The sequence below is a fragment of the Oncorhynchus kisutch genome, linkage group LG13, assembly GCF_002021735.2.
Source record: "Oncorhynchus kisutch isolate 150728-3 linkage group LG13, Okis_V2, whole genome shotgun sequence".
NCBI lineage: Eukaryota > Metazoa > Chordata > Actinopteri > Salmoniformes > Salmonidae > Oncorhynchus > Oncorhynchus kisutch.
In genome coordinates this window covers 10429233-10573411 of record NC_034186.2, presented here as the reverse complement: position 1 = coordinate 10573411, position 144179 = coordinate 10429233, and the positions used below count along the sequence as shown (strand labels likewise).

The following is a 144179-nucleotide window of genomic DNA, read 5'->3' as shown; positions in this document are numbered from 1 at the left end:
ACTCCTCTATTGTGGTGTTATGTATTGGTATAACTAACTCCTCTATTGTGGTGTTATGTATTGGAGTAACTAACTCCTGTATTGTGGTGTTATGTATTGGTATAACTAACTCCTGTATTGTGGTGTTATGTATTGGAGTAACTAAATCCTGTATTGTGGTGTTATGTATTGGAGTAACTAACTCCTGTATTGTGGTGTTATGTATTGGAGTAACTAACTCCTGTATTGTGGTGTTATGTATTGGTATAACTAACTCCTCTATTGTGGTGTTATGTATTGGAGTAATTAACTCCTGTATTGTGGTGTTATGTATTGGAGTAACTAACTCCTGTATTGTGGTGTTATGTATTGGTATAACTAACTCCTGTATTGTGGTGTTATGTATTGGTATAACTAACTCCTGTATTGTTTGAGTTTGAGTTTATTTTAATTTTTACAGGGACAGTGCACATTAATCAACATTTCAGTAAAAGTGCCGGTTTTAGCCAACCGGCTAATTTTCAACCGCAGTCCCTGGGCAGGTTATTAAAAACAATTACAATATAGACAATAGCAACATAGAACAAGCAAGACATAGCATACAGACAGAGCAACATAGGACAAGCAAGACGTAGTATACAGACAGAGCAGCATAAAACAAAAAGCAGCAAGACAAAATTCATAAAAGCAACAAAGTGTTTCCACACCTCACAAGCTACAGACAACAGACAACATGGAGTGGCAACACACAGCTAGGGACCATGTTCACAAATCTGATTGACCTTTAGCCATGTCTTCAAGCATTTTGTGAAAGTGTGATATGTGGTGCAGTTATGTGTGTCTGATGGCAGTGTATTCCAGACATGGGAAGCTCTCACAGAGAATGCAGATTTACTAAAGGTGCTTTTCCTTAGGGGAACTATACAGTCACCTCTCATGGCAGACCTTGTGGATCTGCTGCCATATGTCTGGGTTTTCTGTTTAACAAAAATATTGAGTGGAGGGGGAGCCAGGCCATTGAGGATCTTGAATACAAGACATGCGTCGGTGTATTGCACAAGATTTTCCCAACACAAGAGCTCATGCTTTCTAAGGATGTGACAATGATGATGGCTATTGGGCTTCCTATCAAGCACTTTGAGAGCCTGTTTGTAGACAGACTGAATAGGTTTTAATGTTGTACAGCAAGCTTGGGCCCAACTAGTCAAGCAGTATGTTAAGTGGGGGAGTATCATAGATTTGAAGTACAGTTTTGCTACCTCTGTAGTCAAACAATTTCGTATAAATCGGAAATTAGCTAGGTTGAATTTGGTTATTTGAATTACCTTTTTCACATGCTTTTTAAAAGAGAGGTTGGAATCAAGTATGATGCCAAGGTACTTAAAATCGGATACCACCTGGAGCTTCTCCCCTGACACATAGACATCTGGCTCAATAGCATCTGTTGCCCTCTTTGTGAAGAACATGCAAACAGTTTTTTTCACATTGAGATGCAAACACGAGTCACTGAGCCACTTTGTAACCTGGACCATTACAGTAGTGAGTTCTTGTGCAGCTTGTTGTTTGCTCTTTGCATGCACATATATCACTGTATCATCTGCATACATTTGAACTTCAGACCCAGTACAGACAGAAGGCATGGTGTGGTGTGGTGTTATGTATTGGTATAACTAAATCCTGTATTGTGGTGTTATGTATTGGTATAACTAAATCCTGTATTGTGGTGTTATGTATTGGTATAACTAACTCCTGTATTGTGGTGTTATGTATTGGTATAACTAACTCCTGTATTGTGGTGTTATGTATTGGTATAACTAACTCCTGTATTGTGGTGTTATGTATTGGTATAACTAACTCCTCTATTGTGGTGTTATGTATTGGTATAACTAACTCCTGTATTGTGGTGTTATGTATTGGTATAACTAACTCCTCTATTGTGGTGTTATGTATTGGTACACATTGTATAACTAACTCCTGTATTGTGAGCGCAGATATAGATGAGTGTCTGGAGCAGAATGTCCAGTGTGGGACCAACAGGATGTGCTTTAACATGAGAGGAAGTTACCAGTGTATCGATACACCCTGCCCACCTAACTACCAGAGAGACCCAGCAACAGGGTAAACAGCAAACACACATTGACTCACACTCTTATGTGTATTCGGATTATTCAGACCCCTTGACTTTTTCCACATTTTATTACGTTACAGCCTTCTTTTAAAATTGATTACATTGTTTTTTTCCCCCCTCATCAATCTACACAGAAATGTTGGCACATTTATAAAAAAAAAAAACTGAAATAATACATTTACATAAGTATTCAGACCGTTTACTCAGTACTTTGTTGAAGCATCTTTGGCAGCGATTACAGCCTCAAGTCTTCTTGGGTATGATGCTACAAGCTTGGCACACCTGTATTTGGGGAGTTTCTCCCATTCTTCTCTGGAGATCCCATCAAGCTCTGTCAGGTTGGATGGGGAGCGTCGCTGCACAACTATTTTCCGGTCTCTCTAGAGATGTTTGATCGGGTTCAAGTCCAGATTCTGGCTGGGCCACTCAAGGACATTCAGAGACTTGTCCTGAAGCCACTCCTGCGTTGTCTTGGCTGTGTGCTTAGGGTTGTTGTCCTGTTGGAAGGTGAACCTTCACCCCAGTCCTGAGTACTCTGGTGCAGGTTTTCATCAAGGATCTCTCTGTACTTTGCTCTGTTCATATTTCCCTTGATCCTGACTAGTCTCCTAGTCTCTGCCGCTGAAAAACATCCCCACAGCATGATGCTTCCACCACCATGCTTCACCGTAAGGATGGTGCCAGGTTTCCTCCAGACATGACGCTTGGCATTCTGGCCAAAGAGTTCAATATTGGTTTCATCAGACCAGAGAATCTTGTTTATCATGGTCTGAGAGTCTTTAGGTGCCTTTTGGCAAACTCCAAGCGGGCTGTCATGTACCTTTTACTGAGGACTGGCTTCCATCTGGCCACACTACCATAAAGACCTGATTGGTGGAGTGCTGCAGAGATGGTTGTCCTTCTGGAAAGTCCTACCATCGCCACAGAGGAACTCTGGAGCTCTGTCAGAGTGACCATCGGGTTCTTGGTCACCTCCCTGACCAAGGCCTTTCTCTCGATTGCTCAGTTTGGCTGGGCGGCCAGCTCAATGGAAGGTCTTGGTGGTTCCAAACTTATTCCATTTAAGAATGATGGAGGCCAGTGTGTTCTTGGGGACCTTCAATGCAGCAGAAATGTTTGAGTACCCTTCACCAGATCTGTGCATCGACACAATCCTGTTTCGGAGCTCTACTGACAATTCCTTCGACCTCATGGCTTGCTTTTTGCTCTGACATGCACTGTTAACTGTTGGAACTTATATCGACAGGGATAAGCCTTTCCAAATCATGTTTAATCAATTGAATTCACCACAGGTTCTAATCAAGTTTTAGAAACATCTCAGGATGATCAATGGAAACAGGATGCACCAGAGCTCAATTTCAAGTCCCATAACAAAGGGTCTGAATACTTATGTAAATAAGGTATTTCAGTTTCTTTGTCTTTATGAATTTGCAAAAAAAATCTAAAAACCTGTTTTCATTTTGTCATTATAGGGTATTGTCTGTTGAGTGATGAGGATTTTTGTATTTATTAAATCCATTTTAGAATAAGGCTGAATCATAACAAATTGTGGAAAAAATTTGAGGGGTCTGAATACTTTCCGAATGCTGTCATACACACAACTACTAACACACACCTGCATACCGGTACTTTCTCCAGCACTTTTTTTACTGTACATTTGTTGCATTTTGTCTGAAGAATCATGCAGTATATACACTGAAGAACTAGGCTCAATCAGATCAAGCGTTAACCGGGGATAGCCGACACCCGCATAGCTGATGTTTTGGCCGTGTCGGAGGTGGAGCTGTGTTGGAGCTGTAAAATTGGCAAGCAGTTGCTCTTGTGATCATTGTCACAAAGCCACACCCGTCCCACTGGTGTTAGAAGTTCAGAATGAGAAGGTGTAGCCTATATAGAAATAATGTTGCGCAAATTGAAAATCACTAAGCAAAATGGAGGATTTCTATCAGCCTTATCAAGGTGTAGATTACATCTCACATTCCTGTGATTTCTGTTAATGTGACTCCGTGCAGCCAATGGCAATGTCCCCTTTAGGTATAATTCCAGGAGCCAATTGTGCATTTGACGGCTCCAACGCTATGCAGATGTTGGCTAAAGCGGATCTGATTGAATAGAGCCCTAAGTACAGAATACCCTGGCGAAATGTCCATGTTGTGTGTTCTGTGTTGTAGGTTCTGTCTGAAGAAATGCCCTCCCAACGACCTGGAGTGTGCACTAAGCCCTTACGCACTGGAGTACAAGCTGCTGTCCCTCCCCTTTGGCATTGCGGCCAATCAGGACCTGATCCGGCTGGTGGCGTACACGCAGGACGGCGTGGTGCACCCCCGTACCTCCTTCCTGGTGGTGGACGAGGACGTGACGTTACCCTTCGCCCTGCGAGACGAGAACCTGAAAGGGGTGCTGTTCACAACCAGGGCCCTCCGAGAGCCCCACACCTTCAGGATGAAGGTTCGCTCCCTGTCCTACAGCGCTGACGGAGGCATCGAGTACCAGACCACCTTCATCGTCTACATCGCCGTCTCCGCCTATCCCTACTGAGAGCACTTTAAAGGGAGGGGGGGGGGCACTGAAAAGGTTGCGACCTCTGTATGCAGCACCACTGCGAACGAGCATGTGCGTGGATGTATGTATGTATGTGTGTGTGTGTGTGTGTGTGGTTGGTTGGTTGGTAAAGCTGCCACATAAGTAAATGGGAACTAGTAGAAAAAGACTGTTCGTATATGAGAACTACTAAGGTGGGACAGGAGAACAGCACTGCAATCCCAGGAGGCAGATTAGGAGATGACTCAACACTCGTCCCTGGTGCACACCAAAGAGTTTACAGAATAGCGAGTTCCCCTCGGATGGAAGCAAACATCTATTTATTGGCCAGATATCCTAAGTAGAATCCTGTTCTCTCCAATGTTAAGGGGCTTTGTGGAACTATAATGAATTGTTTGACCCTCTTGTACTTTACACTGCCCTCTCCCATCCACAAGGTGTTGTGATCTTTACAGATGACCCAGACTGCTTCTCCAGGTCCCATGATGAGTCCACCGTTGGTCCAGAATGTAGTCTTCCTCCCCTCCTCCTCTCCTCAGGCTTAAAGTGGTAGAGACAAGAAACATTAGCTAGCCTTTATTTACATCTGCCTACTAACTTATTGGGAAGTGCTTGAATACCAAAAAAAAAGGGTCAGTTCCCTCCTTTGCGTAACTCTTTGGCTGGTTGGTCGCAAAATGTTGTGACATCAGACCGGAGAACAGAGCAAGTCATTTGATTGGTCTGAAATGGTGCCTGTAGAGACTTGTTGGCGAGAGGAGTTTGGCTGTGTATCAGTCAGACTTAGATCGACATTGCACCATTGTATCACATCTCTATGGTAAAACTCTTGCCCACCTCAGGTATTCACCCCTCTTCCTCATCCCCAGAGTACACAACACACTCCATTACCTGTGTGTCCGATAGGAACAGTCGTGGTCATTACTTCATTACAGTCAATACAATCACAACATTAAAGGTTCATAGGATTCTTTTAACCACTTCCTCCTTAGTCAGTTACCAAGATGTATTCTATTTTTATGATTTGTATAGAAGTGTTGGATTTTTCTTGTGATGTATTTCTATACTGTATTTTACTGTATTACATTTTTATAAAAAATAAAAGATATACAATCATGATAAGAGGCGTTTCTGTGACTAGTTATCTGCTGTACCACAAGAGTACTTTTCACCAGTAAATAACTCAGAACTTCAAAATCTGTTTTCATATGATTTAATCACAAACATGGAGTAAGGCAGTTTGTATACCAGTTGGATATGTTCCTTTCATTTTTGCAATTGAGCATTTTAACATTTCAACTGCATAATTATAAAAACAGCTACTAATGTATCACCACTGATGAGATTATTAAAACAAGAAAAAAATACACACATTATATTAAAAAACATTGTCATCATTAATCAAAATGAGGTTTCCCCATAAATGATTTATTATGGGGACCTTGAATGCAGAATAGCGAGTTCCCCTCAGATGGAAGCAAACATTATTTATTGGCCAGATATCTTAAATAGAATCCTGTTCTCTCCAATGTTAAGGGGCTTTGTGGCTCAATAATGAATTGTTTGACCCTCTCGTACTTTACAGAGACAGGTTGCATCAAATGGCACCCTATTCCCTATATAGTGCACTACTTTGACCTGGGCCCATAGGTCTATGATTAAAAGCAGTGCAGGGTTACAAGGACTGGCTGCCATTTGTGACTCACATATAGAGATAAACCAGATAGTGATCCTCAAACAATAAGGGCTTGGGAGGAATGAACAGAAGACACGGATTTCAACGTAAATAATAGACAAATAATTAGAACATACATTTTTTTTTTTAAACGTACGGACAATTTTAACTTCTCATCAATTACACTGTTTTAGTCCATTAAACTTGAAAGTCTTTTAGAGCGAGAATGAGCAAAAGCCATAATTTCATCTCAATATATTAAAAACAGGGTTAATTTTTGTCATCCATCATGAAAAACATATAGTACATATTCCACCATTACCATTATCTGCAAATCCTGATAACCCATATCAACTGAACAATCTAAACACCTGCCAAGGGCTGCTCAGAACATGGATGTCAGTAGCTGTTTCAGTTCAAAACAGACCACTTTCAGGAAAGCAATCAGCTACTTTGGCAACAGATGTGATCTACCAGTAAAGGCAGATAAAGCAGACAGCAGTAAAGCAGACAGTTGTAAAGCAGACAGCAGTAAAGCAGACAGCAGTAAAGGCAGATAAAGCAGACAGCAGTAAAGCAGACAGCAGTAAAGCAGACAGCAGTAAAGGCAGATAAAGCAGACAGCAGTAAAGCAGACAGCAGTAAAGGCAGATAAAGCAGACAGCAGTAAAGCAGACAGCAGTAAAGGCAGATAAAGCAGACAGCAGTAAAGCAGACAGCAGTAAAGGCAGATAAAGCAGACAGCAGTAAAGCAGACAGCAGTAAAGGCAGATAAAGCAGACAGCAGTAAAGCAGACAGCAGTAAAGGCAGATAAAGCAGACAGCAGTAAAGCAGACAGCAGTAAAGCAGACAGCAGTAAAGGCAGATAAAGCAGACAGCAGTAAAGCAGACAGCAGTAAAGGCAGATAAAGCAGACAGCAGTAAAGCAGACAGCAGTAAAGCAGACAGCAGTAAAGGCAGATAAAGCAGACAGCAGTAAAGCAGACAGCAGTAAAGCAGACAGCAGTAAAGGCAGATAAAGCAGACAGCAGTAAAGCAGACAGCAGTAAAGGCAGATAAAGCAGACAGCAGTAAAGGCAGATAAAGCAGACAGCAGTAAAGGCAGATAAAGCAGACAGCAGTAAAGGCAGATAAAGCAGACAGCAGTAAAGGCAGATAAAGCAGACAGCAGTAAAGGCAGATAAAGCAGACAGCAGTAAAGGCAGATAAAGCAGACAGCAGTAAAGGCAGATAAAGCAGACAGCAGTAAAGGCAGATAAAGCAGACAGCAGTAAAGCAGACAGCAGTAAAGGCAGATAAAGCAGACAGCAGTAAAGCAGACAGCAGTAAAGGCAGATAAAGCAGACAGCAGTAAAGCAGACAGCAGTAAAGGCAGATAAAGCAGACAGCAGTAAAGCAGACAGCAGTAAAGCAGACAGCAGTAAAGGCAGATAAAGCAGACAGCAGTAAAGCAGACAGCAGTAAAGCAGACAGCAGTAAAGGCAGATAAAGCAGACAGCAGTAAAGCAGACAGCAGTAAAGCAGACAGCAGTAAAGGCAGATAAAGCAGACAGCAGTAAAGCAGACAGCAGTAAAGCAGACAGCAGTAAAGGCAGATAAAGCAGACAGCAGTAAAGCAGACAGCAGTAAAGGCAGATAAAGCAGACAGCAGTAAAGCAGACAGCAGTAAAGGCAGATAAAGCAGACAGCAGTAAAGCAGACAGCAGTAAAGGCAGATAAAGCAGACAGTAGCAAAGCAGACAGCAGTAAAGCAGACAGCAGTAAAGGCAGATAAAGCAGACAGCAGTAAAGGCAGATAAAGCAGACAGCAGTAAAGGCAGATAAAGCAGACAGTAGCAAAGCAGACAGCAGTAAAGCAGACAGCAGTAAAGGCAGATAAAGCAGACAGCAGTAAAGGCAGATAAAGCAGACAGCAGTAAAGGCAGACAGACAGAGATCAGGGGCTGCTCACAATGCATGACACAAAAGCCAGGGGAAGTGTTTGGTTGTGCACCACAAAATACTGTCCTACCTAATGCATGGTTGTGCACCACAAAATACTGTCCTACCTAATGCATGGTTGTGCACCACAAAATACTGTCCTACCTAATGCATGGTTGTGCACCACAAAATACTGTCCTACCTAATGCATGGTTGTGCACCACAAAATACTGTCCTACCTAATGCATGGTTGTGCACCACAAAATACTGTCCTACCTAATGCATGGTTGTGCACCACAAAATACTGTCCTACCTAATGCATGGTTGTGCACCACAAAATACTGTCCTACCTAATGCATGGTTGTGCACCACAAAATACTGTCCTACCTAATGCATGGTTGTGCACCACAAAATACTGTCCTACCTAATGCATGGTTGTGCACCACAAAATACTGTCCTACCTAATGCATGGTTGTGCACCACAAAATACTGTCCTACCTAATGCATGGTTGTGCACCACAAAATACTGTCCTACCTAATGCATGGTTGTGCACCACAAAATACTGTCCTACCTAATGCATGGTTGTGCACCACAAAATACTGTCCTACCTAATGCATGGTTGTGCACCACAAAATACTGTCCTACCTAATGCATGGTTGTGCACCACAAAATACTGTCCTACCTAATGCATGGTTGTGCACCACAAAATACTGTCCTACCTAATGCATGGTTGTGCACCACAAAATACTGTCCTACCTAATGCATGGTTGTATTTCAACCAAACACATTTCCTGGGTTCATATTCCAAATACTTGGGTCTTATACAAAATAAATGTAAGCGCACTGAGGGTACAAAACATTATGAACACCTGCTCTTTCCATGACAGACTGACCAGGTGAAAGCTATGATCCTTTAAAGTAGTCACATGTTAAATCAACTTCACTCATCAGTGAAGGGGAGGAGCCAGGTTAAAATGATTTTTAAGCCTTGAGACAAGAGACACGGACTGTGTATGTGTGCCATTCAGAGGGTGAATGAGCAAAACAAAATATGAAATGCATTTGAACGGGGTATGGTAGTAGGTGCCAAGCGTACAGGTTTGTATCAGGAACTGCAACGCTGCTGCGTTTTTCATGCGCAACAGTTTCCCGTGTTCATTAAGAATGGTCCACCACCCAAAGGACATCCAGCCAACTTAACAGTGGGAAGCATTGAAGACAACATGGGCCAGCATCCCTGTGGAATGCTTTCAACACCTTGTAGAGTCCATGACCTGACGAATTGAGGCTGTTCTGCAGGTTCAACTCAATATTAGGAAGGTGTTCTTACTGTTTTGTAAACTGATGGCTTTTTAAAATACTGATCAATTATCAGGAAGAGACCCAAAGTTCCATTTACAAATCACAATAGAAAAACCATGACACTTTAACAAACACAGGTTAAATGTGGGGGTGGCAGGTGGCCTAGTGGTTAGAGCGTTGGGCTGGTAAAAATCTGTCGTTCTGCCCCTGAACAAGGCAGTTAACCCACTGTTCCTAGGCTGTCATTGTAAATAAGAATTTGTTTAACTGACTCGCCTAGTTGAATAAAAAAATATGTCAAGAAAGATACACCATGATTGACTAGCAGTGATGGCATACAAAATATACTGGTGAGGGAATGTGGCCCGACAGAACAAAGAATACATCCAAGGCAAATTCTGCTTGTCAAAATACTAATAATCATAGGTGTAGGGTTGGAAAATTCCGGAACCTTTAAATAAATTCCCTAGTTTTACCGGTTGGAGGATTCCTGGAATCAAGATGGAATAAATCTGGAATCCTACAAACACGATTTCTGGAAAACCAGGGAATTTATTGAAAGTTTGCAACTTAGTGAAACTATTCTTATGTCCTGGAAGCACTACAAATGCATCCCTTACTAAACAATATTACAACAAAGTCTGACATGATAATGCCCTGTACATGATTCAGTGAGTAAGAGAAACTGTGGAAAAGGCATAGAGCTCACTAAACCCATACTAGGACACCACTTAGACTGCATGCCCTTTACATTAGCTAAGTGGTAAGGTAGTGTTTTTACAGGAACACAGTCTAGGATTAATAACAGTGGTGCTAGTAGTAAAAGGGGGCCGTAATGCATTGTGGGTATTAATCCCTAACTAGGGCAGGCAGGATAGGATGATGGCTGGACCACCCCTGCTGGCAAAAACTTCCCCCACCCGCAAATCCACCCCGCTCCATCTGTGGCTGTGCTTTTCAGGAGCCTCCCTCCCTCTGCGCCCACGGGTCACAGAAGGGCAAATTAGGGATTTTCTGTAGAATTATAAGCTTTTGTTCCATCAGGAATTTTCTGATCAGCTTTTTAACAAAGACACCAGCCTATCAGAGCTTTAATAAAAAAAGAGTAGCAGGGTAGACAAATAACTGTTATAAAATAGATTTTTCCTGAGAAAAACAAAGCCATACCTAAGAAGAGTTCTGTAGCATTGTGCTGGTGTGTGTTTGAGGGTCTAGGGAAGGAAAGGAATGGAATAAAAATACTAAAAACGATGCCAATTTGGCATGTGTTATGTGTTTGGGTGAATGTGTGAAACAGCTGTATCAGTGTGTGTGTGTGTGTCTGTGTAGGGAGACATAGGGAAGTGAGATCTGAAAACAAGCAGAGACAGATAGGAGGGATCTTTCTCTGTGACACGCTGTGATCTACTGGATATCATCCTTGTGTTGTAAAGTGCACCAGACGGTCGCTGTGAAGAACATGGCTCCTCTCCTCCTCTGTTAGTTAGACAGTCTTCCTGGCTGTTAGTACTCTAACGATGCATCCCAGGCCACCTGCAGATAGAGCCTGGGACAGAGGGGAAGGAAATAAAGGGACATCATGTAACTTACATACGTTATCATACGCAACTGTGTTTATCAAGTCTAATTAGTGTGTGTGTGTGTATGTATGGCAGTACTTTTATCAAGTCTAATTAGTGTGTGTGTGTGTGTATGTATGGCAGTACTTTTATCAAGTCTAATTTATGTGTGTGCTTTTTGTTATCCTTACAAGGATAGTAAAGCAAGGAACATTCAGACAAGTGGGGATACTTCACTGGTATCCACAAGGAAAAAGGCTATTTTAGGCTTAGGGTTTAGGTTTACAATTAAGGTTAGGATTAGTGGTTGGGTTTATGGTTAGAAGTTAGGGTTAGAGGTTAAGCAAAATAGGACTTTCAATGGAAATCAATTGTTTGGTCCCCACAAGGACAGTAAAACCTGTGTGTGTTGATGGCAGTACCTTTTCATGCCACTGCAGCAGGACGGCACTGCTGTTATCCGATGGCGTCTCAAAGCCTTTGTAGATGTACTTCATGAGCAGGTCCACTCCGTTCTTATCCAGAGACTGGACTCCCTTGTCTACGTCACTGCTCTTAAAGGCACTCAGCACCTTCAACACAAGGCCCTCGGCACAGTCCTGACAAAACACAATAAAGTTCCCATTATGTACGGATAGAAATCTCCAGGGAACCCAACTTAGCAACAGGTTAAAAGAAGCTACGATACAGCCTACATTCATAGTTCCTATGACTAAGTCTCTACCACATACATTAGGTGGGCCTAACGTTTATGTGGGCCTAAATGGAAGTCGGACACATATCAGCTCATTGTAAGTCTTTTTCCATTGAGTTGTCTAGACTCACCTTGACGTTCTGGTTCTTGGTGTTGATTGGTGGGTTCTTCAGGACTGCCTGCAAGGCCTCCATCAGGTTCCCTGTGCAGAGAGGGGTTAAGGAGGCAATGTGGACAATATCTGGTAGTCTGGATTATAACACCGTCCTAGAACAACAGTCTGTCCAATTAAACCTAACCTTGTCTTTGAAAATAGAATCATTACATCATATCAATACATGGCCAGTCAAATCACATCAATACATTGAATGTCACAGTTTACTACCAATCAGACACTTAACAACTCAGTGTATGTAGCTACTGAACAGACAAGCAATCTGGGGTGTATTTAACTAGAAACCAAAAAGAGTCAAACAGAAGCCAACAGAATGAATTTATCCAATAGAAACTCTAGTTTTCGTAGCAAAACTTTTTCAGTTTGTAGTAAACGGAGTGTGCACTTTCCGCTGCAAAGCGTTTTAAAACTGTTTGCTGAGGTCTTGGTCTGAATGAAGACAACCCTGGCTACACCAGAGAGGAAGAGGCGAAGCGAGAGAGTTTACTCCGCTCAAAATCTGTCCACGTTAAGCAGATCATTAATTATTAGGAAAGTGAGGATTTTTGAATGGGGGCAATGAGAGTGGCGAATTTGGTCAAGACAAAAAAAAAAAAGGCTATTTTTAATCGTGTGGGTTATTTGATCTAACAGAAGTCTCACAATGCTTAGGAAGCCTAGCGTTTAACCGCATTGGACCAGTAACCGAAAGGTTGCTAGTTTGAATCCCGAGCCGACATGTGAAAGATCTGTCGATGTGCCCTTGAGCAAGGCACTTAACCCTAATTGCTCCTGTAAGACTCGCTGGATAACAGCGTCTGCTAAATTATGTAATTGTAGAAATATAAGGGTTAGGGATGCACCGATATGACATTTTTGGCCGATACCGATATCCGATATTTTCCTTGACAAAAACAAAAAAAAGCAATACCGATATTTAAAATTTTTGCGGCCTTTTAAGCATTCTAGTAGTTAAATAGTTAACACACACGGATGCAGGGGTCTAAGGCACGAGGCGCTACTACGGTCCCTGGTTCGAATCCAGGCTGTATCACATCCGGCCGTGATTGGGAGTCCCATAGGGCGGAGCACAATTGGCCCAGCGTCGTCCGGGTTTGGCAGGGTAGGCCGTCATTGTAAATAAGAATTTGTTCTTACTTTTGGTCATGTAGTGTATATAAAATGTTTGGACTTGTCAGCATTCAAAATACCAATTTGGCCACACCTATTCTTGGCGTGCAGGCCAGGTATATCTATGCACGCTGCAGTGTGCGCATTCACACAACATTAAACATGACAGGGAAACCGGACACATGCTCTTCAAACAAAGAAATTGACAGTAAACTGGTAAATGCAATTAAATAAACCTAAAGTGTTGCGCAGTTTGTGAGCTCTCCAAAAAAACTTGTCCACCTGGAGAATAAGAATGGTATGAATGTATATTATATTTAATGAATGATGTCTATAACCAAACATTGTAAATGAACGGGGGAATATGTTGAGATTAACAGTGACTTGACTGATGTATATACATTTGACGGGGAATTGATAAAACCTGACGAACAATTGACACAATGAAACAAATATTGCGCAAGAATTTGCGGCAGACAGTCGTTGCAGAGAGAGATGCGCCCACAGGGGGGAGAGACGCGCCCACAGGGGGAGAGACGCGCCCACAGGGGGGAGAGACGCGCCCACAGGGGGGAGAGACGCGCCCACAGGGGGGAGAGACGCGCCCACAGGGGGGAGAGACGCGCCCACAGGGGGGAGAGACGTGCCTATAGTGCGCCTTCGCCACTCAATCCTCCCCTTATTCTGTTCGACATTTTAAATTATGCTTGAGAGACGTTCCTCACACATAAGCAGTAGCCTTATAAAAATTGTCAGGGTGCAGCAGTGGTCATTTTCCCTTCAACTAAAATCATTACAGTTCAGTATTTCTAGCCAGGCCGTTAAGATGCACACACCACTCAAACTAATGGAAATGTGACAGGCAGAATAGCACTTTCCAAACGAGCACATGTACAATTTCATGAACGTAGATTGGCGGAGCAAATAAAAGGAACATCATTAATAGTTGCTCAGAGGCAGATGAACACTGCTGTTCATACCGTTTCTGTACCATACCGGGGTATACAGTATTACCGGAAGTGCACACAAGGGCCGCTATTTGAAAATAATGCAATTTAGGCAGCAACGATCTCGATCCAGGAGAGGATTCAAATGTCTCTAGTCTGGGTTACCAGTCTTTAACCAACATTTCACTCCTTGCCATCCATGTCATTGCCAAATAGACTGGCCTTTCGGCAATCTCAACATTCAATATGCAGCTGGATTTATGGCGGAGTTGCTCATTGGTTGTTGGAAATAACATTAATATATTCTATATATTCCATGTGGAGCCTCGAAAATAGAATTACAATTATAACAGTCAAAAGCAAGCATTTAGATGTTGGCAAAGCAAGTTGTTATGTAAAATCAAATCAAAGAGGTTTTGTGGTTGGAATTGCAGTATATATTCAGTTTGAGGATTTAGAAATGAGCTAGCAACTTTTGACAGACTGGTTTAATCAGGAGGAAAAAAGTAACGGTTGCTTAGAAACTGGATACCAAGGTGTTCTGTGGAGAGAGAAAGGATAGCAGTGAGGGCTATCAAATCAGGATCAATTCCGCTGTTCTCCTCAAGCCCATTAATGATAGAATGTTTATATTTGAAAAAGGCAATGGCAAGGAGTGGAATGTTAGCTAGAGAGACTGGCACTCAGGCTAGAATGTCTCCGCTGTAACCAAGAAGCTTGATCTTGAAATCTAGCCACTTAGGTAGCAATTTAGCAAACCAAATACAAAGCTGGACCCCTGAACTGGACATAATTTATTTTACACATCTTAAATGTCTTATAGTTATACTTAACGTATAGTTATAAGCAGTGGCATAGTATTGAAAATCATACAGTTGATATTTTGAAATGCCCCGGTATATCGTCCCAGACTAGAGCATTCTCTCCCGAACTTGAACCAGCACTTATAAATCAAAAGCGAATATTACAGGTGGAGGTGTATGACGTTATTAACTTAGCCTACCACAGACATGAGAATATTACAGGTGGAGGTGTATGGCGTTATTAACTTAGCCTACCACAGACATGAGAATATTACAGGTGGAGGTGTATGGCGTTATTAACTTAGCCTACCACAGACATGAGAATATTACAGGCGGAGGTGTATGGCGTTATTAACTTAGCCTACCACAGACATGAGAAGCATTTTCCCCACTTTTTATGGAAACCCAAAGGAATCACACCTATTCGCTCAGTGGCTTTCCATAACCCCCGACACACACCATGGCTTGCTCTGCCCATTGTGCTGACAAGATCAATATGAGAAGATCCTAGTTACACAGAATTCATCTGATGGCATTGAAGAGTATACCACATCAGTCACCGGTTTCATTAATAGAAACCATAGATTACAGGCAACATCCGCACTGAGCTAAAGGGTAGAGCTGCAGCTTTCAAGGAGGATACTAATCCGCTACGCCATCTGACAAACAGGCAAGGCATCAATACAAGCGGACTGGGCTAGAGTGACCTAGAGGTAGTTGTGGGCCTATGTTTTGCAAAATTATTTCCCAAAATTCACCTGATTTCCAGAAATTCCAGGTTGGAAGATTCTCAGATTTCCTTCCGATTCCCTTCTTGATTGATGAAAGTTACCCGAGTTGTAGTTCAACCCTAGTAGTAGAGCCCCCATGTGAAAGTTACCCGAGTTGTAGTTCAACCCTAGTAGTGGAGCCCCCACGTGAAAGTTACCCGAGTTGTAGTTCAACCCTAGTAGTGGAGCCCCCACGTGTTATGATACCTGAATTAATTATATGTACACAATTATGACAATATGTGAATATTGTTGTTAGTTGAGCTGGACCGGGTAGAGATGCATCAGAGGGTGTTGGATTGAAAGGTTCTATGCATTGCACTGTGAAGATTCATCCATCTGTTCCTTTTTTGGCTTCAATTTTTTTGCAATAACCTCTGTTTAATTTAAACTACCAGCTGAATGAATACCGGATAGATATTTTTTTCCCCCCTCTTGTTTTGACCGGCTCAGACGATCGTCGGATGTGGCAGGGTTTGCAAACTATCACGGATTACAAAGGGAATCCCAGCTGAGAGCTGCCCAGTGACGCAAGCCTACCAGACGAGCTAAACGCCTTCTATGCTCGCTTTGAGGCAAGCAACACTGAACCGTGGCATGAGAGCACCAGCTGTTCCGGATGAATGTTTGATAACGCCCTCCACAGCAGATGTAAGTAAGACCTTTAAACAGGTTAACATTCACAAAGTCGCAGGGCCAGACTGACTACCAGGACGGGTACTCAGAGCATGCGCTGACCAGCTGGCAAGTGTCTTCACTGACATTTTCAAACTTTCTAAGGACCCAGTCTGTAATACCTACATGTTTCAAGCAAACCACCATAGTCCCTGTGCCTAAGAACACCAAGGTAACCAGTCTAAATGACTATAGCCCTATAGCACTCACATCTGTTGCCATAAAAGGCTTTGAAAGTCTGGTCATGGCTCACATCAACATCCCAGAAACACTGGACCTACTCCAATGCGCATACCACTACAAAAGATCCACAACAACCTCTCCCTCGGTCCTCCCGAGTGGCGCAGCGGACTAAGGCAATGCATTGCAGTGCTTGAGGTGTCACTACAGACCCGGGCAGTGACACAGCCGTCCGTGTCTGGGAGACACATGAGGCGGCGCACAATTGGCCCAGTGTCGTCTGGGTTAGGGGAGGGTTTGGCCGGCCAGGATTTCCTTGTCCCATCTCGCTCCAGCGACTCCTTAGTCGGGCCGGGTGCCTGCACGCTGACTTTAGTCGCCAGTAGTACGGTGTTTCCTCCAACACATTGGTGCGGATGGCTTCCGGGTTAAGCATGAAGTGTGTCAAGAAGCAGTGCGGCTTGGCAGGGTCGTGTTTCGGAGGACTCATGGCTCTCGACCTTAACCTCTCCCGAGTCCGTACGGAAGTTGCAGCGATGGGACAAGACTGTAACTACCAATTGGATATCACGAAAATGAGAAAAAAAAGGGCAAAAAATATATATAAAAAAAAAAACTCTTCCTCAACATCAGCAGACAAAGGAGCTGATTGTGAACTACAGGAAACAGAGATCCAAACACACCCCATTCACATCAACGGGGCTGTAATAGCGCGGATCGAGAGTTTCAAGTTCCTTGGTGTCCACATCACTAAGGACCTATCGTGGTTCAAACACACCAACACAGTCGAGAGGAGTTCACAACAATGCTTATTCCCCCTCAGGAGGCTGAAAAGACTTAGCATGGGCACTCAGATCCTCAAAAAGTTCTACAACTGCACCATTGAGAGCATTATTGTTACTATTTTCTATTTATTTAGCAAATATGTGTCTTACTTTTTAACTCTGCACTGTTGAGAATGGGCTCGTAAGTAAAGCATTTTATTATAAAGTCTACTCCTGTTGTATTCTGCATGATTTGACAGCACAGAGGCATTTGTTTTGCCACAACCTATCACTCAATCATTTTAACTTATTTATTTTTTATGTAACGTTAGGGACGTTTGAACTGAGGGACCTTTTGCCCCATTGTGGAGCCTCAACACTCACACAGGAAGTTCTGCAGAGAGATTGTCCGGGTGCTACTGACTTATAAGGCATTGAACTCCACTTCCCCATTCAATGTTTATCACAAGCCTCAGATGACGTAAAACATACTCTGAAGGGTATATGAGGGAATCTAAAGGAACCAACGGCTAGTTATATCCCTTTTCTGAGGAGTTGTAAAACAATCCCTGGAATGTGACTACCAGACAGGGTTGGGGTTCTTCATTGGGGTACTTAGGTTATCTTGAGCTGAAATTGAATTGATATTGACCACAGTAATCCTTCTTATCAATGCTTGTAGATAAGTAGCCTCAATCATACGAAACAGCGAGTTTACTTACTTGTGCACATTCACACTTCCCGGTAAATTGAATCTAGGCGAGTATTTAACGTTTGACATCAATTGGTGCATTTGAAATAGCATGCACACTTGTCATTCGTATCGTTTCCAAAACAGGCAGAACCATTCTCAACAATGTCATCCCAGTTTTCAGCATCTACCAATCAAGCAGTCCTAATATATTCAGACCGTTCTTATTATATCTCAGTGAGTCCGACAGCTAACACGCTAGCCAGCTGCCAACCCTATTTACCACACCTCGCCAGTTGAGACATGATGGCACTTGGCTTGGCCCCATAATTACAGCAGCACCAACACTAATGCATGCAAACGAACCGGCAGATACACTGGCCGAATGAGCAAAAAAAAGCATTGCTTTGCTAGCTAGATAAAAGGATATTGTCTGATTAGCGAGTCCACTTCTGCCTCGTCAGGACCCAGCTGATTTTCACCTCCATCCTCCTCGTCAACAAATTTGTTCTCGTCGTATTCGTCAACGTCTACTGTCCTGAATCGATTAGACACTGTATTCTTCGACATTGTGCTAAGTTTAGTGATAAAAGCTGCCGTTTACAGCTCTAGTTTGAGAGGCTTCTTTCCTTCTCCCTGCCTCTCACCAGCGTCTCGTCAGCAACAAAACGACAATATTCTAAAAATAATCAATATCCTGTATTTATTGATATATGAAAAATAATTGTCCAAACATTAACAATGATTCATATGTTCATATTTAAGTGACATTTGAATTTTAAAACATGTTCTAACGTCAAATAAATATACACATATTCACGTTACCGTGGACTTTTATTTTAAAGGCAACATCAGAAAACCGGAAGTCTTAGTGTGGATGGGATCGGAGAGAAAAAGGAGGAAGAGAGAGGACCAACTCGGCAGAAAATCTGTCTCCCTCCAGCAGGTGGCGTTTTTGTGTTGTTTCGCCCACCAAGCAAGCAGTTTTTGTATGTAGGTCAATGAGAGGGTGGAATTTGGTCAACAACAAAAATTATGTCTTATTTGCTACGTTAAGTTTATTTGATCGGCCTTGCTCACAATTCATTCTGTGGAAGCACAATGACCAAACGATATACTGTATGTGAGGCTCTTGATCATATCTTCGATCATTACACTGGTGAGGAGGAGACAGTCCTTGTTTAACTTTGACACAAAGTAGTCTGTGATAAATAGCACAATATGTTTAATCTGAGTATTTGTTATAGTCAAAATAATCCATACATTATGGGTTTTTTTTAACTCAAAAACGAGTTGTATGAGCACAGGTCAATGAGGCCTACAGGCCATAAATAGCAAATAGAAGTTCAAAACTTGTCATGTTCAAAATAACTTAAATTGATAAAAAGAGCTAACACAACATTAGGTGATAATATATGTATTATTATGGATTTATAATCAGCAATAATGGGGCGGTCAGTTTGGACCGGGAACACAGAATCTATTAATATGAAACGAACACAACAGGAGGGTTAAATTGTTATGAGTATACTGATATAAGTAGGGCAGGTGACATCCCGGCAACTTTGAGAAAAATACTTTATATCGGAGTTGTCTCGAGATGGCTATGCATACACAGGATGGCGCCGACAGACATGGCAGCTCTCTACCACCTGCAGAGAAGAGGTATTCGGAGTGGACTTCTAGTCCGACTCAGGAGGCGTGCGCTCCATCCACCGCTTCTGAGTATATCTCAGGACAATAAAGTAGACGAACTCAGGGAGAGGATCTCCTTCCAGAGAGATATCAGGGACTGTAGCATACTCTGCTTCACAGAATCATGGCTCTCTCCGGATATACTGTCCCCGGAGATAGGAATAAAGAACTCTCTGGGAAGAAGAAAGGCATGGTGTATGTTTTATGATGAACTACTCATGATTAACTACTCATGGTGTGATTGTGATAACGTACAGGAAGTCATTTTGTTCACCCGACCTAGAATACCTCACAATCAAATACCGACCATATTACCTCCAAAGAGAATTCTCTTTGGTTATAGTCTGTGAGAGAAAAATAACGTATTTACCTGATTTATTTGATATTAATGGTTAACAATTCATATTTAACTAATAGTAAGACATTTTGTCCTACTAGTGTCTGTGTTTTTATGGTCTCCATTTTAGTTCCCTGCAGCTAATCTGGGCGTATGGTCATCAGAGATGGCTTGAGCTGATTGCTTGAGCTGACCAACAATGACGACACAGCCTACAGGGAGGAGGTAAGGGCCCTGGAAGAGTGGCACCAGGAAAATATCCTCTCCCTAAACATCAACAAAATGAAGGAGCTGATCGTGGACTTCAGGAAACATCTCCTGAGGGAGCACGCCTCTATCCACATCGATGGGACCGCAGTGGAGAAGGTGGAAAACTCCAAGTTCCTTGACATCGCTGACAATCTGAAATGGTCCACCCACACAGACAGTGTGGTGAAGACGGCACAACAGCGACTCTTCAACCTCAAGAGGCTACCCCCTTTTTTCTCCCCAATTTTCATGGTATCCAATTGGTAGTAGTTACAGTCTTGTCTCATCGCTGCAACTCCCGTACGGACTCGGGAGAGGCGAAGGTTGAGAGCCATGCGTCCTCCGATACACAACCCAACCTAGCCACACTGCTTCTTGACACAACGCACATCCAACCTGGAAGCCAGCCGCACCAATGTGTCGGAGGAAACACCATACACCTGGCAACCTGGTCAGCGTGCACTGCGCCCGGCCCGCCACAGGAGTCGCTAGTGCGCGATGAGACAAGGATATCCCTGCCGGCCAAACCCTCCCTTACCCGGACGACTCTGGGCCAGTTGTGCGTCGCCCCATGGACCTCCCAGGCGCGGCCGGCTGTGACAGAGCCTGGGCTCGAACCCAGAATCTCTGGTGGCACAACCACCCAAGCTAACTGCCTATTCACCCCACTACCATCCAGAAGGCAAGGTCAGTACAGGTGCATCAAAGCTGGGACCGAGAGACTGAAAAGCAGCTTTTATTTCAAGGCCATCAGAGTGTTAAACAGCCATCAGAGTGTTAAACAGCCATCAGAGTGTTAAACAGCCATCAGGGTGTTAAACAGCCATCAGAGTGTTAAATAGCCATCACTAACCGGCTACCAGCCGGTTACGCCACGCTGCACCTTCAAGGCTGCTGCCCTATATACATAGACATGGAATCACTGGCCACTTTGATAATGGAACACTAGTCACTTTAATAATGTTTACATACTGCTTTACTCATTTCATATGTATATACTGTATTCTATTCTACTGGATTTTAGTCTATGCCACTCTGACATTGCTCATCCTAATATTTATATATTTCTCAATTCCATTATTTTACTTTTAGATTTGTGTGTATTGTTGTGAATTGTTAGATACTACTGCACTGTTGGAGCTGGGAAAACAAGCATTTCGCTACACCTGCAATAACATCTTCTAAATATGTGTGTGTCAAATAAAATTAGATTTGATTCACGACATGAGGCTAGCAGCATAGCATCTCTCTCCATTGGATACAGGCGGTTAACGTCAACAACCGTCATCGAATATTATATATCCACCAAACCAAAGAAAGGATAGGCAGGAGCTAGACAGCCCGCCATGCCGCTTTATGGACAGTGATTCACGGAGAGACATGTATCTTGTCAGCTTATTCATAATCTTTGATAGGATCCAGCTAGTGTTGCTGCCATGGTATGGAGCCAGATACCTGCCAAAAGGTTGAACGTATGTATCGTTAGAAAATCCATAGGTGAATTGTTAGAATCATAAGAAAAGCCCAAAGTGAAGCATGAATGTAATGTGAAATTACATCTGTGAACATACAAAAACCAAGTTAGGATTACGGAATAACATTTTCGGCTTGAACAAAGCTTGTGTCGCAATTCTGACATACAATAATACCTTTCAGAGTTTTGACAGTATCATCTCACCAAAATAAATATGTACACCAAACGGCCTGTGAGGAGCGCTACCCGAATAAGCATAACACAGTATTAAAGAAAACTGAAGTCAGGGATACCGTGAAGAGATATCCTGCAGGTTTTCAAAAAGTCTCTATTAAATCTAGATAGCACTAGCTGTATTAAGTCTACAGCAGTGAAGTTTCAGTCCGCTAGGTGTATCTCCACAGCATGGACATATCTCTGGGTGACGTGGACATCCCCATGCATGCACCTTATCAAAATATGACTCAATATTGCACCATCCCATTCTCTATGTATGACCACTGGAGTCTTTGCCACTCAAAATATTTTTATATAGAATATATGTATATTTATTTCATCACTCAAAATCTTGCCAATGGATATTCTGTAGGGGCCTCTCATTCCTCCTTCTATTCTGGTTAGAGCCAGTTTGCGCTGTTCTGTGAAGGGAGTAGTACAGAGATCTTCAGTTTCTTGGCAATTTCTTGCATGGAATAGCCTTCATTTCTCAGAACAAGAATAGACTGACAAGTTTCAGAAGAATGGTCTTTGTTTCTGGATATTTTGAGACGGAAAATGAACCCACAAATGCTGATACACCAGATATTCAACTAGTCTAAAGAAGGCCAGTTTTATTGCTTCTTTAATCAGGACAACAGCTTTCAGCTGTGCTAACATAATTGCAAAAGGGTTTTCTAATGATCAATTAGCCTTTTAAAATGATCAACTTGGATTAGCTAACACAACGTGCCATTGGAACACAGGAGTGATGGTTGCGGATAATGGGCCTCTGTATGCCAATGTAGATATTCCATAAAAAAATGTCCAGCTACAATAGTTATTTACAACATTAACAATGTCTACACTGTATTTCTGATCAATTTGATGTTATTTTAATGGACAAAAAATTTGCTTTTCTTTCAAAAACAAGGACCTTTCTAAGTGACCCCAAACTTTTGAAAGGTAGTGTAAATAAATATTTTTTATACATTTGGAAAAGGGGGGTGTTAAGGGAAATTGTTGAGGGAAAAAAACTATTTCATCAATTTGAGAATAAGGCTATAACGTAACAAAATGTTTAAAAACTCAAGGGGTCTGAATACCTTCCGAATGCACTGTGAACTCGTTACACTCCGAGCTCCAACAATGCAAATTAAACAGTAATAAGTCAATAAAAATACAGTACTAGTCATAAGTTTGGACTCACAAATCAAATCAAATTGTATGGGTCTTATGTTATGTGGCTCGGGTGGTTGATGTCCTTTATTATCTTTTTGGCCTTTCTGTATCATTGGGTGCTGACCATAGAGAGCCCTCGGGGTTCTCTATGGTGTTTTAGGTCAGGGCGTGACTAGGGGGTTTCTAGGTAGTATATATCTAGGTTGGTGTGTGTATGGTTCCCAGTTGGAGGCAGCTGATGATCGTTACCTCTAATTGGGGATCATACTTAGTGTCCTTTTTCCCACCTGCGATGGGGGATATTGTTTTGTATGAGTGCCTATGTGCGCTACGTGTTTCACGGTCGTTATATCTTTGTTGTTTTGGAAATTTCACTATCATTAAAATGTGGAACTCTACTCACGCCTTGGTCTAATTTTTCATACAACGGTCGTGACAAAGTAGAAGAAGATTTTTCAATAAAGAGCTTCTCCTGCAGAGCTAATTCTTTGATTAGGTGAAAGTCCAGCTGAAACTCTTTGGGTTGCCCTGTACCAATACTGTTCCAGACTTATATAGTTTTATATTAGCTGACTCAGATTCCTCGTTGTCTAGTATCCTGAGTTTTCACCCCTCGGTAACACCCCCCCCCCTTCCCTCTTAACAGAGGGGTCTGTGCTAATATAGCGCTGTGCCATGCCAGGGGATGGTCTGTGTGGAAGATGAGGTTGCTGATGTCCCCATTTTTATAATAGTCAGCAAAAAGTGTCTCTTGGTTTTTCATAAGGAGCTTAATTTTGTGATCTTTTTGTGTCTTATCATTCTTTACATACACAGGGTACTGCATTTTAATTACCTCTGAACAGCGGGAGGCAGCTTTTAAGGCCTCTCCTTCTGGTTGGAGTACACTGTGCGACTCTCCTGCCATTGTTGGGCAAAAGGGCTTTGACACCACTCACTTGACACGTCAGTGCTAATTGAAGTTGTATCAAGCTTGGCAGCCTTAACTTAGTTAGCATTCAGGCCTTAAAAGTAACGTAATATATTTTTCTTCTTGGCTTTTGGAAATAAAATATAGCTTCAGACTAAACATGACTCACTCAGTTGTTTTCAGGTTCGTGTTTTTCAGAGAATTTGCTGTATAGTTTTGGAATAATAATCTTTGGTAGTTGCAAGCCTGCCAGGTGATTCTGTAATTCTATCCAAAATCAGGTTGTAGGTTTTGAATTTTGATTTGGAGTGAAGGTTATGTTGTAGAGGGTAGCATCCTGTATATGTCCCTGAACAAAAAAATCCATGTTTATCTAACTCTAAATCTATATTTTTTTAAGAACATGCTTAAAAATGCAGGAGCTCATTTGCTCATGATCTCTCTCTCTCTCTCTCTCTCTCTCTCTCTCTCTCTCTCTCTCTCTCTCTCTCTCTCTCTCTCTCTCTACCTGTCTCTACCCCTCTCTCTCTAACTCTATGTTTATCTACCTGCCTATTTAGCTCAGCAGGTGGCACCAAAACATAGGAATAGATTAGTTAGGTAGTATCGAAAGCAGTATAGCAAAGGTTTATAAGAGTTAAACAGACCCAGTGTGTAAAGTACTTAAGTAAAAATACTTTAAAGTACTAATGAAGTTGTTTTTTTGGGTATCTGTACTTTAATTTATTTTTTACATTTTTGACAACTTTTACTTCACTACATTCCTAAAGAAAATGATGTACTTTTTACTCCATACATTTTCCATGATACTGTTTGTAAATTAATGTCAGAGTGTTATGGTGTACCGCTGGCTATCCGTAAAATAGAAACATGAAAATTGTGCTGTCTGGTTTGCATAATATAAGGAATTTGAAGTTATTAATACTTTTACTTTTGATACTTAAGTACATTTTAGCAATTACATTTACCTGTGATACTTAAGTATATTTAAAACCGAATAATTTTACACTTTTGCTCAAATTATATTTTACTGGTCAACTTTTACAAGTCATTTTCTATTAAGGTATATTTACTCTTACTACAGTATGACTTTTGCGTTATTCCCCCCCCCCCCCACTGAATAGGCCTTCATTGTAAATAATAATTGATTGACCTGCCTGATAAAATAAAAGAATGAATGTATGTGCAGTGCATCTACTGAAACATATGTCTGGTAATGAGACCATGTATTTCTAAACCACTGTAGTGTTTTCTTTTAGATCAAATGAACTGCTATCATATGTTCACTTTAATGGATTAGAGTTGAATACAAGATACATGTACTTCCTCCATTGATAGAGAGCATGGTTTACTTCAGGAAGCTGAGGATCTAAACAGATTACATAGTACAGCTGTTTGCTGTGTGACTCACCACACTCACTACTCGTAAAAGGCTATGGCGGAAGTATTTACTTTACCAAACATGCTTTGCTGGTCACGGGGTGGTAACTGCCTGCAAGTCGACTATGGTGGTCCCCCATATAGGATAACAGAGCAACTCTGTGCAGCATACACTCCATGATGTCAGGACAGCGTCAGATGATGAAAGTGCTATTTTTTGTTTTGCAGGAAATAGAGACAAAGTTTCCCATTTCTAGCTGATTTTTTCAATCTTTGTCATCATGAACCCCACATATGGTCTTTGTTAAAAGAACAAAGGGCACATATTCCCAAAAATTGCACATGAAAAAGATTCCTGACTCATAATAAACTTCACTTACTAGTAGAGCCTGGATATCAAAATACTACACCCTTGGTGTGGCACTCATCTAGAATGGACACACCCTAATATTAGTGGGAATTAAGAGTAACATTTCTAATGGGCCGTGTCTAGACTGTTGGCCCTTTATCTCTTGTTGAAGCGAAAAGATAACACAAACATTATTTCCCACTGGGTCAGACATGATGGACCTCACCACTGGGTCAGACATGATGGACCTCACCACTGGGTCAGACATGATGGACCTCACCACTGGGTCAGACATGATGGACCTCACCACTGGGTCAGACATGATGGACCTCACCACTGGGTCAGACATGATGGACCTCACCACTGGGTCAGATATGATGGACCTCACCACTGGGTCAGACATGATGGACCTCACCACTGGGTCAGACATGATGGACCTCACCACTGGGTCAGACATGATGGACCTCACCACTGGGTCAGACATGATGGACCTCACCACTGTATCTGATGGGCCGCCAAGTCCTGGTCTGTGTCAGCTGTGTGAGAAAGGATTACTCACTGTGTTGGGTGTATGTGACTGTGTTGGGTGTGTGTGTGTGACTGTGTTGGGTGTATGTGACTGTGTTGTGGGTGTGTGTGTGTGTGTGTGTGTGACTGTGTTGGGTGTGTGACTCTGTTGGGTGTGTGTGTGACTGTGTTGTGTGTGTATGACTGTGTTGGGTGTGTGACTGTGTTGTGTGTGTGTGTGTGTGTGTGTGTGTGTGTGTGTGTGTGTGTGTGTGTGTGTGTGTGTGTGTGTGTGTGTGTGTGTGTGACTGTGTTGGGTGTGTGACTCTGTTGGGTGTGTGTGTGTGACTGTGTTGTGTGTGTGTGACTGTGTTGGGAGTGTGTGGTAGAAGAAAATGGAATCTGACAAACTGGACTAGAATAGTACTGTGTGGTGTAGGAGAAAGTGTGAGTATAATAAAGAGACAGGACTGACCTGACTGACCTGTTATGTACCACACAGTCTCACTGGCCTGTTATGTACCACACAATCAGACTGACCTGTTATGTACCACGCAGTCGGACCGACCTGTTATGTACCACACAGTCCGACTGACCTGTTATGTACCCCACAGTCCGACTGACCTGTTATGTACCACACAGTCTGACTGACCTGTTATGTACCACACAGTCTGACTGACCTGTTATGTACCACACAAGCTGACTGGCATGTTATGTACCACACAATCTGACTGGTCTGACATGTACAACACATTCAGACTGGCATGTTATGTACCACACACACTCTGACTGACCAGTTATGTAACACACATTCTGAATGATCTGCCATGTACCACACACAGTCTGAATTATCTGACATGTACCACACACAGTCTGGCTGGCCCATTATGTACCACACCATCTGATTTACCGGACATGTACCACACTTTGTCTGGCTGACCTGGTATGTACCACACATATTCTGATTGACCTGATATGTACCACACCTTGTCTGGTTGACCTGGTATGTACCATATCCGGTCTGATTGACCTGATATGTACCACCCATTCTGATTGACCTGATATGTACCACACATAGTCTGCTTTACCTGATATGTATCCACACACGGTCTGATTTACCTGATATGTACCACACACAGTCTGCTTGGCCTGATATGTACCACACCTTGTCTGATTGACCTGATGTGTACCATACCGTCTGACTGACCTGATATGTACCACATACCGTCAGATTTACCTGATATGTACCACATACAGCCTGATTGACCTGATATGTAACACACAGTCTGATTGATCTGATATGTACCCCACACAGTCTGCTTGACCTGATATGTACCACACCTAGTCTGATTGACCTGATGTGTACCATACCGTCTGACTGACATGATATGTATCCACACACAGTCTGGTTTACCTGATATGTACCACACAAGTCTGATTGGCCTGATATGTACCACACACCGTCTGCTTGACCTGATATGTACCACACCTTGTCTGATTGACCTGATATGTACCTCACACAGTCTGATTGACTTGATGTGTACCATACCGTCTGCTTGACCTGATATGTACCACACCTAGTCTGATTGACCTGATATGTACCACACACAGTCTGATTGACCAGATATCCACACAGCTTGATTCACCTCATATGTACCACACACAGTCTGATTGACCTGATATGTACCACACCTTATGATTGACCTGATATGTACCACATATTCTGATTTACCTGATATGTACCACACAGTTTGATGCCAGCAAGTGTGCATAGGTTATAATGTATATTTATTTCATAGTAAATCTAACATAGGTTATAGTGTATATTTATTTCATAGTAAATCTAACATAGGTTATAGTGTATGTTTATTTCATAGTAAATCTAACATAGGTTATAGTGTATATTTATTTCATAGTAAATCTAACATAGGTTATAGTGTATATTTATTTCATAGTAAATCTAACATAGGTTATAGTGTATATTTATTTCATAGTAAATCTAACATAGGCTATAGTGTATGTTTATTTCACAGTAAATCTAACATAGGTTATAGTGTATATTTATTTCATAGTAAATCTAACATAGGTTATAGTGTATGTTTATTTCATAGTAAATCTAACATAGGTTATAGTAAATTGTTCTCCATAATGATATTTGTTCTATAGTTGATACACAGCACACTGTATGATGGTAGAGGCCCGTGTGTGTCTGGTTGCGTGCGTTCCTCCAGAGCAGCCCCGTCTTGGTTACTGTGGTGCACCACAGCCTGTCTGTCTGTGTGCGGTGAGAGTGACTCAGCACATCAAGAAGAAAACATGCAGGCACATACATGACCCTTACGTGTGGTGTGTGAGAATAACATAATAACACGCCAACATGGAAATCATTCTCACCTCACATACATTAAGAAAGACAGGCAGACAGCACTCTAGGGCGACAAGGCTTTTGAGTGTAGCCTTCAAAGGCCTTGAAGGTTTCTGAATGTCTGTCTGTGTGTCTGCCAGGCATGGCTGTGCTGAGCAGCTAGACTACAGTAAACGGAGCACGTTAAAGTCGATCCAGAGGGCGTTAGGCGAGTGGTTTTCATGCCAGAGAGGAGGCACCCTCAGACGTGCACCGCAGCAAACTATCCTAAGCACATAATTAGTACTCTCACATGATGGGAATATTACTTTTGCATGATGATTTAATTGGAAAATGTAATGATTTACTGTGCGATGTGCTTCAACAGGTCTCTAACCAGCCTGTGGGTGGCTACGGTTATGTTCTGTAGCTGGAGGAAGATTCTGCTAAGAAACTGCCTGGGCTTCATGTTATGAAGGTTTCAGGTGGATTATTTTACTGTGGCCACATTGTCCTTGTTGTGATGGGGTTTCTCATAGTAGCAGACCTATGAAAAAGATCACAGCCAGATCTAGGTCATCTAGGCCTGGCCAAGGCATTTCCTTTCATAAGGCTAAAATATGTTTTCCAGTCCAGTGAAAGTTACAGTGTGTGTGTGTGTGTGTGTTAAACCTCCGATTTCCAGGGTCTACATGGTCGTGAATTCAAGCATCAAATTGACATTTCTATAGTGGAAACGTTGCATGAGATGAATTAGTGTTGGCAAGTACTTCTACAACCTGAAGTTGTTCCCCTTTCCAAGCCACAATAACATGTATAGTCGGTGTTGGATTACTGAGAAAGAAGACAACTTGGACTTTTATTCAATTACATGTATGTTGTACATAAACATGGTGTATGTTATTGGTTCAAATAATAAAAAGGACAAGGTAAGAAAAGCAGAAGTGTATGACTACACTACTTGGGTCCTCTCAGTTTGAAATCCGTGAAACACTTTATTTCCCATAATTGTAAAAATTAACCTTAAAAAAAACTAAAAACTAAAAAAGAAGACTATTTACTGTAGTCCAAGACAGCTTTACATGAAAAAGAGACATATGTCCTACTCTCCATGTACTCATTCTACCTAAGAGAATAAAATCCATTGAATAAAAAGGTGCCACACAGGTGTCCTGAAAAGATCAAGCGGTATGACTGTCATTGCTTGTGCGACGTTGCACAAAGTTCAGTATGAAATGCAATTCAGTCTGAAAATAGCCAACAACAATATGACAATCTCTGGGAGACCTAAAGCAGTGGTGGCTGCTGAGGGGAGGACGGCTCTAAATAATGGATAGAACAGAGCAAATTGAATGGCATCAAACACATGGAAACCATGGAAACCATGTGTTTGATGTATTTGATACCGTTCCACTCCAGCCATTATCACGAGCCCGTCCTCCCCAATTAAGGTGCCACCAACCTCCTGTGACCTAAAAGTAATAAACAATAAGGTTAAAGCGTCAAAGAATGCAGAAATATTAATTTGCACAAAAGAAAATACACAGTAAAAACACACAAAGCAACAAGCTAGAAATAATTGAAGAAAATCAGCTGTTTTACATAACATTGTTTTAAAAAGTAGGCTGAAATGTGAGCTCAGGCAGACCATGGTCAGCAGACAGGGTTTTCTGTTCTGTGTAAAATTCCACAGCACACTGGATACCCTTTGACCCCTGCAAGTGTAGGTGTAGTATGTCAGATACTTCTCTTCAGACTCTGCTGCAGGTGTAGGTGTAGTGTTTGAAATTCCATTGTGTGCCGACAAGAGCCGTGAAGCCATCACACCACACCCTCTCCAGGGTTACACCCCACCCCTCTCACCCCACCTCAGCACAGACACACCAGACCATATCTGCGGGGTAGAGTATGGGAAGATGGTGGGGGTGAGGAGGGGTCACAGTGGGAGGAAACTACTCTGCCCCAAACAAAAAACTTGGTCCGAGTATGTAAGGGGAAGCCTGAAATAACACAGTCAGGAAAATAAACACACTAACGTGAGAGAGGACTATAAAGGAGGCAGACAGAAAGGCCGTTTCTATGGTGTTGAGTGTTGTTTGTTGTTGGAGCCACTCCCTGCGTTGAATAAACATAATTGAGATGTTTGAGGAATCCAGACGGTTGCACTTGGCGGTGTTTTAGTAGTTGGCATCGAACACAACCTGATGGTTTAAGGACGCCTCTTCTTCTATGGTTTCCATGGTTTCCTGTGAGATCACTTGTTTAGATCAGTAACAACTGTTTACAACTATACTGTAGGAAAACCCTGCTACATTAAAAACACATAATACATACATGAGTAGCACTTATAAAAATGGAAAGTCAATTAAGGAGCCTTGAGTTTAGTTTACTGCTATTTTAACATCTCTTCAGACTTTATATCACTCAACTTTAGGGTCCATAACAAGTCTTTGTCATGTTGTTCAGTGATATCCACCACAGGTTTCCATGGTTTACACCAAACCCTCTTCATTCACATTAGATGGACAAAACAAAGCAACAAAGTTTCCTGAATGAAAAATGTAAAAATATAGGAAAATCTCCACTCTCCAATGCCAGTTTCGTCTGATAGCTTGACCTTGCTCTTCGCAGCATTCCGGCTCTCACTTCCGGGGTTTCTCCCGCTTCAGGAACATTTTGTTCTGGATCTCGTTGAGTGAGAGGGACACGGAGCAGCGGGATGGATTCTCCTTCCTGTACACGATGCTCTCCTTAATGGCCTCTTTTATCACCTGGTCAAGAGAGAGGTGGATGGAGGAGGTGAAATGGATAAAACACTGTATTAACCAACACAAGTGGTTAGTCAATTGACCATTAACAAGAAATCATAATTCATTGAAATGTGATTAGAGGTTAGATACGTATCAATCAGCATAGGCCTACACAGATGTTGGCAGTTCCATGCCCGGGGGACCCCTAGTTACTGACGGATAATTGAGCAAACATTGATGTTGCTGGAATGTTTTACATACATTACATCTGCCTGGCTGAACTGACATTTACGTTGTTGGAATGTTGTTTTACATACATTAGTTCTGGCTAACCGAACTGACCTCTTTGTTGAGGGTGGTTTGAGCAGGAATCAGGAGCAGGAATCAGTATCTACCTACATACAGTACTTCTGTCATATCGAGAAACCCCTTTAGTCATTGGCATATTAGTTCTGACCGACTGAACTGACCTTTTGATTCGTGGGATCTTTTTTTAGACAGTGCATAAGAGCCAGAACAACTGAATGTCAAATTGACCTTGATGTTGTAAAACACACCAACCCCAGAGAAAACTAGTATGGCTCCAGCATTCAAATTGACCTTGATGTTTGAGCATTGCGTATCGACATACCCCTTTTTAGAGCTCCTAATCGATCTAACTCTTCCAAAGACTGTCCGACTTTCTAACACATTTAGAAATGGATGTACAGTAGCCAGTGGTGATGCAGTTGAAGGTTGAACGTACCTCGATGTTGTTGAGCGTGTTGAACTCCATGAGGTCGTGGAGCTGTGTGAAGGCCTGGTTGGAGTACTGGAAGTTAAACGTGGAGTACGGACTCTCAGGGTCGTCGAAGATGTCAAAGTCAGCCATCTCCTTCTCCTTTTCCGTCTCCCGAGGAACTCCTTCAAACACACAGCAACAGGATGATATGTACTTCAGAAAGTATCAACACCCCTTGACCTTTTCCACATTTTATTGTGTTATAGCCTGAATTTAAAATTGATTAAATTGAGATGTTGTGTCACTGTCCTCCACATAACACCCAATAATGTCAAAGTGGAATTAGGCATTTTTACAAATTAATAAAAAATGTAAAGCTGAAATGTCTTTAGTCAATAAGTATTCAACCCCTTTGTTATGGCAAACCTAAATAAGTTAAGGAGTAAAAATGTGCTTAAAAAGTCATGGACTCACAGATAAGTGTTTTTAACATTATTTTTTTAGGACTACCTCATCTTTGTACTCCACACATCAAATGATCTGTAAGGTCCCTCAGTCGAGCAGTGAATTTCAAACACATGTTCAACCACAAAGACCAGGATGGTTTTTCCAAGGCCTCACAAAGAAGGGCACGTATTGGTAGATGGGTAAACAAAAGGAGACTTTCAAAATCCCCTTGAGCCTAGTGAAGTTATTCATTACACTTTGGATGGTGTATCAATACAGCCAGTCACTACAAAGATACAGGAGTCCTTCCTAACTCAGTTGGCAGAGAGGAAGGAAACCACTCAGGATTTCACCATGAGGCCAATGGTGACTTTAAAACAGTTATAGAGTTTAATGGCTGTGATAAGAGAGAACTGAGGATGGATCAACAACATTGTAGTTACTCTCCAATAATAACTTAAATGACAGAGTGAAATGAAGAAAGCATGTACAGAATAAAAATATTCCAAAACATGCATCCCGATTGCAATAAGGCACTAAAGTAAAACAAAACAAAAAATTGAAAAGAAAATTAGCTTCATGTCCTGAATACAAATCGTTAAGTTTGGGGCAAATCTAACACAACACATCACTGAGTACTACTCTTCATATTTTCAAGCATGGTGGTGGCTGCATAATGTTATGGGTCATCGGCAAAGACTTAAGTTTTTTAGGATAAAAAGAGAGAGCTAAGAACTAATAGAGCTAAGCACTGGCAAAATAATTGAGGAAAACCTGGTTCTGTGTACTTTCCAACAGACACTGGGGGACGAATTCACCTTTCAGCACGACAATAACCTAAAACACTGGAGTTGCTTACCAAGACGACATTGAATGTTCCTGAGTGGCTTAGTTCCAGTTTTGACTTAAATCGTCTCGAAAATCTATGGCAAGACTTGCTGTCTAGCACAATCAACAACCAACTTGACAGAGCTTGGAGAATTTAAATTTAAATATTGTATAATCGAGGTGTACAAAGCTTTTAGAGACTTCCCCAGAAAGACTCTGTAATCACTGTCAAAGGTGACACTGTCATGTATTGACTCAAGAGGTTAAATACTTATGTAATCAAGATATAGTAGTGTTTTATTTTTTATATATTATTTTACAAATGTTAGAATTTTTCTTCCATTTTGATATTACAGAGTATTTTGTGTAGATCGTTGACAAAAAAACAACACCCTATTAAATACATTTTAATCCCACCTTGTAACACTTTTTCTTTTGTTGAAAAAGTCAAGAGGTGTGAATACTTTCTGAAGGCACTATATGTCCTTCAGGATGATAGTGACTATGACTAACTAATAATTGGTCATATACCATTCTTTCCTTGTGTGACAGTGATAGCTAATACTAGCCTATATCATATGACTCATTCAGAACTATGGATGTTTCAGCCCATGCTCCAGGGTGATGGTGAGCTGTCAACTCGTTTTAACAAACGATGGCTAGTCATTTTATTTACATGGCAATATCTCCTCCACTCGGGGCAATACGAGTGCCTGTTAACATCTTATAACTAGAACAGTATCTCTTAAACCGTGAGTTATGGCTCTGAATGTCGTGGGTTCAATCCCAGTGCCCAGCACTTGTTAGTTAAAAAAAAAAATAATAATTTGTATTTTTTTAACCCTAATCCAAACCTTAAAGGAATCATTCACTTAGTTTTAATGTTATATCGTTTTTGAGACATGTTCTATCAATTCAAGCAGGCAGAAATACAGCTAGTATGGAGAGGTTTGCATCATGTATCTATTTCTGCCTGCTTGAACGGCAATAGCTCAGATACACATGAAAATATGACTCCGGGAATCAATAGAACATTCCTAAGAGATGCACAAAAAACAATATAAGATACAAAATGGATGACTCTTTCCTTCTAACAACTTGGAATGAATGCCTTAACTTAACCCTTGAGGTTAGCTTCAGTTTCACTGTTGACTTAGAGCTGGAACGATAAACTGCAAATGATCGACACTGACCATACCAATCACTTATCGCAGGCATTTTGCTGATATTGTTCATTGTGATAAGTAGCCTGTACATGAGATATGTGAAGTTTGAAATGAAATAAGGTTGCTAATACGGGTGATTGTTAATTAGACAATTGATGGCTATAACCATAGCACTTTACAACCATAGTACATAGTACTTTAGTACTTTAAAGGTTATAAAAATAAACAAAACTGTGGTGCACATTAATGTTATAAATGTATCGTTCTACTTATCGTTATAACATAAATTCAGGCAATTTATAAAGATATGGGTTTTTGTCGCCCAGCTCTATGTTGAGCACTGAGCAGTTTGACTGACGGTAGAGCTTTGATACCCGACCCGAGTCCGACGGGCCCCGACATTATACATCAGGGCCGGGTATGGCCTGTTTTTCCATCAATAACTCGGGTACGGGCAAGGCCTGAGTATCCCTAAATCGATCACTAACATTTTTAAGCTGAGCCATTTGCTTGTGCTCTGCTGCGCAATACAGCTATATCTGACTTAGATCAAAGATCATAACATGGTGGCAGAAGTGCTTCAATCTCAGATATATTTCACAGAAAATAATAATGTTCCTCGAGTTCTGTCAGAGTTTAGTGGTAAAAAGTAGCTAACCACTAACTGCTTTCTCATGTCTCATCATTGAGCAGAGCAGCCCAAGTGGAGCCGTTGCTTTGGATACTCACAGACCCAGAGCCACCATGAGCAGCGTGCAGGGAGCGAGTGACAGAGCCGTTGCTTTGGATACTCACAGACCCAGAGCCACCATGAGCAGCGTGCAGGGAGCGAGTGACAGAGCCGTTGCTTTGGATACTCACAGACCCAGAGCCACCATGAGCAGCGTGCAGGGAGCGAGTGACAGAGCCGTTGCTTTGGATACTCACAGACCCAGAGCCACCATGAGCAGCGTGCAGGGAGCGAGTGACAGAGCCGTTGCTTTGGATACTCACAGACCCAGAGCCACCATGAACAGCGTGCAGGGAGCAAGTGGCAGAGCCGTTGCTTTGGATACTCACAGACCCAGAGCCACCATGAGCAGCGTGCAGGGAGTGAGTGACAGAGCCGTTGCTTTGGATACTCACAGACCCAGAGCCACCATGAGCAGCGTGCAGGGAGCGAGTGACAGAGCCGTTGCTTTGGATACTCACCGACCCAGAGCCACCATGAGCAGCGTGCAGGGAGCGAGTGACAGAGCCGTTGCTTTGGATACTCACAGACCCAGAGCCACCATGAGCAGCGTGCAGGGAGCGAGTGACAGAGCCGTTGCTTTGGATACTCACAGACCCAGAGCCACCATGAGCAGCGTGCAGGGAGCGAGTGACAGAGCCGTTGCTTTGGATACTCACAGACCCAGAGCCACCATGAGCAGCGTGCAGGGAGCGAGTGACAGAGCCGTTGCTTTGGATACTCACAGACCCAGAGCCACCATGAGCAGCGTGCAGGGAGCGAGTGACAGAGCCGTTGCTTTGGATACTCACAGACCCAGAGCCACCATGAGCAGCGTGCAGGGAGCGAGTGACAGAGCCGTTGCTTTGGATACTCACAGACCCAGAGCCACCATGAGCAGCGTGCAGGGAGCGAGTGACAGAGCCGTTGCTTTGGATACTCACAGACCCAGAGCCACCATGAGCAGCGTGCAGGGAGCGAGTGACAGAGCCGTTGCTTTGGATACTCACAGACCCAGAGCCACCATGAGCAGCGTGCAGGGAGCGAGTGACAGAGCCGTTGCTTTGGATACTCACAGACCCAGAGCCACCATGAGCAGCGTGCAGGGAGCGAGTGACAGAGCCGTTGCTTTGGATACTCACAGACCCAGAGCCACCATGAGCAGCGTGCAGGGAGCGAGTGACAGAGCCGTTGCTTTGGATACTCACAGACCCAGAGCCACCATGAGCAGCGTGCAGGGAGGGAGTGACAGAGCCGTTGCTTTGGATACTCACAGACCCAGAGCCACCATGAGCAGCGTGCAGGGAGCGAGTGGCAGAGCCGTTGCTTTGGATACTCACAGACCCAGAGCCACCATGAGCAGCGTGCAGGGAGTGAGTGACAGAGCCGTTGCTTTGGATACTCACAGACCCAGAGCCACCATGAGCAGCGTGCAGGGAGCGAGTGACAGAGCCGTTGCTTTGGATACTCACAGACCCAGAGCCACCATGAGCAGCGTGCAGGGAGCGAGTGACAGAGCCGTTGCTTTGGATACTCACAGACCCAGAGCCACCATGAGCAGCGTGCAGGGAGCGAGTGACAGAGCCGTTGCTTTGGATACTCACAGACCCAGAGCCACCATGAGCAGCGTGCAGGGAGCGAGTGACAGAGCCGTTGCTTTGGATACTCACAGACCCAGAGCCACCATGAGCAGCGTGCAGGGAGCGAGTGACAGAGCCGTTGCTTTGGATACTCACAGACCCAGAGCCACCATGAGCAGCGTGCAGGGAGCGAGTGACAGAGCCGTTGCTTTGGATACTCACAGACCCAGAGCCACCATGAGCAGCGTGCAGGGAGCGAGTGACAGAGCCGTTGCTTTGGATACTCACAGACCCAGAGCCACCATGAGCAGCGTGCAGGGAGCGAGTGACAGAGCCGTTGCTTTGGATACTCACAGACCCAGAGCCACCATGAGCAGCGTGCAGGGAGCGAGTGACAGAGCCGTTGCTTTGGATACTCACAGACCCAGAGCCACCATGAGCAGCGTGCAGGGAGCGAGTGACAGAGCCGTTGCTTTGGATACTCACAGACCCAGAGCCACCATGAGCAGCGTGCAGGGAGCGAGTGACAGAGCCGTTGCTTTGGATACTCACAGACCCAGAGCCACCATGAGCAGCGTGCAGGGAGCGAGTGACAGAGCCGTTGCTTTGGATACTCACAGACCCAGAGCCACCATGAGCAGCGTGCAGGGAGCGAGTGACAGAGCCGTTGCTTTGGATACTCACAGACCCAGAGCCACCATGAGCAGCGTGCAGGGAGCGAGTGACAGAGCCGTTGCTTTGGATACTCACAGACCCAGAGCCACCATGAGCAGCGTGCAGGGAGCGAGTGACAGAGCCGTTGCTTTGGATACTCACAGACCCAGAGCCACCATGAGCAGCGTGCAGGGAGCGAGTGACAGAGCCGTTGCTTTGGATACTCACAGACCCAGAGCCACCATGAGCAGCGTGCAGGGAGGGAGTGACAGAGCCGTTGCTTTGGATACTCACAGACCCAGAGCCACCATGAGCAGCGTGCAGGGAGCGAGTGGCAGAGCCGTTGCTTTGGATACTCACAGACCCAGAGCCACCATGAGCAGTGTGCAGGGAGTGAGTGACAGAGCCGTTGCTTTGGATACTCACAGACCCAGAGCCACCATGAGCAGCGTGCAGGGAGCGAGTGACAGAGCCGTTGCTTTGGATACTCACAGACCCAGAGCCACCATGAGCAGCGTGCAGGGAGCGAGTGACAGAGCCGTTGCTTTGGATACTCACAGACCCAGAGCCACCATGAGCAGCGTGCAGGGAGCGAGTGACAGAGCCGTTGCTTTGGATACTCACAGACCCAGAGCCACCATGAGCAGCGTGCAGGGAGCGAGTGACAGACACAGAGAGGAGCAGCTGATGGATTTATTAACAGAGGAAGTTATTTCTGATTTTGGGTTTCGGGCAGGGTCGGGCCTTTAAATTTGCCAGAAGCAATCGGGCATGGGTAGGGCTTAAAATTCATGCCCATGCAAGGCTCTAACTGAGGACGTGGACTAGACAAAACGGCCACACACTACGTAATCTGTTGCCTGCAGGTACGGCAAGTATTTCCGTCTGCCTTACAAGGTTGGGTTGGGTTGTTAAAACATGTCTTCTCATGTATTTCCTAATTCCATGAATGAATGATCACTAAATGATGGCACACTTGTCACCGACTCTACAGGGGAATACCAGACCAGTGATGTGACCTACTCTCTCTCCTACACAACACAAATACAGCAGAGGATGTGTACATGTGTGTGTTCCTCATTCGTGAGGCCCTAAAACACTATAATTCAGTGTGTGAGCAGAGGAGAGAGGCCTGGCCAGTGTCTATGTGTCCCTGTCTTCCTATGGCCAATGATGTATACCCTGTTTACACACACTTCGCTCCCAGCATAGCAAGAGATTCCCAACATAGCACCTGGTCATAGATCTTCTCCTTATGACTCACCCCCCCAGGCATCTTGTAAGATACCAGTCCCACACACAACCATCTTTTCTAGCATAAACCTTCAACTTCCTTAGGAGCATATTCCCTATGAGCGTACTCTTATGTATGGAATACACTACCGATCAAAAGTTTGAAATGTCCTTGTTTTTGAAAGAAAAGCAGATTTTTTTGTCCATTAAAATAACATCAAATTGATCAGAAATACAGTGTAGACATTGTTAATGTTGTAAATAACTATTGTCGCTGGAAATGATTTTGAATGGAATATCTACATAGGCGTACAGAGGCCCATTATCAGCAACTATCACTCCTGTGTTAGCTAATCCAAGTTTATCATTTTAAAAGGCTAATTGATCATTAGAAAACCCTTTTGCAATTATGCTTGCACTGCTGAAAACTGTTGTGCTCATTAAAGAAGCAATAAAACGGGCCTTCTTTAGACTAGTTGAGTATCTGGAGCATCAGCATTTGTGGGTTCGATTACAAGGCTATTCCATGTGAGAAATTGCCAAGAAACTGAAGATCTTGTATAACGCTGTGTACTACTCCCATCACAGAACAGAGGAAACTGGCTTTAACCAGAATAGAAAGAGGAGTGGGAGGCCCCGGTGCACAACTGAGCAAGAGGACAAGTTCATTATAGTGTCTAGTTTGAGAAACAGGCGCCTCACAAGTCACAACTGGCAGCTTCATTAAATAGTACCCGCAAAACACCAGTCTCAACGTCAACAGTGAAGCGGCGACTCCAGGATGCTGGCCTTCTAGACAGACTTCCTCTGTCCAGTGTCTGAGTTCTTTTGCCCATCTTAATCTTTTCTTTTTAATGGCCAGTCTGAGATATGGCTTTTTCTTTGCAACTGTCACGAATCCCGTTTCCTGAGTCTGATATTTGCCAGTGTTCTGTCCTGGAGTGTTTTTTCCGGCGTCCTGGAACGCACCCTGTCTGGTTGCCGGGCAATGTAGCCAGTTGGGAGTTCTGATTACCCGCACCTGTATCCCATCAGCTATCTGCACACCTGGTCCTGATCATCATCTCTCCTCTTCATAAGCCCGGACCTGACAACCATTCCCTGCCGGATCGTTAGCCATGAACAGTATGTTGTGCCATAGTATCAGCCTCAAGTTGGATAGAATTTGTTTTGTACGTCTTGCTTGCCTTAAACTTACCTCCGTTTGTTCTGTCTTCAGTTACTCACCCGGATCATTTACCCCATTCCCGTCCTGGTCGTCGGAGGATTCCGCTTCCCCATTGGATCCACCTATTTACTCCCATCAACTCACCACCGCTGCCCGCTACGCCACCTGGATATATCTACCCATTCACATTCACTTGTAAATAAATACTCACCTTCTTCCTACTCTCCTTGTCCTGGTCTGCTTCTGGGTTCAATTTTGAAGAAACGTGACAGAACGATCCGGCCAAGGATGAACCCAGCGGACCTGGACTCCGTTTGCCATGCCATTACCCAGCAGGAGAAGATGTTGGGACAACACAACACGGCGCTACACGAGATAGCAGGTTCAATCCGGAACTTATCGGATCGATTAACGAGTATCCAGGGTCAGCTCAGGTTGCCGGCGGATCATCCACCACCTGTTTCACCCATATCACCTGCCGATTCGGGAGCAGTTTCCTTCCGTGAGCCCAAGGTTCCGACACCGGAGAAGTACGAGGGAGATCTGGGAGGATGCCGTTCATTTCTTTTACAGTGTGGGTTAGTTTTTGATCTGCAGCCCTACTCTTACGCCACAGATAAGGCTAGGATAGATTTTGTTATTGAGCTGCTGCGTGGTAGAGCTCTGGAATGGGCTTCAGCTGTTTGGGAACGACGAGACACATGCATGACGTCATACCAGGGTTTCACGGCAGAGATGAGAAAGCTTTTTGACCATCCAGTCCGAGGTAAGGACGCAGCTAAACGTTTGTTCTCTCTTTGCCAAGGAGCTCGCAGTGTGGCAGACTTTGTGATAGAATTCAGGACATTGGCTGTGGAGAGTGGTTGGAATGAGGAATCACTACAAGCGGTTTTTTACCAGGGGTTGTCGGAGCAACTCAAGGACGAGCTGATCTCTTATCCAGAGCCTAGTGACCTAGACAGCTTGGTCACTTTATCTATTTGGGTAGATAATAGAGTCCCAGAGAGAAGGAGGCAGAAGCAGTGGGGCCCATCCAATCAATCAGCAACTCGGTTACCATTCGGTTCAGGAAGTGAACCAGAACGTATTGATCGTTATTCCCCACACGGGATTAGTGGAGGGGTCTTGCCACCAGATCCTGAACCAATGCAAGTGGGGAGACACGGGCTAACTAAGGAGGAGCGCCAACGTAGACGTGAGACCAACAGCTGTCTCTACTGTGGTATCTCAGGACATTACATCTCCGCTTGTCCACAGCGCTCGTTAAACTGCCCGGCTCGCTAGTTTTGGGAGGAATTTTAGCGAGCCAGTTTCAACCTCTCAAGAATCCTGTCAGACCCCGTTTTCCTGCGACCCTTATGAATAAGGATCAGAGCTTAGAGATGAACGCTTTTATCGATTCAGGTGCCGATGGCAGCTTTATTGATGCCGACTTGGTGGAACAGCTGGGGCTTTCCAAGGAGCAATTGCCGGAAGCCATTGTAGCAACCACTCTGAACGGCAGTAGTCTGGCACGGATCACTATGAGGACTGAACCGGTTAAGATGTTGTTGTCGGGGAATCATTCAGAATTTATCTCCTTCTTCATTCTGTCCTCGCCCCATGTTCCTCTGGTTCTTGGTTACCCCTGGCTGAAGGAACACAATCCCTCGTTTGATTGGGTGACGGGGAAGATAACTAGTTGGAGCATTGATTGTCATGCTAACTGTCTTAGGACTGCCTGTTCTCCTGCCGTTTCCAGTCAGGTCAGTGCCTCTGCTCCTCCTGATTTGTCCCTGGTTCCAGAAACATATCACGAGTTGGGTGAAGTATTCAGTAAACAGAAGGCTCAGTCCCTTCCTCCCCACCGACTTTATGACTGTGCGATTAATCTGTTTCCTGGAGCCGCCTTTCCCAAGGGACGGTTATACAGTATCTCTCGACCTGAACGTGAGGCCTTGGAGACCTACATCAAGGAGTCTCTAGCTGCAAGTCTCATTCGGCCTTCGTCATCACCTCTGGGAGCAGGATTTTTTTTTGTGAGCAAGAAGGACGGCTCTCTTCGACCGTGTATTGATTATCGGGGTTTGAATGATATTACGGTCAAGAACAAGTATCCCCTGCCCTTGATGACCTCGGCTTTCGATTCTTTACAGGGTGCTACGGTTTTTACGAAGCTTGATTTACGTAATGCTTATCATTTGGTTCGGATCAAGGAGGGGGACGAGTGGTTGACTGGGTTCAATACTCCGATGGGACATTTCGAGTACCAGGTGATGCCGTTTGGACTGACCAACGCTCCTGCTGTGTTCCAAAGTATGGTGAATGACGTTCTGAGAGATATGATTGGTATTTTTGTGTTCGTTTACCTGGATGATATCCTCATCTTCTCGAAGGAGCTTTCTAGCCACGTTCAGCATGTCAAGCAGGTCCTGCAGCGGTTATTGGAGAACCGTCTGTTCGTGAAGGCTGAGAAGTGCGATTTTCACACCCACACGATGTCCTTCCTCGGGTACATCATCTCCAGGGGAGAGATCAAGATGGACCAAGAGAAGGTTCGGGCGGTTCGGGATTGGGTCCAGCCCGGTACGAGATTGCAGCTCCAGAGATTCCTGGGGTTTGCGAATTTTTATCGGAGGTTTATCTGTGATTACAGCCGGGTGGCCGCCCCTTTAACTGTACTGACGTCTTGCACCAGAAAGTTCTGTTGGTCTCCTGAGGCAGACCGAGCATTCCGAGATTTGAAGAGCCGATTCACCAACGCCCCGATTCTCTCTCAACCTGACACTTCCCGTCAGTTCGTTGTGGAGGTGGATGCGTCTGATGTGGGGGTGGGCGCCATCCTGTCCCAGCGTAGCTCCACTGACGGTAAACTCCATCCCTGCGCCTTCTACTCTTGTCGTCTTTCTCCAGCTGAAAGAAACTACGATGTGGGTAACCGGGAGCTTCTCGCTGTGAAGCTCGCCTTGGAGGAGTGGCGTCACTGGTTGGAGGGTACGGAGCAACCGTTTGTGGTCTGGACTGACCACAAGAATCTGGCTTACGGGCAATCGGCTAAACGTCTCAACTCCCGTCAGGCCCGGTGGGCTTTGTTTTTTGGACGCTTCAATTTTTCCCTGACGTTCCGACCTGGGTCGAAGAACGGGAAGGCGGACGCCCTGTCCCGGATGTTCTCCAAGACGGAGGAGAGTGGGGCCAAGACTGAGATGATTCTTCCCCAGAACGTTGTCGTGGGAGCCGTTACATGGAGGATTGAGGAGGAGGTGATGGCGGCTCTTCGGACACAGCCGGGCCCGATAACGGTCCACCCGGCCGGTTGTTCGTGCCTGAGTCGGTTCGTTCTGCTGTCCTTCAGTGGTCCCACGCCAGCAAGATAGCTTGTCACCCTGGTGTTGCTCGGACTATGGCGTTACTGCGCAGACGATTTTGGTGGCCTGCCATGGGAGAAGATACCCGGAGGTTTGTTGCCGCTTGTCCTGTTTGTGCGCAGAATAAGAGTACCAATCGGGCCAGCTCTGGGCTTCTTCACCCCTTACCTATTCCCCGGCGACCTTGGTCGCATCTGGCCCTGGATTTTGTCACGGGGTTGCCCTCTTCTGTTGGTAACACGGTTATTCTGACCATTGTGGATAGATTCAGCAAGTTTGCCCACTTTGTTCCCCTCTCCAAGCTGCCTTCTGCCACTGAGACGTCCGAGATCCTGGTTAGGGAGGTGTTCAGGGTCCACGGGTTGCCCTGTGACATTGTTTCTGACCGTGGTCCTCAGTTTACCTCTGCTGTCTGGAAGTCCTTCTGTTTGGCCATTGGAGCTACAGTCAGTCTCACATCTGGATTTCACCCCCAATCTAATGGTCAGGCGGAGAGAGCCAACCAGAAGATGGAGTCCACGCTGCGCTGTCTTGTTTCCTCTGATCCCACCTCTTGGTCCTCTCAATTACCCTGGGTTGAGTATGCTCATAATACTCTCCCTTCATCTGCCACTGGGATGTCTCCCTTCCAGTGCCTGTACGGTTACCAACCTCCCTTGTTTCCTTCTCAGGAGCGGGATCTCTCGGTTCCTTCTGTCCAGACCCACATTCGTCGTTGCCACCGCACCTGGCATCGGGCCAGGAAGGCCCTCCTTAAGGTTTCTGACCGGTATCAGATCCAGGCGAATCGTCGCCGTATTCCTGCCCCCGCTTATACCATTGGAGATAAGGTTTGGTTGGCTACACGGGATCTTCCTCTACGGACTGAGTCGAGGAAACTGTTTGTAGTGGAGAAGATCATTAATCCTGTTGTGGTCCGACTCAAGTTGCCTGCTACACTAAGAGTACATCCCACCTTTCATGTCTCCTGCCTCAAGCCGGTTCTCCTCAGTCCTCTGTTGCCCCCTCCTCCTCATCCTCCTCCTCCTCGGATGATCGGAGGTGGTCCTGTCTACACGGTGCGCCGCATCATGGACTCCAGACGGCGGGGTCGAGGGTTCCAGTATTTAGTGGATTGGGAAGGATATGGTCCTGAGGAGAGGAGTTGGATTCCTCGGCATCAGATCCTTGACGATGACCTGCTTCGTGACTTTTACCGCCTCCACCCTGGCGCTCCGGGTAGTCCGCCCGGTGGCGTTCGTCGGAGGGGGGGTACTGTCACGAATCCCGTTTCCTGAGTCTGATATTTGCCAGTGTTCTGTCCTGGAGTGTGTTTTCCGGCGTCCTGGAACGCACCCTGTCTGGTTGCCGGGCAATGTAGCCAGTTGGGAGTTCTGATTACCCGCACCTGTATCCCATCAGCTATCTGCACACCTGGTCCTGATCATCATCTCTCCTCTTCATAAGCCCGGACCTGACAACCATTCCCTGCCGGATCGTTAGCCATGAACAGTATGTTGTGCCATAGTATCAGCCTCAAGTTGGATAGAATTTGTTTTGTTGTTTTGTACGTCTTGCTTGCCTTAAACTTACCTCCGTTTGTTCTGTCTTCAGTTACTCACCCGGATCATTTACCCCATTCCCGCCTGGTCGTCGGAGGATTCCGCTTCCCCATTGGATCCACCTATTTACTCCCATCAACTCACCACCGCTGCCCGCTACGCCACCTGGATATATCTACCCATTCACATTCACTTGTAAATAAATACTCACCTTCTTCCTACTCTCCTTGTCCTGGTCTGCTTCTGGGTTCAATTTTGAAGAAACGTGACAGCAACTCTGCCTAGAAGGGCAGCATCCCGGAGTCGCCTCTTCACTTTGCACACATTTCTAAAAATCAGTTTTTGCTTTGTCATTATGGGGTATTGTGTGTAGATTGATGAGTAAAAAAACTATTTAATCCATTTCAGAATAAGGCTGTAATGTAATTTGTTTTTGAAAAGGTCAAGGGGTCTGAATACTTTCCGAATGCACTGTATTATATTATGTTATGTCTTGTTAGGACACCTACAAGAATGTCAAAACCCACATTTATTCCAATGTGTTTTTTCCCTGCCAAGAAGTTTATTTTTGTTTGATAATTTGTTTCTTAAGTCCTTTGTTGTTGTTGTTATGAATGATGTATATTGTCATTTTTTTCCTTCATATTGTATTTAACATATTATGTTAAATATCTAGCAGAAAATAGACTTCATGACACTGTCACCATCCTGTCCTAATGGACTAAGTAAATATTCTTTATGACATTGTCAAGAAGCATTATGACATCATAATAATATAAGTCAGATAGGCCTAGTCATAAAGAGGGTGTCTTGTCCTGAAATCTTTTTCTGCATTCATCCCAGTCATCAGCAACAGAACATTAAATAAAGGTAAAAAAAAAAATACAGTATGCTAGGGCTGTCTCCGACTACATTTTTCCATATATAGACACATCCTATGTGTTTTTATCAAATCAACTATATGCACTGAGCTTGTCTGATGCTTTAAGCAAATTGTTTGATTAAATAATTAAGACACACAAATGACTAGAGGACCACAATTGACTTGATTGTGCTGGGCCTGGCTCAGACTTGCTGCACTGTGTTAAAAAAAAGACTCTCCTCCCTGCTGCAGCGACCACCACAGAACATCAACATGTTTATCACGCTGTACGTGTTGCTGAAGCTGCAACATATTCACAGCCATTTCTGACTGAAAAGTTTTGTTACCGAAATCCATCATTTGTTAAGAAAAACATTCTCTATTCCCTCAACCCTTGCTCTCTTCATGTGACACATATATGCTTTACATGCACGTGACCAATAGGGCCTGACATATAGCATATCATTATCACATCAATAAACTGGTTATAAACTTGATAGACTGGTTACAAACTCGGGGGCTCCCGAGTGGCGCAGTGGTCTAAGACACTATGTCACTACAGACACCCTGGTTTGAATGCAGGCTGTATCACAACCGGCTGCGATTGGGAGTCCCATAGGGCGACACACAATTGGCCCAGCATCGTCCGGGTTTGGCCGGGGTAGGCCGTCATTGTAAATAAGATTTTGTTCTTAACTGACTTGCCTAGTTAAATAAAGGTTCAATAAAAAAATCAACTCACAATGTAACACATGACATAAAAATGGATGCACACGACGTGACAAATAAACTTGAAACAGGGGGAACGTTTACTGGTTGCACAGGAGGTAAAGGGGAAGTCAGATGTGTGGAATTAATTTGACAAGATGTGGAAAATACTGGAGATCAAGAAAAATAAGCTAAGGAGCCAGCACTGCGTTGTCACGTTCTGACCTTTATTTCCTTTGTTTTGTATTTATTTAGTATGGTCAGGGCGTGAGTTGGGTGGGCAGTCTATGTTTGATTTTCTATGATTTGGGGTTTTCTATGTTTCAGCCTAGTATGGTTCTCAATCAGAGGCAGGTGTCATTAGTTGTCTCTGATTGAGAATCATACTTAGGTAGCCTGGGTGTCACTGTGTGTTTGTGGGTGATTGTTCCTGTCTTTGTGTTTGCACCAGATGGGACTGTTTTAGGTTTTCTCACATTTGTTGTTTTGTTAGTTATCTCATGTGTAGTTTCTTTATAAATTAAAGAATATGAATAACCACCACGCTGCGCTTTGGTCCGCCTCTCCTTCAGATGAAGAAAACCATTACAGAATCACCCACCAACCATGGACCAAGCGGCGTGGTAACGGGCAACGGCAAAAGCAGCAGCAGGAGCAGCAGCAGTGGGAAAGGCTGCACTATTTGGAGAGATGGACTTGGGAGGAGATTCTAGACGGTAAAGGAGCCTGGGCAGAGCCAGGAGAATATTGCCGCCCCAAGGCCGAGCTGGAGGCAGCAAAAGCAGAGAGGCGGCATTATGAGGAACTAGCACGGCAGAGCGGATGGAAGCCCGAGAGTCAGCCCCAAAAATTTCTTGGGGGGGGGCTCACAGGGAGTATGGCTATGCCAGGTAGGAGACCTGTGCAAACTCCCTGTGGTTACCGGGGGGCAAGAGAGACCGGGCAGGCACCGTGTTATGCGGTGGAGCGCACGGTGTCCCCAGTGCAGGTGCACAGCCCGGTGCGGTACATTCCAGCTCCGCGTATCGGCCGGGCTAGAGTGGGCATCGAGCCAAGTGCCATGAAGCCGGCTCTACGCATCTGGTCTCCAGTGCGTCTCCTTGGGCCGGCTTACATGGCACCAACCTTGCGCACGGTGTCCCCGGTTCGCCTGCATAGCCCAGTGCGGGCTATTCCACCTCGCCGCACTGGCAGGGCGACCGGGACCATTCAACCGGGTAAGGTTGGGCAGGCTCGGTGCTCAAGAGCTCCAGTGCGCCTGCACGGCCCGGTCTATCCGTCACCACCTCCACGCACCAGCCCTCCGGTGGCAGCCCCCCGCACCAGGCTGTCTCTCCGGCCCATCCTTACAGGGGCTCCCGCCTGTCCGGCGCCGATGCCGGAGTCTCCCGCCTGTCCGGCGCCGCTGCCGGAGTCTCCCGCCTGTCCGGCGCCGCTGCCGGTGACTCCCGCCTGTCCGGCGCCGCTGCCGGAGTCTCCCGCCTGTCCGGCGCCGCTGCCGGAGTCTCCCGCCTGTCCGGCGCCGCTGCCGGAGCCTCCCGCCTGTCCGGCGCCGCTGCCGGAGTCTCAGGCGCCAGAGCCCCTCAGCCCAGAGGCGCCAGAGCTTCTGCCCCTCTGTCCAGAGCTTCTGCCCCTCTGTCCAGAGCTTCTGCCCCTCTGTCCAGAGCTTCTGCCCCTCTGTCCCGAGCTGCCCCTCTGTCCAGTGGGGTCATTGAGAGGGGTGGCCATGGTGAGAAAGCCATGGAGGCGGACAATAAGGCGGACTAAGACAATGGTGAGGTGGGGTCCGCGTCCCGCGCCAGAGCCGCCACCGCGGACAGACGCCCACCCAGACCCTCCCCTATAGGTCAAGGTTTTGCGGCCGGAGTCCGCACCTTTGGGGGGGGGGGTACTGTCACGTTCTGACCTTTATTTCCTTTGTTTTGTATTTATTTAGTATGGTCAGGGCGTGAGTTGGGTGGGCAGTCTATGTTTGATTTTCTATGATTTGGGGTTTTCTATGTTTCAGCCTAGTATGGTTCTCAATCAGAGGCAGGTGTCATTAGTTGTCTCTGATTGAGAATCATACTTAGGTAGCCTGGGTGTCACTGTGTGTTTGTGGGTGATTGTTCCTGTCTTTGTGTTTGCACCAGATGGGACTGTTTTAGGTTTTCTCACATTTGTTGTTTTGTTAGTTATCTCATGTGTAGTTTCTTTATAAATTAAAGAATATGAATAACCACCACGCTGCGCTTTGGTCCGCCTCTCCTTCAGATGAAGAAAACCATTACATGCGTACATATTATGTGCCAAACAGCTGTTGTTAGATTACAACAATTTTTCTGACCATTTGGAACAATGTAAACAACACCAAATAAATTGTAAGCGTACTAGAGAGTATGCTGTAACGATTATTTTTATTTTTTGTAAAGCCTCTATTACGGTACATCAAAGTCTAAAAACAGTCGCATTAATTGGTTAATGAAATTTCCCGAAATGGAACAGTTTAGGCCTATTTATTGTTTATGCTAATTATTAAATGGTTGCATTTTTTATTTTATTTTAAAACTAAAATGCTTGATTGCATTTCACGTCATGAATAACTCGTATGCTGTGTGATGACATGAACAAATAAATGATTGATTGATACAGTAGCCTATATAAGTATTGAAATATAGGCCTAACTAAGTTACGGTTTTAAGACTAAACCGGATGCTCTCTTTGGCCTACAGCTCAATGGTGGTTATACAAGGCTGCTACACTAACCCTACTAATGATAATGACATTACTTATTATTATAAGGATGATCATAATAATAGTAATAATAACAATAAGAAGGAGATCAAGGAAAAAGGAGGGTTATTATTGTTATAAATTATTATTTGGACGAGCATTAAATACATTATAAATAATACCAGAGAGGCTGGTCTAACAAAATAAGTGTAAAGCCTTTATTACAGCATAGCAAAGATTAAAAACAGCAAGAGGCTTGGTGCTCACGGAATCATTAGACTACCAACCAAACAGTAAAACAGGCAACAGAAGCAGGATCTGTCTTATTTCTGTAGATATGGATGATTAATAAAGCCAGGCACATTTAACAGTTAGGCTGTTGATTATAGACCTATTTAAGTTGGGATTTCCTCTCTCCTCACTTTTCTTAGACGATTAAGGCAAGGGCTGTTTTCTCATCTCCTAACTCAACTGCTGCCTCCACCACATTGTTCTCAACACCATGCTGATTAACTTTACTATTATGCACATAGCTACAAGCGCCAAATCAACAGAGCACTGATGTGTTTCAGAACCGCGGACAGCGACCATTTGTTATGAAAAACTGTATTTGTATTGCATCATTGTACATAATATAAGTCTTAGACTGATGGACTGTACCATCCCCACAGCCTCCACAATGGATCAGTCCACTCAACCAGGCACCAATCAGACAGGTGTCTTATACACCATGATTTTCTTTCTTTTTTTTTCTCTTGTAAACCAGACTACTGTTCGACTAAAGAAATCTAATATATTTCACATACACAACCTATACAGACATGCATATGGTATACACAAGAGTTGTGGAGTCGAATAATAGTGACTTGGTCCTACCTCAGGTATACAGTACACATACAGTACTTACCAGGGGCTTTGAATGTCCTGAAGTTGATGTTGACCAGGACAAAATGGATGACAGTGGGGCAGTTCCGTTCCCCCTTTTTTGGCTTGAAGACGTAGCACTCTTTCAGGCCCTCGCGGTCAAACACTTTAGGGTCGATCTTAGGGAATGGCAGTTTGTTCATCCGGGCCCACTTCTCAGCCAGCAGAAGCTCCTACATACCAAACACAAGTCAAAAAGCTAGCCTCTTGATTACTATTGCATAGTTTAATTATTAAAACTTTTATCCGAACACCTTAATAATGACAATGATAAAATGAAATAAACACATAAACATTTTAAAACTAGGAAGTACTGGCAGGTGGCGCTTGTCATCACAATGACCTTGAAGGGCGGGCTGGAGTCGCTGGGGCGAGCTGAGAAGTCGAAGGAGATGATGAGGTCGACGCCACGCTGCGGCCGCAGGATGAGGGGGTACGGGAGGTTATAGGTCAAACCACTGTCTACTATATGGATCTTCTTACTCTTCACGTCCAGGGGCTCGTAGATATCAGCAAACTCATCGGGGTCTGAGAACGTTATGGAATACGATGCAGAATAAATTGCAGAACGTGTTAAGGTAGAAATGCGTAAGGGAATTTGTGTGGTTGGGTATGTGTGTGTGTGTGTGTGTGTGTGTGTGTGTGTGTGTGTGTGTGTGTATGGTCATACTATAGCGGTTTCCATTTGTACACAGCCTGGCATTTAGTAACGCTATTATACTGTAACTGTACTGTAATTGAGGCAGTTTTATTATGCACTCAGACTTAAATAAAATCACCAGCATAACCTTTCAATAACTCCACTGTAAGTCTATTGAATAGTACACAGCTCCAACAAGAGCTCTATTGCCAAGTTCTACTGGATCTAGAATCTGCTTTATTTAGACTCTAACAACAGTCAAACAGGTTCAGTGGGGCAAAAAATATTTAGTCAGCCCCCAATTGTGCAAGTTTTCCCACTTAAAAAGATGAGAGAGGCCTGACATTTTCATCATAGGTACACTTCAACTATGACAGACAAAATGAGAAAAAAATATCCAGAAAATCACATTGTATGATTTTTAATGAATGAATTAGCTAATTATGGTGGAAAATTAGTATTTGGTCACCTACAAACAAGCAAGATTTCTGGCTCTCACAGACCTGTAACTTCTTCTTTAAGAGGCTCCTCTGTCCTCCACTCGTTACCTGTATTAATGGCACCTGTTTGAACTTGTTATCAGTATAAAAGACACCTGTCCACAACCTCAAACAGTCACACTCCAAACTCAACTATGGCCAAGACCAAAGAGCTGTCAAAGGACACCAGAAACAGAATTGTAGACCTGCACAAGGCTGGGAAGACTGAATCTGCAACAGGTAAGCAGCTTGGTTTGAAGAAATCAACTGTGGGAGCAATTATTAGGAAATGGAAGACATACAAGACGACTGATAATCTCCCTCGATCTGGGGCTCCACGCAAGATCTCACCCCGTGGGGTCAAAATGATCACAAGAACGGTGAGCAAAAATCCCAGAACCACACGGGGGTACCTAGTGAATGACCTGCAGAGAGCTGGGACCAAAGTAACAAAGCCTACACACTACGCCGCCAGGGACTCAAATCCTGCAGTGCCAGACGTGTCCCCCTGCTTAAGCCAGTGCATGTCCAGGCCCGTCTGAAGTTTGCTAGAGAGCATTTGGATGATCCAGAAGAAGATTGGGAGAATGTCATATGGTCAGATGAAACCAAAATATAACTTTTTAACTCAACTCGTCGTGTTTGGAGGACAAAGAATGCTGAGTTGCATCCAAATAACACCATACCTACTGTGGGGGGTGGAAACATCATGGGGGTGGAAACATCATGCTTTGGGGCTGTTTTTCTGCAAAGGGACCAGGACGACTGATCTGTGTAAAGGAAAGAATGAATGGGGCCATGTATCGTGAGATTTTGAGTGAAAACCTCCTTCCATCAGCAAGGGCATTGAAGATGAAACGTGGCTGGGTCTTTAAGCATGACAATGATCCTAAACACACCACCCGGGCAACGAAGGAGTGGCTTCGTAAGAAGCATTTCAAGGTCCTGGAGTGGCCTAGCCAGTCTCCAGATCTCAACCCCATAGAAAATCTTTGGAGGGAGTTGAAAGTCTGTGTTGCCCAGCAACAGCCCCAAAACATCACTGCTCTAGAGGAGATCTGTATGGAGGAATGGGCCAAAATACCAGCAACAGTGTGTGAAAACATTGTGAAGACTTACAGAAAACATTTGACCTCTGTCATTGCAAACAAAGGGTATATCACAAAGTATTGAGATAAACTTTTGTTATTGACCAATTCATTAAAAAGCCTACAATGTGATTTTCTGGATTTTTTTCTCTCATTTTGTCTGTCATAGTTGAAGTGTACCTGTGATGAAAATTACAGGCCTCTCTCATCTTTTTAAGTGGGAGAACTTGCACAATTGGTGGCTGACTAAATACTTTTTTGCCCCACTGTATATCTGGAATCTAGAATCTAGAATGTGTTACATCCAGAACTCCTGGATCGCCAGATTTGACATCTGACCTGTGACAGCGTCCACCTCATCCTCGACGGAGGCGCAGGAGTTCTGGTACATGAAGTCTCCGAAGGTGGAGAAGGGCATGTTGGTGTTGAGGTTGAGGCCCAGCATGAAGTTATGGACCTTCCCCGCCCGCCCCTCCCGTGTGTTGAACAGGGATGAGTCGCTGAAGAGGGAGGTGATCATTCGCTGGACCCAGCTGTTCTGGGCGGTGCGGTGGTACTCATCATCCGGGTTCTCACTGCCTCCTGGAAAGGAGAGAGATATTGAAATCAGAAAACATGCAAGGGAGAGAGAAGGGGACAATGTTGATAAAGAGAGGCACATGGGATGTACTTGTAGGCTTACAGGATATTTGGTAGCTAGAGGTGCTTGATAGTCCTTGATCTGAAGTGCACACCTGTAGATCTGGACTTTTCTCCCTGGCACTTACAGTTGAAGTCGCAGGTTTACATACACTTAGGTTGGAGTCATTAAAACTAGTTTTTCAATCACTCCACAAACTCTAGTTTTGGCAAGTCGGTTAGGACATCTACTTTGTGCATGACACAAGTCATTTTTCAAAAATTGTTTACAGACAGATTATTTCACTTATAATTCACTGTATCGCAATTCCAGTGGGTCAGAAGTTTACGTACACTAAGTTGACTGTGCCTTTAAACAGCTTGGAAAATTCCCCAAAATTATGTCATGGCTTTAGAAGCTTCTCATAGACTAATTGACATCATTTGAGTTAATTGGAGGTGTACCTGTGGATGTATTTCAAGGCCTACCTAAAAACTCAGTGCCTCTTTTCTTGACATCATGGGAAAATCAAAATAAATCAGCCAAGACCTCAGAAAAAAAATTGGAGGCCTCCACAAGTCTGGTTCATCCGTGTGATTTCCAAAGGCCTGAAGGTACCACGTTCATCTGTACAAACAATAGTACGCAAGTATAAAAACCATGGGACCACGCAGCCGTCATACCGCTCAGGAAGGAGACGCGTTCCGTCTCCTAGAGATTAATGTACTTTTGTGCGAAAAGTGCAAATCAATCCCAGAACAACAGCAAAGGACCTTGTGAAGATACTGGAGGAAACTGGTACAAAAGTACCTATATCCACATAAAACTATTTCGAAAATCAACATAACCTGAAAGGCCGCTCAGCAAGGAAGAAGCCACTGCAAAGCCAGTCTATGGTTTGCAACTGCACATGGGGACATAGATCGTACTTTTTGGAGAAATGTCCTCTGGTCTGATGAAACAAAAATAGAACTGTTTGGCCATAATGCCCATCGTTATGTTTGGAGGAAAAAGGGGGAGGCTTGCAAGCCAAAGAACACCACCCCAACCGTGAAGCACAGGGTGGCAGCATCATGTTGTGGGGGTGGCAGCATCATGTTGTGGGGGTGCTTTGCTGCAGGAGGGACTGGTGCACATCACAAAATAAATGGCTTCATCAGGAAGGAAAATTATGTGGATATATTGAAGCATCAACTCAAGACATCAGTCTGGAAGTTAAAGCTTGGTCGCAAATGGGTCTTCCAAATGGACAATGACCCTAAGCATACTTCCAAAGTTGTGGCAAAATGGCTTAAGGACAACAAAGTCAAGGTATTGGAGTGGTCATCACAAAGCCCTGACCTCAATCCCATAGAAAATTTGTGGGCAGAACTGAAAAAGCTTGTGCGAGCAAGGAGGCCTACCAACCTGACTCAGTTACACCAGCTCTCGTCAGGAGGAATGGGACAAAATTCACCCAACTTATTGTGGGAAGCTTGTGGAAGGCTATGCGAAACGTTTGACCCAAATTAAACAATTTAAAGGCAATGCTACCAAATACTAATTGAGTGTATGTAAACTTCTGACCCACTGGGAATGTGATGAAATAAATAAAAGCTGAAAAAAATAATTCTCTCTGCTATTATTCTGACATTTCACATTCTTAAAATAAAGTGGTGATCCTAACTGACTTAAGACAGGTAATTTTTTAAAACTGAGTTTAAATGTACTTGGCTAAGGTGTATGTAAACCTCCGACTTCAACTCTAACTGATCAATCAATCAGTCCACACACCTGAATACCCAGGTATAATACTATCACATACAGTATATACTGTAAAGTAGGTATATTCAGTCTGATAGTACAAGGACTGGAGTTGTGACTGGAGATGTGTACCTGTGCCCTTTTTACTTACACATGACCAAGCACCTTCCCTCTCTATCATCGCTCTCTCTCTCCCTATAATCGTTCTCTATCATCTCTCTCTCTATATATAATCTCTCTCTATCATCTCTCTCTCTCTCCCTATAATCTTTCTCTATCATCTCTCTCTATATATATAATCTCTCTCTATCATCTCTCTGTAACATCTCTCTATCTCTCTCTCTCTCTCCACAACACTAACACCTACCACATATAAACAGAGATTGATCACTTCAGAGGCTAGCCACCCACACATTCTTGACCCACAACAGGTTTAACAGAGACAAAAAAATCATCAGAGCCATTATCTACCAACCACACCCACATTAAAAAAATACTACAGTTAACTATAGAATACTACAGTACTTACTATAGAATTCTTTAGTAAACTGTAGTATAATGTAGAATACTATACTACACTGTAGTATCCCTCAAACATGTAGTACTTAAAATGTTGTATAAAATATGTAGTATACTGTAGAATACTATAGTACATTTTATAGTATTATCCACAAAAAAAGCACTCCGGTAAATACCACAGTAATGTCCGCAAAAACACTAGACTTTTTGAACAATATTAAATACTACAGTATTTAATTTGAATATACCAGCCCATTCCCCTCCCCCTATCTCAATTTGTGCCAGACCATATATTGTGTTCCCTACAGGTTGTAGAAGAGAGCAGAATCTCTGAATTATCTGTTCAGAACCCAGTCCTAACTCCCTACAGGTTGTAGAAAAGAGCAGAATCTCTGAACTATCTGTTCAGAACCCAGTCCTAACTCCCTACAGGTTGTAGAAAAGAGCAGAATCTCTGAATTATCTGTTCAGAACCCAGTCCTAACTCCCTACAGGTTGTAGAAGAGAGCAGAATCTCTGAATTATCTGTTCAGAACCCAGTCCTAACTCCCTACAGGTTGTAGAAAAGAGCAGAATCTCTGAATTATCTGTTCAGAACCCAGTCCTAACTCCCTACAGGTTGTAGAAAAGAGCAGAATCTCTGAACTATCTGTTCAGAACCCAGTCCTAACTCCCTACAGGTTGTAGAAAAGAGCAGAATCTCTGAATTATCTGTTCAGAACCCAGTCCTAACTCCCTACAGGTTGTAGAAGAGAGCAGAATCTCTGAATTATCTGTTCAGAACCCAGTCCTAACTCCCTACAGGTTGTAGAAAATGTGCTCTTCTAGTATTTCTCCAGTAGGTTTCCTGAAGGAGAAATAATCCACTTCTATGTCAAAGATAATAAAACAAAAACACTACAGTAAATACTATATTACAATCTGCAAAAACACTACATGAATTACTATATTATATACTACAGCTTTATTTTACGACAGTATTTATACTATAGTTAACTGTAAATACTTAACAGTATTCACTATAGTATTTATACCATAGTAAGTATACAATAGTATTTTTTTCATGTGGGCACAGAGACAGCCACGCTAGCTACATCTGCTAAGAACAACCACTGACAGCTAGTTGAACCTGATGCAACACGGTTGGTTTAATTGCCAGGGGGTGAAATTAAGTCTGATGCACTCACCTCAACTTATGTTCCAGCATGTGTAACCTTTATTTATGCATACATACATAAGAATGTGTTATAATTAAATAAAGGAAAGAGACGTAACATATGAAAAATGCAGCGTCGGGGCGGTGACTTCCCAGAAGCAGTTTAAATATGTCACAACAGAAGCTGATGCATTGCAGAGATTTGTTCCAACCATTAGACCATACACTTGTTCAGGATTCTGTTAATTTCCTATGAATAGTTGTGCTTCATGGGTATTGTAGTCCTCACCTTTCCGAGGCTCCTCGTCATTGTCCATACTCTCCTCCCCCACGATGTGTTGAGGTTTTATCTGTTCTGTGGGAAGAGACAAGGACATCTTCCTCAATCACATCCAAGTCTTCAGTCACCATCTCATGGCCTAACCGCAATTCACTTTCCATTGTTTAGGCCCTACCTTTCTATAAACTAATGGCTTACATAACAAACACAATAAAATAATCTGCGTATAACATAAATCAGTCAGTTCTTGGAATGTGTGTAGGAGTATATGTGTAGTCACTGCACTTGCAAGCTGGTATGTACTGTATTGTTGTGTAGGTGTGGGTGTTGGTGAATTACCGGTATGTGTGTGTGTGTTGGTGAATGACCGGTGTGTGTGTGTGTGTGTTGGTGTGTTAAAAGGTCAAATCAAACCTCAATAGCCCATTAACCAAACATCTTCATAAACCTTTATAAATAGTGACAGGAAGCTGAACATCATTTTTGTTTCCATTGAAGGGAATCACACCCTCATCTGAGAAAACCCAGGAGAAAGTTATTTTTGGAACCGATTGACGGGTGTGATGTGAGTTGGCATCAGGTACAGCTGTCACTCGCGTGTCACATAAAGCTGCTTAATAGGAAACAGACTACAATGGGAGGTGCAGTTGGCTTGCGTTTTGCAGAGCAGACACGACACATTGGAATGGGGACTGTGGGCTAACACATCAAATTGGAACTAAGCCTTTGAGATTAGCACAATAAGTGCCTCAAGGTATCAGTCACTGGGACAATGTTGTATGAGCTGCACTGTAAGTAGATACTAGAAAGGTGTACGCAGGGCTCTTAATTAAACATGTTCAATGGTAGCAGTAGTGCTCCCAACCTTAAAAAGTTAGGAGCACCAGAAAATATAACCTATATGAATTCTAGGTACTTCTGAAGCATACACTACATTACCAAAAGTATGTGGACTCGTCAAACAGCTCATTCCAAAATCATGGGAATTAATATTTGGTTGGTCCCCCCTTGCTGCTATAACAGAATCAACTCATCTGGGAAGGATTTCCAACTAGGCAAATCAGTTAAAAACAAAATCTTATTTACAATGATGGCCTACCCCGGGCCAAGCCCTAACGGCACTGGGCCAATTGTGCACCGACCTATTGGACTCCCAATCACAGCCGGTTGTGATAGAGCCTGGACTTGAACCAGGGTCTGTAGTGACACTTCTAGCACTGAGATGCAGTGCCTTTGCGCCACTCGGGAGCACTATGAACATAAACAGGGCTCTAACTCCTCTTGCTCCACAATGAGATGCAGGCCAGGCAGCAGGTGGTAAGCCAGCCTGCCAGCTTAGTGTAGTCTGCCACTAGCACAGTCAGTGTAGTCAGCTCAGGTATCCCCATTGAGACCGTGTCTGTGCCTCGCTCTAGGTTGGGCAAAACTAAACATGGCGGTGTTTGCCATACCAATCTCACTGGAATAAAGACCTGCTCCATTCTTGTTATTATTGAAAGAGATTGTGATATCTCACATCTCAAAATAGGACAACTTAGTGTTATATCACTAACTTCCAAGGCAGTTATAGTCAATGAACTAATCACTGATCATAATCTTGATGTGATTGGCCTGACCGAAACATGGCTTAAGCCTAATGAATTGACTGTGTTAAATGAGGCCTCTCCTCCTGGTTACACTAGTGACCATATGCCCTGCGCATCCCGCAAAGGCGGAGGTGTTGCTAACATTTACGATAGCAAATTTCAATTAACCAAATCAAAATGACTGCGTTTTCATCTTTTGAGCTTCTAGTCATGAAATCTATGCAGCCTACTCAATCACTTTTTATTGCTACTGTTTACAGGCCTCCTGGGCTGTACATAGCGTTCCTCACTGAGTTTCCTGAATTACTATCGGATCTTGTAGTCATGGCAGATAATATTAATATTTTTTGGGTGACTTTAATATTCACATGGAAAAGTCCACAGACCCACTCCAAAAGGCATTCGGAGCCATCATCAGTGGGTTTTGTCCAACATGTCTCTGGACCTGCCACAGTCATATTCTGGACCAAGTTATGTCCCGTGGAATAAATATTGTGGATCTTAATATTTTTTCCTTATAATCTTGGACTATCAGACCACCATTTTATTACATTTTCAATTGCAACAAACAATCTGCTTAGACCCCAACCAAGGATCTGTTACGGATCCACCCAGTACTGCTGCTCATTCGGTTTATCAGTCGACGTCACCGGCCTTCTAGGCTTCACTGAACTGGGAACATTATCCTCAACCACGGACTGTCTTGTCTGATTACGCACACCTGGTTCCCATTTCCCCTGATTAGTATGTAATTTATGTAACCGACTCTTTTCTCTGTATATATCAATGATGTTGCTCTTGCTGCGGGCGATTCCCTGATCCACCTCTACGCAGACGACACCATTCTATATACTTCCGGCCCGTCCTTGGACACTGTGCTATCTAACCTCCAAACGAGCTTCAATGCCATACAACACTCCTTCCGTGGCCTCCAACTGCTCTTAAACGCTAGTAAAACCAAATGCATGCTTTTCAACCGTTCGCTGCCTGCACCCGCACGCCTGACCAGCATCACCACCCTGGATGGTTCCGACCTTGAATATGTGGACATCTATAAGTACCTAGGTGTCTGGCTAGACTGTAAACTCTCCTTCCAGACTCATATCAAACATCTCCAATCGAAAATCAAATCAAGAGTCGGCTTTCTATTCCGCAACAAAGCCTCCTTCACTCACGCCGCCAAACTTACCCTAGTAAAACTGACTATCCTACCGATCCTCGACTTTGGCGATGTCATCTACAAAATTGCTTCCAACACTCTACTCAGCAAACTGGATGCAGTTTATCACAGTGCCATCCGTTTTGTCACTAAAGCACCTTATACCACCCACCACTGCGACTTGTATGCTCTAGTCGGCTGGCCCTCGCTACATATTCGTCGCCAGACCCACTGGCTCCAGGTCATCTACAAGTCCATGCTAGGTAAAGCTCCGCCTTATCTCAGTTCACTGGTCACGATGGCAACACCCATCCGTAGCACGCGCTCCAGCAGGTGTATCTCACTGATCATCCCTAAAGCCAACACCTCATTTGGCCGCCTTTCGTTCCAGTACTCTGCTGCCTGTGACTGGAACGAATTGCAAAAATCGCTGAAGTTGGAGACTTTTATCTCCCTCACCAACTTCAAACATCTGCTATCTGAGCAGCTAACCGATCGCTGCAGCTGTACATAGTCTATTGGTAAATAGCCCACCCATTTTCACCTACCTCATCCCCATACTGTTTTTATTTATTTACTTTTCTGCTCTTTTGCACAGCAAAATCTCTACCTGTACATGTCCATCTGATCATTTATCACTCAAGTGTTAATCTGCAAAATTGTAATTATTCGCCTACCTTCTCATGCCTTTTGCACACAATGTATATAGACTCCCCTTTTTTTTCTACTGTGTTATTGACTTCTTAATTGTTTACTCCATGTGTAACTCTGTGTTGTCTGTTCACACTGCTATGCTTTATCTCGGCCAGGTCGCAGTTGCAAATGAGAACTTGTTCTCAACTAGCCTACCTGGTTAAATAAAGGTAAAAAAAAAATATATATATATATTTTTAAACTCCATTCCCCATTGTCCGTGTCGGTTATTGTTCCCATGTCCATTGGTCGTATGAGTAACTCTGCGTTGTTTCAGCTTCTGGGCTGTGTCTTTTGTGCATTGTGTATTAAGGGTCTCGTTCCGTGTCGTTCTACGAGCTTTACCCTCGCTCGTTTGTTTGGGTACACCCCAGTATTTTGTATACGTGTTTGTTTTGGGTGTATTAAAAAACCCTTATTATGTATTCTTGCGCCTGTCTCCAAATCCTTTATACCAGCGTGACAGAATAACCGACCAACAAATGGAGACAGCAGGAAAGGCCGAGATGGCGACCATTGTAGGCACAGTACAGCACCACGAGGACTGTCTCTCCAGACTCGGTATCGCCATGGACAGTGTGTTGGCAACCATCCTGCACTTGGAGCGGAACGTGCAATCTCCAGCACCGATTCTGGTACCAACTTCCACACCTCGACCTACCTCCGTTCCATCGGAGCCGGTCCGCGGTATACCCCTGTCCCTCTCGCAGCGCTTCTACGGCGAGCCAGCAAGATGCAAGGGTTTCCTTCTACAATGCGACCTCGCTACGCCGAGGCTGTTTCCGGAAGAGACAGGGTTGCCACCATCCTCTCAGCACTGACCGGACGGGCTCTGGACTGAGGTGCCGCAGTCTGGGAGGCAGACGGAACCGAGGTCGTCCTACAAGCGCATCAACCTCCTCTTCCACTCTGTGTTTGATCATCCTGTGGAGGGCCGAGAAGGGGGTGAAAGTGTACCCCGACTACGCCAGGGAGATAGGACCGCCTCGGAGTTCGCCCTTGAGTTCCAGACCGAGTTAGCCTGCCATGATGACAACCTGTCACTCGACCAGCTCATCAGCATTGGACAACCTCCTACGGTCCCGAAGTAAATCTTGCAGAATGCGCAGCCCATGGCTACATCAGCTCCGTGGCCAGAGCCGATGGAGGTGGGCTCGGCACGGTTTAGGTCTCCCCTGGTTGAGTTTGCATATCCCGGTTATTTCCTGGTCCGAGAGGAGAGTGTTGGGTTGGTCGCAGGAGTGTCAGGGGAGCTGTCTCACGGTGTCTGTCAACACCACTACGGTGAAAAGACCAGACTGTGCTCCTCAAGTGGATTTATCGGAGTAGTACCAGGATCTGCACAGGGTTTTTTTCTAAGACCCAGGCCACACCCCTGCCTCCCCATCGCCCCTGGGACTGTGCCATTGACCTGTTGTCTGATGCAGCCCTACCGAGAGGACATGTCTATCCCCTCTCCTATGCGGAGACCGAGGCCATGGAGACCTATGTACAGGAGATTCTCCAGAAGAGTTTTATCCATCCCTCTAAGTCACCAGCCTCCTCAAGCTTCTTTTTTGTTAAGAAGATGGGAGACTGCGCCCCTGCATTGATTATTGAGCAAGGCCACCGTCAAGTTCAGCTATCCTTTACTCCTCATCCCAACCATCATCGAACAAATACACGGGGTGCAATACATCGCAAAGCTGGACTTGAGGGGCACCTACAATCTGGTGCGCATTCGTGCAGGCGATGAATGGGAGACCACTATCACTTTTTACGAGTATCTCATAATGCCCTTTGGACTATCTAATGCTCCTTCAGTCTTCCAGACCTTCATCAACGAAGTGTTTCGGGACATGCTGGGATGGGGCGTAGTAAGTGTTTATTGAAGACTCATCTCTTCAGTACAGGAAGAGTACAGGATATGATTGAGTGTAGTCTGGCACAGGAGTGTGAAGGTGAACGGAATGGCACTGGAGCGACGAATCGCTCTTGCTGTCTCTGCCTGGCCGGTTCCCTTCTCTCCACTGGGATTCTCTGGCTCTAACCCTATTACGGGGGCTGACCCACTGGCTTACTGGTGCTCTTCCATGCCGTCCCTAGGAGGGGGGTGTCATTTGAGTGGGTTGAGTCACTGACGTGATCTTCCTGTTTGACGCCCCCCTTGGGTTTGTGATGTGGGGGAGATCTTCGTGGGCTATACTCAGCCTAGTCTCAGGGTAGTAAGTTGGTGGTTTGAAGAAATCCCTCTAGTGGTGTGGGGTCTGTGCTTTGGTAAAGTGGATGGGGTTATATCCTGCCTGGTTGGCCCTTCCCGGGGGTATATTTGGACGGGGCCACAGTGTCTCCCGACCCCTCCCGTCTCAGCCTCCAGTATTTATACTGCAATAGTTTATGTGTCGGGGGGCTAGGGTCAGTCTGTTATATCTGGAGTATTTCTCCTGTCTTATCTGGTGTCCTGTGTGAATTTAAGTGTGCTCTCTCTAATTCTCTCTCTCTCCCTCTCCTACCGGAGGACCTAGGCCCTGGGACCTTGCCTCGGGAATACCTGGCCTGATGACTCCTTGCTGTCCCCAGTCCCTCAGGTCGTGCTGCTGCTCCAGTTTCAATTGTTCTGCCTGCGGCTATGGAACCCTGACCTGTTCAGCGGACGTGCTACCTTGTCCCGGACCTGCTGTTTTCGACTCTCTCTCTCTACCACACCTGCTGTCTCTAACTCTGAATGCTCGGCTATGAAAAGCCAACTGACATTTACTCCTGAGGTGCTGACCTGTTGCACCCTCTACAACCACTCTGATTATTATTATTATTATTTGATGCTGCTGGTCATCTATGAACGTTTGAACATCTTAGCCATGTTCTGTTATAATCTCCACCCGGCACTGCCAGAAGAGGACTGGCCACCCCTCAGAGCCTGGTTTCTTCCTAGGTTCCTGGCTTTCTAGGGAGTTTTTCCTGAAGCCACCGTGCTTCTACATATGCATTGCTTGCTGTTTGGGGTTTTAGGTTGGGTTTCTGTATAGCACTTTGTGACATCGGCTGATGTAAAAAGGGCTTTATAAATACATTTGATTGATTGATTGATTTTATGCTGTTGTGTTAATATCTCCCTTCAATGGAACTAAGGGGTCTAGCCCGAACCGTGAACAACAGCCCCAGACGATTATTCCTTCTCCACCAAACTGCATTGGGGCAGGTAGCTTTCTCCTGGCATCCGCAAAACCCAGATTAGTCGTCCGTCGGACTGACAGATGGTGAAGCGTGATTCATCACTCCGGAGAACGTTTTTCCACTGCTCCAGAGTCCAATGGCGGCGAGCTTTACACCACTACAGCCGACACATTTGGTGATATAGGCTTGTGCGCAGCTGCTCGGCCATGGAAACCCATTTCATGAAGCTCCCAATGAACAGTTCATGCGCTGACGTTGCTTCCAGAGGAACTTTGACTTGGTAGTGAGTGTTGCAACCGAGGACAGCGATATTTAAGGGCAACGCACTTCAGAACTTGGTGGTCCTGTTCTGTGAGCTTGTGTGACCTACCACGTCACGGCTGAGCTGTTGTTGCTCCGAGACGTTTCTACTTCACAATAACAGCACTTACAGTTGACCGGTGCAGCTGTAGCAGGGCAGAAATTTGACGAACTGACTTGTTGGAAAGGTGGAATCCTATGATGGTGCCACGTTGAAAGTCAATGAGCTCTTCAGAAAGGCCATTCTACTGCCAATGTTGGTCTATGGAGATTGCAGGGCTGTGTGCTCGATTTTATACACCTGTCAGCGAAGGGTGTGGCTGAAATAGCCGAATCCACTAATTTGAAGGGGTGTCCACATACTGTACTGTTGTATAGTGTATATTGTGCCCAAGAAACTAATACATTATGTAACCATGTAAATACATGTTTATTATAAAGAGTGCTGATACAAATATCTATAATTGAAATTAAAATGTTATTTGTGGAATGTTATGTTTCTACATCATGTAAAAGCACTATTTTCCTATTGAGATGCATTACATTGAATCTTTTTAAGAGCGTCAAGTGCAAGTCATCTGTCATTCATTAATTGCTATGCTCCTGTCCCTTCCTTTCTGTGCCCCCAAATGTTAGGATATGCAGGTAAAGTTACCAGGTTGTTAGCTAGCTAGCCAATGAGGTAGACGACAAAGTGTAAACGACGTCGATGCGCTAGTAGTTTTATAGAACGGCCCACGACATGATTTGTGAATGTAAAATGCGCACAACCCCAAAAACTGTGACAGGAAGAGAAAAAAGTTGTGCCGATAATATGGGTCGGATCTTTTGAACTGTTTGGGCTAGAAACAAGCAGTGTTCCCTGTATTAATGGTGCAAGCATGACGCTAACGAATCTGTCACTCGGAAAACAACGGCACAGCAAAGCCTTATCATGACAACAATTATTAAATACATCAAATCTCAACTCCAGGGGCCTCATTTATCAAAGGTGCGTGCACACAAAAAAAGACTTGTTGTGTGTGACAGTTTCCCCGCAAAGGTTGGTATTTCTAAACTTCACGGGAAAGTGTGCGTATCTCCACGCAAATCTCAGACCATGAGTATGTAGAACTTTGAGTGGTTGATCTACTGCATTGCATTTTGGGGAAAATGTAGGTGTTTATATTATATTACATTTGAGTCATTTAGCAGACACTTTTATCCAGAGCACCTTGCAGTAGTGAGTGCATACATTTTTCATACTGGTCCCCCGTGGGAATCGAAACCCATGACCCTGGCGTTGTAAGCGTCATGCTCTACCAACTGAGGCTAATAAAAACATTAAAAGGTAGGCCTATTGATAAAACAGATCCATTTGCCGTTCGTAAGAAGATCGCATAGCAGCATGTTGTCAAATATATTTATTTTACTTTTATTATAAATGCCTAAATTATAATCATATTAAATGGCATGTCTCTCCTTTTCTGATGTGACTGGTTTACAGAACAAATATTAGGCTGTAGGTAGGATTCACTTTTAAATTGTTCGATAGACAATCAATCTTGCAAAACGCACGACCAGTGTTTGGCATACACTGTAGGCTATAGTCACTACAAAAGATTGAAACATTCTGCCCACATTTCTACAGAAATGTGATCAAATTTGCTGCCCTTGTGCTTTCTTAGAAACTGTCATGGCCCAGTTCCAACATCTCCGCATCATACAGAAAATGAGGGTGTTCTTGTTATTATAAAAGGTGAATGGAGGGTGTTTTTCAGGCGGGATTGTAACGCTTGTTTACGAGAGCAGAAATATAGTATGGCTCTGATTTATCAATGAAAACATGTTTACGTATATATGTTGTATGCGACAGTTTGATAATTCCCAATCATTTGTTACACACGCAAATACTAGAATCTCCAAGTACTCCAGAATGAGGCCCCATGTGGCATTAATTCATTGTATTGGTCCCACTTACAGCCCTGGGTGTACGTGATGTATTAACTGTGGAGGAGACCAGGATTTGGTACTATATCTACACGGGATGCATGACTTCATTGGGGTCAGGGTTCAGACAAGAGGTTGGGGTTAGGATTGGAGTTAAAAGGGAAGTGTGTGTGGTTTCTTACCAAGCTCTTCCTCCATGGTGCTCCCCCCGACTGTGTCTTTCACCCCCAGAACTCTGTTGAAGAGAATGGAGAAGGCACTGCCCCACACCCCTAGAGAGAGAAGCCACAACATCAATACAATGTAATGAATCATAAATGTCATGTTTGACCATTTATCATTTAATTCATCTCTTGAGTAAGTGCCATGAGGAAGTGCCAGGGATATTCTGTGTTTTCCTACCCATAAGGAAATGTAGTGGGTTCTCCTCATACCGCTTCACAGCGGTTCCCATGAAGAATTTGCTTCCAAAAAGGTCAGGGGTCATGAACGTTCCGTACTTTGCCATTCCAATCTCATATGGGCTGAACTCCACCCAGTCTGTGAAAAAAACAACAGCATCCATGAATCAAAATCCAGACAGTGTATGTATGTCACTAACTAATGCTTTCATTAGGAGAGCACACGCTAAGTACAATGTCATTGGGAAAATGTGTACGGCTTTTCACAAGTCTGCAGTAAATATGCATTTATATGTGTATGTTATGGAAAGAGGGTAACCCAGGTTTACAGTAACAGTACAAGCCAGGCATATCCTACATGACTACTTTAGTGACACAACAACACACACACATACTTTAACAATGTTTACATACTGCTTTACTCATCTCATATGTATATACTGTATTCTATTCTACTGGATTTTAGTCTATGCCACTCCGACATTGCCGTCCTAATATTTATATATTTCTTAATTCCATTATTTTACGTTTAGATTTGTGTGTATTGTTGTGAATTGTTAGATACTACTGCACTGTTGGAGCTGGGAAAACAAGCATTTCATTACACCCGCAATAACATTTGCTAAATATGTGCATGTGACCAATAAAATTTGATTTGACATACAATACTATTAGGCAAAACACAACACACTGTTTCACACATTATACGTTTGAGTTCATCAGAACAACAATCCCCTTTCAGCCTATACTTGGAACTGGAGTAGGGAGGATAAGGTTACCACTGTGTGTTAGGTGGCATTATTTCAGCCTTTCTCTAGAATGGGTGTGAAGGTATTTCCTTGTCACACCAGTGTTAAGAGGTGGGGGATTTACAGATAAAAGGAGTACCTGACTAACTGAAGCAAAATTCTATTCCAGTTCATCTGCAAAATTGTCACACCCTGATCTGTTTCACCCATCTTGTGCTTGTCTCCACCACCCACTAGGTGTCTCCCATTTATCTCCATGATCTCCTGTATATTTATACCTGCGTTTTCTGTTTGTCTGTCGCCAGTTCGTCTTGTCCCGTCAAGTTCTACCAGCGTGTTCCCGTGTTTCCTGTGCTCTAGTTTTTGTTTTTGTTAGTCTTCCCAGTTCTGACCTTTCTGCCTGTCTTGACCCTGCCTGCCGTCCTGCACCTGCCTGACTCTGATTTGGATTTTGACCCTTTGCCTGCCTTGACCTACCGATTGCCTGCCCCATGTTCTGTAATAAACTCTGAGACCTGTACTATCCGCCTCCTGTGTCTGCATCTGGGTCTTTGCCTGAGTCCTGAAAATAATACACTATCGGCCAAGTTATGGGTCACAGTTCCCATAAGTCAACCTAACAGGGTACAGGTTGGCCCGAAGAACTGTTTTGAGGTCAGTTTTGGGAACGAGAACTGATCCTCGATCAGGGCTTGGGGGCATACCATAACCACATTGAACCCTACCTAATATTGCCCTCCCATGTTGTACTACTAAACCTACACATTGTTGTGTACATGTTCCTTCTCACACATCAGTATTAAAACTACAACTACAGGAATGGATATCAGCCCACCATGACACATCAGTTGGTGGTAAACCAGAGACATGCATTGAGAGAGTAGGCCCAGTTTTTAGAACGGACGCCATGTTAGGGCCTTTCTTCTCCAACTACTGGTGATGTAACAATAGGACAGAACCTCCGACAGTTCCCTCTGAAATTAACCCGCTGTCAACAAGCAGAACAATGCATTAAATTGATTATAATGTGTATCCAAGTCTGTACGGTGTTGTGGTGTGAACAAATTGCATATCGGCTTACACTGGACATCTTCATTGGTTTTAGAAAACTATCAGAAATAAACAGCGCAGTGTGGAAGCGTCAATTATCACTTAGCAACGGCTACGGAGGAGAAAGTGGCGCTATCGGAACGTTCAGACAGAAACCGCATTGGCCCAACTCTCTATATATATACGACTGTGGTAAAGTAGTGATGCTACAAGGAAATGCAGTGTACGGAAATTTGAATGTGGGAGATAGGATCTCTGGTGACATATTATGCAAAACTGAATACACATACTCATTCTACTAGAGACACACACACACACACACACACACACACACACACACACACACACACACACACACACACACACACACACACACACACACACACACACACACACACACACACACACAGCCCAAATAGGCTCATTCAGAACTTGGACCATCCATTCAAACTACGTGACCAGCACTGCGGACACACAACCACACTACGTGCATGAACTCTTCACAGAAATGCTGCGCTTTGTTGAACAACTGAGGGGAGCCTTGGAGCCACACTGGGTTTGTGGTCTACTGTAATACACACACACACACACACAACACATACACACACACTGACCTGCAAACATGAGCTCGGATACGTCCGGTTTGACGTGCAGACAGGTGAACAGAGGGAGGGGACACTGGGCCTCGTTTACCTTCTCATGCAACTCACTCAGCTTTGTGTCCATTCTCTGATGAAAACAGAGAAACACTTTTGGAGTCAGGGCCTCTTGAAGACGGAGAGAGAGAAACAATGAAAACAGATGAATGCGGTCCTCTCACCGCAGGAATGAGTGTCTCTCCGATGAGCATGCCGAAGATGTCTGTGAAGGTGACGGGCTGTCCGTTTGCCTTCTTGCTCCACAGAGCCTGGATGTAGTTGGTGATATGCTGGGGCAGCAGCAGTCTCAGAGGGTTACTGCTCACACTCTTCATCAGCTCTGCATTGATCTCCTTGGGCCCCTTAGAGGGGAACTCTGGGTGGGAGAACAGGGTTGACATGTACCTGGGGGAGATAGGGAGGGAGGGAGAAAGTGAGTGAGGGAGGAGGGAGATAGTGAGGGAGAGATAGAGGAGGGAGGGGTAGAGGGAGGGAGAGAGGGAGGGAAAGATAGAGGGAGGGAGTGATAGAGGGAAGGAGCGAGAGGGAGCAAGAGAGAAGGAGGGAGAGAGATAGAGGGAGAGGTAGAGGAAGGGAGAGGTAGAGGAGGAAGAGGGAGGGAGGGAGAGAGAGAGAGAGAGGGAGAGAGAGGGAGGGAGAGATAGAGGGAGGAAGAGGTAGGGAGAGGTAGAGGGAGGGAGAGGTAGAAGAGGAAGAGGGAGGTAGAGGGAAGGTGAGGTAGAGGGAGAGAGAGGTAGAGGGAGAGGGAGGGAGAGGTACAGGGAGGGAGAGATAGAGGGAGGGAGAGATAGAGGGAGGGAGAGGTAGAGGAGGAAGAGGGAGGGAGAGAGTGAGTGAATGTGGGAGGGAGTGAGGGAGATAGGGGGAGGGAGACAGAGGGAGGGAGATAGAGAGATAGAGGGACAGAGATAAAGGGACGAGATAGGGAGGGAGACAGAGGGAGGAAGACAGAGAGATAGAGGGACAGAGATAAAGGGATGAGATAGGGAGGGAGACAGAGGGAGGGAGATAGAGAGATAGAGGGACAGAGATAGAGGGACAGAGATAGGGAGGGAGACAGAGGGAGGGAGATAGAGAGATAGAGGGACAGAGATAGAGGGACAGAGATAGGGAGGGAGACAGAGGGAGGGAGACAGAGAGATAGAGGGACAGAGATAGAGGGACAGAGATTGGGAGGGAGGGAGAAAAATAGTGATGCAGCAAAACAAACATGGAGATCACTACATAAAAACACTGGGCAAACATTGATACAGAGGTAGATACTGTAGGAGGAGAGGAGTGGGAGGTAGGACAGCAGTGGAAGGGAGATGTTTAATTTATTTTATTGTCAGTTAAGTACATATTCTTATTTTCAATGATGGCCTAGGAACAGTGGATTAACTGCCTTGTTCAGGGGCAGTAACCTTTCGGTTACTAGTCCAATGCTCTAACCACTAGGTTAGCTGCCGCCCCATGGAGGAGAGGAGAGGAGTGAGAGGGAGGGAGGGAGGAGTGGGAGGAGAGGAGTGGGAGGAGAGGAGTGGGAGGGAGGAGTGGGAGGAGAGGAGTGGGAGGAGAGGAGAGGAGTGGGAGGAGATGAGTGGGAGGGAGGGAGGGAGGGAGGGAGGGAGGGAGGGAGGGAGGGAGGGAGGGAGGGAGGGAGGGAGGGAGGGAGGGAGGGAGGGAGGGAGGGAGGGAGGGAGGAGAGGAGTGGGAGGAGAGGAGTGGGAGGAGAGGAGTGGGAGGGAGGGAGAGAGGAGAGGAATGGGAGGGAGGGTTTGTGAAAGAGAGCATGGTATAAACAGAGGAAAAGATGACTGACCATGTGGATCCAGAGAGCCCAGCGATGTAGGTGGCACAGTCCAGGACCCCAGACTCATACAGGGCCTTCATCACTCCAGAGAACCCCACCATGGCCCTGAAGCCTCCCCCTGAACCCACTATGGCTATCACCGGCACCTGCACAGACAGACACATGCAGGAAGAGATAGGAATGGATTTTACAATAAAATGTATACCCTGTCATAACATGACTCCTTGCGATTCATAGCAGAACGGTCAGAAACCCCTACTTCCTTATGTTACTTCCCTCATTCTGTCTTATGATTGTTATTGTATCACTCTACCTCCATGTACTGGATTTCCTGGGTATATTTCCAACTCTGCACTGGCTTCTCTGATCTGGAGCCAGTCATATCCGTAGACAATTCCAACAAATATTCAGACCACGCTGACACAACAACTGCACAGGATTCATCATGGTATGTGTAATGTACCACAGCATGTGTTTTAAAGGCTGTGTATGGTGTGTGTGAGACAGTGTGAGTTGTTGGCCTATGCCCTCTCACCCTGGCTGTGCCCCTACCCAGTCATGGCTGTGCCCCTACCCAGTCATGGCTGTGCCCCTACCCAGTCATGTGAAATCTATCAACTAGGGCCAAATTAATACATTTCAATTGACTGATTTCCTCATATGAACTGTAACACAGTAACATTTTTGAAATTGCTGCATGTTGCATTTATATTTTTGCTCAGTATACATCGTTTTAGACGTTCTGGAGCCTGGAGTGGTTTTTTTTACTTTGTTTTTTCACTCAAACCTCCCGCAGGCCAGATTGAATGGCCTCCTCTGTTCTAGACAGTAGTATTTACTAGCCCCAGTGGGAATGCAGTGTGGCAGCTCAACAGCTCTGCAACACTACTGTTATGTGGTGGGTTATTATCTCATCATGGCTGGTAGCTTCCGGACCATGTGAGGACACAGGCAGGCAGGAAGGGCCTACAGTAGCTGGCCAGAGGTGAGGGTACACACTACAACCAGGAACACAAGGCCAAAACCAGTCACAGAAACACAGCCCAGTCCAACCAGGGGAGGAATGCAGAACTCAGAAGCTGAACAGGCCCTGAGAGCTCTCGGTCTAAGAGGAAGTTAGCGGCGACAAAGTGATCACAATACTAACAGATCTAAATGTGTGAATGTGGTGCATGTGTATATACAGCATATAAAAAAGGGTGTTGTTTGCTAATATCAGATCTTGTCTATGACCTTGACCACTCTGCTAAGCAATACTGCAGGGTAAGCCCACTTTCTATGGCAATATATGTTTATTTAGCCCATGTCTATATTGTCATGCCATTTTGGTTACCATTCTATGACGCATTAAACCTACAATGCACCCTAATAAATGAGGTGTTACATGTCAAACACTGCATTTGAATCTAAGACCAAAATTATACAAAATAAAAAATAAAATGACACTGTGGCTGTGGCTGGACGTAGGCCGCTCTTGGAGCCTGGGCCCACAGTACTCGGGCATGCCCACCTCCTGAGGGGTGCTGGGGAGGAAGCGAGGCTTCTCCATGTCTAGCAGCTTCTTGATGCCCAACGTCACCTTCTCTCTGCGGGCCTGTCTGAACAGTTTCTCCTTGTCACACAGGGCCAGGCTGAACCGCAGGTCCAAGTTAGTACTGTAGACAAAGACGCACAACAGATAAAACAACGACAGAGATATTTCACTGGATGTAGAAATATTAAAATTGCGTTGTTAAGGAGTGCAAAGGTGAATTGGTTTATTGCACATGCGCATTTTACAGAGTAGGTGTTCCCTAACGGAAATATGGAGATGTTGGGGCGGCAGGTAGCCTTGTGGTTAGAGTGTTGGGCTAGTAACCGAAAGGTTGCTAGATTGAATCGCTGAGCTGACAAGGTAAAAATCTGTTGTTCTCCCCCTGTAAAAAGGCAGTTGACCCACTGTTCCTATGCCATCATTGTAAATAAGAATTTGTTCTTAACTGACTTGCCTAGTTATTATATAAAGATGGAACGGGCCAATAGGAACTAAGTAACTCATGCTTGGCTCTGCCCACCTCCTTGCTTGTTCTGCCCACTATGACTCATCTGTTCCCATTGGAAATGACAGGCTGTGGTCTATCTTGCTTTGGTTATAAAAAAATTATATTAGCCTTAACCCTGCATATTGGTATCATAAGACATGTTTATCAAATAAATATTTTTGAAGAATCATATCTGACAAATGGAATAATGTATTATCAATTTCGATTGTTTTTCAATTTCGAGTGCTCAGTTGAACATGTGTCACTAGGACATTATTTACAGGACACCTGGAGATTATTATCCCAAGTTTTTTTCTCAAAGCAAGAAAAGCTATTCAAGATTTGACTAAATTTATATTTCAAAAAAATGCATTCAACAATTTTCAACAATTTACTGGATTAAAAAATGTTTAGTGATATCTATCCCAGAAACCCTAGACCCACTCCAATTTGCATACCACCCAAACAGATCCACAGATGATGCAATCTCTATTGCACTCCACACTGCCCTTTCCCACCTGGACAAAAGGAACACCTATGTGAGAATGCTGTTCATTGACTACAGCTCAGTGTTCAACACCATAGTACCCTCAAAGCTCATCACCAAGTTAAGGAACCTGGGACTAAACACCTCCCTCTGCAACTGGATCCTGGACTTCCTGACAGGCCGCCCCCAGGTGGTGAGGGTAGATAGCAACACATCTGCCACGCTGATCCTCAACACTGGAGCTCCCCAGGGGTGCGTGCTCAGTCCCCTCCTGTACTCCCTGATCACCCACGACTGCATGGCTAGGCACGACTCCAACACCATCATTAAGTTTGATGACGACACAACAGTGGTAGGCCTGATCACTGACAATGACGAGAAAGCCTATAGGGAGGAGGTCAGAGACCTGGCTGGGTGGTGCCAGAATAACAACCCATCCCTCAATTTAACCAAGATTAAGGAGATGATTGTGGACTACAGGAAAAGGAGCACCGAGCACATCCCCATTCCCATTGACGGGGCTGTAGTGGAGCAGGTTGAGAGCTTCAAATTCCTTGGTGTCCACATCAACAACAAACTAGATTGGTCCAAACACACCAAGACAGTCGTGAAGAGGGCACGACAAAGCCTATTCCCCCTCAGGAAACTAAAAATGTTTGGCATGGGTCCTGAGATCCTCAAAAGGTTCTACAGCTGCAACATCGAGAGCATCCTGACCGGTTGCATCACTGCCTGGTACGGCAATTGCTCAGCCTCCAACCGCAAGGCACTTCAGAGGGTAGTGCGTATGGCCCAGTACATCACTGGGGCAAAGCTGCCTGCCATCCAGGACCTCTACACCAGGCGGTGTCAGAGGAAGGCCCTAAAAATTGCCAAAGACCCCAGCCACCCCAGTCATAGACTGTTCTCTCTACTACCACATGGCAAGCAGTAACGGAGTGCCAAGTCTAGGACAAAAAGGATTTCAACTGTTTTTACCCCCAAGCCATAAGACTCCTGAACAGGTAATCAAATGGTTACCCGGACTATTTGCATTGTGTGCCTCCCCCATCCCCTCTTTTACTCTGCTGCTACTCTGTTTATGAGAACTCTCTTGGTAGATAGTGTGGTTTACAGCTTATCACAAGGTACTCTACTTCAAGCGAGCAATTCCTTGAAATTTCTTTAATATTAGACATTGAGCACCAGCTGTTATTAACAAATAGACACACATCCCCGCCCCTCGTCTTACCAGACATAGCTTCTTTGTCCTGCCGATGCATGGAAAATCCTGCCAGCTATATATTATCCGCGTTGTCGTTCAGCCACGACTCGGTGAAACATAAGATATTACAGATTTTATTTCCCGTTGGGAGGATAGTCTTGATCATAGATCATCCATTTTGTTTTCCAATGATTGCACGTTCGCCAATAGTATGGATGGTAGTGGAGGTTTACTCACTCGCCCACAAATTCTCAGAAGGCAGCCCGACCTCTGCCCCTTTTTTCTCTGTCTTTTCTTCACGCAAATGACAGGGATTTGGGCCTGTTCCCGAGAAAGCAGTATATCCTTCGCGTTGGACTCGTTGAAGAAAAATCCAGGCGGGTGTTAAGAAGAGTGGTTTGGCGGGTCATGTTTCAGAGGACGCATGACTCAACCTTCGCCTCCTGAGCCCGATAGGGAGTTGCAGCGATGAGACAAGATCGACATTTGGGAGAAAAAGGGGGTAAAATACAAAACAAAATACAAAAAAAATACAAATTCAAAAGGAAAAAGGCCTGTTTATGGGGTCAGAGATTTTCAGATGTGTGTTGTTGAGTGAAATGCAGTAAGATTAGTTTAGGAGACCTACAGTAATAACCTTAAACAAAAGCGCACAAAACATATTCACAGTAAATGATCCAAGACCAGCTCAGTTAATCCCTACCATTGTGACAATGAGTCATAATGCTGCATCAAATGTACATGATCTTAGGGGCATTGGCAAACACAATGTAAGTAATTTAATTTATGTACCCCTAATTGCACTGAATGCATCTGTTTATCCTACAGCTATTGTAAGCAGTAATCATGAGCCTATAAACCAGAGTTACACTGTTGGCACTGAGGCGGTGTGCAATAGTACGAAGACCACTTTATGCAGCTCACACTGCAGCTCCAATGTAAATAACATGAGTAAGTCTGAATCTGATAAGCTTCCCAGTAAAGCATTAAAAACAATCAAGCAACCCAGAAAAGTGCTAAAAATATCCCATATTAACATATGTAGCCTAAGAAACAAGGTTCATGAAGTCAATAACTTGCTTATAACAGATGACATTCATTTTCTGACTATCTCTGAAACTCACTTAGATAATACCTTTGAGGATACAGTGGTAGCAATACATGGTTATAACATCTACCGAAAAGACAGAAATGCCAACAGAGGCGGAGTTGAGGTCTATATTTCTAACCACATTCCTGTAAAGCTTAGAGACGATCTAATGTTAAATACTGTTGAAGTAATATGACTACAGGTTCATCTGCCTCACCTAAAGCCCATTCTTGCGGGAAGCTGCCATAGACCACCAAGTGTTAACAGTCAGTATCTGGATAACGTGTGTGAAATGCTTGATAATGTACGTGATATCAACAGAGAAGTATATTTCCTGGGTGATTTAAATATTGACTGGCTATCATCAAGCTGCCCACTCAGGAAAAAACTTCAAACTGTAACCAGTGCCTGCAACCTGGATCAGGTTGAAATTAAGAAATCATGTAACTAAATAAAAATAAAAATAAACTACACTATGAAACAAAGAGAAATTATATAAAGAATGATAGTAAAAAGCCTTTGGGGCACCTTATATGACATTTTGGGGAAAAAAGCCAACTCGGCTCCTTCATTCATTGAATCAGATGACCCATTCATCACAAAGCCACCTGATATTGAAACCTACTTTAATTACTTTTTAATTGACGAGATAAGCAAACTTAGGGATGACATGTCAGCAACACACGCTGACACTACACATCCAAAGTAGTAAACTTCTGGAAAAAACTGTGTTTGACCAGATACAACACTATTTCACAGTTAACAAACTGACAACAGATTTTCAGCATGCTTATGGGGAAGGTCACTCAACAAGCACAGCACTTGCACAAATGACTGATGATTGGCTGAGAGAAATTGATTATACAATGATTGTGGGGGCTGTGTTGTTAGACTTCAGTGCAGCTTTTTACATTATCGATCATAGTCTGCTGCTGGAAAAATGTATGTGTTATGGCTTTACACCCCCTGCTATAATGTGGATAAAGAGTTACCTGTCTAACAGAACACAGAGGGTGATATTTAATGGAAGCCTCTCAAATATAATCCAGATAAAATGAGGAATTCGCCAGGGTAGCTGTTTAGGCCCCTTTCTTTTTTCTATTTTTACTAACGACATGCCACTGACTTTGAATAAAGCCAGAGTGTCTATGTTTGCGGATGACTCAACACTATACACATCAGCTACTACAGCGACTGAAATGACTGCAATGACTGCAACAAAGAGCTGCAGTTAGCTTCAGAGTGGGTGGCAAGGAATAAGTCAGCCCTAAATATTTCTAAAACTAAAAGCATTGTATTTGGATCAAAACACTCACTAAACGTTAAACCTCAACTAAAACTTGTAATAAATAATGTGGAAATTGAGCAAGTGGAAATGACTAAACTGCTTGGAGTAACCCTAGATTATAAACTGTCATGGTCAAAACTATTGATGCAGTAGTAGCTAAGATGGGGAGAAGTTTGTCTATAATAAAGCGATGCTCCGCCTTCTTAACAACACTATTAACAAGGCAGGTCCTACAGACCCTAGTTTTGTCACACCTTGACTACTGTTCAGTCATGTGGTTAGGTGCCACAAAAAAGGACTAAGGAAAATTGCAATTGTCTCAGAACAGGGCAGCACGGCTGGCCATTGGATGTACACAGAGAGCTAATATTAATAATATGCATGTCAATCTCTCCTGGCTGAAAGTGGAAGAGAGATTGACTTCATCACTACTTTTATTTATGAGAAGTATTGACATGTTGAATGCACCGAGCTGTCTGTCTAAACTACTGGCACACAGCTCGGACACCCATGCATACCCCACAAGACATGCCACAAGAGGTCTCTTCACAGTCCCCAAGTCCAGAACAGACTATGGGAGGCACACAGTACTACATAGAACCATGACGACATGGAACTCTATTCCACATCAAGTAACTGACACAAAGCAGTCAAATTTGATTTTAAAAACAGATAATAAAACACCAGCGGGGACTGTGAAGCAACACAGACACAGACACATGCATACACAGACACAGACACAGACACATGCATACACAGACACAGACACAGACACATGCATACACAGACACAGACACAGACACATGCATACACAGACACAGACACAGACACATGCATACACAGACACAGACACAGACACATGCATACACAGACACAGACACATGCATACACAGACACAGACACAGACACAGACACATGCATACACAGACACAGACACAGACACAGACACATGCATACACAGACACAGGCACAGACACAGACACAGACACAGACACAGGCACAGGCACAGACACATGCATACACAGACACAGGCACAGACACAGACACAGACACAGGCACAGGCACAGACACATGCATACACAGACACAGACACAGACACAGACACATGCATACACAGACACAGACACAGACACAGACACATGCATACACAGACACAGACACAGGCACAGACACAGACACAGGCACAAACACAGACACAGACACAGACACAGACAGACAGACAGACAGTCAGACACACACACAGACACAGACAGACACACACAGACAGACAGACAGGCACACAGACAGACAGACAGACAGACAGACAGACAGACAGACAGACAGACAGACAGACAGACAGACAGACAGACAGACAGACAGACAGACAGACAGACAGACAGACAGACAGACAGACAGACAGACAGACAGACAGGCACACACACAGACAGACAGACAGACAGACAGACAGACAGACAGACAGACAGACAGACAGACAGACAGACAGACACACACACACACACACACACACACACATGCATACACAGACACACACAGACACAGACAGACACACGATAACATACGCACTATACATACACATGGATTTAGTACTGTAGATATGTGGTAGTGGTGGAGTATTGAATAAACTGCCTTAATTTTGCTGGACCCCAGGAAGAGTAGCTGCTGCTTTGGAAGCATCCATAATAAATACAAATACAGTTGTGTAATTACATATGAACAACAGCTTTAAAACATCAAATATGTTCCCATATGGAAACAGACACGTAGTAGACCTCTTGGTCAGCAATGGTGATTGATTTTATGTACTGTGGGTTACTATGTACGCAAGACTGTAAGTCACTTTGAATAAAAGCCTCGCTCCTAGATGGTCTGGTCTGAGACAGACCTACTGAGACAAACACACCCACGACCTCTGACGTCCTACCTCCAAAACATGCCAAACATATCCTCTCCGTCATCTGAAGCAAAAGCCCTTTGTGATGCAACAGTACAGTAAATCTAAGCCATGTGTTTACTGAAAACAGTTACAGTCTTTAAAAGTAGAAAGAAATGTACTTATCACTCTGGTGTGGGTTAAATAGCTTGACGTGAATTCCTGTGTTTTGCTGAGTCTAAAGTACTGTTCCACCCAGTGCTACAGTTTTAAGGGTTATTATCTGGCTGTGTGCTTATTTTGTACATGGAGAGAGAGATAGATGCCAAAAAAACAATTTGAATTTGAGAGAGAGAGAGGCCTTCAGGTGAACCAGAGAAGCCACAGTGTTTAAGATAGCATCTGTAAACCAGACAGGCTTCCTGACAGACAGACACGAGGAGAGGAATGGAGAAATAATGAAAATGTACCTACCAGACCTCCAGAGCCATCTCTAAGTACACATTGGTTGCCTGTAAAAACAACACAAAGATGCTGTGGTTATTGTAGAAGAGAAAAAATTGATTAATATGTCAACTGCAAAACACCCTGGGATAGAATACATCATCCACAAGCAGAAGGAGGAGGGATGAGAGGAGGAGAGAAGGGGGAGAGATGCAGGTGGGTGGGCTACAGTAATGAAGACGGGGGAGTGAATAGATAGAGGGAAACAAAGAAAAGAGAGGGATATTCAGGAAGAAAAAAAAGATGAGAAGAGAGGAAAAACTCTCATGGATAAGTCATCACTCAACAGACAACTACAGTCTGATGAGAGCGAATGTATTTCAGACACACTTTCCGCTGTAGGTTAATGTAGTTACTACAGATATATATAGAGAGAGAGAGAGAGAGAGAGAGAGCTTACTTTGCCGATAAGAAAAGGCACCATCTCCGTCTGACCAGTTTTCAACATTTTGGAGATGTTGTACGACGCAGTCCCAAGTTTCTCATCCATCACGTAATTGGCATCCATTAACGTTATCTGATTGAGTGGTAAAGCACCAACAGACAAGCTTCAGGTAACCATTGTACTGTAGTGGACTGGGCCTGACATAAAATTTGACTGACTTACATTTGACTGTTTTGATTTTATTAGACTTTTTGTTCACCTCTAGAAAGTTCTCCTGGTTTGGGTCTAGTATGAAGCCAAAGGTTTCGTTCCATTCAGGGTTGATGTCGTTGTCTATGTGGCGCGTTCGTTTCCTGCTCTCGGGGGAAGTTGGGATGAACAGCTCCACATAGGGGTCAGGAGTGTCCACTGCAGACACAAACATACAAATGTATGTGTTACATACAGTACATGAGAAATGGACTACAGGAAACAGAGGACCGAGAACGCCCCCATCCACATAGACAGGGCTGTAGTGGACAGGTTGAGAGCTTCAAGTTCTTCAGTGTCCACATCACTAAGGAATTGTCATGATACACACACACAAACACAGTCATGAAGAGGGCACGACAATGCTTCTTGTGATTTGATTTGGCATGGACCCTCAGATCCTCAAAAAGTTATTCAGCTGCACCCTTGAGAGCCCCTTGACTGGCTGCATCACCCCTTGGTATGGCAACTGCTTGGCATCTGACCGCAAGGCGCTACAGAGGGTAGTGCGTACGGCCCAGTACAGCCCTGGGGCCAAGCTCCCTGCTATCCAGGACCTTTATACCAGGCAGTGTCAGAGGAAGGGCCTAAAAATTGTCAAAGACTACAGCCAAGTCATAGACTGTTCTCTCTGCTACCACATGGTAAGCTGTACCAATGTACCAAGTCTGGAGCCAACAGGACCCTGACCAACTTCTAAGACAATTAGCTAAATAGTTTACTAAAAGCTACCCAGACTATCTGCTTTGACTCATCACATACACTGCTGCTACTGTCCTGTTGCCTAGTCACTTTATCTCTACCTATATTTACATCTCTACCTGAATGACCTTGTACTGCTGCACATCAACTCAGTCCTGGTACCCCATGTATATTTATTTTTTATTTAACCTTTATTTAACTTGGCAAGTCAGTTAAGAACACACACTTATTTACAATGACGGCCTACACCGGCCAAACTCAGATGACGCTGGGCCAATTGTGCTTATGGGACTCCCAATCACAGCTAGATGTGATACAGCCTGGATTTGAACCAGGGACTGTAGTGACACCTCTTGGACTGAGATGCAGTGCCTCAGACCGCTGTGCCACTCGTGAGCAACCAATAACATTCCAAGTAGGCAAGTTATCATTACTCATTACATATTTATTCCTTGTATAGTTATTTTTCTCTGCATTGTTGGGAAGAGCCCATAAGTGCGCATTTCAGTGATAGTTTACACCTGTTGTTTACCAAGCATGTGATAAATAACATTACATTTGATTGATTTGATTTACATACAAGCAAACATATTTATGTGATAGAAACATGCATAGCAATAAATAGATGACACTATAGTGTTATGACTTTAATAATGTTGCTATTACTTGGCGGCATTACAATTCATGACACAACATAAAATCTTAGTTTTTACAGAAATGACAACTCTCTGTGGTGTGTTTTTATGTTGGCGAATTTGTGATCGTTAACATGTGAACTAGGAGCATGTAGAATAACAGGTGTTGTCAGACTCACACAGGTCACCCAGTGCTCCCTTGGTGACATTCTCAGCTCGCACCACCGTCACTCTGAACTTGTGAGAGAACTGCTGCTCCACCTGCACAGAAACACAACACAACACATAACAGAGAGTCTGTGAGCCAGGACACACTCCTCACACAAACACAAATCTATCACACTTGAACTCCAACATAGAACTACTTAGGTACATTTTTTAAATATTTTTTTTTTAACCTTTATTTAACCAGGTAGGCAAGTTGAGAACAAGTTCTCATTTACAATTGCGACCTGGCCAAGATAAAGCAAAGCAGTTCGACACATACAATAACACAGAGTTACACATGGAGTAAAACAAACATACAGTCAATAATACAGTAGAAAAATAAGTCTATATACAATGTGAACAAATGAGGTGAGATAAGGGAGGTAAAGGCAAAAAAAGGCCATGGTGGCAAAGTAAATACAATATAGCAAGTAAAACACTGGAATGGTAGATTTGCAGTGGAAGAATGTGCAAAGTAGAGATAGAAATAATGGGGTGCAAAGGAGCAAAATAAATAAATACAATAGGGGAAGAGGTAGCTGTTTGGGATAAATTATAGATGGGGTATGTACAGGTGAAGTAATCTGTGAGCTGCTCTGACAGCTGGTGCATAAATCTTGTTGAGGTTAGGGGGCAGTATTTTCACTTTGGATGAATTGCGTGCCCATGGTGAACTGCATCCTAGTCTGTCCTAGATTGCTAATAAATGCATATTATTATTACTATTGGATAGAAAACACTCTGAAGTTTCTAAAACTGTTTGAATTATGTCTGTGAGTATAACAGAACTCATAGGGCAGGCAATCTTCCAAACAAGAAGTGAAATTCTGAATGTGGGTCAACTTTGACCCCTTCCTTTCCCAACAAGATATGGATCTGGTAGCACTTCCTACGCCTTCCACTAGATGTCCTCATTCAGTAGAACGTGGAATTGAGCTTTTGGTGTGAACTTTGACCGGATGGGAGGGGAAATAGTCACGGTCTTGGCAGAATGCAATTTCCCTGTGGCGCATTTCTCTGTGGGTGCCACCGTCGTTCCATTTGGCTGCAGCTGAAAACGTATGATCCGGTTGGAACGTTATTGGATATATATATGAAAATAACATCCTGAAGATTGATTCTCTTCTTAGTTTGACCAGTTTATTCGACCTGGAATATATATTTTTGAAGTTTTCGTGCGAGTTGTCCTGGACCAGCGTCAGTTTTTGGGCACGTGAGCTGAAAGTGGTAGCAAATGCAGCTAATTGGACACTAGTATTGGACATTATGGAACAAAACAACGATTTATTGTGGAACTAGGACTCCTTGCACTGCATTCTGATGAAAGATCATCAAAGGTAAGGGAATATTTATGATGTAATTTCGTATTTCTGTTGACTCCAACATGGCGCAGAAATACTTTTACATCTGAGCGCTGTCTCAGATTATTGCATGGTAGGCTTTTTCCGTAACGTTTTAAAAAATCTGACACAGCGGTTGCATTAAGAACCAGTGTATGTTTAATTATACGTAGAACATGTATCTTTAGTCAAAGTTTATGATGAGTATTTCTGTTATCTGGCGTAGCTTTCTATAATTCCTCTGGATATTTTGGAGGCATTTCTGAACATGGCGTCAATGTAATCCGAGATTTGTGGATATAAATATGCATATTATCGAACAAAACATAAATGTATTGTGTAACATGTCATATGAGTGTCATCTGAGGAAGATTTTCAAAAGGTTAGTGATTCATTTTATCTGTAATCCTGCTTTTGTGACTCTATCTTTGGCTGGAAAAAAATGGCTGCGTATTTCCTTTGATTTGGTGGTGGTCTAACATAAATATTTGTTGTGTTTTCGCTGTAAAACATTTTAAAAATCAGACATGATGGGTAGATGAACAAGATGTTTATCTTTCATTTGAGCTATTGGACTTGTTAATGTGTGAAAGTTAAATATTTCTAAAGAATATTTTTGAATTCCCTGCGCCACCTTTTCAGCTGAATGGGGGGGGTGGAGTTCCCCTCAGGGATCGCCTTGCCATAACAGGATATTAAGGGGGCTGAATAATTTTGCACGCCCAATTTTTCAGTTTTTGATTTGTTAAAAAAGTTTGAAATATCCAATAAATGTCGTTCCACTTCTTGATTGTGTCCCACTTGTTGTTGATTCTTCACAAAAAGATACAGTTTTATATCTTTATGTTTGAAGCCTGAAATGTGGCAAAAGGTCGCAAAGTTCAAGGGGGCAGAATACTTTCGCAAGGCACTGTATATCTCTGGTCACCCCCAAAACCAATTCTTCCAGTTCTCTGCTGCCAGTGACTGGAACAAACTACAAAAATCTCTGAAACTAGAAACACTTATCTCCCTCACTAGCTTTAATAATATATTTAAGTTAATACTTTGTAGCGCCACCTTTTGCTGCGATTACAGCTGTAAGTCGCTTGGGGTATGTCTCTATCAGTTTTGCACATCGAGAGACTGACATTTTTCCCATTCCTCCTTGCAAAACAGCTCGAGCTCAGTGAGGTTGGATGGAGAGCATTTGTGAACAGCAGTTTTCAGTTCTTTCCACAGATTCTCAATTGGATTCATGTCTGGACTTTGACTTGGCCATTCTAACACCTGGATATGTTTATTTTTGAACCATTCCATTGTAGATTTTGCTTTATGTTTTGGATCATTGTCTTGTTGGAAGACAAATCTCCGTCCCAGTCTCAGGTCTTTTTTTCTTCCAGAATGGTCCTGTATTTGGCTCCATCCATCTTCCCATCAATTTTAACCATCTTCCCTGTCCCTGCTGAAGAAAAGCAGGCCCAAACCATGATGCTGCCACCACCATGTTTGACAGTGGGGATGGTGTATTCAGGGTGATGAGCTGTGTTGCTTTTACGCCAAACATAACGTTTTGCATTGTTGCCAAAAGGTTCAATTTTGGTTTCATCTGACCAGAGCACCTTCTTCCACATGTTTGGTGTGTCTCCCAGGTGGCTTGTGGCAAACTTTAAACAACATTTCTTATGGATATCTTTAAGAAATGGCTTTCTTCTTGCCACTCTTCCATAAAGGCCAGATTTGTGCAATATACGACTGATTGTTGTCCTATGGACAGAGTCTCCCACCTCAGCTGTAGATCTCTGCAGTTCATCCAGAGTGATCATGGGCCTCTTGGCTGCATCTCTGATCAGTCTTCTCCTTGTATGAGCTGAACGTTTAGAGGGACGGCTAGGTCTTGGTAGATTTGCAGTGGTCTGATACTCCTTCCATTTCAATATTATCGCTTGCACAGTGCTCCTTGGGATGTTTAAAGCTTGGGAATTCTTTTTGTATCCAAATCCGGCTTTAAACTTCTTCACAACAGTATCTCGGACCTGCCTGGTGTGTTCCTTGTTCTTCATGATGCTCTCTGCGCTTTTAACGGACCTCTGAGACTATCACAGTGCAGGTGCATGACTTGATTACACACAGGTGGATTGTATTTATCATCATTAGTCATTTAGGTCAACATTGGATCATTCAGAGATCCTCACTGAACTTCTGGAGACAGTTTGCTGCACTGAAAGTAAAGGGGCTGAATAATTTTGCACGCCCAATTTTTCAGTTTTTGATTTGTTAAAAAAGTTTGAAATATCCAATAAATGTCGTTCCACTTCATGATTGTGTCCCACTTGTTGTTGATTCTTCACAAAAAAATACAGTTTTATATCTTTATGTTTGAAGCCTGAAATGTGGCAAAAGGTCGCAAAGTTCAAGGGGGCCGAATACTTTCGCAAGGCACTGTATACCTGCTGGAGCGCGTGCTACAGGTGGGTGCTGCTACAGTGACCAGCGAGCTGAGATAAAGGGGGACTTTACCTAGCAGGGTCTTGTAGATGACCTGTAGCCAGTGGGTTTGGCGACGAGTATGAAGCGAGGGCCAGCCAACAAGAGCGTACAGGTCGCAGTGGTGGGTAGCATATGGGGCTATGGTGACAAAACGGATGGCACTGTGATAGACTGCATCCAATTTATTGAATAGGGTATTGGAGGCTATTTTGTAAATGACACCGCCGAAGTCGAGGATCGGTAGGATGGTCAGTTTTACAAGGGTATGTTTGGCAGCATGAGTGAAGGATGCTTTGTTGCGAAATAGGAAGCCAATTCTAGATTTAACTTTGGATTGGAGATGTTTAATGTGAGTCTGGAAGGAGAGTTTACAGTCTAACCAGACACCTAGTTATTTGTAGTTGTTTCACATATTCTAAGTCAGAACCGTCCAGAGTAGTGATGTTGGACGGGCGAGCAGGTGCAGGCAGCGATCGGTTGAAGAGCATGCATTTAGTTTTACTTGTATTTAAGAGCAATTGGAGGCCACGGAAGGAGAGTTGTATGGCATTGAAGCTCGTCTGGAGGGTTGTTAACACAGTGTCCAAAGAAGGGCCAGAAGTATACAGAATGGTGTCGTCTGCATAGAGGTGGATCAGAGACTCACCAGCAGCAAGAGCGACATCATTGATGTATACAGAGAAGAGAGTCGGTCCAAGAATTGAACCCTGTGGCACCCCCATAGAGACTGCCAGAGGCCAGGACAACAGGCCCTCCGATTTGACACACTGAACTCTATCAGAGAAGTAGTTGGTGAACCAGGCGAGGCAATCATTTGAGAAACCAAGGCTATCGAATCTGCCGATGAGGATGAGGTGATTGACAGAGTCGAATCCCTTGGCCAGGTCAATGAATACGGCTGCACAGAATTGTTTCTTATCGATGGTGGTTAAGATATCGTTTAGGACCTTGAGCGTGGCTGAGGTGCACCCATGACCAGCTCTGAAAACAGATTACATAGCGGAGAAGGTGCGGTGGGATTCGAAATGGTCAGTAATCTGTTTGTTGACTTGGCTTTCGAAGACCTTAGAAAGGCAGGGTATGATAGATATAGGTCTGTAACAGTTTGGGTCAAGTGTGTCCCCCCCTTTGAAGAGGGGGATGACCGCAGCTGCTTTCCAATCTTTGGGAATCTCAGACGACACGAAAGAGAGGTTGAACAGGCTAGTAATAGGGGTTGCAACAATTTCGGCGGGTTAATTTTAGAAAGAAAGTCCAGATGGTCTAGCCCGGCTGATTTGTAGGGGTCCACATTTTGCAGCTCTTTCAGAACATCAGCTGACTGGATTTGGGAGAAGGAGAAATGGGGAAGGCTTGGGCGAGTTGCTGTGGGGGGTGCAGTGCTGTTGACCGGGGTAGCCAGGTGAAAAGCATGGCCAGCTGTAGAAAAATGCTTATTGAAATTCGCAATTACAGTGGATTTATCGGTGGTGACAGTGTTTCCTATCCTCAGTGCAGTGGGCAGCTGGGAGGATGTGTTCTTATTCTCCATGGACTTTACAGTGTCCCAGAACTTTTTTGAGTTTGTGTTGCAGGAAGCAAATTTCTGCTTGAAAAAGCTAACTGCCTGTATATATTGGTTTCTAGCTTCCCTGAAAAGTTGTATATCACGGGGGCTGTTCGATGCTAATGCAGAACACCATAGGATGTTTTTGTGTTGGTTAAGGGCAGTCAGGGCTGGAGAGAACCAAGGGCTATATCTGTTCCTGGTTCTACATTTCTTGAATGGGGCATGCTTATTTAAGATGGTGAGGAAGGCATTTAAAAAAAGTAACCAGGCATCCTCTACTGACGGGATGAGGTCAATATCCTTCCAGGTCGATTAGAAAGGCCTGCTAGCTGAAGTGTTTCAGGGAGCGTTTGACAGTGATGAGTGGAGGTCGTTTGACCGCTGACCCATTACGGATGCAGGCAATGAGGCAGTGATCGCTGAGATCTTGGTTGAAGACAGCAGAGGTGTATTTAGAGGGCAAGTTGGTTAGGATGATATCTATGAGGGTGCCCGTGTTTACGGCTTTGGGGTGGTACCTGGTAGGTTCATTGATCATTTGTGTGAGATTGAGGACATCAAGCTTAGATTGTAGGATGACTGGGGTGTTAAGCATGTTCCAGTTTAGGTCGCCTAGCAGCACGAGCTCTGAAGATAGATGGGGGGCAATCAGTTCACATATGGTGTCCAGAGCACAGCTGCGAGCAGAGGGTGGTCTATAGCAGGCGGCAACGGTGAGAGACATGTTTTTAGAGAGGTGGATTTTTAAAGGTTCAAATTGTTTGGGTACAGACCTGGATACAATTTCTGTGTACAATTTCAACTGTGATTTGTGTCCAAACCTGGGCTGAAGATGATAACCTGTGTCTTGTGAGTCCTATCCTTCTCTTACTGGTTTTATTTCACCTTTATTTAACCAGGTAGGCCAGTTAAGAACAAGTTGTCATTTACAACTGCGACCTGGCTAAGATAAAGCATTGCAGGGCGACAAAAAACAACAACACAGAGTTACACATAAACAAACGTACAGTCAAATAACACAAAATAAAAGAAAAATTGAAAGATCTACATACAGTGTGAGCAAATGTAGAAGAGTAGAGAAGAAAGGCAATAAATAGGCCATAGAGGCGAAAATAATTGTTGAGTGATATATGTGCAGATGATGATGTGCAAGTAGAGATACTGGGGTGCAAAAGAGCAAGAGGGTAAGTAATAATATGGGGATGAGGTAGTCGGGTGTGCTATTTACAGATTGGCTGTGTACAGGTACTGTGAAAGACAATCAGATCCCGCACTCCTACTATGGGCAGACAACTGTAGTTTTGTTGCTTTCTTTTTGTTTTAGGTCATTTGTAAACAGAAGGTATGATGATGTCATTTTGTCTTATCACCATTCCCCTGGAAGTGAACCTGCAGATCTGCTAGTCTCCACTACAGCATAGCAGTGATGAGTGAGGCTTCGCAGCAGGCATAGACTTTCAATAGGAACTGAGCAGCCAACGGGGCTACAGTGGAATATCTCCATGTCAAGACAACAGGGCACATTTGTAGTGGGGTAATATTTGATATGTGTATATTATATTTACCTCACATGTGACCCGTGATAAGAATAAGACTATGCAATTAGCCTATTCAAATGTTTACTTGACTCCTTAAAGATAATTAAAATATGCAAGAGACTATTCCCCCTCAGGAGACAGAAAAGATTTAGCATGGGTTCCCAGATCCTCCAAAAGTTCTACAGCTGCACCATCGAGAGCATCCTGACTGGTTGCATCACTGCCTGGTATGACAACTGCTCGGCATCTGACCATAAGGTGCTACAGAGGGTAGTGCGTGCAGCCCAGTACATCACTGCCAACCAGGACCTCTATACTAGGCGGTGTCAGAGAAAGGCCCCGAAAAATTGTCAAACACTCCAGCCAGCCCAGTCAAAGCCTCGTTACTGTTATTATATTGTGTAACTTTTTTTAAACTTTGGTTTATTTAGTAAATATTTTCTTGTCTCTTGCTTATCTTAAAACTGCATTGTTGGTTAAGGGCTTGTAAGTAAGCATTTCATAGTAAGGTGGTTTTATTCTGCGCATGTGAAAAATAACATTTGATTTGATTCAGTTGAGTTACAGTAATAGGCAATCAAGAAATGTCTGAGAATGGAATTCTAAATAGTCTATTTAATTACTTTTTCAAATGAAAGATGCATTATACAAGGAATAAACTTATGTTACAAATTATTAACAAGCATTACAAGACATTACTCTAAGCATGATCAGAGAGGGAGAGTGAGAGAGAAGTCATGACCTGAAAGGCCATGCCCCAAGAGTCCCTGGGGTGGAGAGAGAAGTCATGACCTGAAAGGCCATGCCCCAAGAGACCCTGGGGTGGAGAGAGAAGTCATGACCTGAAAGGCCATGCCCCAAGAGACCCTGGGGTAGAGAGAGAAGTCATGACCTGAAAGGCCATGCCCCAAGAGACCCTGGGGTGGAGAGAGAAGTCATGACCTGAAAGGCCATGCCCCAAGAGACCCTGGGGTGGAGAGAGAAGTCATGACCTGAAAGGCCATGCCCCAAGAGACCCTGGGGTGGAGAGAGAAGTCATGACCTGAAAGGCCATGCCCCAAGAGACCCTGGGGTGGAGAGAGAAGTCATGACCTGAAAGGCCATGCCCCAAGAGACCCTGGGGTGTAGGTATCTAACCAGTGCAGGTCAGCAACAAAAAAGAGAAAGAGGCAATTAATCTAAGACCCTTTATAACATCTGATTATGTGTAGATAAAGAATCTGAGTTGTTGACCAATACCATGTTGAGTTAACTGTTGAGTTAACTTCCAATCAGATGTCAAACCTACAAGATGTAAAGACAACTGAACCTCTGCTACCCAGAGGTGTGACAAGATGGGGTTGGTGAGATAACACATAGAATGTTGAATTCCTAAGACAACAGAAAGGAAATCCTTGCATACAGTTGATCTGAGTCACTTCGGGGGCTGGGCCACCCTACACCTTCTTTATCCTATCATGATGAACACTAGGCCTGCCCCTAGCCCTGAGAGCTGTACTGAGAAGACATCTGTAATGAGAAAAGAGCTGTAGTGAGAAGAGAGCTGTAGTGAGAAGACAGCTGTAGTGAGAAGACATCTGTAATGAGAAGAGAGCTGTAGTGAGAAGACAGCTGTAGTGAGAAGAGAGCTGTAGTGAGAAGACAGCTGTAGTGAGAAGACAGCTGGAGTGAGAAGAGAGCCGTAGTGAGAAGAGAGCTGTAGTGAGAGCAGAGCTGTAGTGAGAAGACAGCTGTAGTGAGAAGACAGCTGTTGTGAGAAGGGAGCCGTAGTGAGAAGAGAGCTGTAGCGAGAGCAGAGCTGTAGTGAGAAGAGAGCTGTAGTGAGAAGACAGCTGTAGTGAGAAGACAGCTGTAGTGAAAAGACAGCTGTAGTGAGAAGAGAGCTGTAGTGAGAGCAGAGCTGTAGTGAGAATACAGCTGTAGTGAGAAGACAGCTGTAGTGAGAAGAGAGCTGTAGTGAGAAGACAGCTGTAGTGAGAAGACAGCTGGAGTGAGAAGAGAGCTGTAGTGAGAAGAGAGCTGTAGTGAGAGCAGAGCTGTAGTGAGAAGACAGCTGTAGTGAGAAGACAGCTGTTGTGAGAAGGGAGCCGTAGTGAGGAGAGAGCTGTAGTGAGAGCAGAGCTGTAGTGAGAAGAGAGCTGTAGTGTTTAAAATATATATATATTTAACTTGGCAAGTCAATTGAGAACCAACACTAATTTACAATGATGGCCTACACCGGCCAAACCCAGACAACGCTGGGCCAATTGTGTGTCGCCCTACGGGGCTCCCAATCACGGCCGGTTGTGATACAGTCTGGATTCGAACCAGGGTGTCTGTAGTGACACCTCAAGCACTGAGATGCAGTGCCTTAGACTGCTGCACCACTCAAGAACTCCTTGGACACTGTGCTATCTAACCTCCAAACGAGCTTCAATGCCATACAACTCTCCTTCCGTGGCCTCCTGCTGCTCTTAAACTCTAGTAAAACCAAATGCATGCTTTTCAACCGTTCACTGCCTGCACCCACACGCCCGACTAGCATCACCACCCTGGATGGTTCCGACCTAGAATATGTGGACATCTATAAGTACCTAGGTGTCTGGCTAGACTGTAAACAATCGTTCCAGACTCATATCAAACATCTCCAATCTAAAATCAAATCTAGAGTCGGCTTTCTATTTCGCAACAAAGCCTCCTTCACTCACGCTGCAAAACTTACCCTAGTAAAACTGACTATCATACCGATCCTCGTCTTCGGCGATGTCATCTACAAAATAGCTTCCAATACTCTACACAGCAAACTGGATGCAGTTTATCACAGTGCCATCCGTTTTGTTACTAAAGCACCTTATACCACCCACCACTGCGACCTGTATGCTCTAGTCGGCTGGCCCTCGCTACATATTCATCGCCAGACCCACTGGTTCCAGGTCATCTACAAGTCCATGCTAGGTAAAGCTCCGCCTTATCTCAGTTCACTGGTCACGATGGCAACACCCACCCGTAGCACGCGCTCCAGCAGGTGTATCTCACTGATCATCCCTAAAGCCAACACCTCATTTGGCCGCCTTTCCTTCCAGTTCTCTGCTGCCTGCGACTGGAACAAATTGCAAAAATCGTTGAAGTTGGAGACTTTTATCTCCCTCACCAACTTTAAACATCTGCTATCTGAGCAGCTAACCGATCGCTGCAGCTGTACATAGTCCATCGATAAATAGCCCACCCAATTTACCTACCTCATCCCCATACTCTTTTTATTTATTTACTTTTCTGCTCTTTTGCACACCAGTATCTCTACCTGCACATGACCATCTGATCATTTATCACTCCAGTGTTCTGTGCTATTGACTTGTTAATTGTTTACTCCATGTGTAACTCTGTGTTGTTGTCTGTTCACACTGCTATGCTTTATCTTGGCCAGGTCGCAGTTGTAAATGAGAACTTGTTCTCAACTAGCTTACCTGGTTAAATAAAGGTAAAATAAAATAAATCTAATAAAAACGAGTGAGATGAGAACTGTAGTGAGAACAGAGCTGCCCACTAATCTAATGTTGATAGATCGAGATGGAACAAATATAAGGTTTTCTACTGAAGTAATACTGGTTTATCGGAAACACTATGTGGCCAAAGATAGTCTTATCTAGAGTAGTAGGTTCCTTCTTATTCCTGGAGCACATGACTCACTGGACTTAAGGTGAAGTTGTAAGAAGCTGTTTGTTACACTACCAAAATACCAAGTAAATGTATGCAAAACATGCAGTATAGTAAATACCTAAGAATTTGAATGTAACCGGACATGTGTGGACTTACAATAATGTACTGGTAGGGGTCTATGGAAGACATGGTTGGCTGGTGGGAGAGTTGGTGTCAGCTACTGTAGGAGGAGAGTCTCTGTCCAGTCTCCAAATGTGTCCTTGAACTTAAGCAGATCCTCCAGGAACACTGGGTAGAATCTACAGACTGGGGACACACAGAGCATCATTATGTAAAGGCAGATATGACACATGGTAACTTGTGGCAGTTAGTGAAACAATAGCTTTGCTTGACAGTTGTATACTGTCCAAGTCTAATGACACGTTGCTGGTGAGTGAAACAGCTTGAAACAGTGATGATGTAAAATACTAATAACTTGAAATAACTGGTTATAACTGGTTATCAGCTACTGAAATAACTGGTTATCAGCTACTGAAATAACTGGTTATCAGCTACTGTAGTGAGTGTAGGACCAGGGAGAGGGGATGTACTGAAGCCACAAGACTGAGATAGGCCTGTGTGTGTGTGTGTGTGTGTGTGTGTGTGTGTGTGTGTGTGTGTGTGTGTGTGTGTGTGTGTGTGTGTGTGTGTGTGTGTGTGTGTGTGTGTGTGTGCGTGCGGCGTGCGTGCGTGTGCGTGTCTGAGAGAGATAGAGGCCTATGTGACTCAGCGAAGTGAGAGATGCTACCGCAGCCTAATAATTTGTGTGTGTGTGTGTATGTGTTGTGTGTGTGTGTGTATTACAGTAGACCACAAGCCCAGTGTGGCTCCAAGGCTCCCCTCAGTTGTTCAACAAAGCGCAGCATTTCTGTGAAGAGTTCATGCACGTAGTGTGGTTGTGTGTCCGCAGTGCTGGTCACGTAGTTTGAATGGATGGTCCAAGTTCTGAATGAGCCTATTTGGGCTGTGACGTGGTGACCTGCATGTATTCCACATTTCTGAACGATCCATCCACAAAGCAATAAGAGCTGAGTGGATTGGACAGGAACACAGACAGCTTGGCCTGACCACTGAGTGGGCTTATGGTTATTTTAGTACAAGAAAGCTGTGCCAATGTGCTTAACTATCTATCTGGTCTCCTCATTAAATTAGAATTAAATTACAATAATGGTTATTCATTCAAAAGTCAATTCAATGACTGAATTGTGATGTTCCTAAACACAAGACCATGGACTTAGCCATACCTGTAATCAACAGGCTTAAGTGCCATGTTGTTATACTAGTGTTGTTATTATACAAAAAGGTATCTGCTCATAGACCATGGCTGGACACGCTGACTGCATCAAATGAATGTAATAACAAAAGCGAAGGGAAAGTAATAACATTTTACATGGCAAAACACAGCAATGAAAACAAATGATGCTCCAATCCATATTAATAACCTACATTTGCCAAATATCTTCAGTGGAATTGATAAGTTGATGATGAGTTGCATAATATCTTTCAAATTAGAGTTTAACATGTGAAAGTGTTTAAAAACGTTTTAAAACTAAAATGTCTTGTTGATTTAGGCTATTCTATTCTTGTTGAAGTTAACACAATCATTTTCAAATTAGAATAATATATTTCAAGTTCTGATCGAATAATAATCGAATTCTATAGTGGTCTAATAAGGCAATGTACTGCCGTTGACTTGCCGCTTACGGAAACATCAAGTTAATACACTGACTCGACACACCACCGCGCACAGCAAACTCGAAAAGCGCAGTGTCCAAAGTTAAATAGGCAACAGCAACATACAGAACAGGCTTTACGTGTTTGTATTGTAACAAACATGCAACACTGAGGAATGACAGTTATGTGTCCACCTACCTTGAGAACAATATCAGCGCATAAATCCTAGGAAATATGTCATCAACGCCTGAAGTATGGCTCCACTGTATACGGTATACGATGAGCCGGAGGAGGTGCTAAACACCGCCTCTCGAAAAACGTACACACCTCGCGGAACTCAATTTTAAGCTTTGGTCATTTAGGAAGTGATAATTTATGGGGAGACTAATCGAAAACTGAAATTTGGCGCAAGGGTTGTATCAGAGACATTGTTCGCTACTTATCTGACCTCAAAGGCTGCCCATGAGAGTTGGAAGACTTGAGAAAATCCCTGAGAGAAGTATGATGCAACCTGCGGATGTTTCAATTTCTTTTCTACTGAGCCATTTACTTTATCTTCGTATTATTATATTTTATTCTTGTTGCATTGTGCAGAGGGAACCTGCAAGTAAGCATTTTGTTGGACGGTGTATACCATGTCTATCCCGTACATACGACTAAAAACATTTGAAATGTGAACTTTTGGTATGCGACGTAGGTACGCAATCTTTTCTACGAGTACAACCCTACTTCCAGCTTGGTTCTGCCAGCAGCACAAACGATATCGTGACTTTGTATGTTAATAGAAAAAACCTTCAGATTAAAAGTCCGCATTTCAAGACATTGCAATGTCGATGACTCATTCCAAATATATTACATTTTAGTCAATGCCTTTTTTATTGTGCTTAGAAGTAAATGCAAGAAGGAATTTAATGAAAACAATGTAAAATATGTATGAACAATATGGTTACCTTTTGTTTAAGACCGATATTAATCAAATAGATTGTTGACTGGTATGTTCACAATATTGAGTTGTAAAATATCTATTCTTTAGGCTGAGGCAAAAGTGGGCTTGACACTAGTCTACTCAGTAGTGTCTCTTCTAACCACTGCCAATCAATTTCTTCTGTTCTGCATGCAGCTCTGGAACCTTGACATGACGTGCTACCTTGTCCAGGACCTGCTGTTTCGACTCAATTCAGTTACAATTCAATTTAAGGGCTTTATTGGCATGGGAAACATATGTTAACATTTTGCCAAAGCAAGTGAAGTAGATAATAAAGAAAAGTGAAATAATCAATACAAATTAACAGAAAATATTAAACTCACAAAAGTTCCAAAATAATAAAGACATTACCAATGTCATATTATGTGCAAATAGTTAAAGTACAAAAGGGAAAATAAAAATAAATAAATATGGGTTGTATTTACAACGGTGTTTGTTCTTCACTGGTTGCCTTTTTCTTCTGTCAACAGGTCAAATCTCGCTGCTGTGATGGCACACTGTGGTATTTCACCCAATAGATATGGGAGTTTATCAACATTGGATTTGTTTCCAAAATCTTTGTGTATCTGTGTAATCTGAGGGACATATGTGTCTGTAATATGGTCATATATCTGGCAGGAGGTTGGGAAGTGCAGTTCAGTTTCCACCTCATTTTGTGGGCAGTGTGCACATAGCCTGTCTTCTCTTGAGAGCCATGTCTGCCTACGGTGGCATTTATCAATATCAATAGCAAATGCTCGCTGAGTCTGTACATAGTCAAAGCTTTTCTTAAGTTTGGGTCAGTTACAGTGGTCAGGTATTCTGCCACTGTGTACTCTCTGTTTAGGGCCAAATAGCATTCTAGTTTGCTCTTTTTGTTAATTCTTTCCAATGTGTCAAGGAATTCTCTTTTTGTTTTGTCATGAATTGGTTGGGTCTAATTGTGTTACTGTCCTGGGGCTCTGTGGAGTCTGTTTGTGTACAGAGCCTCTTCTCCGGGTTCAAATCTCTGTAGGTGTTTGGTTTTGTTATGGAAGGTTTGGGAAACTCTTCCTTTTAGGTGGTTGTAGAATTTAACAGCTCTTTTCTGGATTTTGATAATTAGCCAGTATTGGCCTGTCAGAGTCATGTGTATAGGTGGCGGTGAAGTCAGGAGCAGGAGAATCAAACTTAATGAAATTGAGTTGTTTAATGACTGTAAACAACACATAACTACAAAACTATGAAATAATAAAACAAAGTGGGTAAGAGGACCCGTCATGCACCAATACAAACACGAAATCTGAACAATAAACCATCTCTGACAAGGACATGAGGGGAAACAGAGGATTAAATACACAACAGGTAATGAATGGGTTTGAAACCAGGTGTGTAGTAAAACAAGACAAATGGAAAATGAAAAATGGATCAATGATGGCTAGAAGACCGGTGACGTCAAGCGCCGAGCACCGCCCGAACAAGGAGAGGCTTCGACTTCGGCAGAAGTCGTGACATGGTCTGCATACATTATTTGGTGTTTTACGTTGTACACTGATTATATCTTTTGCAGAATTCTGCATGCAGAATAGCCAACAACAAAAAAACTCACCGAATTCCAAAACGAACAAAAACGGCCCAAAATATCATTATAATATATGCACGAACTCTATCTATCACACTGTTTTGGCTGTGAAGCCCGCCTTTAAGGAGTCACCAGCACTCCGTGTTAAAACAATTACCCAGCACAAGAGACCAGATTTAAATTCTACAGACTCTTTTGAGTAATTCCAACAACATATATTAATCTGTAATTAAAAGTGTTTTTCTTCAAATATACACAATAGCTTTCAACATACCCGTATTTGTGTATTATTTCAAGAGAACTGCTGGTATAAATAAATCAATATTAACAATAAAAGTACCTCAAATTATGCATACATTTTTCCAAAGTGGTTGCAATGCTGTGGTTGCAACACAGCGTTGGTTCTGCCATCATAATTTCCTGCTGCTAAGAGAACGGTAAATACAGTTTCCGTAGACTCTCTGATACCAACCCACTCTTGTATGATCACTGCATGTAAAATATCTCCACGAGAGGTCGCGCAAAGACTGGTTGTTTACTGGTTATTTGCTAGTGGATGTTGTGATGTTGATGTTGTGATGTAGATGTTGGCTGGTGGTCTGCAAAATAATATTTAGAGTCGGTGGCCGACATTAGGCCTACAAAGTGTGAATTACATTTCCCCCCAAGCACCCATACCAAGATTGACTTGAAAAGTCTGACAATATGAGGAGCCTATAAATTAAACGTGGACATTATTCGTTGACAAATAAAATTATTAGAATTGAGATCCAGACATTGAAAGTAAGATTAACATGAGCAACATGATACATAAAACAATTAAATAACATTAATTGGGCGGAATTCAGCAGTCACATTACTGTAAGATATATATTTATTCTATCATCTCAATAGCAACAAAATGTGTAAATCAATAGGAAATAAATTAAATCAAATACTCCTTTACTATCATTCCATGTAGGGGAGAGTGAGGTAAGTTGAGCTTTTTAAATTTAAATTCAGCATTACCTTGCCAAGAGAAATATAGTATTCTTTCTAACAAATATATCTATATATATTTCAGGATGTTGTGTATCCTTGGAAATCATCAGAATTAATGTAAACATTACAGTGGTCTGTTGGCACATCTAACGGGTATAGAGTATTACTTAGTTGTTTTCATATAACCCTCTTCACATATGCTTGTGATGAAAACATTTCAATTGGCTCAAACTTTGGCTCAATTTACCCCAAGGCCATTGGCTCAACTTTCCCTAAGGCTAACATTTTGACTATATTAGCCCACACAGCTACAAGGATGAACTTTCATGCTAGGTTTAGGACCTCATATAAAGAGACCCCAAATGATGTATAGAACAGTCTTTAAATTATCTATTTTGGTTTAGAAACAAGCATAAGGAAACCTCTACCACAATAAATTAATTTGACTTGTTTTTTGGACCTAACTAGTTTACAACTTTTTCTATGTGGTTTCTTCCTTCACATAATCTATGACATGATAACCTTTTCCTACATAATTGGTCAAAATATTAATTTTGGGTATGGTTTCCTAGAATCAAGGTTATCTTAATTTACCCTCTTAGCTCAGTTTACCTCTTTGTCTCAATTTACCCCACTCTCCCCCATCATTAGGTCTATGAATAATTGTGAGTAATTGCGGATTATTTCCTATAGCTTAATTAATATTCGTTTGACTGAGATGGTTTATTATTACCAAAATTGGTGTTAAATCCCCATTACAGATATTTCCACTGGTCAATTCTAAATCGTAATCTATCGATAAAGACCAGAAGTTGAGCCCATAGCTCGGTATGTCAAACTCACGCCCACATCAAGTATTATAAAACGTGTCCTCGCAGCACACAGGTTCATTCACAACCTCAGAGTTGGATACCTCAAACGGAAGACAAAAACCAGAGTTGCGCTGTCGATAAAAAAACATTGGAATGAACAGAATCATATCTGCGCTTCTATTTCTGCCTCTGGGCATAATATTTGTCTGCGAAGGAGGTAAGAACATGATGCGATATAAGTTATTAAACTTTGATGCAGTTTAAATGTGTTCGTTTGAACATATCATATGCGCAACGTGTTAATAACAAAATGTGTATAAACAGTTTATTGACCTTTCTAACCATTTTTCAATCAGCTATCGAAGCATTATGAGTTTCTTTTTATGCTATATAAAAAAAGGGATTTGATAGCCTAGGCTATATTTGGATATATAGGCCTATCTATGTGAATGATTTGATACAGTATGTAGGTCTATATGTACATAGAAATTATCAGATAATGACATGTTTTTGTGATCATAATTTATTACACTCAGTCTAACCTAACCAAAAATGTGTCTATGCAGGCAACCCTTGCTGTTCACAGCCATGCCTGAACCGCGGAGTGTGTACTGCCATGGGCTCAGAAGACTATGAGTGCGACTGCACACGCACTGGATTCTATGGCCACAACTGCACACAACGTAACGTACATCCAATATATACCGATAGCTGTATAAAAATCAACATAAAAACAACTCAATCTTTTCTCTCTAGACACTTAATTAATATGCTTTCATTTGGATTTGACAGCTGAATTTTTCACGTGGATTAAAGTGTCTCTGAAGCCTACCCCAAACACAGTGCATTACCTCCTCACCAACTACAAGGGGGTCTGGAACATCATCAATAGCATTTCATTCCTCAGGGATGCTATCATGAGATATGTTCTGACATGTGAGTTGAGTTCAATAATGTCATAGTCTTCATTAGCGTTTCTCTCTTGCCATTTGACAATGTCAAAACTATTGATGTGAAGTTTTGCATTGTCAAAACTATTTGATAATTAGGGTTACAATAACATATAAAGTTATCCCTGTTTATTTTGAGTTCATATTAATCAATTTTGTTCTCGCTCTCTCAAGCCCGCTCTCATCTGATCGACAGTCCACCGACCTTCAATGCGGACTATAATTATAAAAGCTGGGAAGCCTACTCCAACCTGTCCTACTACACACGAACCCTCCCTCCTCTGCCCAAGGATTGCCCAACCCCTATGGGAGTCGTAGGTAATCTCTCTCTCTCTCTCTCTCTCTCTCCAAACCTGTTCTCTCAGATAGATAAAAAAACGTGTCTAACCTCCATTACATCATGCACATGCCCGACAGTCCTTGTAGCGTAGAGTTGGCTGTTCACTGAGGTTTTCTATGAGGCAAAATCACAGCACAAATTCATACTCAATGAGCGACACTGGCATTCTTGTGGCATTCCCATACAGTGATTGTAGCATACTAATTGTAATGAGAAAGGATGTTTCACTGATTTCAACACAGAGATTTTGCAATGGCGGATATCGGGCAACACCTTTTTGATACTGTTACCTCACAGAGGCTTGCTTTTGGTTTGGTGGACATAGGATCAGGTTAGGTTGTTTCCATGCAAAATGTTCATTTGAAAGATATATAAAGAAAAACAATCAAACTATAATTTAGCCATTGATTAGTAATTCATTCCAAGTATAAACTCAAATTGAAAGTGAGAGTCTCTAAATTGACAGAAATATTGTATTTCCCCCATGCAGGTAAGATAGAGCTACCTGATGCTAAGATGCTGGCTGAGAAGCTCCTGATCAGGAGGAAATTTATCCCCGACCCCCAGGGTTCCAGCTTGATGTTTGCTTTTTTCGCCCAACACTTCACCCACCAGTTCTTCAAATCTGACCAGAAGATGGGGCCGGCATTTACTAAAGCCAAGGGCCACGGGGTGGGTAGACTATATACATGTATATATAACTACACAGCACAGCACACAGCAGACATGCACTGAACAATACAACATGGTTTCACCCAGAGAGGTGGAGTTAACTGAAAGAAGACGTATGTATATAGGCCTATGTGACTGATTTCGATGCTTGTTTTCTAGGTGGACCTTGGTCACATCTACGGGGAAAACCTTGAGAGGCAACATAAACTGCGGCTCTTCAAGGATGGCAAGCTGAAGTTTCAGGTACTGAACAGATCTTGTCAACCATAAACCACCTTGAACATCACTGAACTTATACTGTTTGTCACAGCTCCAGCTGACAGTCTCTTCTCTCACCTTTTCTCTCTCTAGGTGCTGGATGGAGAGGTGTACCCACCTACAGTGAAAGAGGTTGGGGCTGATATGCACTACCCTCCCCATGTCCCTGAGTCTCACCGCTTCGCTGTGGGCCATGAGGCATTCGGCCTGGTGCCTGGTCTCATGATGTACGCTACTATCTGGCTGAGGGAACACAACCGCGTCTGTGATGTCCTGAAGGAGGTCCATCCGGACTGGGATGATGATAGGCTCTTCCAGACATCACGCCTCATTCTCATTGGTGAGTTGTCTAAGCGGGCAGCATGTGGAAAAAAGAGGTGTAGGACTTGCTGCTCATTATTATATGATGTGCTTATACTCATGTGGTCAGATCTTACATAGTATCTGGATTAACATTGTGTATTGTAACTTGTGCCCATCAAATACTGTAGGTTAGCTGAATTTGCAAACAGCTGTTCTTTGTTTCTAAAATAGAGACATCTAGATCCAATATTTGACTAAATTGCGAGCTAATGAACCGCAGTATGACCCCATTTCCTCTGGATGGGTCTGGTCACAGGGAGTGGTATTCTCCTTCACATCAACTTCTCTATAGTTAAGTGTTAATGGCTGCTACCTAAAGTTGTCGGTCGGTCACATTGTTAATATGCCAGATGAGTCGGCAGTTCAGTGGTACCATACAAATAGGGGTAGGTGAGAATTGATAACACTGAGACATTATTTTAAAATTGACTTTATGGAGGAATGAAAGGTTTTTAATAACTTCTAACTGCTCTATCTTGTAAAAGACTAGGTGAAGAAATAAATAATATAACAAAACAAAATACTCTAACTAATTGTCCCTCCCCTTGCTCCTTCTTATAGGTGAGACCATCAAGATTGTGATTGAGGACTACGTGCAGCACCTGAGCGGCTACAACTTCAAGCTGAAGTTCGACCCGGAGCTTCTCTTCAAAGAGCGTTTCCAGTATCAGAACCGCATCTCGTCAGAGTTCAACACCCTGTACCACTGGCACCCACTGATGCCTGATGCCTTCCACATACAGGAGCAGGTCTACTCCTACCCCCAGTTTGTCTTCAACACCTCCGTGGTCACCACACACGGCATCTCCAACCTGGTGGCGTCCTTTACCAAGCAGATCGCTGGACGGGTGAGAGACTCTGTGTGGGATTTAAGTTGTGGGCTCTGAGTGGCCACTTAAGGTGGCTGAAGTATGGGTGGATGAATTTGCATGTTATTGTGTTTTAAGCAAACTTAATCCAACTATTGTACCTCAGTGTTTACCCTGAGGGAATGTCAGTAATTCAAAATAAAGAGAAACTCATTGTTGTTTGAGGCTGGTCGACTTACTTCCTCTCCCTCGTCCGTCCTCAGGTTGCTGGAGGTCGTAACGTCCCCCCAGCAGTGATGATGGTGGCTCTGAAGTCCATAGAGAACAGCAGACAGATGCGCTACCAGTCCCTCAACGCCTACAGGAAACGTTTCTCCATGAAGCCATACGCCTCCTTCGAAGACCTCACAGGTGAGAGAACCACCATTAGCATCACAGCTATAACATAAACACTGATCACCCTGTAAACATTGAGATTGAGTTAGATTATTATGTAGTGATGAATTAGTGTAATTCCCATTTAAAAGTAGAAGGTGTAACATCCTACTATCCTGTTTGGACAGGAAATCATTAAAACCAGTTAAGACTGGTACTAAATAACTCTAATAACTAAAGGTGCCTCTAGTTGCTACTGATATAATAGCATAGTTCACATTTGCATTTTAAATGTGACATTTTTTTAAACTTTTTGAAATAGTAATAAAACTGGCCTGGACAGATATAGTAGATCCTGGACAGATATAGTAGATCCTGGACAGATCTAGTAGATCCTGGACAGATATAGTAGATCCTGGACAGATCTAGTAGATCCTGGACAGATATAGTAGATCCTGGACAGATATAGTAGATCCTGGACAGATATAGTAGATCCTGGACAGATATAGTAGATCCTGGACAGATATAGTAGATCCTGGACAGATATAGTAGATCCTGGACAGATCTAGTAGATCCTGGACAGATATAGTAGATCCTGGACAGATATAGTAGATCCTGGACAGATATAGTAGATCCTGGACAGATATAGTAGATCCTGGACAGATCTAGTAGATCCTGGACAGATATAGTAGATCCTGGACAGATATAGTAGATCCTGGACAGATATAGTAGATCCTGGACAGATCTAGTAGATCCTGGACAGATATAGTAGATCCTGGACAGATCTAGTAGATCCTGGACAGATATAGTAGATCCTGGACAGATATAGTAGATCCTGGACAGATATAGTAGATCCTGGACAGATCTAGTAGATCCTGGACAGATATAGTAGATCCTGGACAGATCTAGTAGATCCTGGACAGATATAGTAGATCCTGGACAGATATAGTAGATCCTGGACAGATATAGTAGATCCTGGACAGATCTAGTAGATCCTGGACAGATATAGTAGATCCTGGACAGATCTAGTAGATCCTGGACAGATATAGTAGATCCTGGACAGATATAGTAGATCCTGGACAGATATAGTAGATCCTGGACAGATATAGTAGATCCTGGACAGATATAGTAGATCCTGGACAGATATAGTAGATCCTGGACAGATATAGTAGATCCTGGACAGATATAGTAGATCCTGGACAGATCTAGTAGATCCTGGACAGATCTAGTAGATCCTGGACAGATCTAGTAGATCCTGGACAGATATAGTAGATCCTGGACAGATCTAGTAGATCCTGGACAGATATAGTAGATCCTGGACAGATATAGTAGATCCTGGACAGATATAGTAGATCCTGGACAGATATAGTAGATCCTGGACAGATATAGTAGATCCTGGACAGATATAGTAGATCCTGGACAGATCTAGTAGATCCTGGACAGATATAGTAGATCCTGGACAGATATAGTAGATCCTGGACAGATATAGTAGATCCTGGACAGATATAGTAGATCCTGGACAGATATAGTAGATCCTGGACAGATATAGTAGATCCTGGACAGATCTAGTAGATCCTGGACAGATATAGTAGATCCTGGACAGATATAGTAGATCCTGGACAGATATAGTAGATCCTGGACAGATCTAGTAGATCCTGGACAGATCTAGTAGATCCTGGACAGATATAGTAGATCCTGGACAGATATAGTAGATCCTGGACAGATATAGTAGATCCTGGACAGATATAGTAGATCCTGGACAGATATAGTAGATCCTGGACAGATCTAGTAGATCCTGGACAGATATAGTAGATCCTGGACAGATATAGTAGATCCTGGACAGATCTAGTAGATCCTGGACAGATATAGTAGATCCTGGACAGATATAGTAGATCCTGGACAGATATAGTAGATCCTGGACAGATCTAGTAGATCCTGGACAGATCTAGTAGATCCTGGACAGATATAGTAGATCCTGGACAGATATAGTAGATCCTGGACAGATATAGTAGATCCTGGACAGATATAGTAGATCCTGGACAGATATAGTAGATCCTGGACAGATATAGTAGATCCTGGACAGATATAGTAGATCCTGGACAGATCTAGTAGATCCTGGACAGATCTAGTAGATCCTGGACAGATATAGTAGATCCTGGACAGATATAGTAGATCCTGGACAGATATAGTAGATCCTGGACAGATATAGTAGATCCTGGACAGATATAGTAGATCCTGGACAGATATAGTAGATCCTGGACAGATATAGTAGATCCTGGACAGATATAGTAGATCCTGGACAGATATAGTAGATCCTGTGGAGGTAAGTTCTATATTGGAGTAAACTTACAGTGGGGAAAACAGATGTGCACTTTCGTTCCAGAAAGCAGTTAGTGATGGCAGAGTGTCAGGTCTAAACAGAGGAGTGTTTGGGGAGTTGACAGGCTCTGCACTGCCTCACAGAAAGAGGAAGATTTTCTTTAAGAAAAGTGTGAGAATTAACCAGAAGGGTTTCTGTGTGTGTGAGAGATACAGTGTAAAAAAGCGAGATGTTTGGAGGACTTTTAGATTTAATCTGTTTCCATGTATATTGTATTGCATCCAGACTGTCAAACATACTCTCTAAATCCTTGCGAAACAGCTCTCAAACTGAGTAGAGTAACGTAACATTTCCCTCAGAAGCCAGGTTGAGTAGAGTAACGTAACATTTCCTTTAGAAGCCAGGTTGAGTAGAGTAACTAATGTAACATTTCCTTTAGAAGCCAGGTTGAGTAGAGTAACGTAACATTTCCTTTAGAAGCCAGGTTGAGTAGAGTAACTAATGTAACATTTCCTTTAGAAGCCAGGTTGAGTAGAGTAACTAATGTAACATTCCCTTAGAAGCCAGGTTGAGTAGAGTAACGTAACATTTCCTTTAGAAGCCAGGTTGAGTAGAGTAACTAATGTAACATTTCCTTTAGAAGCCAGGTTGAGTAGAGTAACTAATGTAACATTTCCTTTAGAAGCCAGGTTGAGTAGAGTAACGTAACATTTCCTTTAGAAGCCAGGTTGAGTAGAGTAACGTAACATTTCCTTTAGAAGCCAGGTTGAGTAGAGTAACTAATGTAACATTTCCTTTAGAAGCCAGGTTGAGTAGAGTAACGTAACATTTCCTTTAGAAGCCAGGTTGAGTAGAGTAACGTAACATTTCCTTTAGAAGCCAGGTTGAGTAGAGTAACTAATGTAACATTTCCTTTAGAAGCCAGGTTGAGTAGAGTAACTAATGTAACATTTCCTTTAGAAGCCAGGTTGAGTAGAGTAACTAATGTAACATTTCCTTTAGAAGCCAGGTTGAGTAACTAACAGAACACTTCCCTCTCTGTGTGTTTCCCAGGAGAAAAGGAGATGGCTGCAGAGCTGGAGGAGATGTATGGACATGTGGATGCTGTGGAGCTCTACCCAGGTCTGCTGGTGGAGAAGCCCAGAACCAATGCCATCTTTGGGGAGACCATGGTGGAGATGGGTGCCCCCTACTCCCTGAAAGGCCTGATGGGAAACCCCATTTGTTCACCAGAGTACTGGAAGCCCAGCACCTTTGGCGGGAGTGTCGGCTTTGACATCATCAACACTGCGTCCTTGCAGAGGCTAGTGTGCAGCAACGTCAAGGGCCCTTGCCCTGTGGCGTCCTTTCATGTGCCCGACGTAGAAGACAATAGATCCAATACCATCAATTCCAGTACAGCACAGTCGGGGAGCAACGATGTCAATCCCACAGTACTTCTGAAAGAAAGGACCACTGAGCTCTGATAAGACATCAGCTGAAATAGTTTCTGGAATTAAACTTTTAAATGTATTTTAAATGTAACTTTTTATTTATTTATTTGAATATTTATTTAATTTATTGCATCCTGGAATCTTTATTGAGAAATGTTGTTGAGAAATGTTTTCTTCTGCCTCTGATTGTTTTGACATTACTTTTGTAAGTTCAATGAAAACCAATCCTTTTAGTTGTATTTATTCTAAGAGCTAATTTAAAGATGGAATCCGCAGCGGGGGGAACAGCGCCATTGGCTGCCACATTGTCAGGATTTTTGGTCCAGATCAGCATGGTACATATTGGTCTGCAGCAGCATGGTACCAATTGGTCTGCAGCAGCATGGTACATATCGGGCTGTTCTATCACGTGTGCAGGGATGTCCGTGGGGGGAAAAAAGGGTTTGTTGTTTGCATTAATGTCTTTGTTGTTGTAATATCGTGAATGGACGTGGCTGTTTCACCATTAAGGATTACAGCTTTAATAAATTATGTTCTGTTATTGACCTCAGAAAATAGCACTGGCAATATTGTTTATGTATGTAAGTTGACTTTGTTTTAAAACTGATACTTGAATTTAACACATTTAGTTTACAGCCTGATACGATACGTTCCGCCCTAACTGCATGTTACAATGTTACATTCCACCTAACTGTTTTCTCCTCGGTGCAAGCGAAAATATAGCAGGTAAAATACTGTACCTAAAGCTAATAGGTACAAGTCATTGTACTATGATACTGTAACCCTTAAAGTATTTTCTTAGTGTTTTGTTAAAATACTTGAGCTGACTCCTTATTGTTTTAATAAAACACCATCTAATGAAATACAAACATGACTCCCTCATCTTTCCACATTTACGTAATGACCCTGCAGCCCTATTCAGATTCAGTCCTCTTGCTGCATTACTGTGATATTCTCTGCTGACTCAAGTATTGTTCTGGGGAGAGGAGGACAGCACATAATAATGGCTGGAGTGGAGCAAATGGAATGGCATCAAAACATGTGTTTGATGTATTTGACACTATTCCACTCCAGTCATTACAACGAGCCCGTCCTCCCCAATTAAGGTACCACACACACACACACACACACACACACACACACACACACGCACACACACACACACACACACACACACACACACACACACACACACACACACACACACACACACACACACACACACACACACACACACACACACACACACACACACACACACACACACACACACACACACACACAGTCTTGTACAACTAACATTGTGGGGACACACATTCAAAATCCAATTTCCCCTTAACCTAACCCGTATCCTAACCCTAAACCTAAGACTAGCTCCTAACCCTAAAACGAACCCTATCCCTTGTTATGTATATGTCAGGAGTCAGGAAGTGGGTGCAGAAGGAGATTTTAATAATGAATAAATGCAGATAAACAAAACAAGAGAACGTAAAACAAAACTGTCTGATGACTGAGGCTACTGAGGGCTAAATAAAGGGAAGGTAATCAAGGTGCTGATTAGGTCCAGGTGTGCATAATGATGGGGTGCAGGTGTGTATAATAATGGTTGCCAGGGCCGGTGGTTAGTGCGAGCGGGCGTAGGCGTGACAACCCTAAACCCAATTCTAACTCTTTTGTTTCTAACCCATGTGTTTCCACATGTCCTACCCACGGAGCTGGGAAAACGGCACAGTACGCTCCAGACAACTACAGAGAGTGTGGCAGAAGGGAGAGAGATTCTGTTCAAGCATCTTCATTACAATGGATCAAAGCCTGCAGACAAAGTAAATACGTTAAATCCCACTGGAAAGTGTTTCAGTTTCTCAGGACGCAAGGGCCACTAACTACATCTTACTGTGTAGAGACAATCGTCCATGCTCATGCTAGATACGGTGAGTGCTTCGTACATAGACTCTGTTGGGGATTATAATTAGGCAATAAAGCACGGAAGGGTGTGGTATATGGCTAAGTATAAACGTGGTATAACAACTAAGGGCTGTTCTTAGGCACGACACAAACCCCCTATTATAAACTGGTTACCAACGTAATCAGAGCAGTAAAAATACGTGTTTTGTCAAACCCGTGGTATACGCTCTGATATACCACAGCTGTTAACCAATCAGCATTTAGGGCTCGAACCACCCAGTTTATAATATGCCATAAAACCATGACACCCACATGGGCTCAACGACCTTCTCTAACCATTCTGTAATATTCTGCATAAAGTAGGGACATAGTTTTAAGCTAATGATGATCCCTGTCTTAATCCCTGTCTTAATCACTGCATTAATCACTGCGTTCATCACTGCATTCATCATTGCACACGCGTACACACACACACACACACACACACACACACACACACACACACACACACACACACACACATACACACACACACACACACAAAGACAAAGACAAAGACAAAGACAAAGACAAAGACAAAGACAAAGACAAAGACAAAGACAAAGACAAAGACAAATCAGATTGAATGAGTCATGTACATCAGTTGTCATCCCATCCTAAAGCTGTCCCACTCATAATCTATAGTCCTCCCAAACTTCAAAGAGCTGGGCGTAGGATGGTCTATCATATGTCATTTCACTTGGCCCATCACGGCAGGAAAATGACCGGATTGCGCGTGCAACATTATTAGTGTTCCCCTTTCTGAGTGGCCTGGGGGTGAGGCTGCTGCAAAGGGCCTATGTGGCCCAGTCTATGAGCTCTGTGAGGAGCGAGTGGGGGAACACATCTTCCATTGTGTGTGTGTAATGAGCATGAGTGAGTGGGTCGTGAGCGGTGGTGCGGGAGAGTATCAGGGAGATAGACCTGTGTGTTTTCCCTCCAACCACTCTTCACATCCGCCTCCGCAGATACCGTGCACTGGGGAAAGTGTAATGTGCTGGTCCACTAGTGGTGGGTAGCTACCTGAAGTAGCCCCGGGAACTGGACACCTCCACCATAGACTTCTACAATGATGGCCTGCACACGCACACACAACGCCCTTGCAGGGAGATGGCACTGCTGATTGGCATAAATGTTAATGATGCAAAACATAAACGCACCAGCAAAACACACATGATATGGTGACAGTTTCTGGCTGACAAATCAGTTTTGTTCATTGTTAAAATGACATCTTTTTGTGCTGTATGTTGTGGTTAGATGTGTGAATGTATGTATGTCGGGGGATATGAGAGTATCTTCACATACTGTATGTGTGTCGGGGCATATGAGAGTATCTTCATATACTGTATGTATGTCGGGGGATATGAGAGTATCTTCACATACTGTATGTGTGTCGGGGCATATGAGAGTATCTTCATATACTGTATGTATGTCGGGGGATATGAGAGTATCTTCACATACTGTATGTGTGTCGGGGGATATGAGAGTATCTTCACATACTGTATGTGTGTCAGGGCATATGAGAGTATCTTCATATACTGTATGTATGTCGGGGGATATGAGAGTATCTTCACATACTGTATGTGTGTCGGGGGATATGAGAGTATCTTCACATACTGTATGTGTGTCGGGGGATATGAGAGTATCTTCATATACTGTATGTGTGTCGGGGGATATGAGAGTATCTTCATATACTGTATGTGTGTCGGGGGATATGAGAGTATCTTCATATACTGTATGTGTGTCGGGGGATATGAGAGTATCTTCACATAATGTATGTGTGTCGGGGGATATGAGAGTATCTTCATATACTGTATGTATGTCGGGGGATATGAGAGTATCTTCATATACTGTATGTGTGTCAGGGGATATGAGAGTATCTTCATATACTGTATGTATGTCGGGGGATATGAGAGTATCTTCATATACTGTATGTATGTCGGGCATGAATGCATGCTGTAGCTGGGCACAAACTGGTTGAATCAAAGTTGTTTCAAGGTCATTTATCAATGTATTGTGACATGGAATCTACGTGGAAAATACATTTGATTTGAAAAAAGTCATCAACGGGATAATATTTAGACCACATGATTGTGTTGTCATGGTAACCAAATTTCAACATAGAAAAACCTTGTTTAATTTGTACCTTTAAAATTACATCAGATCTTCAATGTTAAATCCACTATCAGAAAAAAAAACTATTGGCTGGGCAGCACTTCCTATTAGTGAATTGATTTATCTACATCTACTCTGTTCCCCGGATGCTGAAGAGGTGGATGTCGATTAAGGCAGCCTCTCCACACATCTCTGATTCAGAGGGGTTGGGTTAAATGCTGAAGACACATTTCAGTTGAATGCATTCAGTTGTACAACTGACTAGGTATCCCCCTTTCCCTTTGGTCTCCCATCCAGGATTTTAACCAAGCCAGTTTTGCTGTCGTGAGAATGATCGTTTAGCAATCCCACATAACATGAAATAGACCTGCTGCTGCTATCAAAGTCATTCCAAAGGGAAGGTTTAACAGGGCAAATTAAATGTGACCATACTCTATCATTAATATATTATGAATGACGCTATTTAAGATTACATACAGTGCCGTCAGAAAGTATTCACACCCCTTGACTTATTCCACAATTTGTTGTTACGGCCTGAATTCAAAACTGATTAAATAAATAGTTTTTTCTCACCCATCTACACACAATACCCCATAATTACATGTTTTTAGTAAATGTTTGGTAATGTATCGAAAATGAAATACAGAAATACCTAATTTAGATAAGTATTCACACCTTTGAATCATTACTTTGTAGGAGCACCTTTGTCAGCGATATATGTCTGTATCAGCTTTGCACATCTGGATTTGGGGATTTTCTCCCATTCTTCCTTGCAGATTTTCTAAAGCTCTGTTAAGTTGGATTGGTAGTGGTGGTGAACAGCAATCTTGAAGTCTTTCCACAAATTCTCAATGGGATGCACGTTTGGGCTTTGGCTGGGGCAAGATAGCTTATGTGGTTAGAGCGTTGGGCTATTAACTGAAAGGTTGCTGGATTGAATCCCCGAGCTGACAAGGTAAAAATCTGTCCTTCTGCTCCTGAACAAGGCAGTTAACCCACTGTTCCTATGCCATCATTGTAAATAAGAATTTGTTCCTACCTGACTTGCCTATAACCACATCAACAACCATATCTCAAACATCAGAAAGAGACAACCATCAGAAACAAAAACCATCTCTCAAATATCAGAGAGAGACAACCATCTCTCAACCATCAGAGACAACCATCTCTCAACTATCAGAGAGAGACAACCATCTCTCAACTATCAGAGAGACACAACCATTTCTCAACCATCAGAGAGACACAACCATTTCTCAACCATCAGAGAGACACAACCATCTCTCAACCATCAGAGACAACCATCTCTCAACCATCATAGAGAAGCAAGCACTATGGCAAATGGAGAGAGTTGTCGTGGGCAACAGAGTGTGGTGCCGTCTGTTGGTTATGGAGTGTGTTGCCGGCTGTTAGCTCTCAGTCAAACTGTGGAAATGTAAAAATGTAAAAATTTAGATTTTCATTGTGACTGGTTAATATTAGGGCTAAGGTTGAAGTTTAGGGTAAAACAGAAAAATAGTGCCTAGCACTGAGATTGAACCTGCGATATTCGGAGCCATAGATTGCAGATTTACTAGATGGTACAAGGTACCCGCGTTGCCACTAGTGGATGGTTGGAAATTGCCATGGAAATAAGATGACAAGCCATCCCATAACTTCACCATTCCAATAATACCTGGACACCACGTAGTCCACTGGAGTTGGTCACAGAATGAAGTAAGAGGATGCAGAAAAATCACCAGAAAGAGGGTTGAAAGAGGGTTGAACATATGACAAGGAAGAGGAACAAACTATATTCAACTGGTGACAATGGAGAAAATTCCCCCAGAAATACACATACAGGAAGTTTCCGGTTTCATGTTAACTTGACCAAATAATAATAAATACATTGGAAATCTTACTCACTAGAGCTCCTACATGTAAGTAGTTCTGGAAGCCTGTCCTTTCAGACTACCCGGTATTCCTACTTTGTAAATAGGTCAGATTGTGTAATGAAAAGCCAACAAATTTCTCAATCAATCAATAATTCATCTGCTTGATTGTCATAAAGCAAACAGGTTGCTTCAAAGTCAGGTGCTCAAACAGTCTTCTATCATACACACATCATGAGCACATTCAAGGCCTATACTTAGACTGCTCCTGGAAGACTAATGTCTTAGTGACAGAGAAGTCCAAACAAGGAAACAGAAAGGAATGATTGGGTTGTCTGTCCTAAGTGCAGTAACAGTTGAAGAGCCTCTTATAGAGGTTAGAGTAGGCCTGGGATATCAGTCAGTCAGCTAGACATTGAAAGGGGCTATAAATAGCCTAACACTGTATGCCTAACATATTTCATTGTTAACTTTGTGTATTATTAATTAAGATAACAAAACATGTCAATGCAATATCCCCATAGCTACATTTTCTAAGATTTGTACACACGTTCAGTCATTACTGCCAACGAATGTATTCTCACCATGAATAAAGTCTAATATTTTCCTAACCATAGAAGCATAAAAAACAACCACATTGCACTACTTATCACGAAACCCCAAAAGATTAACAAGTGCATTCTACTGCAACTGTGGAATGTATACTTAAGGTAGGTCCACCGTGTCGAGTGTGATCACTAGTACATCTACTAGTACTAGTACTCCCTGTATATAGCCATGTTATTGTCTACTTCCTGTATATAGTCATGTTATTGTCTACTTCCTGTATATAACCATGTTATTGTCTACTCCCTGTATATAGCCATGTTATTGTCTACTCCCTGTATATAGCCATGTTATTGTCTACTTCCTGTATATAGTCATGTTACTGTCTACTTCCTGTATATAACCATGTTATTGTCTACTCCCTGTATATAGCCATGTTATTGTCTACTCCCTGTATAAACCCATGTTATTGTCTACTCCCTGTATATAGCCATGTTATTGTCTACTCCCTGTATATAGCCATGTTATTGTCTACTTCCTGTATATAGTCATGTTATTGTCTACTTCCTGTATATAACCATGTTATTGTCTACTCCCTGTATATAGCCATGTTATTGTCTACTCCCTGTATATAGCCATGTTATTGTCTACTTCCTGTATATAGTCATGTTATTGTCTACTTCCTGTATATAGTCATGTTATTGTCTACTTCCTGTATATAACCATGTTATTATCTACTCCCTGTATATAGCCATGTTATTGTCTACTCCCTGTATATAGCCATGTTATTGTCTACTTCCTGTATATAGCCATGTTATTGTCTACTCCCTGTATATAGCCATGTTAATAACCCATAAAGTAAAGCATTTCACTGTTAGTCTACTCTACACCTGTTGTTTAAGCATTTCACTGTTAGTCTACTCTACACCTGTTGTTTAAGCATTTCACTGTTAGTCTACTCTACACCTGTTGTTTAAGCATTTCACTGTTAGTCTACTCTACACCTGTTGTTTAAGCATTTCACTGTTAGTCTACTCTACACCTGTTGTTTATGAAACATGTGGCAAATAAAAGTGTATTTAATATTTATCAAAGGTGCACAACTTGTTTGTCTCAGGGACCAGGCTTCAGAGGCCAGAGGGATACACAATCCCTACCTTACAGGTGCTGGTGTACTTGCCTTGTGGCATCAGGCCTGGTTCAAGCCCCAATTTAAGCTGTTCCCCTTCAATCGCTATGCAATCATTGCTCAGTTCTGATCAAATTTAAGCCACAAAAACAGCAGGAAATGACAAAGAAAAACTAAATGTTATATTTTGGCTAGATTTCCCTTTGTAGTTTTCCTTCTCTGTGACTGGAAGTGTGGTTTTGATATAGAGTTCTTGGTCTATACTGTATCTATATTGGAGTGCTCTGGGGAGCACATTTCATGGGGAACAATATTTGGCTGTGCTGCTGGACTGGCTCAGGCTAATTGAGGAAAAGTATTTGGCAGTGCTGCTGGGCTGTCCTACACTGTGATTGGCTCAGGTTCTACACAATGCAGCTACCCGTAGTCTAACTGGTGTCTGAATTCAGCACGTAACTGGGACCACAGCTCAATAACAGAGCCAACTGATTCATGTTTGGGTAGAGCAAGCAGATAGGAAACTGCTCTGACTCAGCAATTACATGGTAGTGTAACCTACTGTAGGTCACTTCTGAATAAAGCTGAATAAAACTAGTTACTCTACTCACTCATAGTGTGGTTCCATATTCATCAACATTGTTTATTCTTTGATTGCACACAGAGCATCATGGGGATAGTTGGAGGAAAGTCCAGCAGGTGATCCTTGCCATTTACACAGAGCCAGTCATTGGAATTCTCTCATACATGACGTCATAATGAGCTATCTTGCAACGGTCATAATGATGTCAGAAAATGTAACAGATCTGTACACACAGTGGAGACACCAGAATGATCTCGACATACAGTGCCTTGCGAAAGTTCGGCCCCCTTGAACTTTGCGACCTTTTGCCACATTTCAGGCTTCAAACATAAAGATATAAAACTGTATTTTTTTTGTGAAGAATCAACAACAAGTGGGACACAATCATGAAGTGGAACGACATTTATTGGATATTTCAAACTTTTTTAACAAATCAAAATCTGAAAAATTGTGCGTGCAAAATTATTCAGCCCCTTTACTTTCAGTGCAGCAAACTCTCTCCAGAAGTTCAGTGAGGATCTCTGAATGATCCAATGTTGATCTAAATGACTAATGATGATAAATACAATCCACCTGTGTGTAATCAAGTCTCCGTATAAATGCACCTGCACTGTGATAGTCTCAGAGGTCCGTTAAAAGCGCAGAGAGCATCATGAAGAACAAGGAACACACCAGGCAGGTCCGAGATACTGTTGTGAAGAAGTTTAAAGCCGGATTTGGATACAAAAAGATTTCCCAAGCTTTAAACATCCCAAGGAGCACTGTGCAAGCGATAATATTGAAATGGAAGGAGTATCAGACCACTGCAAATCTACCAAGACCTGGCCGTCCCTCTAAACTTTCAGCTCATACAAGGAGAAGACTGATCAGAGATGCAGCCAAGAGGCCCATGATCACTCTGGATGAACTGCAGAGATCTACAGCTGAGGTGGGAGACTCTGTCCATAGGACAACAATCAGTCGTATATTGCACATATCTGGCCTTTATGGAAGAGTGGCAAGAAGAAAGCCATTTCTTAAAGATATCCATAAAAAGTGTTGTTTAAAGTTTGCCACAAGCCACCTGGGAGACACACCAAACATGTGGAAGAAGGTGCTCTGGTCAGATGAAACCAAAATTGAACTTTTTGGCAACAATGCAAAACGTTATGTTTGGCGTAAAAGCAACACAGCCCATCACCCTGAACACAACATCCCCACTGTCAAACATGGTGGTGGCAGCATCATGGTTTGGGCCTGCTTTTCTTCAGCAGGGACAGGGAAGATGGTTAAAATTGATGGGAAGATGGATGGAGCCAAATACAGGACCATTCTGGAAGAAAACCTGATGGAGTCTGCAAAAGACCTGAGACTGGGACGGAGATTTGTCTTCCAACAAGACAATGATCCAAAACATAAAGCAAAATCTACAATGGAATGGTTCAAAAATAAACATATCCAGGTGTTAGAATGGCCAAGTCAAAGTCCAGACCTGAATCCAATCGAGAATCTGTGGAAAGAACTGAAAACTGCTGTTCACAAATGCTCTCCATCCAACCTCACTGAGCTCGAGCTGTTTTGCAAGGAGGAATGGGAAAAAATTTCAGTCTCTCAATGTGCAAAACTGATAGAGACATACCCCAAGCGACTTACAGCTGTAATCGCAGCAAAAGGTGGCGCTACAAAGTATTAACTTAAGGGGGCTGAATAATTTTGCACGCCCAATTTTTCAGTTTTTGATTTGTTAAAAAAGTTTGAAATATCCAATAAATGTCTTTCCACTTCATGATTGTGTCCCACTTGTTGTTGATTCTTCACAAAAAAATACAGTTTTATATCTTTATGTTTGAAGCCTGAAATGTGGCAAAAGGTCGCAAAGTTCAAGGGGGCCGAATACTTTCGCAAGGCACTGTATGTTATTTGTTATCCGTGTTCACAACACTAGATCGTAGTTGATAGGTGCCAATTTAAATAAATTGCTAAAAGTATATAGGCCAAATTATGTCTGTCTATACAGAAATAAAAACAATCATTCAGCAGAGAGCATGTCTTATCCACAGAGGATCATACGCATCTTTTAAAGCTGTGGATTGTTTCAAATCACAAGTGTGAAGGCTTACATGCCTATTTGGGAAGCCCGCAATTTGGACAGTGCACTTGGCAATAGGCCTAGCTGATTATTGAGATGCAGTTGTCAGTGAAAAGCATCTAAAATATGTTTGAAGATAATGTGTCTTGAGTATAATTTGAAATGTTGAGACAAGAAGAAAGAGATGGGGTGCGTTGTGAAGATATTGGCCTATCTCTCTCCAGAATGCACTCAGGTCTCCGGAATGCACTCAGCTCTCCGGAATGCGGTGAGCTGTCTCCCGCCAATTCTTGAACATTCATTGTTTTAATACTTAGATGTTGACTGAAATAAATGACAAGCAATATAGACAGCATACATGGTTAATATTTCGGGCCAAGCTTCCTGCCATTCAGGACTTCTATACCAGGCGGTGTCAGAGGAAGGCCCAAAAAATTGTCAAAGACTCCAGCCACCCTAGTCATATACTGTCCTCTCTGCTACCACATGGCAAGTGGTACCGGGCGCTAGCATCCCACCTCCACAACATCCGGTGAAATTGCAGAGCGCGAAATTCAAAATACAAAAATAATAATAGTAAACATTCATGAACATACAAGTGTTTTACATCGTTTAAAAGCTTAACATCTTGTTAATCCAACCACATTGTCAGATTTCAAAAAGGCTTTACGGCGAAAGCATACTATGCGATTATCTGATTACTGTGCCCCACACACAAAATCATTAAAAACATTTTCCAAACCAGCACAGGCGTCACAAAGGTCAAGAATAGCGATAAAATAAATGAAGATCTTCCTCTGTTTGCAATCCCAAGGGTCCCAGCTACACAACAAATGGTTGTTATGTTCGATAAAGTCCTTCTTTATATCCCAAAAAAGTCAGTTTATTTAGCACGTTTGATTCAGTAATCCACCCGTTCCACTCGTTCAACATGCATACAAAGGAATCCCAAAAGTTACCAATAAATTTCACCCAAACAAGTCAATGTTTCTAATCAATCCTCAGGTACCCTAATATGTAAATAAACAATACAATTTAAGACGAAATGTAGTATGTTCAATACCGGAGATAAATAACGAAGTGCGCACCCTCATCCACGCGCGCCACATGACTACAGTCCAAAATGAGAGCCACCTTGAAAAACTACAATTACTATGTCATTTTTCAAAAAACAAGCCTGAAACCCTTTCTAAAGACAATTGACATCTAGTGGAAGCCATAGGAACTGCAATCTGGGAGGTATTCTCCTCGGGTTTTCTCCTCGGGATTGTCCTCGGGTTTCCGCCTGCCACATCAGTTCTGTTCAGACATTTTTCTAACAGTTTTAGAAACTTCAGAGTGTTTTCTATCCAATACTACCAACTATATGCATATCCTAGCCTCTGGTCCTGAGTAACAGGCAGTTTACTTTGGGCACATCATTCATCCGAATTTCCGAATACTGCCCCCTAGCCCTAAAAAGTTAACAGCTTCTATCCGCCAGCCATAAGACTCCTGAACAGCTAATCAAATGGCTACCCAGACTATTTTCATTGCCTCCCCTCATTTACGCTGTTGCTACTCTACAGACCATAAGTGGCCTTGTTGCACTACGTGTAATGAGGACACAAAGAAAGGGTCCTTATGGTAGAGCTGACCCGGCTCATTCTTGATTCATTTAGGATTTTAGACAAAAAGTTCACCAAATCTCCGGACACATCTTTTAGGAATCACAGTTTTGAGAGAAGCAAGATACTACATCATATCATTTTTCAGTTAATATCCATTACTGCCAGTTATTATTTTTTTTTTTTAATACTTATTGGGGAGAGTTTGGAATTGGGATCCTTTGCTCCGGACACAGGCATAGAGACGACAGGGAACTTTATACTGAAAGTATTTGGAAAATTCTCAAAATAAATATTTTCCCTTATAAAATTCACTACAAAAACAGTTTGTGTGCATTATCTGGTGATGGTTGTTAAACAGTCGGATGGCTTAGTAATATAAGCAGTTTTTAGAATATCATTATTTTTCTCACACAAGCCGAGAAGCATTCCACTTTGTCCTCTTCCTTATTGGCATCTTAAAAAGTGACATTGCATAAACATTAGGAGTTCCTCATTTTATGACAGAATTTGATGAAAGTTCATGAGCTTTCTAATCGCGTCTTGTAAACGACTATTTGGAATCCATCCGTCTCCCAAGCCTACTCATACTCAGACAACATGGAAGTCCGCATGGAAGCCACACAAGCAATAAGTAGTATTCTACTCTCTCCTTTTCCACTTTCACACTTCTTCCATTGCCATGGAAAGTGCCTCTTTGTAGCATTCCAATCTGGACGTTCTGACGCCATCCTGCCCAGATGTGTTTACAAAGACAAATTACTGATGATGTTATTTGGTACTTCTGCATAAACATTTTCAAGTTGTTGACTCTCACCAATGCTGGCTTCTGAGCAGGGGCGTCATGCAGCCCCAAAATCTGAGGGGCTCCAAAGTACATGTGGAGTGTCTGGTGGGGGGTGATCCGGAGGGATTCTATGCCCCCCATCCGTAAGTTGGATAATTTTTTAAACACCTGAAACAGGTATTTCCAGGAAACTAGAGCGATAATTATTATGCTTAAAAAGATATATACATGTGACTGGAGGTTATTTTTTTAAATAAACAAAATATGCTTCTCTGCATCTCTGCTAAAATATGAGTAAAAGATTGAGAGGAACTTGAGTCTTATTCAGTACATTTAGCTATTGCTTGCCTTTCTACCAACCTTGCCAGCAGACATGCTAGCTAAGAAATTTAGCTAGCTATTCTAACTTGATTGATAGCCTGAAATTGATACCTTGGTAGCTAGTTACGAGGTTGGGAGATTGGGAACCTATCTGGGCTAGCTTAAGCCAATTTCATACAATTGCTAAGGAGCTAGTAGTATTACAAAGAAAAAGCAAACATTCAAATTGTTTCCCCCAGTAAAAGTCTGAGGGTGCCCCTGTGAACGCTATGCAATAACGCCTCTGCTTCTGAGCCTCTGTACTGTGGACACGTTAGGCTAAAGTAGGCCTAATTCATGCTGACCCTTTGACTATGGTGTGTGGGTTGGTTTGTGCGAATGTCTGCTCTAAACTTAAGGTAGAGCAGGAATGGAGATATTCCCTTGTTTACCAAACTATGGAAAGTATTGATGTAGTGGGTGCGTGGGCTTTGAAGACCAGGGGGTAGTTGTACATGTTTATGTTTACAGGCCAGGAAGCTGGGAAGCTGGGAATATTCCATGGCGGAGATCAGATGTGTCTTCTTACAGTATATTTCCTACAGTAGAGAGACTTTTTTAGAGACTACTTATAACCTTTAATGTAACCTTTATTTAAATAGGCAAGCCAGTTAAGAACAAATTATTATTTTACAATGATAGCCTCCTTCGGGGACGGGGGCTGGGATTAAAAATAAAAATCAATTCAATAAAAATATAGGACAAAACACACATCACGACAAGAGAAACAACACAACACTACATAAAGAGAGACCTAAGACAACAACATAGCATGGCAGCATCACATGACAACACAGCATGGTAGCAACACAACATGACAACAACATGGTAGCATACTTAAAATGCCCACTAATTAATGCCTACTACACTGAACTAAAATGTAAACGCAACATGCAACAATTTCCAAGATTTTACTGAGTTACAGTTCATATATGGAAATCAGTCAATTTAAATAAATTCATTAGACCCTAATCTATGGATTTCACATGACTGGGAATACAGATATGCATCAGTTGGTCATAGTCACAGATACCTTTAAAAAAGGTAGGGGCGTGGACCAGAAAACCAGCCAGTATCTGATGTGGACACCATTTGCCTCATGCAGAGCAACACATCTCCTTCGCATAGAGTTGATCAGGCTGTTGATGGTGGCCTGTGGAATGTTGTCCCACTTCTCTTCAATGGCTGTGCACAGTTGCTGTATATTGGCAGTAAATGGGACACATTTACGTACATACCCCAACCAGAAGCCATGGATTACAGGCAACATTCGCACTGAGCTAAAGGGTAGAGCTGAAGCTTTCAAGGTGAAGGAATCTAACCCTGACACTTACAAGAAATCCTGCTATGCCCTGCGACGAACCATCAAACAGGCAAAGCGTCAATACAGTGCTAAGATTGAATCATACTACACCGACTCCGACACTCGTCTTAAGTGGCAGGGCTCGCAAACGATTACGGACTACAAAGGGAAGCACTGCTGCGAGCTGCCCATTGACACGAGCCTACCAGACGAGCAACATCACTTCTATGCTCGCATCGAGGCAAGCAACACTGAGGCATGCATGTGAGCATCAGCTGTTCCGGACGACTGTGTGATCACGCTATCCGTAGCCGACGTGAGTAAGACCTTTAAACAGGTCAACATAAACAAGGCTGCGGGGCCAGACGGCTTACCAGGACGTGTGCTCTGGGCATGTGCTGACCAACTGGCAGGTGTCTTCACTGACATTTTCAACATGTCGCTGATTGAGTCTGTAATACCAACATGTTTCAAGCAGACCACCATAGTGCCTGTGCCCAAGAACACAAAGGCAACCTGCCTAAATGACTACAGACCCGTAGCACTCACGTCCGAAGCCATGAAGTGCTTTGAAAGGTTGGTCATGGCTCACATCAACACCATTATCCCAGAAACCCTAGACCCACTCCAATTTGCATACCACCCAAACAAATCCACAGATGATGCAATCTCTTTTGCACTCCACACTGCCCTTTCCCACCTGGACAAAAGGAACACCTACGTGAGAATGCTATTCATTGACTACAGCTCAGCATTCAACACCATAGTACCCTCAAAGCTCATCACTAAGCTAAGCATCCTGGAACTAAACACCTCCCTCTGCAACTGGATCCTGGACTTCCTGACAGGCCGCCCCCAGGTGGTGAGGGTAGGTAGCAACACATCTGCCACGCTGATCCTCAACACTGGAGCTCCCCAGGGGTGGGTGCTCAGTCCCCTCCTGTACTCCCTGTTCACCCACGACTGCATGGCCAGGCACGACTCCAACACCATCATTAAGTTTGCAGACAACACAACAGACACAACAGACACAACAGACAACGACGAGACAGCCTACAGGGAGGAGGTCAGAGACCTGGCCGGGTGGTGCCAGAATAACAACCTATCCCTCAACGTAGCCAAGACTAAGGAGATGATTGTGGACTACAGGAAAAGTAGGACCGAGCACATCCCCATTCTCATCGACGGGGCTGTAGTGGAGTAGGTTGAGAGCTTCAAGTTCCTCGGTGTCAAATCAAATCAAAATCAAATCAAATGTATTTATATAGCCCTTCGTAAATCAGCTGATATCTATAAGTGCTGTACAGAAACCCAGCCTAAAACCCCAAACAGCAAGCAATGCAGGTGTAGAAGCACAGTGTCTAGGAAAAACTCCATAGAAAGGCCAAAACCTAGGAAGAAACCTAGAGAGGATCCAGGCTATGAGGGGTGGCCAGTCCTCTTCTGGCTGTGCCGGGTGGAGATTATAACAGAACATGGCCAAGATGTTCATGTTCAAATGTTCATAAATGACCAGCATGGTCAAATAATAATAATCACAGGCAGAACAGTTGAAACTGGAGCAGCAGCACGGCCAGGTGGACTTGGGATAGCAAGGAGTCATCATGCCAGGTAGTCCTGAGGCATGGTCCTAGGGCTCAGGTCCTCCGAGAGAGAGAAAGAAAGCGATAAAGAGAGAATTAGAGAGAGCATACTTAAATTCACACAGGACACCGGATAAGACAGGAGAAGTACTCCAGATATAACAAACTGACCCTAGCCCCCCGACACATAAACTACTGCAGCATAAATACTGGAGGGAGGGGTCAGGAGACACTGTGGCCCCATCCGATGATACACCCAGACAGGGCCAAACAGGAAGGATATAACCCCACCCACTTTGCCAAAGCACAGCCCCCACACCACTAGAGGGATATCTTCAACCACCAACTTACCATCCTGAGACAAGGCCGAGTATCGCCCACAAAGATCTCCGCCAGGGCACAACCCAAGGGGGGGCGCCAACCCAGACAAGAAGATCACATCAGTGACTCAACCCACTCAAATGACGCACCCCTCCTAGGGACGGCATTAAAGAGCACCAGTAAGCCAGTGACTCAGCCCCTGTAATAGGGTTAGAGGCAGATAATCCCAGTGGAAAGAGGGGAACCAGCCAGGCAGAGACAGCAAGGGCGGTTCGTTGCTCCAGAGCCTTTCCGTTCACCTTCACACCCCTGGGCCAGACTACACTCAATCATATGACCCACTGAAGAGATGAGTCTTCAGTAAGGACTTTAAGGTTGAGACTGAGTCTGCGTCTCTCACATGGGTAGGCAGACCATTCCATAAAAATTGAGCTCTTGGAGAAAGCTCTGCCTCTAGCTGTTTGCTTAGAAATTCTAGGGCCAATTAGGAGGCCTGCGTCTTGTGACCGTAGCGTACGTGTAGGTATGTACGGCAGGACCAAATCAGAGAGATAGGTAGGAGCAAGCCCATGTAATGCTTTGTAGGTTAGCAGTAAAACCTTGAAATCAGCCCTTGCCTTGACAGGAAGTCAGTGTAGGGAGGCTAGCACTGGAGTAATATGATCACATTTTTTGGTTCTAGTCAGGTGTCAGGGATTTCCTCCTCTTCTGCCGAAGAGGAGAGGCGTAAAGGATCAGAGGACCAATATGCGGCGTGGTAAGTGTCCATGGTTCTTTTAATACGTAAACATACACATGAACAACTGATTACAAAAAAACAAGAAACGTGTGAAACCCTAAACAGTCCTATCTGGTGCAAAACACAGAGACAGGAACAATCACCCACAAACACACAGTGACACCCAGGCTACCTAAGTATGATTCTCAATCAGAGACAACTAATGACACCTGCCTCTGATTGAGAACCATACTAGGCGGAAACATAGAAATACCCAAATCATAGAAAAACAAACATAGACTGCCCACCCAACTCACGCCCTGACCATACTAAATAATGACAAAACAAAGGAAATAAAGGTCAGAACGTGACAGTACCCCCCCCCCCCAAAGGTGCGGACTCCGGCCGCAAAACCTTAACCTATAGGGGAGGGTCTGGGTGGGCATCTGTCTGTGGTGGCGGCTCTGGCGCGGGACGCGGACCCCACTTCACCATTGTCTTAGTCCGCCTTATTGTCCGCCTCCGTGGCTTTCTAACCATGGCCACCCCTCTCAATGACCCCACTGGACAGAGGGGCAGCTCGGGACAGAGGGGCAGCTTGGGACAGAGGGGCGGAAGCTCTGGACAGAGGGGCAGCTCTGGACAGAGGGGCAGAAGCTCTGGACAGAGGGGCAGAAGCTCTGGACAGAGGGGCAGCTCGGGACAGAGGGGGAGGGGCTCGGGCGCCTCTGGGCTGAGGGGCTCTGGCGCCTCAGACTCCGGCAGCGGCGCCGGACAGGCGGGAGACGCCGAGGTCCTTCACAGTTTTATTTGAGACGACTGTACAACCATTAAGATTAATTGTCAGATTCAACAGAAGATCTCTTTGTTTCTTGGGACCTTGAACAAGCATCTCTGTTTTGTTCGAGTTTAAAAGTAGAACGTTTGCAGCCATCCACTTCCTTATGTCTGAAACACAGGCTTCTAGCGAGGGCAATTTTGGGGCTTCACCATGTTTCATTGAAATATACAGCTGTGTGTCATCCGCATAGCAGTGAAAGTTAACATTGTGTTTTCGAATGACATCCCCAAGAGGTAAAATATATAGTGAAAACAATAGTGGTCCTAAAACGGAACCTTGAGGAACACCGAAATTTACAGTTGATTTGTCAGAGGACAAACCATTCACAGAGACAAGCTGATATCTTTCCGACAGATAAGATCTAAACCTGGCCAGAACTTGTCCGTGTAGACCAATTTGGGTTTCCAATCTCTCCAAAAGAATGTGTGCCCACATCAACAACAAACTAGAATGGTCCAAACACACCAAGACAGTCATGAATAGGGCACAACAAAGCCTATCCCCCCTCAGGAAACTAAAAAGATTTGGCATGGGTCCTGAGATCCTCAAAAGGTTCTACAGCTGCAACATCGAGAGTATCCTGACTGGTTGCATCACTGCCTGGTAATTGCTCGGCCTCTGACTGCAAGGCACTACAGAGGGTAGTGCGTACGGCCCAGTACATCACTGGGCCTAAGCTGCCTGCCATCCAGGACCTCTACACCAGGCGATGTCAGAGGAAGGCCCTAAAAATTGTCAAAGACCCCAGCCACCCCAGTCATAGACTGTTCTCTCTACTACCGCATGGCAAGTGGTACAGGAGTGCCAAGTCTCGGACAAAAAGGTTTCTCAACAGTTTTTAACCCCAAGCCATAAGACTCCTGAACAGGTAATCAAATGGTTACCTGGACTATTTGCATTGTGTGTGTCCCCCCCAACCACCCCAAACCCTCTTTTTACGCTGCTGCTACTTCAACTATACATTCATGTACATAGGACCTCAATTTGTCCGGGCACGCACATTGGGTAACCGGGCTATCTGCATTGTGTCCCGGCACCCACCACCCGCCTACCCCTCTTTTACGCTACTGCTACTCTCTGTTCATCATATATGCATAGTCACTTTAACCATATCTACATGTACATACTACCTCAATCAGCCTGACTAACCGGTGTCTGTATGTAGCCTTGCTACTGTATATAGCCTTGCTACTGTATGTAGCCTTGCTACTGTATATAGCCTCGCTACTGTATATAGCCTCGCTACTGTATATAGCCTCGCTACTGTATATAGCCTCGCTACTGTATATAGCATTGCTACTGTATGTAGCCTTGCTACTGTATATAGCCTCGCTACTGTATATAGCCTTGCTACTGTATATAGCCTCGCTACTGTATATAGCCTCGCTACTGTATATAGCCTCGCTACTGTATATAGCCTCGCTACTGTATGTAGCCTTGCTACTGTATGTAGCCTTGCTACTGTATATAGCCTTGCTACTGTATATAGCCCCGCTACTGTATGTAGCCTTGCTACTGTATGTAGCCTTGCTACTGTATATAGCCTTGCTACTGTATATAGCCTCGCTACTGTATGTAGCCTTGCTACTGTATGTAGCCTTGCTACTGTATATAGCCTCGCTACTGTATGTAGCCTTGCTACTGTATGTAGCCTTGCTACTGTATATAGCCTTGCTACTTCTATAGCCTCGCTACTGTATATAGCCTTGCTACTGTATGTAGCCTCGCTACTGTATGTAGCCTTGCTACTGTATGTAGCCTTGCTACTGTATATAGCCTTGCTACTTCTATAGCCTCGCTACTTCTATAGCCTCGCTACTGTATATAGCCTCGCTACTGTATATAGCCTCGCTACTGTATATAGCCTGTCTTTTTACTGTTGTTTAATTTCTTTACTTACCTATTGTTCACCTAACACCTTTTTTGCACTATTGGTTAGAGCCTGTAAATAAGCATTTCACTGTAAGGTCTACACCTATTGTATTCGGTGCACGTGACAAATAAACTTGCATTTGATTTGATTTGTTAACTAAATCTATAAAAATAAGCATTTGGATGTTTCGATTTTTATTTTCCCTACAAACTTGATTTCAGATATCGTGATAAATTATTACCTGGCACCCAGCTAACATCAAACGTTCCCACAACTTTGCCATGTTCACAGCACATCATATATTAATATTCTAGACACGTTTCATGGGAATGTGGGAAAAACATTAATGTGTCCAGTTTCGGAGGTTTAGAACGTCCCACCAAACATACACAGAACATGGTTGCCATGTTCTCAGAACATAAGCTATTAATGTTTTAGACACGTTTAATGAGAACGTTGCAAGACCATTTATGTATCACAAAAAAATACAATTACACATCACATCTTGTCACTGTGCCAAGCAAAGCCCTGATTTGTGAACCACTGATCCATTCATAGCTCTTTGTCTGTTGGCAAGGTTAGAGATACTCACACCACAGTGATTTTAACAAACAGCACAGTGTTGTCAACTGACATATTTGACATGTATGATTACAATGTGCATGTTCATGTAGATGTTTACAGTCCATGTCAGGTAATGGTTAATCTGACTCTTCTCATCATTGATTTCATTGACTTATTTCAGCAATTTAAGAGCTTTCTGTCTAGTTGTCTAATGTTAGCTGGACATGTTAACCTGTTTTAATGATACTCCTGAATAAAGTTATTTTCTTGATTGTACTTTTAACATAGCTGAGATTTACTTCAAAGTGCATTCACCCTATGACACATTATTGTCCGGGTTTGACACATCAAGGGTTTGACACACCAGGATTTGACACATCAAAACTGACACATCAAAGCCAGGGTTTGTTACTACCGTCACTATACATCACATCATCTACTATAAATAACACCGGAAGTCACTAGAACAGTCATCCTGCCCTGATGTCCCAGTGAGCAGTGGCTGGTTGGCAAGTTGGTCAAAAGTCAATTGTTTGTTGAGTTCATGAGTTGAGTTCATGTTGGTTGTAAAATGTCAGAGTTCATTGTCAACAGAACAGTGAGTCAGAGAGGTCGGCTATGCATCAACTGCTGCTGTGGAGGCTGGTGTTTATGTTAAACTTTCCCATACAGGTATTCTTTCAGTCTTTAAGGTGAAAAGGAAGATGTCAGAACACTCCCACTGATACTATACAATGGCCCCAGACATACAAAAATTCCAATCCAGGTGTACACACCACCTAAGGCAAGTGGAAGTAAGGTGTTTGACTTTTCACTTCAAAGTCAAACTTTCAATCAATATCTCATATTATTTATTTACTGTATGTCTGGATATTATACACAATATTGGATTAAGTAATTCCCTGCTTGACCATTACTAACGCATACATACAGACAGACAAACGGATGGATGGATGGACATACAGTGTAGTGTAGCGCGGGGGATGGCTGCCGTTTCACGGGCTCCTAACCAATTGTCCTATTTTGTGTGTTTTTTTTTCGCATTGTTTGTCATTTATTTTGTACATAATGTTTCTGCTATCGTCTATTATGACCGAAAAGAGCTTCTGGATATCAGAACAGCGATCACTCACCTCGAACTGGACAAAGATTTTTCCTTAATGAGTCTGACACAAAGAATATATTCTTGCTCCTGGACCAGGTGTCACGTTCTGACCTTTATTTCCTTTGTTTTGTCATTATTTAGTATGGTCAGGGCGTGAGTTGGGTGGGCAGTCTATGTTTGTTTTTCTATGATTTGGGTATTTCTATGTTTCGGCCTAGTATGGTTCTCAATCAGAGGCAGGTGTCATTAGTTGTCTCTGATTGAGAATCATACTTAGGTAGCCTGGGTTTCACTGTGTGTTTGTGGGTGATTGTTCCTGTCTTTGTGTTTTGCACCAGATAGGGCTGTTGAGGGTTTCACACGTTTCTTGTTTTGTTGTATCAGTTGTTCATGAGTAAATTTACATATTAAAAGAACCATGGACACTTACCACGCCGCATATTGGTCCTCTGATCCGTTTCGCCTCTCCTCTTCGGAAGAAGAGGAGGAAATCCCTTACAGAATCAACCACCAACCAAGGACCAAGCGGCGTGGTAATGGGCAACGGCAAAAGCAGCAGCAGGAGAAGCAACAGAGGCAGCAGCAGCAGGAGCAGCAGCAGTGGGAGAGGCTGCACTATTTGGAGAGATGGACTTGGGAGGAGATTCTAGACGGTAAAGGACCCTGGGCAGAGCCAGGAGAATATTGCCGCCCGAAGGCCGAGCTGGAGGCAGCAAAAGCAGAGAGGCGGCACTATGAGGAACTAGCACGGCAGAGCGGATGGAAGCCCGAGAGTCAGCCCCAAAAATTTCTTGGGGGGGGGGGGCTCACAGGGAGTATGGCTATGCCAGGTAGGAGACCTGTGCAAACTCCCTGTAGTTACCGGGGGGCAAGAGAGACCGGGCAGGCACCGTGTTATGCGGTGGAGCGCACGGTGTCCCCAGTGCGGGTGCACAGCCCGGTGCGGTACATTCCAGCTCCGCGTATCGGCCGGGCTAGAGTGGGCATCGAGCCAAGTGCCATGAAGCCGGCTCTACGCATCTGGTCTCCAGTGCGTCTCCTTGGGCCGGCTTACATGGCACCAACCTTGCGCACGGTGTCCCCGGTTCGCCTGCATAGCCCAGTGCGGGCTATTCCACCTCGCCGCACTGGCAGGGCGACCGGGACCATTCAACCGGGTAAGGTTGGGCAGGCTCGGTGCTCAAGAGCTCCAGTGCGCCTGCACGGCCCGGTCTATCCATCACCACCTCCACGCACCAGCCCTCCGGTGGCAGCCCCCCGCACCAGGCTGTCTCTCCGGCCCATCCTTACAGGGGCTCCCTCCTCTCCAGCGCTGCCGGAGCCTCCCGCCTGTCCGGCGCCGCTGCCGGAGCCTCCCGCCTGTCCGGCGCCGCTGCCGGAGCCTCCCGCCTGTCCGGCGCCGCTGCCGGAGCCTCCCGCCTGTCCGGAGCCTCCCGCCTGTCCGGCGCCGCTGCCGGAGCCTCCCGCTTGTCCGGCGCCGCTGCCGGAGCCTCCCGCCTGTCCGGCGCCGCTGCCGGAGCCTCCCGCCTGTCCGGCGCCGCTGCCGGAGCCTCCCGCCTGTCCGGAGCCTCCCGCCTGTCCGGCGCTGCGGCCGGAGTCTCCCGCCTGTCCGGCGCTGCGGCCGGAGTGTCCCGCCTGTCCGGCGCTGCGGCCGGAGTCTCCCGCCTGTCCGGCGCCGCTGCCGGAGTCTCCCGCCTGTCCGGCGCCGCTGCCGGAGCCTCCCGCCTGTCCGGCGCCGCTGCCGGAGCCTCCCGCCTGTCCGGAGCCTCCCGCCTGTCCGGCGCCGCTGCCGGAGCCTCCCGCCTGTCCGGAGCCTCCCGCCTGTCCGGCGCTGCGGCCGGAGTCTCCCGCCTGTCCGGCGCCGCTGCCGGAGTTTGAGGCGCCAGAGCCCCTCAGCCCAGAGGCGCCAGAGCTTCTGCCCCTCTGTCCAGAGCTTCTGCCCCTCTGTCCAGAGCTTCCGCCCCTCTGTCCAGAGCTTCCGCCCCTCTGTCCCGAGCTGCCCCTCTGTCCCGAGCTGCCCCTCTGTCCAGTGGGGTCATTGAGAGGGGTGGCCATGGTGAGAAAGCCACGGAGGCGGACAATAAGGCGGACTAAGACAATGGTGAAGTGGGGTCCGCGTCCTGCACCGCGGACAGACGCCCACCCAGACCCTCCCCTATAGGTCAAGGTTTTGCGGCCGGAGTCCGCACCTTTGGGGGGGGGGGGTACTGTCACGTTCTGACCTTTATTTCCTGTGTTTTGTATTTAGTTAGTATGGTCAGGGCGTGAGTTGGGTGGGCAGTCTATGTTTGTTTTTCTATGATTTGGGTATTTCTATGTTTCGGCCTAGTATGGTTCTCAATCAGAGGCAGGTGTCATTAGTTGTCTCTGATTGAGAATCATACTTAGGTAGCCTGGGTTTCACTGTGTGTTTGTGGGTGATTGTTCCTGTCTTTGTGTTTTGCACCAGATAGGGCTGTTGAGGGTTTCACACGTTTCTTGTTTTGTTGTATCAGTTGTTCATGAGTAAATTTACATATTAAAAGAACCATGGACACTTACCACGCCGCATATTGGTCCTCTGATCCGTTTCGCCTCTCCTCTTCGGAAGAAGAGGAAGAAATCCCTTACACCAGGCCCAAATCCCTGTCATTCACATGAAGAAAATACTTAGATACAGATCTGGGTGCCTTGTGAGAATTCGAGTGGGTAACCCGCATCTACCACCCGTTCGATTTGCTAACGTGCAATCACTGAAGAATAAACTGGATGAGCTCCGTTCAAGACTGTCCTACCAACAGGACATTATAAACTTAATTATCTTGTGTTTCACCGAGTCGTGGCTGAACGACGACACAGATAATATACAGTTGGCTGGGTTTTCTGTACATCGGCAAGACAGAACAAACTTTCTGACGAGGGGTGATGGTGTATGTCTATTTGTCAATAACAGATGGTGCGCAATGTCTAATATTTAGGAAGTCGCAAGGTATTGCTCGCCTGAGGTAGAGTACCTCATGATAAGCTGCAGACCCCACTATCTACCAAGAGTGTTCTCATCTTTTTTTCATAGCCCTCTATTTAACACCACATACTGATTCTAGCACTAAGACCGCTCTCAATGAGCTGTGTAAGGTCATAAACTAACAAGAAAATGTTCACCCAGAAACATCGCTCCTAGTGGTGGGGATTTTAATGCAGGCACATTTAAATCTATTTTACCTCATTTCTATCAGCATGTCACATGTGCAACCAGAGGAAACAAAACTTTAGACAACCTTTACTCCACACACAGAGATGCGTACAAAGATCTCCCTCGCCCTCCATTTGGCAAATCTGACTATAATTATATCCTCCTGATTTCTACTTATAAGCAAAAACTAAAGCAGGAAGTACCAGTGACTTGCTCAATACGCTATAGAACTGTTTTGCTAGCACAGACTGGAATATGTTCTTGAATTCATCCAACGGCATTGAGGAGTATACCACCTCAGTCACCGGCTTCATTAATAAGTGCATTGATGCATTTGGTCCCCACAGTGACCGTACGCCCATATCCCAACCTGAAGCCATGGATGACAGGCGACATCCGCACTGAGCTAAAGGCTACAGCTGCCGCTTTCAAGGAGCGGGACACTAATCCGGACGCTTATAAGAAATCCTGCTATAACCTCAGAGGAACCATCAAACAGGCAAAGCGTCAATACAAGACCAAGATTGAATCCTACTACAAAACCTCTGATGCTCGTCGGATGTGGGAGGACTTGCAAACTATTACGGACACAAAGTGAAACCCAGCCGCGAGCTGCCCAGCCTATCAGACAGGCTAAATGCCTTTTATGCTCGCCTCAAGGCAAGCAACACTGAAGCATGCATGAGAGCACCAGCTGTTCCGGACGACAGTGTGATCACACTCTCCATGGCCAATGTGAGCAAGACCTTTAAACAGGTCAACACAAGGCTGCGGGGGCAGACGGATTACCAGGGCGTGTACTCAGAGCATACGCAGACCAACTGGCAAGTGTCTTCACTGACATTTTCAACCTCTACTCTCCTGTAATACCTTCATGTTTCAAGTAGACCACCATAGTCCCTGTGCCCAAGAACGCAAAGGTAACCTGCCTAAATGACTACCGCCCCATGGCACTCACGTCGGTAACCATGAAGTGCGTTGAAAGGCCGGTCATGGCTTACATCAACGCCATCATCCCGGAAACCCTAGACCCACTTCAATTTGCACACCGCCCCAACAGATCCACAGATGATGCTATCTCAATTTTACTCCACACTGCCCTTTCCCACCTGGTCAAAAGGAACACCTATGTGAGAATAGCTGTTCATTGACTACAGCTCAGCGTTCAACACCATAGTGCCCACAAAGCTCATCACTAAGCAGCTAAGGACCCTGGGACTAAACACCTCCCTCTGCAACTGGATCCTGGACTTCCTGACGTGCCACCCCCAGGTAGTAAGGGTAGGCAACAGCACATCTGCCACGCTGATCCTCAACACCAGGACCCCTCAGAGGTGTGTGCTTAGTGTCCTCCTGTACTCCCTGTTCACCCACAACTGTGTGGCCAAGCACGACTCCAACACAATCATTAAGTTTGTTGACGACACAATGGTGGTAGGCCTGTACACCGACAACGATGAGATAGCCTATATAGAGGAGGTCAAAGACCTGGCAGTGTGGTGACAGGACAACAACCTCTCCCTCTGACTATGGACTACAGGAAAAGGAGGGCCGAGCACGCCCCCATTCACATGTACAGGGCTGTAGTGGAGCAGGTCGAGAGCTTCAAATTTGTTGGTGTCCACATCACCAACAAACTATCATGGTCCAAACACACCAAGGCAGTCGTGAAGAGGGCCATCGAGAGCATCCTGACCGGTTGTATCACTGCCTGGTATGGCAACTGCTTGGCATCGGACCGTAAGGCGCTGCTGAGGGTAGTGCGCCCTGCCCAATGCATCACTGGGGCCAAGCTTCCTGCCATCCAGGACATCTATACTAGGCGGTGTCAGAGGAGGGCCCAAAAAATTGTCAATGACCCCGCACGGCAATCAGTACCGGAGCGCCAAGTCTAGGTCCAAAAGGTTCCTTGACAGCTTCCACTCCCAAGCCATAAGACTGCTGAGTAATTCATCAAATGGCCATCCGGACTAGTTGCATTAACCCCCCCCCCCCCCCACCCACTTTCCCACTTTACCCCTACCTACATTTACAAATGACCTCAATTACCTCGACTAACCTGTACCCCAGCACATTGATTGTACCCCCTGAATATATCTTAGTTGTTGTTATTTTATTGTGTAACTTTTTTAAACTTTAGTTTATTTAGTAAATATTTTCTTAACTCTATTTTATTTATTATTTTTTTATTTTACCTTTATAAATACAGGTTTTTCTCATTGAGATAACATCTCTTTACCAAGAGAGACCTGGTCCAATAGCAGCATGGGGACAATGTTTCAGACAAAACAACTTACATACACTAACACAACATTAAACAAAACTATATAAACACACATACAGTACAACAATCACATATTACGTTAAAAACACAGAAGTCTTGACTATTACACTCTTCTATGATACATACATCGATCGAGTATATTTTCTTAAAACTGCATTGTTGGTTAAGGGCTTGTAAGTAAGCATTTTATGATAAGGTCTACCTACATCTGTTGTTTTTGTCGCGTTTGATTTGATTTGATTTGACCAGGGTGGCTTGCCTGTAAAGGAGTGAAGCCAAAGCCTACAATCTCTGCTCCAGCGCTGGAAGGAAGCCTCTGCTTTGTGTTCCTGCAGCTCCTCCTAGTGGTGAGTCAGTGGCAGAAGCTGACAGAGAGTTTGTCATTGTTTCTCCAGAAGATAATACTTCTGAATCAAAAGGAATCTGGCCACGGAAACAACAGGGGCTTGTCACTCTCTCCTCACTCTACCACGCAGGTCCACTGAAACTGACCGTGGTGATTGTTGTGTAACCAGAGTGTGATAACACACACACACACACACACACACACACACACACACACACACACACACACACACACACACACACGAACACACACACACACACACACACACACACACACACACACACACACACACACACACACACACACACACACACTAGTGAATCAGTGATGGGTGTTTCTCCTACTGAGAAATATCCTGTCTCCTCAGACTTTCTCTTCTTTCACAACCACACGGGAGTGAAAAGGAAAAAGGGGAAATATAATGTAGCTCAGAGACTCTTCTATAATGTCATGACCATATGTGTGTTGGACTGACAGGATGGTATCTACGGAGGTAACATCAGACCCCATGAGAGTTTAGACTGGCTCGTCTGTCTCATCGTCCACGAGAGTGGGAAAGTTTGGAGGCCTCTTCTTTGTCATAGATAAATAAATTGGATGATGATGAAGCTAACTCAGCTAGCTGAGCTCTTTCAACACTACCACATAGTTTTGTCAACTTGTAACTGAGATTTGCCACGTGCGTACAGTTAGTAATCTCATTCTATGATGCAGATGGGTTCTCATAGAGTACACCCGTGAGTTTGACTTTGGCATGATAAACTCTTTCAGTTGATTGATTGAAAATCATCTTAATTTCATAATGAAAATGTGCAGGCTGTGACAAGATTGAGGTTTTCTCTTTGTGTGTGTGTGTGTGTGTGTGTGTATGTGTGTGTGTGTGTGTGTATATAGACAGCATAGGTCAAAAAGAGGTCAAACAAAGTAGGATAATGTTTTTCATCATATGACCATGGTGTCCAACATGTCCTCATCTCCCAGCCCTTCTAATGCGACTATCCCTGATGCTCCTCCCTCTTTTTCCCCTGCCCCGTTACAAAGTTTCTCCCTGCTGGTAGTCACTGAGTCCGAGGTGCTAAAGGAGCTCCTTAAACTTGACCCCCCAAAAACATCTGGGTCAGACGGTTTAGACCCTTTCTTCTTTAAGGTTGCTGCCCCTATCATCGGCAAGCTTATTTCCGACCTTTTTATCCTGTCTCTCCTTTCTGGGGAGGTTCCCATTGCTTGGAAGGCATCCACAGTTCATCCTTTATTTAAACGGGGAGATCAAGCTGATCCTAACTGTTATAGGCCTATTTCTATTTTACCCTGTTTATCAAAAGTGTTGGAAAGACTTGTCAATAATCAACTGACTGGCATTCTTGATTTCTATAGTATTCTCTTGGGTATGCAATCTAGTTTCTGCTCAGGTTATGGATGTGTCACTGCAACCTTTAAGGTCATAAATGATGTCACCATTGCCTTTGATTCTAAGCAATATCGTGCTGCTATTTTTATTGACTTGGCCAAAGCTTTTGATACGGTAGACCATTACATTCTTGTGGTCTGGCTAAGGAGTATTGTTGTCTCTGAGGAGTCTTTGGCCTGGTTTGCTAACTACCTCTCTCAAAGAGTGCAGTGTATAAAGTCAGAAAATCTGCTGTCTCAGTCACTGCCTGTCACCAAGGGAGTACCCCAAGGCTCGATCCTCGGCTCTATGCTCTTCTCAATTTACATCAACAACATAGCTTAGGCAGTAGGAAGCTCTCTCATCCATTTATATACAGATGATACAGTCTTATACTTGGCTGGCACCTCCCCCGATTTTGTGTTAAATGCTCAAAAACAAAGCTTTCTTAGTGTCCAACAAGCTTTCTCTACCCTTAACCTTGTTCTGAACACCTCCAAAACAAAGGTAATGTGGTTTGGTAAGAAGAATGCCACTTTCCCCACAGGTGTCATTACTACCTCTGAGGATTTGAGGTAGTCACCTCATACAAGTACTTGGGGGTATGGCTAGATGGTACACTGTCCTTCTCTCAGCACATATCAAAGCTGCAGGCTAAAGTTAAATCTAGACTTGGTTTCCTCTATCGTAATCGCTCCTCTTTCACCCCAGCTGCCAAACAGGCAGTTAACCCACTGTTCCTAGGCCGTCATTGAAAATAAGAATTTGTTCTTAACTGACTTGCCTGGTTAAATAAAGGTAAAATTAAAAATAAAAATAAAATAAAAAATAACCCTGATTCAGATGACCATCCTATCCATGCTAGATTAGGGACACGTAATTTATAGATCGGCAGGTAAGGGTTCTCTCGAGCGGCTAGATGTTCTTTACCATTCGGCAATCAGATTTGCCATCAATGACACATCACTGCACTCTATACTCCTCTGTAAACTGGTCATCTCTGTATACCCGTAGCAAGACCCACTGGTTGATGCTTATTTATAAAACCCTCTTAGGCCTCACTCTCCCCTATCTGAGATTTCTACTGTAGCCTTCATCCTCTGCATACAACACTCATTCTGCCAGTCACATTCTGTTAAAGGTCCCCAAAGCACACACATCCTTGGGTCTCTCCTCTTTTCAGTTCGCTGCAGTTAGCGACTGGAACGAGCTGCAACAACTAAACTCTTACTGACAGTTGTGGCTGCTTTGTGTGATGTGTTGTTGTCTCTACCTTCTTGCTCTTTGTGCTGTTGTCTGTGCCCAATAATGTTTGTACCATGTTTTGTGCTGCTACCATGTTGTGTTGCTACCATGCTGTGTTGTCATGTGTTGCTGCCTTGCTATGTTGTTGTTTTCGGTCTCTCTTTATGTAGTGTTGTGTTCTCCTACTCTTGTTGTGATGTGTTTTCTCCTATATTTATATTGTATCTATTTTGTATTTTTAATCCCAGCCCCCGTCCCCACAGGACGCCTTTAGGCTTTTGGTAAGCTGTCTTTGTAAATAAGAATTTGTTCTTAACTCACTTGTCTAGTTAAATAAAGGTTAAATAAATAAAACAAAATAAATATGAAAAGAATCTAGCAATCCTCTCCCTAATGACCAGCAACACACACAAACACGCACACTCCCAAAGACACGCAGACACACACAGACTCACACACACACTCCCAAAGACACGCAGACACACACATGATCAGTCACACAGAGGAAAATTGAAATCCAGACATTCATAAAGCACATACCCACAAACATAATACATATACTGTAGATAGATGCAGAGACTCGTATATGGTAGATAGATGCAGAGACTCGTATACTGTAGATAGATGCAGAGACTCGTATACTGTAGATAGATGCAGAGACTCGTATACTGTAGATAGATGCAGAGACTCGTATACTGTAGATAGATGCAGAGACTCGTATACTGTAGATAGATGCAGAGACTCGTATACTGTAGATAGATGCAGAGACTCGTATACTGTAGATAGATGCGGAGACTCGTATACTGTAGATAGATGCAGAGACTCGTATACTGTAGATAGATGCGTAGACTCGTATACTGTAGATAGATGCAGAGACTCGTATACTGTAGATAGATGCAGAGACTCGTATACTGTAGATAGATGCAGAGACTCGTATACTGTAGATAGATGCAGAGACTCGTATACTGTAGATAGATGCAGAGACTCGTATACTGTAGATAGATGCAGAGACTCGTATACTGTAGATAGATGCAGAGACTCGTATACTGTAGATAGATGCGGAGACTCGTATACTGTAGATAGATGCGGAGACTCGTATACTGTAGATAGATGCAGAGACTCGTATACTGTAGATAGATGCAGAGACTCGTATACTGTAGATAGATGCGGAGACTCGTATACTGTAGATAGATGCAGAGACTCGTATACTGTAGATAGATGCGGAGACTCGTATACTGTAGATAGATGCGGAGACTCGTATACTGTAGATAGATGCAGACTCGTATACTGTAGATAGATGCAGAGACTCGTATACTGTAGATAGATGCGGAGACTCGTATACTGTAGATAGATGCAGAGACTCGTATACTGTAGATAGATGCGGAGACTCGTATACTGTAGATAGATGCAGAGACTCGTATACTGTAGATAGATGCAGAGACTCGTATACTGTAGATAGATGCGGAGACTCGTATACTGTAGATAGATGCAGAGACTCGTATACTGTAGATAGATGCGGAGACTCGTATACTGTAGATAGATGCAGAGACTCGTATACTGTAGATAGATGTGGAGACTCGTATACTGTAGATAGATGCGGAGACTCGTATACTGTAGATAGATGCAGAGACTCATATACTGTAGATAGATGCAGAGACTCATTTGCATGTAAATACAAATCCTGCACAGAAACGCAAAGACACTCAAACATGCTCACACAGTGAATGATGAATACATGTCGCGACCCCAATCCATCAGTGATTGATTGCCAAAAATGAGATTTCTGTAAAAGCTTTCCCTGCAACACCATCAGTCATTCATTCATGTTACACCTTATCAAGCCCTCTTTATTCGTCCCTTTGTTTGTTTAGTTTGTTAGCAATAACTCAATACCACGCGGCTGCTTGGTTTAGCTACGAAGCCACATTTCAAAAGTTCAGCAGTGTTGCTTGATTTATTTATTTATCAGGCTGACTGAAGCAGCCGCTACAGCAGAAACACGGCCCCCAGCTCACCTCTATGTCTGTGGTGAGAGAGAGAGAGAGAGAGAGAGAGAGAGAGAGAGAGAGAGAAGTGTGCCAAGTGAAGAGGAATTGGCAGTATATAAGAAGTAAGCTCCAATCAGAGGATCAAGTCTCCTGAAAGTGAAGAAAACAACTAACAGTGTCATAATTGCATCCTCTCTACATGAAGTTCTCCCTCTATCTACAACAGCTTTACCTTCTGCTTAGACCTTTCCTTTCTCATGTGATTGAGGACTCTGGATTCATGAGTCTTTTGTTGATTGAATGAACGTCATTCGGAAGTGTCACATTGCCATGTTTGCCAGTGGAAAACATCAGTGGCAAGACACACGTTTGGTATGTTTTCTACTTAGAGGGGAAGTGATAGGGCTTTGAGTCATTTGAGTCATAGAATAGGTTTTCCCAGTCACCATACAGCATCTTGGACTTTCAGACGGCTAGTAATAATGTGATAGTAATAACAACGTAGCCGGGTCTTTCTTCTAAACAGGCCAGATATTCTAAACAGGACAAAAATACAGCATCACAAAATGTGTCTTTACAGAACGTCACAGAGTAATGACCATGTGTCTTTACAGAACGCTACAGAGAAATGACCATGTGTCTTTACAGAACGTCACAGAGTAATGACCATGTGTCTTTACAGAACGTCACAGAGTAATGACCATGTGTCTTTACAGAACGTCACAGAGTAATGACCATGTGTCTTTACAGAACGTCACAGAGTAATGACCATGTGTCTTTACAGAACGCTACAGAGTAATGACCATGTGTCTTTACAGAACGCTACAGAGAAATGACCGTGTGTCTTTACAGAACGCTACAGAGTAATGACCATGTGTCTTTACAGAACGTCACAGAGTAATGACCATGTGTCTTTACAGAACGTCACAGAGTAATGACCATGTGTCTTTACAGAACGTTTCTGAGTAATGACCATGTGTCTTTACAGAATGCTACAGAGAAATGACCGTGTGTCTTTACAGAATGCTACAGAGAAATGACCGTGTGTCTTTACAGAACGCTACAGAGAAATGACTGCGTGTCTTTCCAGAATGTCACAGAGAAATGACCGTGTCTTTACAGAACGCTACAGAGAAAGTAGGTGAAAGTTTATGGGAGTGTCTGGGTTTTGGTACTCAAGGTGGTGCTTATCAAACAATGTGTGAGTAATACGTCCAAGTGAATTTCTGTACACCAGTGTGCAATCGTCACTAATTAGTTTGAACTGAAGAAAAACGGTTCATTATTTATTTGTGAAAAAGGTGATGAGAACAAAACAGCCACCACAAATAACTACAACATGATATAGATAGTTTCACTTCCATTCAAGCCAGAAGTTTCTATTGGTAATGCCATGGCAACCACAAGAAAAGGAATGTCTGTACCTGCAGCCTCTGCCCCACCCTTTTATGACAAATCAGTGAGCAGTGTGGGACTAAAAGCTGCCTGCTGCCCATTGAACCCCTACATACCTGTGGAATGCAAGGTTGAGAATAGTAGTGACTAACATGAGAAACAAACCCTTGATGAAAGAGCAACACATTTTACACAGAGTGGGAGAAATACTATATCATGTTGTATTCATGTACTTACACCCACCACTTACATTACACGGCACTCAAAATATGTCTGCAACCTTTTTTCCATGATACCTGACTGCCTGTATGGCATGCCATTTTCTTCACCACTAAGAGAGCACAATTGACACTCACTCAACGCTGTGACTCCCACTGCCCCTCACCCTGTTTTCACTCTCACTGTCCCTGTGTTTTTAAATTTCTCACACATACCTAATATCTCCCTAAAAGTATGAAGTTGATTTAATTTAAAAAACAACATTTATGTGATTGGGTAGAGTTTCTCATGATACGCTGTAGACCACACTATCTACCTAGAGAGCTTTCATCTGAATTGTTCGTAGCTGTCTTCATAACATCACAGACCGAGGCTTGCACTAAAAACGTACTCAATGAGCTGTATACCGCCATAAGCAAACAGGAAAATGCTAATCCAGAGGCGGCGCTCCTAGTGGCCGGGGACTTTAATGCAGGGAAACTAAAATACGTTTTTACCTCATTTCTATCAGCATGTTAAATGTGCAACCAGAGGAAAACAAATTCTCGACCACCTTTACTCCACACACAGAGAGGCAACTGGCAACATTCGCACTGAGCTAAAGGGTAGAGCTGCCGCTTTCAAGGAGCGGGACTCTAACCCGGACGCTTATAAGAAATCCCGCTATGCCCTCCGACGAACCATCAAACAGGCAAAGCGTCAATACAGGACGAAGATGGAATTGTTCTACACCGGCTCCGACTTTCGTCGGATGTGGCAGGGCTTGCAAACTATTACAGACTACAAATGGAAGCACTGCTGCGAGCTGCCCAGTGACACGAGCCTACCAGACGAGCTAAATAACTTCTGTGCTCGCTTCGAGGCAAGTAACACTGAAACATGTATGAGAGCATCAACTGTTCCGGACGACTGTGTGATCATGCCGATATGAGTAAGACCTTCAAACAGGTCAAGATTCACAAGGCTGCTGGGCCAGACAGATTACCAGGAGGATAACCAATTGGCAAGTGTCTTCACTGACATTTTCAACTTCGCCCTGTCTGAGTCTGTAATACCAACATGTTTCAAGCAGACCACCATAGTCCCTGTGCACAGGAACACTAAGGTAACCTGCCTAAATGACTACCGACCCATAGCACTCACGTCTGTTGCCATGAAAGGCTGGTCATGGCTCACATCAACACCATTATCCCAGAAACCCTAGACCCACTCCAACAACCTCTCCCTCAACGTGATCAAGACAAAGGAAATGATTGTGGACTACAGGAAAAGGAGGACTGAGCACGCCCCTATTCTCATTGACGGGGCTGTAGTGGAGCAGGTTGAGAGCTTCAAGTTCCTTGGTGTCCACATCACCAACAAACTATCATGGATCAATCACACCAAGACAATCATGAAGAGGGCACGACAAAACATATTCCCCCTCAGGAAACTGAAAAGATTTGGCATGGGTCCTGAGATCCTCAAAAGGTTTTACAGCTGCACCATCGAGAGCATCCTGATGGGTTGCATCATTCCCTGGTATGGCAAATGCTCAGCCTCTGACCACAAGGCACTACAGAGGGTAGTGCATATGGCCCAGTACATCACAGGGGCCAAGCTTCCTGCCATCCAGGACCTCTATACCAGGCAGTGTCAGAGGAAGGCCCTAAAAATTGTCGAAGACTAAAGCCAACTTAGTCATAGATCGTTCTCTCTGCTACTGCACAGTAAGCGGTACCGGAGCGTCAAGTCTAGGTCCAAGAGGCTTCTAAACAGCTTCGATCCCCAAGCCATAAGACTCCTGAACAGCTAATCAAATGCCCAGACTCAGAACTCTACCTACATGTACATATTACCTCAAATTACCTCGACAGCGGTGCCCCCCATTGACTCTGAACCGGTGCCTCCTGTATCCTCCCCGCTATTGTTATTTACTGCTGCTCTTTAATTATTTGTTATTCTTATATCTTACTTTTTGGGGGGGTATTTTCAAAAGAACTGCATTGTTGGTTAAGGGCTTGTAAGTAAGCATTTCACTAAAAAGTCTACACCTGTTGTATTCGGCGCACGTGACTAATACTATTTGATTTGATTACAAAACCAATGTATCAGCTATTTTTCCTATTAACACTACCAGCACATAGAACTGGCACATTTAGACTGGCACCAACACTACCAGCACATAGAACTGGCACCTTTAGACTGGCACCAACACTATCAGCACATAGAACTGGCACATTTAGACTGGCACCAACACTACCAGCACATAGAACTGGCACCTTTAGACTGGCACCAACACTATCAGGACATAGAACTGGTAGAACTGGCACCTTTAGACTGGCACCAACATTATCAGAAAATAGAACTGGCAACATTAGAATGGCACCAGCACCATCAGGACATAGAACTGGTAGAACTGGCACCTTTAGACTGGCACCAACACTATCAGGACATAGAACTGGCACATTTAGACTGGCACCAACACTACCAGCACATAGAACTGGCACCTTTAGACTGGCACCAACACTATCAGCACATAGAACTGGCACATTTAGACTGGCACCAACACTACCAGCACATAGAACTGGCACCTTTAGACTGGCACCAACACTATCAGGACATAGAACTGGTAGAACTGGCACCTTTAGACTGGCACCAACATTATCAGAAAATAGAACTGGCAACATTAGAATGGCACCAGCACCATCAGGACATAGAACTGGTAGAACTGGCACCTTTAGACTGGCACCAACACTATCAGGACATAGAACTGGCACCTTTAGACTGGCACCAACACTACCAGGACATAGAACTGGCACATTTAGACTGGCACCAACACTATCAGGACATAGAACTGGCACCTTTAGACTGGCACCAACACTATCAGGACATAGAACTGGCACCTTTAGACTGGCACCAACACTATCAGCACATAGAACTGGCACCTTTAGACTGGCACCAACACTACCAGCACATAGAACTGGCACCTTTAGACTGGCACCAACACTATCAGGACATAGAACTGGCACCTTTAGACTGGCACCAACACTATCAGCACATAGAACTGGCACCTTTAGACTGGCACCAACACTATCAGGACATAGAACTGGTAGAACTGGCACCTTTAGACTGGCACCAACACTATCAGGACATAGAACTGGTAGAACTGGCACCTTTAGACTGGCACCAACATTATCAGAAAATAGAACTGGCAACATTAGAATGGCACCAGCACCATCAGGACATAGAACTGGTAGAACTGGCACCTTTAGACTGGCACCAACATTATCAGCAAATAGGACTGGCACCTTTAGACTGGCACTAGCACCATCAGGACATAGAACTGGTAGAACTGGCACCTTTAGACTGGCACCAACACCATCAGGACATAGAACTGGCACATTTAGACTGGCACCAATCAGCAGATGGGAGAAATGTCAATAACATTTAATAACACAATAATACGTCTAGTGACTATCTACCTTGCACAAACAGAATCATGTTCATTACAGAAAGTTGTAAATATGTTTGTAAATGCTACAGCGGAATGTCAAACTTTCACACTGTTTTGTGGTATCCTGCTCATGCTTTTTCAAATTCCAAATTCCGATTTTCAGTTCTTGGAAAAACAACAGAACTCTCATACCTAAGAGGGTCAATCTCAATTCAATTAAAGGTCTTTCTTTCTGTCTGTCTTGTGTACACTTTTTTGTCATCATCTCCTGTTTACCTGGCGTGTTGTTTAATACCTTGTTTCCTCTCATTCCCCATCTCTCTTTCTTTCTTCCCCTCTCCCTCTCCTTACTACCAATGGGCTAGATACAGACAAAGGCCTCGGGTGATTAATGACAACAAGTGAATAAAGTTGGGACTAGAGAATAGAGTGAGGCTGAAGAAAGAAGAGGATCCATGGAAAGGCATCTGCTGTAAATCACCATGAGAGATGTTATCATGGCATGGAGGCATTTCAGTACCAGATGTGGATGCAAAACCTGTGGTTTGACTGTAATGTGGTCGTGATCAGATTTGACAAGCCCTTTCTAATGCCTGGCTGGTGTAGACATTTTATGGGATGGGCCATAATATTTTATGACTGATGGCTGAACAAGACTGCCCTCTAGTGCCCTCTAGTGCCCTCTAGTGCCCTCTACTGCCCTCTAGTGGGTACAGAGGGGAATGCACGTTCCCTGATCTCAAATTTCCATAAATCATCCTCATCTCTCCGCTGTGATTAGGCTACTGATGTGTGATGAGCTTTCTACAATATATATTGTATCGAGAACAGCAAAAACAAACAAAAATGACCCCGAACACATAGCCTATTAACTATACAATTGTATGTTATACCCCTGAAACTGGGGAAATATGAGAAATTACACGTAGCATCAACGGCGAAACATTTTTAGAACTGTATTGTTTGCATTTTGATTGTATTTTAATGTCAGTCTATAAGGAAGCTAGTCCATGTTGAGATGTTCATATTGAAACACATCTTCTTTCTTTTATGTTCCTGACTTGTTTGATTAAATGTGTACAGATTTTCTCAGGGGACCCCACATGGGGCCCGGCCCCAAGTTTGGGAACCACTGTACTAACCTCTGCCTCTGCTTGCATCCTCTTTCTGTCTGTCTCCTCTCCTCCTTACTGCATGTATTGCAGCCTGCCTCAGCCACACCACTGTGCGCCATATCACTGTCTGTCTCAGTAGCCTACTCTCTGGAAAGAAACTTTATCATGAGAACTCAGTAGCATAGTTTTGGTCCTGCTGAGGTAGGCTCAGTTTAAGGTTAGCTTTAGCTTCTTACTTCATCCTTCTAACTGGCTAAGTAATACCGGCCAGAGCCCTTCAACGCTATTGCAATAGGAGCAGTGTAGGAGTTTCTAAACCCAGAGGAGCAACATCGCATGACTTCCGGTAACGCTTCAGTAGCAGACCAATCAGACAAGGTCAGTGTTTGGGCTTTAAGAAGTCAATGAGAGAAGTGATACATTCTTCCTTAGTTGGTCATTTTCTCGAAATTTAAAGGCACAACCTAGATTCAAACCAATGTCTTAAGTAGTTGAACATGTTACTACTCCAACCTTCTGAAAGTAACAAAGTAAAACGTTTACATTTTCCTCAAAAACAACTTTATATCGAAGGAGTGCCATTGATTTGATGGCCTACACATGCACATTTCGGAGCGAGACCACCGTTAGAGAGACCAATTAGGTGTTTCTAAGCATGAATTTAGCTAGCCAATGTCGCCATGACATTGTCTACAAGTGTGATCTGGGATTTGTATTGGAGAAGCAGTTTTAGTCTATCTTCATACAGAACTGTCATTGATGTAAGTCTCTGACGGAAGCTAGCCACCTGACTGACTGACATATCTATAAGTGACTATTTACCAGTCGGTTTTTGTTTGTTTGGGGGATGTCTGTAAACACAGGCAAGAGTCACAGGACAGTTTTAAAACAATGAGTCAACTGGGGTAGTTTGTTTTACGTCTCAGGCCCTTGGCTTGTGCAGCAAGAGGGTGGAGTTGAATCTGCAGGAACCACTATTAATACATCTATTGGTCCATTTTTAAGCTAGGACAGGCATGGGTGCTCCAGTATAGTAATGGCGTTAGTAATGCACAATAATGTTGGATTCCAGTCGCCGAATAAACCCCACAGAAGAAGGGCGGGGGCGAGAATGGTAACTAGCTAGCCGTACACCGTTAGCCAGTGTCCTTCATCCCCGCCTGCAGGGCACTGTTTTCCCCACAGTTCTGTTAGCTACAGCGAGCTAGCTAGCTAGCACACAGTGTCCCTAACTAGAAAACTAGTTAGTTAGTTAGTTAGTTGGTTAGTTAGTTGTGCTAGCGGGAGGTGGGGGTAAACGGTAGACAGTGTCATTCGCCCCCGCCTTTCGGGCATGGTTTTTGCCGCAACACAGCAGGGAGACAGGAGTGACACCTTGTGCTAGCTAACTAGCAAGCTAGTGCACAGTGTCCCCCAATGCTCCCACAGGCTGTTCTAGCAGTAGGTCAGCGATGTGGCTTACAAACTAGCTAGTTAGCTAGCACATGGTGTCTCTCCCGCCTGCTGTGATAGCAGGAGGCGGGACAGGTAGACAGTGTGCTTCTTTCCCGCCTATCGGGCACTATTTTCCTGCAGTTTTGTTTACAATGGTGAGGGCAGGTTTTAGGCAGGCTGTCTACCTGTCCCGAAGGATGCTTTCTACCTGTGTCGCTCCCGCTAGCAAGGAGGACTCC

General features: G+C 43.8%; 4 protein-coding genes across 4 annotated transcripts in view; 2 read left to right on the top strand and 2 right to left on the bottom strand.

Annotated features, from left to right (window-relative positions):
- Positions 1-6410, top strand: part of hmcn1 (hemicentin 1) — a 238272-nt gene extending 231862 nt beyond the window's left edge. Inside the window, exons 105-106 of the mRNA XM_031838031.1 lie at positions 1971-2097; positions 4279-6410. Coding sequence (XP_031693891.1) covers positions 1971-2097; positions 4279-4645 — 494 coding nt within the window. The 3' untranslated portion in view covers positions 4646-6410. The remainder of the gene's footprint in view (positions 1-1970; positions 2098-4278) is intronic.
- arpc5b (actin related protein 2/3 complex, subunit 5B) lies at positions 5848-18603 on the bottom strand. The gene is made up of 4 exons (XM_020499569.2): positions 18346-18603; positions 11932-12004; positions 11529-11705; positions 5848-11093 (listed from the first exon to the last, which is right to left on the bottom strand). The coding sequence occupies exons 1-4, from the start codon at positions 18483-18485 to the stop codon at positions 11031-11033; spliced, it is 453 nt and encodes a 150-aa protein (XP_020355158.1). The 5' UTR covers positions 18486-18603; the 3' UTR covers positions 5848-11030.
- Positions 18604-29368: 10765 nt separating this feature from the next.
- On the bottom strand, positions 29369-94173 carry pla2g4ab (phospholipase A2, group IVAb (cytosolic, calcium-dependent)). Its single transcript, XM_031785571.1, has 18 exons — positions 92968-94173; positions 91213-91362; positions 80497-80578; positions 78991-79139; positions 78747-78863; positions 78317-78354; positions 71393-71537; positions 69892-70028; positions 68252-68474; positions 68046-68160; positions 65634-65771; positions 65414-65503; positions 56421-56486; positions 52434-52676; positions 50231-50415; positions 49871-50060; positions 32033-32190; positions 29369-31308 (listed from the first exon to the last, which is right to left on the bottom strand). The coding sequence occupies exons 2-18, from the start codon at positions 91243-91245 to the stop codon at positions 31180-31182; spliced, it is 2238 nt and encodes a 745-aa protein (XP_031641431.1). The 5' UTR covers positions 91246-91362; positions 92968-94173; the 3' UTR covers positions 29369-31179.
- A 2990-nt stretch (positions 94174-97163) lies between these two features.
- On the top strand, positions 97164-105476 carry ptgs2b (prostaglandin-endoperoxide synthase 2b). Its single transcript, XM_020499570.2, has 10 exons — positions 97164-97304; positions 97654-97770; positions 97880-98023; positions 98212-98355; positions 98868-99049; positions 99209-99292; positions 99401-99647; positions 100232-100518; positions 100743-100890; positions 104228-105476. The coding sequence occupies exons 1-10, from the start codon at positions 97241-97243 to the stop codon at positions 104638-104640; spliced, it is 1830 nt and encodes a 609-aa protein (XP_020355159.1). The 5' UTR covers positions 97164-97240; the 3' UTR covers positions 104641-105476.
- Positions 105477-144179: the final 38703 nt, after the last annotated feature.

What these genes read in the sequence shown, in the direction of transcription:
- arpc5b (XM_020499569.2), bottom strand. Translation starts at nt 18,485, where the DNA reads ATGTCGAAGAATACAGTGTCTAATCGATTCAGGACAGTAGACGTTGAC. An exon ending in GTGGACTCGCTAATCAGACA is followed by an intron (nt 12,005 to 18,345) that starts ATATCCTTTTAT and finishes CCCTCTCTGCAC; the next exon opens with AGGGAACCTGATGGAGGCCT. An exon ending in TGCTGCAGTGGCATGAAAAG is followed by an intron (nt 11,094 to 11,528) that starts GTACTGCCATCA and finishes CCTCTGTCCCAG; the next exon opens with GCTCTATCTGCAGGTGGCCT.
- pla2g4ab (XM_031785571.1), bottom strand. Translation starts at nt 91,245, where the DNA reads ATGTCTTCCATAGACCCCTACCAGTACATTATT. An exon ending in CCCACTACATTTCCTTATGG is followed by an intron (nt 65,504 to 65,633) that starts GTAGGAAAACAC and finishes TTCTCTCTCTAG; the next exon opens with GGGTGTGGGGCAGTGCCTTC. An exon ending in CACCATGGAGGAAGAGCTTG is followed by an intron (nt 56,487 to 65,413) that starts GTAAGAAACCAC and finishes CTCTTCCCACAG; the next exon opens with AACAGATAAAACCTCAACAC.
- ptgs2b (XM_020499570.2), top strand. Translation starts at nt 97,241, where the DNA reads ATGAACAGAATCATATCTGCGCTTCTATTTCTGCCTCTGGGCATAATA. An exon ending in ATCACGCCTCATTCTCATTG is followed by an intron (nt 99,648 to 100,231) that starts GTGAGTTGTCTA and finishes TCCTTCTTATAG; the next exon opens with GTGAGACCATCAAGATTGTG. An exon ending in CCAAGCAGATCGCTGGACGG is followed by an intron (nt 100,519 to 100,742) that starts GTGAGAGACTCT and finishes GTCCGTCCTCAG; the next exon opens with GTTGCTGGAGGTCGTAACGT.